Source organism: Mustela lutreola, chromosome 6, assembly GCF_030435805.1.
Source record: "Mustela lutreola isolate mMusLut2 chromosome 6, mMusLut2.pri, whole genome shotgun sequence".
Lineage (NCBI taxonomy): Eukaryota > Metazoa > Chordata > Mammalia > Carnivora > Mustelidae > Mustela > Mustela lutreola.
This window is the reverse complement of record NC_081295.1, coordinates 69,705,693-69,849,871: the sequence shown is the minus strand read 5'-3', so window position 1 is coordinate 69,849,871 and position 144,179 is coordinate 69,705,693. Positions and strand designations below refer to the sequence as shown.

Below are 144,179 nucleotides of genomic sequence, written 5' to 3'. Positions count from 1 at the left end.
AGAATGGCTAAAGTAAAAATGACAAGAAATGGCAAGCATTAGCTAGGATGCTGAGAAAGGGCAACTTTTCTGCACTGTTGATAGGACTTTAAACTGGTACAGCTACAAAGGGAAACAGTATGGAAGTTCCTCAAAAAATTAAAAATAGAAACACCATAGGATTCAGTAATTCTACTACTGGGTATTTATCTAAAGAAAATGAAAACATTAATTCAGAAAGATAATATGCACCCCTATGTTTACTGCAGCATTATTTACAATAGCCAATGTATAGAAGCAACTTGAGTGTCCATCAATAGATGAATGTTTATGTTTATGTAATATGTATATGTATATGTAATATGTATACATGTATATATACAATGGAACATTACGCAGCTTTTAAAAGGACAAGTTCTTGACACTTGTGACAATATGGTGGACCCAGAGGGTATAATGCTGAGTGAAATAAGTCAGACAGAGACAAACAAATACCATATGATTTCCCTTCAATTATCATCATTTTAAAAATCTCATAGTGTCGTTGGATTGTGTCTTACCTTTCTAGTTCCACAGCTCACCTATCCAGTCTTCAAGTCTTTTCAAGTCTTCACATCAGCATATTTTAAATCATTGTCATTGTCCAAAACTAGTCTCAGACTCTTGCTATCTCTTACCAAGATTTTGAGGGTAAACTTCTGGCTGGGCTTACTGACTCATCTTGGTTCCTTCCAATCAATATCACAGCCAGAGAGAGAGTCTTCTAAAATAGAGGCCAACACTGATGAAGCACAGACCTATACTCCTGAAACAAATAAAATATTATACGTTAATTTTTAAAAAATCAATTAATTAAATTTTAAAAGTTTATATGGTTGATAGAATCTAAAGCAAAAAAGTTGATGGTGGTAGAAAAATAAAATAAAATAGAGGTCAACAAACTTTCTATAAAGGTCTAGATAGTAATTGTTTAATTTTTATTTTTTATCATTATTATTATTGTTTTTCTAGAGAGAGAAAGAGGGTGATCAGGGACAGGAGGGGCAAAAGGAGAGAGAAAAATAAGCAGGTCCCTCACTCAGCACAGAGCCTCACACGGGGCTTGATCTTACAACCTTGAGATCATGACCTGAGTCAAAATCAGGAACCTGACACTTAACTGAATGAGTCCTAGATAGTAATTATTTTAGGCTTCCCAAGCCCTGTCTCTGTTGCAAATATTCTAACACCATTGTAGCTTGAAATAAACCATAGACAATATGGGCATGGATATGAGTCAGTGAAACTAGTTGCAAAAGAGGCAGTGGACCAGATTTGACCTATGAGCCATAAGTTGCTGACCCTGTTTTGAAACATTAACTTAAACACGTTCTTCCCATTGCCTTTAGGATAAATCTTGTAAACAGCCTACAAGCCCAGCCATATCTCTTACCACCGACCTTCATTATGAACTCAGCTCCAGCCATATCAAAAGACTTACATTACTGCTTTGTGTTTTGAACTGCAGCTGTCTAAGTAGGTCTATTTGGGGCTGATACTCTAAACAACACAAGAGGCAGGAAGTGATGTCAGTCTGAGATATAGCTCTATCCATACTAAAACTGGTCTTAGGCAAGCATCAACTTCTTCATTTATGAAAATAAATGGGGTTAATTACATTACTTGGGAATAATCATAATATTATCTGCCTCTTACACAATTCAATTGTCTAAAAATAAATGGCATCATGAGTATGAAAAACATTCATAAACTGTAAATGTCCTTGTTGCCTATATAGGCTTGGCCAGTCTCTGTTTCCCCTTCCCTCTCAGACTCTCCTGGCTGGTACTCTTTCTACTCTTATTGTCAACATCAATCTGCTTTAAAAAATATATATTATTTGAGAGAGATAAAAAGAGAATGAGCAGTGGGGAGGGTGGAAGAGCAGGAAGTCTGATGCAGGGCTTGATCCCAGGACCCTCAAGACCCAGGAATCATGATGTTAGTTGAAGGCAGATGCTTAACCAACTAAGCCACCCAGATGTCCCTACATCAATCTGCTTTTTGGCAGTGCAGGCCAGCTGTAGCTCAATGGAGCCTGCAGGATTCAGCTGACTATGCCCTCCCCAGATCAACCCACTTTGCCAAAGGAGCCCAATCCCACTTCCCTGCCTAGCCCCAAATCTGGTGATGGAAACCCCAGCCCTTTCTGGAACAGTCTCACATTCCCATGAGGGCTAATTAGAAATTGTGTGTGTGTGTGTGTGTGTGTGTGTGTGTGTGTGTGTGTGTGTGTGTCCGTCCTTGTTGGGGGAGGTGGGAGAAGGGGAGAATTAGCTTACTAATGATATCTGGCCCTCCCTTGTTCCCTTACTGTTCCAGGGAGGGGATGGTACATTTCCAAATGGAGGAAATATGGACCAAGGAGATGTCGTAAGCAGAGCAAGTCAAAGCAGTAACATACTTAGGGATCCTATATTCCCTTTGTGAGCCTGGGGGTTTTCCCACCTATTTGTAGCACCAAAATACAGTCCATACTTAAACATCAAATGGGACCTTTTATTTTTGTATTTGCTTTTTTAAAAAAGCTGCTATAATATCTTCTAACTTTGGTTGTCTTCTTATTCAAAGATTCTCTGACTCATTCAGGCTTCTTAACTAACCTACTGAAGTTTTCTGACAGGCATCCAAAGCACGGGAAACTAATCTGTATTCTTTAAAAACCCTCCTATCTGGACACTGGGATCAATGACACAGGAGAGCACCAGAAAGAAATAGCAAAGGAACAGAACATAGCTGTTTTATATTTGCTGCTTGAACTAGATTAAATTACCTTTTCATGACAGAGAACTAGAGAATGCACTTGGTTATATTTTGTAGGGTATAAATCACTTTTTTGGATTAAAAATTAAGAACATTGTGACAGGCATCTATATAAGTAAATTCATTCACTGGGAGTGGTGCTTCTTACAAAGAATCATATATATATACATATATATGAATTGCTTCATGTTGCATTTTTGACAAAGGAGGAAGTTCTGTAGGAGTTTTTACAATTGATTTTTATTTCTCATGTGATTAGAAATCCTTTTTTTTTTTTTACTGTGTGTTTTTCATTTACTTTTTAAATTTTAATTCCAGCATATTTAACATACAGTGTTATATTAGTTTCAGGTGTACAATATAGCAATTCAGTAATTCCATACATGACCTGGTGCTCATCACAAGTGCATTCCCTCATGTCCATCACTTATTTCAACCATCCCCCGACCCCTATCCCCTCTGGTAACCATTAGTTTGTTCTCCAGTGTTAAGAGTCTGTTTCTTGGTTTGTCCCTCTCTCTCTCTTTCTTTTTCCTTGTTGATTTATTTTGTTTCTTAAATTCCACATATGAGTGAAATCATATGAGATTTATCTTTCTCTGATTGACTTATTTTGCTTAGCATTATATTCTTTAGCCCTATCTACATTGTTGCAAATGGCAATATTTCATTCTTCTTTTTAAAAATTTTTAAAAAATTAACATATAATGTATTATTAACCCCAGGGGTATAGGTCTGTGAATTGTTAGGTTTACATACTTCACAGCACTTACCATAGCACATACCCTCCCCAATGTCCATAACCCAACCATCCTCTCCCTTCCCGACTCCCCCTGGCAACACTCAGTTTATTTTGTGAGATTAAGAGTCTCTTATAGTTTGTATCCCTCCTGATCCCATCTTGTTTCATTTTTTCCTTCCCTACCCACTAACCCCCCCACTTTGCCTCTCAAATTCCTTATATCAGGGAGATCATATGATAATTGTCTTTCTGTGGTTGACTTATTTCACTCAGCATAATGCCCTCTAGTTCCATCCACGTCGTCACAGATGGCAAGATTTCATTTCTTTTAATGGCTGCATAATATTCCATTGTATATACGTAACACTTCTTCTTTATCCATTCATCTGTTGATGGACATCTAGGTTCTTTCCATAGTTCGGTTATTGTGGATATTGCCGCTATAAATATTCAGGTGCACTTGCCTCTTCAGATCACTACATTTGTATCTTTAGGGTAAATACCCAGTAGTGCAATTGCGGTCATAGGGTAGCTCTATTTTCAACTTTTTGAGGAACCTCTATGCTGTTTTCCAGAGTGGCTGCACCAGCTTGCATTCCCACCAACAGTGAAGGAGGGTTTCCCTTTCTCCACATCCTTGCCAGCATCTGTCATTGCCTAACTTGTTAATTTTAGCTGTTCTGACTGGTGTGAGGTGGTATCTCAATGTGGTTTTGATTTGTATTTCCCTGATGCCAAGTGATGTGGAGCACTTTTTCATGTATCTGTTGGCCATCTGGATGTTGTCTTCTTTGCAGGAATGTCTGTTCATGTCCTCTGCCCATTTCTTGATTGGATTATTTGTTTTTTGGGTATTAAGTTTGATAAGTTCTTTATAGATTTTGGATACTAGCCCTTTATCTGATATGTCGTTTGCAAATATTTTCTCCCATTCTGTCAGTTGTCTTTTGGTTTTGTTGACTGTTTCCTTTGCTGTGCTAAAGCTTTTGATCTTGATGAAGTCCTAATAGTTCACTTTTGCCCTTGCTTCCCTTGCCATTGGCGATGTTTCTTGGAAGAAGTTATTGTGGCTGAGGTGGAAGAGGTTGCTGCCTGTGTTCTTCTCAAGGATTTTGATGGATTCCTTTCTCACATTGAGGTCTTTCATCCATTTTGAATCTATTTTTGTGTGTGGTATAAGGAAATGGTCCAGTTTCATTTTTTATGCATGTGGCTGTCCAATTTCCCAACCATTTATTGAAGAGACTGTCTTTTTCCCATTGGACATTCTTTCCTGCTTTGTCAAAGATTAGTTGACCATAGAGTTGAGGATGATTAGAAGTCCCTTTTATTGTCTTTGTCATTCTCTTTTCTTGTTCTAAAAAATTTTATATTCCTTTATGTGAATTAATAAACTATATACAAATATTTCATTTGCATGGTGGCAACTATTGTATATACCCCAAATATTTTATTAAATATCAAACTGTAAGAGGATGACCCAACCTATTGTTAGATTGCCTGAGCACCTTGGGAAAAAGTGATGGTCCCTTTAGGTTTCTGAATGGATAGAGAGGCATCATCATTAAGCAGATTGAAAAATTATGAAGGGACTCCTGGGTGGCTCCGTAAGTTAAGCAACTGCCTTCAGCTCAGGTCATGATCTCAGAGTCCCATGTTTGAATTCTACATTGGGCTCCCTGCTCAGCAGAGAGTCTGCTTCTCTCTCCCACTACCCCTTCTTGTGCCCTCTCTCTCTCTTTCTGACAAATACAATTTTTAAAAAATGATTATGAACATATATGCACTTAGAAATAGAGCCCTAAAATGTATGAAGTGAAAATGAACAGAATTCAAGGGAGAAATAAGCAAGCGCACAATGGTAGTCGACAACTTCCATACCCTACTTTCTATAATGAACAGAATAACTAAACAGAAGATCAGGGAGGAAACTGAGGCCTTGAGCATCACTATAAATAAAGTAGAACTGACAGACACACAAATCAGCAGAATACACATTTTCCTCAAGTGCACATGGACCATCCTCCAGGATAGACCATATGCTAGAATACAAAGGTTTGTATTCATCCAAATGTTTGAAATCATCCAAAGTGTCTTCTCTGACCACAATGGAATTAAACTAGAAATCAGTAACAGAAGGAAAACTGGAAAATTCACCATTTTGAGGAAATTAGTCAACATACTGTTACACAATACAATTCATCCCATCACAAGAATTCTCTTCTTTTCTTCTCAGTTCCACTTAGAAAGCAACCTAGAGACTGAGACGGACTCTAACAGCCCAACCAGAGATAAGGTGCTTCTCTGGGCCAAAGAGGACCAAGATTCTAAGCTAGTGGAAGAGGATGACCAAGCCTTCTATAAGCATGCACTGGGGTCTGTGTTATCTCCCAGGAGCAGAAGGGGACCTGCTCAGACCATATTATAAGTCTACCACACTGACAGTGGTTTGTATAAAGTCGAAAGAATTCTAAGGAAATTAATATTTAAGATACACATGAAGAAATAAAGCTGTAGTGATAATGGTCATCTATTGCTCTGCTGGGTGAGGGAAAGCTGGGAGCTCCTTTACCCAGGTCATGTGAGACTCTGTATCTACAAATAGCAATAGCCAGTGTATCTCTGGCTGTCGGAGCCAGAGAGAATCTAAGTGTATCTAAATGTATCATTAGAACTTCACTTGAGCCAACACTGAGAGCTGAAGTACAGAGGAACCTGGGGGAAGAACCTAGGAAAATTAGAAGGAAAGAGGTGTGACTTAGAAAAATGCCAGAGATGGGGCTGTTGCCCATGCAAGTGTATGTGCATATTTCTAGAAGCACATGGGAAGGGTAGGCTGGGTCCAATAGCAAGACCTGATGATTTTAGGAATTTATTTCTTTACTCTTATTTTTTCAGATGGATTTAATTCCTTCCCTTCTTGATATCTAGAGGGGGAATGGAAAGGACTTCTGCATTCAAGGAACAAAAGGTTCTGTTATTATGGTCAGTTAAATTGGGTCCCTTTCTCACTTCAGGTAATCTCCCTGAGGGCTATTTGCTGGGTCCATATTTTGTTTATTTTTATTTTTTAATTTTATTATGTTATATTAGTCACTATATGATACATCATTAGTTTTTGATGTAGTGATCCCTATTTGAAAGGTGCTCATTTAATTACCTGGTTGCAGCTAGTGGTGGTTCAAAGCATGGGCAGGTGACAGGTGGTTTTCAAGGCAGTTTTCTTTTGTGCCCAATCTGCTGAGCTGATCTCTGTTGCTGATAATTAACAGACTCTTCATCCCTATTCAGGAAGAATTTCCTTTTCTTTCTTGCCTGTAGTGGTGACCAGTCATACTTCGTAGACAGCTTTGTGAAAGGGGAGAAAGAATAAAAATAGATCTCAGCAAATGGATGGCAAGAGGAAATTCTTTTGTAAGGAGTTTAAATTAGGAGGTATACTGACTTTAAATAACATTTGTCCCATTTTGAAAACTTAGTGAGATGTCTCCAGATATTTTTAATTCATTTGGTACATAAACTATGTGACCTAACTAAAAGAAGCCCTCCTAAGTACTCTAAAGATATTTAAAATATTAAACTTATGATGTTGAAGAAACTTGGATTTTATCAAGGTATTGAAACAGTACATAAAATTAAGAAGATTTCATTTTGAAATCACAACTCCAAATTAAGTACTCAATTATACATTTTAATTGGAATTGCAAGACTGCTCTGTTACTCTAATTAGCCAAATTATTTGAAACATAATGAGTATGAAAATATTAAGAATGCACAGGTTTATTAACACAAATATTAATCCTGTGGTTTTGGTGACTTAAGCATATCTACTTTTAACTCTAAATCTTTATAGAATTGAAAAATGCTTAACTATCAAGGAAATAATTATACCACTGCAGACAATTTTGAAGGCTATTTTTTCTGCTAGTTGAAATTCCTAGGAGGAGTCAAGATGGTGGAGAAGTAGCAAGCTGAGACTGCTTCAGCTAGCCGGAGATCAGCTAGATAGCTTATCTAAAGATTGCAAACACCTGAAAATCCATCAGCAGATCGAAGAGAAGAAGAACAGCAATTCTGCAAACAGAAAAACAACCACTTTCTGAAAGGTAGGACCGGCGGAGAAGTGAATCCAAAGCGACGGGAAGATAGACCCCGGGGGGAGGGGCCGGCTCCCGGCAAGCAGCGGAGCAACCGTGCACAAAATCAGGACTTTTAAAAGTCTGTTCCGCTGAGGGACATCGCTCCAGAGGCTAAACCGGGGCGAAACCCACGCGGGGTCAGCGTGGCCTCAGGTCCCACAGGGTCACAGAAGGATCGGGGGTGTCACAGAGCTTGCGGGTATTGGAACGGGAAAGCCGGCTACAGAGACAGAGCCGACAGTAAGCTCGCAGCTCGGTGTTACCTTGAACCGGTCGCAGGCTCGGTGAGCTCGGAGCGCGGCCGGAGGTCAGGCAGACGGGAGTAACTGGGCGCTGTTCTCTGAGGGCGCACTGAGGAGTGGGGCCCTGGGCTCTCGGCTCCTCCGGGCCGGAGACCAGGAGGCCGCCATTTGTATTCCCGTCCTCCGGAACTCTACGGAAAGCGCTCAGGTAACAAAAGCTCCTGAAAGCAAACCCGAGCGGATTACTCACCCCGGCCCCGGATAAGGGCGGTGTAATTCCGCAGGGGCAAAGACACTTGAGAATCACTACACCAGGCCCCTCCCCCAGAAGATCAACAAGAAATCCAGCCAAGACCAAGTTCACCTACCAAGGAGTGCGGTTTCAATACCAAGGAGAGCAGCAGAATTCCAGAGGAGGAGAAAGCCAAACACGGAACTCATGGCTTTTTTCCTGTGATTTTTTTTAGTCTTGCAGTTAATTTAATTTTTTCTTTTTCATTTTTTTTTTTTCTCGCCTTCGGGTAAAATTTTTTTTTAACTGTTACCTTTTTCTTTTTTAACGATTTTTTATTAGTTTATCTAATATATATATTTTTTCTTTTTTACATTTTTCTTAGGTGTTTTCTTTTTTTAAAAATTCTTTTCATTTCTTTTTTTTTTCTTTTCTTTTTGTTTTTATTTTTTTCTTTCTTCCTTTTTGAACCTCTTTTTATACCCTTTCTCCCCACTCATGATTTTGGATCTCTTCTAATTTGGTTAAAGCATATTTTCCTGGGGTTGTTGCCACCCTTTTAGTATTTTACTTGCCCCTTCATTTACTCTTATCTGGACAAAATGACAAGACATAAAAATTCAACACAAAAAAAAGAACAAGAGGCAGTACCGAAGGCTAGGGACCTAATCAATACAGACATCGGTAATATGTCAGATCTAGAGTTCAGAATGACAATTCTCAAGGTTCTAGCCGGGCTCGAAAAAGGCATGGAAGATATGAGAGAAACCCTCTCGAGAGATATAAAAGCCCTTTCTGGAGAAATAAAAGAACTAAAATCTAACCAAGTTGAAATCAAAAAAGCTATTAATGAGGTGCAATCAAAAATGGAGGCTCTAACTGCTAGGATAAATGAGGCAGAAGAAAGAATTAGTGATATAGAAGACCAAATGACAGAGAATAAAGAAGCTGAGCAAAAGAGGGACAAACAGCTACTGGACCACGAGGGGAGAATTCGAGAGATAAGTGACACCATAAGACGAAACAACATTAGAATAATTGGGATTCCAGAAGAAGAAGAAAGTGAGAGGGGAGCAGAAGGTATACTGGAGAGAATTATTGGGGAGAATTTCCCCAATATGGCAAAGGGAACGAGCATCAAAATTCAGGAGGTTCAGAGAATGCCCCTCAAAATCAATAAGAATAGGCCCACACCCCGTCACCTAATAGTAAAATTTACAAGTCTCAATGACAAAGAGAAAATCCTGAAAGCAGCCCGGGAAAAGAAGTCTGTAACATACAATGGTAAAAATATTAGATTGGCAGCTGACTTATCCACAGAGACCTGGCAGGCCAGAAAGAGCTGGCATGATATTTTCAGAGCACTAAACGAGAAAAACATGCAGCCAAGAATACTATATCCAGCTAGGCTATCATTGAAAATAGAAGGAGAGATTAAAAGCTTCCAGGACAAACAACAACTGAAAGAATTTGCAAATACCAAACCAGCTCTACAGGAAATCTTGAAAGGGGTCCTCTAAGCAAAGAGAGAGCCTACAAGTGGTAGATCAGAAAGGAACAGAGACCATATACAGTAACAGTCACCTTACAGGCAATACAATGGCACTAAATTCATATCTCTCAATAGTTACCCTGAATGTGAATGGGCTAAATGCCCCTGTCAAAAGACACAGGGTATCAGAATGGATAAAAAAACAAAACCCATCTATATGTTGCCTCCAAGAAACACATTTTAAGCCCGAAGACACCTCCAGATTTAAAGTGAGGGGGTGGAAAAGAATTTACCATGCTAATGGACATCAGAAGAAAGCAGGAGTGGCAATCCTTATATCAGATCAATTAGATTTTAAGCCAAAGACTATAATAAGAGATGAGGAAGGACACTATATCATACTCAAAGGGTTTGTCCAATAAGAAGATTTAACAATTTTAAATATCTATGCCCCCAATGTGGGAGCAGCCAACTATATAAACCAATTAATAACAAAATCAAAGAAACACATCAACAATAATACAATAATAGTAGGGGACTTTAACACTCCCCTCACTGAAATGGACAGGTCATCCAAGCAAAAGATCAGCAAGGAAATAAAGGCCTTAAACGACACACTGGACCACATGGACATCACAGATATATTCAGAACATTTCATCCCAAAGCAACAGAATACACATTCTTCTCTAGTGCACATGGAACATTCTCCAGAATAGATCACATCCTCGGTCCTAAATCAGGACTCAACCGGTATCAAAAGATTGGGATCATTCCCTGCATATTTTCAGACCACAATGCTCTAAAGCTAGAACTCAACCACAAAAGGAAGTTTGGAAAGAACCCAAATACATGGAGACTAAACAGTATCCTTCTAAAGAATGAATGGGTCAACCGGGAAATTAAAGAAGAATTGAAAAAAATCATGGAAACAAATGATAATGAAAATACAACGGTTCAAAATCTGTGGGACACAACAAAGGCAGTCCTGAGAGGAAAATATATAACGGTACAAGCCTTTCTCAAGAAACAAGAAAGGTCTCAGGTACACAACCTAACCCTACACCTAAAGGAGCTGGAGAAAGAACAAGAAAGAAACCCTAAGCCCAGCAGGAGAAGAGAAATCATAAAGATCAGAGCAGAAATCAATGAAATAGAAACCAAAAAAACAATAGAACAAATCAACGAAAGTAGGAGCTGGTTCTTTGAAAGAATTAATAAAATTGATAAACCCCTGGCCCGACTTATCAAAAAGAAAAGAGAAAGGACCCAAATAAATAAAATCATGAATGAAAGAGGAGAGATCACAACTAACACCAAAGAAATACAAACTATTATAAGAACATACTATGAGCAACTCTACGGCAATAAATTTGACAATCTGGAAGAAATGGATGCATTCCTAGAAACATATAAACTACCACAACTGAACCAGGAAGAAATAGAAAGCCTGAACAGACCCATAACCAGTAAGGAGATTGAAACAGTCATTAAAAATCTCCCAACAAACAAAAGCCCAGGGCCAGACGGCTTCCCGGGGGAATTCTACCAAACATTTAAAGAAGAACTAATTCCTATTCTCCTGAAACTGTTCCAAAAAATAGAAATGGAAGGAAAACTTCCAAACTCATTTTATGAAGCCAGCATCACCTTGATCCCAAAACCAGACAAGGATCCCACCAAAAAAGAGAGCTATAGACCGATATCCTTGATGAACACAGATGCGAAAATACTCAACAAAATACTAGCCAATAGGATTCAACAGTACATTAAAAAGATTATTCACCACGACCAAGTGGGATTTATTCCAGGGCTGCAAGGTTGGTTCAACATCCGCAAATCAGTCAATGTGATACAACACATCAATAAAAGAAAGAACAAGAACCATATGATACTCTCAATAGATGCTGAAAAAGCATTTGACAAAGTACAACATCCCTTCCTGATCAAAACTCTTCAAAGTGTAGGGATAGAGGGCACATACCTCAATATCATCAAAGCCATCTATGAAAAACCCACCGCAAATATCATTCTCAATGGAGAAAAACTGAAAGCTTTTCCACTAAGGTCAGGAACACGGCAGGGATGTCCATTATCACCACTGCTATTCAACATCGTACTAGAGGTCCTAGCCTCAGCAATCAGACAACAAAAGGAAATTAAAGGCATCCAAATCGGCAAAGAAGAAGTCAAATTATCACTCTTCACAGATGATATGATACTATATGTGGAAAACCCAAAAGACTCCACTCCAAAACTGCTAGAACTTATACAGGAATTCAGTAAAGTGTCAGGATATAAAATCAATGCACAGAAATCAGTTGCATTTCTCTACACCAACAGCAAGACAGAAGAAAGAGATATTAAGGAGTCAATCCCATTTACAATTGCATCCAAAACCATAAGATACCTAGGAATAAACCTAACCAAAGAGACACAGAATCTATACTCAGAAAACTATAAAGTACTCATGAAAGAAATTGAGGAAGACACAAAGAAATGGAAAAATGTTCCATGCTCCTGGATTGGAAGAATAAATATTGTGAAAATGTCTATGCTACCTAAAGCAATCTACACATTTAATGCAATTCCTATCAAAGTACCATCCATCTTTTTCAAAGAAATGGAACAAATAATGCTAAAATTTATATGGAACCAGAAAAGACCTCGAATAGCCAAAGGGATATTGAAAAAGAAAGCCAACGTTGGTGGCATCACAATTCCGGACTTCAAGCTCTATTACAAAGCTGTCATCATCAAGACAGCATGGTACTGGCACAAAAACAGACACATAGATCAATGGAACAGAATAGAGAGCCCAGAAATAGACCCTCAAATCTATGGTCAACTAATCTTCGACAAAGCAGGAAAGAATGTCCAATGGAAAAAAGACAGCCTTTTCAATAAATGGTGCTGGGAAAATTGGACAGCCACATGCAGAAAAATGAAATTGGACCATTTCCTTACACCACACACAAAAATAGACTCAAAATGGATGAAGGACCTCAATGTACGAAAGGAATCCATCAAAATCCTTGAGGAGAACACGGGCAGCAACCTCTTCGACCTCTGCCGCAGCAACATCTTCCTAGGAACAACGCAAAAGGCAAGGGAAGCAAGGGAAAAAATGAACTACTGGGATTTCATCAAGATCAAAAGCTTTTGCACAGCAAAGGAAACAGTTAACAAAATCAAAAGACAACTGACAGAATGGGAGAAGATATTTGCAAATGACATATCAGATAAAGGACTAGTGTCCAGAATCTATAAAGAACTGAGCAAACTCAACACCCAAAGAACAAATAATCCAATCAAGAAATGGGCAGAGGACATGAACAGACATTTCTGCAAAGAAGACATCCAGATGGCGAACAGACACATGAAAAAGTGCTCCATATCACTCGGCATCAGGGAAATACAAATCAAAACCACAATGAGATATCACCTCACACCAGTCAGAATGGCTAAAATCAACAAGTCAGGAAATGACAGATGCTGGCGAGGATGCGGAGAAAGGGGAACCCTCCTACACTGTTGGTGGGAATGCAAGCTGGTGCAGCCACTCTGGAAAACAGCATGGAGGTTCCTCAAAATGTTGAAAATAGAACTGCCCTATGACCCAGCAATTGCACTATTGGGTATTTACCCTAAAGATACAAATGTAGTGATCCAAAGGGGCACATGCACCCGAATGTTTATAGCAGCAATGTCCACAATAGCCAAACTATGGAAAGAACCTAGATGTCCATCAACAGATGAATGGATCAAGAAGATGTGGTATATATACACAATGGAATACTATGCAGCCATCAAAAGAAATGAAATCTTGCCATTTGCAACAACATGGATGGAACTAGAGCGTATCATGCTTAGCGAAATAAGTCAAGCAGAGAAAGACAACTATCATATGATCTCCCTGATATGAGGAAGTGGTGATGCAACATGGAGGCTTAAGTGGGTAGAAGAAGAATAAATGAAACAAGATGGGATTGGGAGGGAGACAAACCATAAGTGACTCTTAATCTCACAAAACAAACTGAGGGTTGCCGAGGGGAGGGGGTTTGGGAGAAGGGGTTGGGATTATGGACATTGGGGAGGGCATGTGATTTGGTGAGTGCTGTTAAGTGTGTAAACCTGGTGATTCACAGACCTGTACCCCTGGGGATAAAAATATATGTTTATAAAAAATAAAAAAATTATAAAAGCAAAAAAAAAAAAAAAAGAAAAAAAAAGAAATTCCTAAAGGGTGGAAGATTTCAGCGAGAACACTGATTGGATTCTTATTGATAAAATTGCTGGGACGTGTTTTGACCTATTATATCATGACCTCTAAATAGGCTGGTCTGGCCCCCCCTCATGCTCCATGTTCTTATGCTGAGGCTAAATGTTACTCAATTCTTGTATCTGCTCACAGACTATGAGACTGTTGTCAACAGCTGTGTAAATAATTCTCTTATTTCCTTTTGTTCTTTCATGCAGTGTTGGGAGCGGGGTCCTGTTCTAGCTACATATTTCTACATAGTAAATTATTCTAGAACTTAGTGCCTTAAACAAAACCCATCTTATTATAGCTCACAATTTTGTGGGCCAGGCATTTGGGCCAGTTCTTCACTCTGACTGTGAAATGTCCTGTGCCACCAAAGGACCTTCGTTAATACCATCATATGGGACAGAAGGATCGTCCAGCTGCACCCTGTAGCATTCTTGACCTTGAAAACTATGAAATTGAATTAAATGGCCCAAAGGTTCAAGAAGGTTGCATTCACATTTGGGAGAATGGCTGGAATGCTGGGCTTTGCAGAGACTGTTCGTTGGAGTGTCTACCTGTGTCTTCTTTAGCAGTGTGATTTAGGGTAATCAGACTTCTTACATGCCCTCTAAGGGCATTCGGTGACAGTGTTCCTGTAACCTGTAACCAAGGTGGAAACTGGGACTTTTTGTGATCTAATCTTGGAAGTCGCATAGTGTTCACTGTCACTAGACTTGATGGGTTGAAAGTCACAAGCACTATCCATATTCCAGAGGAAGGGACAAAGTCCCTCCTTTCTATGGCAAAAGTGTCAACAAATAGGTGACCACCTTTTAAAACTGCCACCAAAGCTCTTAAAATATTTAAAGATTTTTCCATTTACATCAAAAGGTCTTTGAATTTGATGTGTATTCTCAAATGCTTCTTGTATTTTATGAACAGTTGGCTTATTAAAACAATATCTGCATAAATTCTAGATATTTTGCATGGCAGTGTCTGACAATCTGGGCATGACTTTGAAAGGGTCATTCTATTTGGTAAAATGACCTTGCAAGATCATTCTATTTGATGAAATCATTTATAAGAAAATCTCTGTACTTTATTCACTGATGAGCTGCAGTTGGCTATCTCTTGAGATGAACTCTGACTGTGAAATGTCCTGGTTTTACATTAATGATTTCTTGAATTTTTTTGAATGATAAATGTGCATGGAAAATATTTTATGTTCTTATATAAAATGAGTACCTTTTGATGTGAGGTACATATTCAAGGAAGGTTTGGATTTTATTAGGATTGGTCGTTAAGAACTCCTTCAAGATAAATGGAACAAAATGAACAACTGAAGTAAGAAATCATCCAACATCCTGGAGGATGACTGTTCCAGGAAGAGAAGCTAGTAGGTCTGCAACCTGCTTTTGTCTGGCTCAGGGGGCGAGTCCCTCGTGTGTCTTATTTTAACTGTTAACTTCTACAGAGATCTTAATCTTGATTCTACTTTTTGGTCAATTATTTCCACTGCTTCTCATTGAAACAAGAATTAGTAGATGTTGAATAAGTATTTGTCGACTGCATAAATGAATGACCCATTTTCAAGGAACGTGAATCTAATAAATCAGTTCTTCACATCAAAATTATACCGCTCATGATTTAATTTTTCAAGACTCAGAAGGATTTTACCTCCTCTACATGACCTTGAGGTCATCATTATAAATAGTCAATTACCATTGTTTTCCCTAGCAACTTATTTTGTTTTTTTGAATGTTTTGATTCCAGATAAAAAGGCATGCACTAGAATCTCTTACTGTGTTTTCTGTCTCAGTAAGATGGTAGAAAGTCAGGACTCCAAGAATTCAGAGTGAGCTCACGGACATGCAAACTATTACCAGCTCTTCTCAGTGGCTGCTGTAGTTAAATAGAAATAAAATATCCACAGGAATAAAGTCTTGCTCAGTTTCAGTGAAAAGCACCGAAGAGGGCACAAAAATTGATGTGTGGAGGCAAGATAGTATCACAAAATCACCCTCCCCTAAATTCAGCTGGTTTTGATCTCACTTAGCTGTGTCTTATGATGTGGGACTGGAGAGAGATTTGCTTGATCTACCAGGGATTTATATAAAGTTGCAAGACTGCCCTACCTTTCACATCTCATTGGTTGGCCCTACCTCCGCATTAATCTCCCTTTCCCCCTGTAGATACAGAGTTCTCTTTGCTTTGTCTTACACGGCTTGTGCAGCTCTGGAAAATAACCTATTTCAGTGAAGAGGGCCCAAGAGGAAAAGCTATCCCCGTGATTTAGGGTGATGATTTCAATTCTCAAATGCCCTCTAAATATAGTCTGCTTGCTGGAAAAAAGGTGTTTACAATGGGATTAGCTTGTGGTAGGTGTCTTGCTTTCAAGAGCCTGGAAGGAAAAAAAAAAAAAAAAAAAAAAAGAGCCTGGAAGGAGCGCTGAACAGAGGGGAGGAATAAATGTGAAATGAGTTTCATAGGTGTATGTTGGCAAGACGAGCCGTGTCTCGGTGGGAAGCCATTCCGAGGGAGCCGCATGGGCGGATGGATATGTTTTCTCCTTTTGCTAGTGCGGTAAGTGACTGGGATGTCAATGTTCACTATCGTTCAAAAACAAAAAGGGTTCCTGGTAAGAGGGCCTCTAGCTATTTTTTATTTATTACCTAATTTTCAGACACTAGAAATGAACACTGGAAAGAAATGAAACTGGGCAGAGAAGAGCAGAAGCTCAAAATGATGATTCATTCCTATGCATAAATAATATCCTTTTTAACAGTAAGGCAAACTAGGTGTGGCCGTTTGAGAAAAATCAAGGTCTCTCGGGTCCTCTTTTCCTAGAATTTCATCATTGTATATTGGACAAACATCTGCTCCTGAACATTTTTTCAAACTGGTCCTTGAGATTTTAGTAAGTAGTCATTTTTGGGGGGGGAATAAAACCCTTTTTTCTCCTTGAAACATTAGGTTTGAGAAAGGAGGATTGCTAATCTGGTGGGCCTAAAATTGTGATATATATGACATTTTCATGTATGAAAATTCTAATTACGGAGCGCCTGGCGGCTCAGTCAGCTTAGCATCCAGCTTTTGATTCCCCTCAGGTCTTGGTCTCAGGGTCCTGAATTCTAGCCCCACTTTGGGCTCCATGCTGGGCATAAAGCCTACTTAAAAATAAATAAATAAATAAATAAATAAATAAATAATCTAAGCCTGGTCTTGCTTCCTTTCCAAAGAATGTGAATTTGTCTGATTCAGCTAATTTTCTTTTTTTTTTTTTTAATTTTATTTATTTATTTGACAGACAGAGATCACAGGTAGGCAGAGAGGCAGGCAGAGAGAGAGGAGGAAGCAGGCTCCCTGCTGAGCAGAGAGCCCAATGCGGGACTCGATCCCAAGACCCTGAGATCATGACCTGAGCCAAAGACAGCGGCTTAACCCACTGAGCCACCCAGATTCAGCTAATTTTCTACATGGTTTTTACTCAGGTAATGCAGTCATAAATTCTTCAATTTAGATTTATTTTACAAAGCTGCCTTTGTTAATATTGCTATTAGTGATCACAGTCTTATTTTTTATTTTAGTGGAAATGCATTTAGTGTATTTTTATTTAAGTTGATGTTTCCTTGGTTTTGAGATAGACTACGTAACTGTTTCGAGTATTTTCTTCCATCCCAGATACATGCCCACACGGTGTCATGGTTGGCAGAGTGCCCTTCCCTACCCCGTTGCCATTGGACTTGACTATGTGACCTGCTTTGGCCATTGGGATATTAATGTACATGACTTCAGCAAGACTTCAGAAGCGTTCCTTTGATCTGCCCCAGATTGCTGGTAATCCCCTTTGTAAAGGTCTGAGAATAAAGACACTTGTCACAAAAATAAAGTGAACCTTAAAACCTGGAGCTGCGCTTGGCACTACAGAGACCGGCCTAGATCAGCCAAACCACTGCAATGTGCAGGTCCCTGAGGATGAAAATAAATGTTAATTTTTGAAAGCCACTGAAATTCTGGTTTGTGTATAATGTAGTAAATATTGACTAATATAGACAGTGGTACTAGAAGTGGGTTGCTGCCTTTACAAAAACCTATTGTATGTGGTATTGTCTATGGGGTTAGGGGCCAGGGGGTATGAAAACTAATACAGGAAGCTGGAAAACTTGCAATCTGTGTTATGTACTGGCAAAATATATGGCCAAACTGTCATCTGCTGTACACCGGAAGGCAGAAAATGTCCTAATGAACTCATGGGATTAGAAAGGTATTCCAGGGAAGAATGTGGGTAACATGAACACACTGTTGTAAAAAAGAAATGACCTCAGGAAAAAAATAACTGCCTAATTTACAAGCATAATTGAAAGGAAGCTGAGGGACACCTGGGTGGCTCAGTTGGTTGGACGACTGCCTTCGGCTCAGGTCATGATCCCGGAGTCCCGGGATCAAGTCCCGCATCGGGCTTCCAGCTCCATGGAGAGTCTGCTTCTCCCTCTGACCTTCTCCTCGCTCGTGCTCTCTCTCACTGCCTCTCTCTCAAATAAATAAATAAAATCTTAAAAAAAAAAAAAAGGAAACTGAGTCCAAACAATGCAGGTTGGATAATGGAACTCTTTCTCATTGACTCATAGCTATGGCCATTGGGACACAGGACAAAGACAAATCAAGTTGGGACCCAAAGCATTCGTTTTTAAGAACTGAATAGATGAGAGTAGAGCTAGGAGATCTTTATAGAAAGGTAAGTTTTGCTTTCTTTAGTTTTAATTTATTCTTCCTTTTCTACATTCAGATGATGGAAGTCTACATGATTGGTATTAAATCTTTTCTCCCCTAATTTATATATATTTGTTACTATAAATTTCCCTTAAGCACTGTTGTAGCTGCATCTCTAAAACTTTATTATGCTATGTTTTCATTATTATTCAAAAACATTCTCTAAGTTTTATTATTATTTTGGTTTTGACCCTCAGATTACTTAAAAATATTTTACTTACCAATCAAACAAGGAGTGTTTGGACATTTTCTTATTTTGTTCTGTTTTTTTATCTTACTCATGTATAGGTTTATTGTGGTCAAAAAACACACTTTTAAAATTTTAATTTCTCTTAATAACCCTACCCATGGTCTACATTGTGAACTTGAAAATAACATATATTTTGTAGCTATTTGTTGTAGTTTTCTAAAACATCAGTTAACTTGTTTAATATTGTTCAAAACTGCATATTCTAGCTGATTTTTGCCTACCTGTCCTATTAGTTACTGAAAGATATATGCTAAAAACTCTGATGACTGGATCTGTTCATTTCTTTATTCCTTTTTTTTTTTGCTTCATTTCTTTTGAAGCATCATTATTAGATGCATACATAACTAGGATTGTTATGTGTTTCTAATAAATTGACCCATTTATAATTATGAAATATCCCATTTTATCTCTGATAATAGTCTTTTTTTTTATTATTTGACAGAGAGAGATCACAAGTAGGTAGAGCAGGAGGCAGAGAGAGAGGGGGAAGCAGGCTCCCTGCTGAGGAGAGAGCCTGATGCGGGGCCTGATTCCAGAACCCTGAGATCATGACCTGAGCTGAAGGCAGAGGCTTAACCCACTGAGCTACTCAGGAGCCCCTCTGGATAATAGTCTTTATCTTTAAGTCTATCTTATTTGATATTAATATAACTATGCCAGCTTCTTGATGCTTAATATTTGGATGATATAATTTTTTCAACCTTTCTCTTTTATCCTACCTGTGTTATTATATTTAATATAATATAAGGATATTTGGATTCGGTCCAAATATTGGTTTTTAAATCTTTTTCTCACTAAAAGAAAGCAAATGTCCTTAGAGAATGACTGAGTTCATGATTGGACAGAGAAGTCCAAAAAGTGAGTCCAGGATATTTTGTTTTGCCAGAAATTAAAGAAGCAGTTAAAATAAAATTGGAACACATCAGAAATATTTGCATATTCCCACTCATGTAAACTTGGATTTTCACAAGTTTATTCCTTTCAGTATTGCTTGCAGTAATAAATGACTGGATAGAATTTGTATGTCTATGTACAGGGGACTAGTTAAATAAATGATGGGATATCTATACAATGGAATACTATGGAAATTGAGAGCTCCTTATACAAAGACTTTAAATGATATACCAGGGGCACCTGGGGGGCTCAGTAGGCTGGGCCTCTGCCTTTGGTTCAGGTCATGATCTCACCTCCTGGGATCCAGCCCCGCATTGGGCTCTCTGCTCAGCGGGGAGCCTGGCCTGCTTCTCGCCCCCTCTCTGCTGCCTCTCTGCCTGCTTGTAATCTCTCTCTGTCAAATAAACAAATAAAATATTTAAAAAAAAAGAATTTAAATGATATACCAAATATGTAGTTTAACTGAAAAAAATTAGGTAGAGAGAAGTGTATATAATGAGACATTCATATAAAAGAAGACAATAATATTTTTGTATTTATCTGATTTTATGTTATATAAATATATGGTTTTTACAATATATGCATTTACTCAACTGTAAACTATCTCTAGGAGGCTACGTGAGTAAATGATGACTTTTTTTGCATTCAGGGAAGGAAACAAGGTTGGTGGAGCAGGAGTCAGAGGAGATTTATACTTTCTGAATGTGAACACAAAAATATTTTGAAAAATAAATAAGCACAAATTTTAAAAATCAAAATAGCCAAGCAAATATATGTTTCTATGTATATACATATAGACGTTAAAACAATTTCTAATAGCAATTTTTTAAAAAATTGTTTTAAAGAATTTATTTGAAGGACAAAGGAACCCTTGTTCACTACTGGTAGGGATTCAAACTTGTACAGCCATTGCGGAAAACTGTGGAGTTTCCTAAAAAAATTAGAATTACCATATGACCCACTTCCAGTTTCACTACTGGGTATCTGCCCAAAGAAAATAAAAACAATAATTTGAAGATATATGCATCCTTATGCTTACTCGGCATTATTTACAATAGCCAAGGTATGGAAGCAACTAAAAAATCCAACCATAGATGCATGGATAAAGAAGATGTGGTGTGTATAACACACACACACACACAAACACACACACACACACACACACACACACACCAACATACCTATATACAATGGAATATTACTAAGCCACGAGCAAGAATGAAATCTTGCTGTTTGCAACAACATAGATGGACCTAGAGGACACGCCCCTAAGTCAAATAGGTCAGCCAGAGAAAGACAAGTACTATATGATTTCACTCATATGTGGAATTTAAGAAATAAAACAAACATAAAGAGAAACAAAAAATGCTCTTAAATACAGAGAACAAACTGGTGGTTATCAAAGGGGAGGTGGGTAGGAGATGGGTAGTATGGGTAAACTAGATAAAGGGGATTGAGAGTATACTTATCTTGATTTTAAAAAGAGAATGTTCCGGGGGCACCTGGGTATCCGGGTCGGTTAAGCATCTGACTCTTGATTTTGGCTCAGCTCATGAAAAGTTTTCTTTTTGTGTTTCTTGGTTAAATGGAGGTTACGTCCAAATTTATGGACACAAAAAGTTGCCCACTTCACATAGCATACAATTATATGTATAACATGCCATAAATATATATGTATAAATGTGTATATGTGTTTATACACACACACACACACACACTGAGAAAAGAGAGATTCATGCATATACACGCTCCTAGGGAGATGCTTAGAAGTATTATAGGAATCAAATAAGATCTATAATAATGTCTCTAGATGGTAGAATTTGCATGCTTTTTGCTTTCTTCTTTGTACTTTTCTGTAATTGAATTCATTTTTCAATGAATATGTATCTTTTCTTCTCTCAAAATAATTTTTTTGGTAAAAGAATACAAAATACTCATAAGCCAGAAAAGCTGATGCCATAATGGGTAATAGCATACAAAATAGTATTTCTTTTCTAAACTGTCACTTGAAATGAGAATAAAAACAGCCATTTTAAAGTAGGTATCACTAGTTTCCTTCATTAATAGCAGGCCAACCTATCAAGAGCAGTATTTTTCTACGATTCCAGATATTTCCAGGTGTCACAGTGTCACGTGTTTCCTGCCAGTGCTCCCTTTCTTAGATGCAATGTTGTTTTCCCTTGCAAAAAAATATTTACGCAGAAAAACTTATGAAAGAAAGGTACTAACTTACCAAAAATTTTAAACTCTTATCAGCTAGGATTTGAAAGCTGAACACAACGGGCCTTTCCCTAGCCCACTATGCAAAAGAGATTGTTGCCTGACATTGATCCCCTCATCCAGGAGCACTGCTGGGTTCTGTCTCCTCTTTACCCTGTCCTTTGGCACTGATCAATTTCCCTAGAGTTCTTCAAGGTTGCTAGCACAGTTGCGCCCTCCACTAACTTGTTCCATGACCTTTTAACTCAGTAACTTCCAGCTTACAGTTACATTACTGAAGGAAGCACAGAATTTCCAATGTCAATTACTAGTGTAAAATCAAAACATATATACCTATTAATACACACAAAGGAAAACATTGTCTTATTCCAGTGTCCTGCCAGTTCTTCCGGATTAATAGGTTTAAACTTGCTGGATCATCCACACTAAACATATCCATATGTTGGGCTATCCAACCATAATCATCAAACAGTAAAGGATTTTTTTTTTTAATTTTTAAATTTTTTTGTTTTTTAATTTATTTTCTTTTTTCATTTATTTATTTTTAAATTTAAATTCTACTAATTAACATGTAATGTATTATTGGTTTGAGAAGTGGAGGTCAGTGATTCATCAATCTTGTATAAGACCCAGTGCTCATTAGATCACGTGCCCTCCTTAATGTCCATCACCCAGTTACCCCGTCCCCCCACCCTCATCCCTTCCAGCAACCCTGTTTGTTTCTTTTTTTATTTTTTTTAAAGATTTTTGTTTATTTATTTGACAAAGAGAGAGAGACAGCAAGAGAGAGAGAGCACAAGCAAGGGGACTGGGAGAGGGAGAAGCAGGCTTCCCACTGAACAGGGAGCCCAATGCAGGGCTCAATCCCAGGACCCGGGGTTCATGACCTCAGCCAAAGTCAGACACTTAATGACTGAGCCACATAGGCACCTCAGTTTGGTTCCTATGATTAAGAGTCTTTTACGTTTTGTCTCTCACTCTGGTTTTATCTTGTTTTGTTTTTCTTTCTTCCCTCTGATCCTCGTCTTGTTTAAATTCCAGATATCAGGAAGACCATATGATAATTGTCTTTCTCTGACTTATTTTGCTTAGCATAATACACGTTAGTTCCATCCCCTAAATCTTGCAAATGGCAAGAGTTCTTTTTTGATGGGTGCATAATATTCCTGTGTGTGTGTGTGTGTGTGTGTGTGTGTGTGTGTGTGTGTGTGTGCCACATCTTTATCCATTCATCTGTTGATGGACATCTGGGATCTTTCCAGTCTTGCTATTGTGGACATTGCTGCTATAAACATTGGGGTGCTGGTGCCACTTTGGATCACTACATTTGTATCTTTGAAGTAACTACCCAGTAATGCAATTGCTGGGTCGTAGGGTAGCTCTAATTTCAACTTTTTGAGGAACCTCCATGCAGTTTTCCCATAGCTGCATGAGTTTGCATTCCCATCAACAGTGTAAGGGGGATTCCCCTTTCTCTGCATCCTCGCCAACATCTGTTATTTCCTGAATAATTAATTTTAGCCATTCTGACTTATGTGAGGTGGCATCTCATTGTGGTTTTGATTTGTATTTCCCTGATGCCGGGTGATGTGGACATTTTTTTCATGTGTCCTTGGCGATTTGGATTTCTTCTTTGGAGACATGTCAGACAATAAAGGATTTTTTAAAAACCACCCATCTGAACTAATCTACTCAGCAAGCACTATGGTGCCAAGCACTATAGTAGTTACATCATGCCATTATTTCTAACCTGCCAAGGGTTACTACCCTCACACTGTTTTCTATGGTGGCTATATCAATTTGCATCCACACCAAGAGTGCACTAGGGTTTATGTGGGAACTCCTTATGCCAAGTGTGCCAGCTACTTTGCCCCATCCATATCAAATCTCTAAGAAGAGCAAATGGGATGTGTCAGCTGAGCCTGTCCTTTTTTAATTCTATAAGCCCGGTTTTCTAGATGCCCCACTCAACAACCCTCCACTACTGGCATTGTGAGACCATTCTTGGCTGCAGGATGGCCACGGAAGAGAGTTGTAGCTGGGTTGAGCCAACCAGAGTTTGGGCCAAGGAGAGAGGACAAGGGAGAAGGGAAGCAGTGAGAATGTCCTGAGCACACATGGGTGAAGAGGACTTGTCACCATCTCCCTTACCCGGGTCAGAGTGAGCATGGCCCGGCTGATTCCTTGATGTTAGACTTCTTAGACTCCAGAACTGCGAGAAAGTAAATTTCTTTGTTTTAAGCCACCTACTTTGTAGTACTTTGTCATGGCCGCACTAGGAAACTATTACAACCCTCTTATTTTTTATCTACTGTTCCCTGTTGTAGAAAAAGTTCCAGGAAGGAAATATTCAGGTTCCTGATAGAAAGGAAGCTTTCTGCCCCTTAGTGTACTAAGTATTGAACAATTGATTCCTTTTTTTTTTTTTTTTTAAGATTTCAATTATTTATTTGAGAGGGAGAGAGAGAGAGAGAGATGACCACAGAGAACCCAAGTAGGGAGGAAAGAAAGGAGCAGGCTCACCGCTAAGCAGGGCACCCAACTCGGAGCTTGATCCCAGCTTTCATTCTGGGATCAGGACCTGAGCTGAAGGCAGAGCTGAGCTACCCAGATGCCCCTTAGCAACTGATTCTTAAACTAACATTTTTTTTTTCTGGAATTTGACTTAGAATTCTTTATTCTGGGATTCTCTTATTTAAGGATTATCAGTAGGATATTTTATTTTATTTTATTTTATTTTATTGATTGATTGAGAGATCGTGTGCAAGGGGGCAGGGGAGGGGAAAGAAAGAGTCTTAAGCAGGCTGCATACCCAGCACAAACCCTGAGATCATGACATGAGCTGAAATCAAAAGTCAGATGTTCTACTGACTGAACCACCTCAGGGACCCCAGTAGTATATTTTACATGTTTGGCTAAAACACAATTAAAAATGATAAACTAAATTGAGACTCGCAAAATTTTGAACGTTAGGGCTCTGCTACTTCTATGGCCTGGGCTATAGAATTATCTATATGGCAGGGTGATTCATCCAATCTATGCCCTCACCTCACACCAAATGTCTCTTCCACAGCTCTCCCTTGTGACCAGGATATGGCATATTGCCCTTAGGCTAGTCTCTTCCCTGCATTTGAACTTCATCCAATGTGGCATTGATTGTCCCACAATAATCTCAGCTCTTGTTTCATGGATGGACAGCAAGAACCATGGTGGGCCTGAGACCTTTCCTACTTACAAATTAATGAGTTAGCATGGATGATGGCAGAAGACACGAGATTCCCGGATCAGAAAGAAAGAAGATTATCAATCACAGCAAAAGTGGTAGATAGATCTTCATGTTCATTTCCATTGGTTTCTCATGGACCCCCCTCCCAATCCCTCAGGGGCAATATAAAAAGCCCATAAGGGGTGCCAGTGGGTGCATTGAGTTACATTACAGAAGAGGAACATTGATTTTGGGGAATCTACCACTTTTATAATAAGTCTACTGTTAGTCTGGGGGAGATGTACTTCATCTCCTACAAATGGGATCCTGAGAATGGCCTGGTAAACAGCAGCCGGACTCTTGTATTCATAGCATACCAACCAAGAATGTGCAGGAATGCCCACTGTGCCTGTGGCAAAATTGACTCTCCCAATAGACCAGAGGTTGGCAAACTATAGTCTGCCTATAATCTGGCTTGCCACTTGTTTCTATATGACTTGGAAGGTAAAAATGATTTTTACATTTGAACCTAACTAAGAAAATTATTACATCCACAAAAGAGAATTTCATTCTTCTCATTAGTAGACCCATGTTACAAAGGAGTATAATCAATTATTCATAAAATTCTTTGAATTTCATCAACAAAAAATACTCTTGCTATGTAAGTTCCTATTAAATATATTTTTTAAAATATTAATTAATTTATTTATTTATTTGAGAGAAAGAGAACAAGCAAGCACAGGGAAGGGCAGGAAGAAACTTTAGTAGACGCCTCTCTGAGCTTGGAGACTGGTGTGGGTCTTGATCTCAAGACCCTGAGATCATGACCTGAGCCGAAACCAGGAGTCAGACACTTAACTGACTGTGCCAACTGTGTCCCCCCTATAAAATATTCTTGATTTTCACCTCTTGGTCTGAAAACCCTGGCTCTTGACAGAAAAAGTTTGCAGTCTCCTGATAACTCAGAGTAAGTTCATAATGGGTGCTGCTTATTAGCCATTTTTATAATTGCTAATTTCACAACTAAGCTTAGAGGAAATGTGAGACTAACCAAATTAGTTCAGATGTCTGCAGATTCTTTATTTGAATGTAATTTTTGAATAGGTAAATGTGTACATTTTTTCATTCAAATCAGAATTTAAAAGGCTCCTTATCAGCCTTTTCTCCACTCACCAGCTTGATCTTGGAAACTTCTAATGTTAAAACTGAGTGTTATCACTGAAAAACACCTTTGCTTTATATTTAGGCTGATAACAAAAGAGACTAGCAGGCTTGAATTAGAGAGAGAGAATACTGCTTATCTAAACTTTTTTTTTTTTTTTTTTTTTGGCACCCAGCATGTCTGGATTAATTTTATTTAGTATACAGTATAGAGTACAAATGTAAAGCTAGTTAGAGTTGATGCTTAGGCTCAGCCAAAATGTAGTGGCTTAAAGCAATTTATTATTTCTCACAACTCTATGAGTGGACCAAGTGGTTATCCGGTGTTCTGAGTTGTCAACTGAGGATCTGAGTCGCCAGAAGGACCGAAATAGCCTTACTCACATTGCTGGCAGTTGGTGCCAGCCACCAGCAGGGGGCTCAGTTGGGATTGTTGGCAAGGGTCTGTGGCTTTTCCTGCATGGGGGGCTGGGTTCTAAGAAAGCATTCCAAGCCCAGTCTAAGAAGCGACCCACCACCACTGCCCTCTGTTGATCAAAATATATGAGAGAGATGTACCCTGGTTAAGATGTTAACTTATGGGGGGTGCCTGGGTGGCTCAGTGGGTTAAGGCCTCTGCTTTCAGGTCATGATCCTGGGGTCCTAGGATCGAGCCCCACATCTGGGCTTTCTGCTCCGCGGGGAACCTGCTTCCTCCTCTCTCTCTCTGCCTGCCTCTCTTGCCTACTTGTGATCTCTGTTGAATAAATAGTCTTTTTTTTTTTTTTTTAAAGGATGTTAACTTATGGGAAGCTGGATGAAGGGTGCACTGGAATTCACTATACTGTGTTCGTAAGACTTCTATAAATAAAAACTATTTTATAATTAAAAGTTGGGGCGCCTGGGTGGCTCAGTGGGTTAAAGCCTCTGCCTTCGGCTCGGGTCATGATCCCAGCGTCCTGGGATCGAGCCCCACATCGGGCTCTCTGCTCAGCAGGGAGCCTGCTTCCTCCTCTCTCTCTGCCTGCCTCTCTGCTTACTTGTGGTCTCTGTCTGTCAAATAAATAAATAAAATCTTAAAAAAAAAAAAAGTTTAAAAGAAATAAATTACAGGCTTAGGCCAGATGTAAGGGGAGGGAAGACGACTCCAGCTTTTGAAGGGGGAATGACGAGTTAAATGCAAGACTGCACGCAGGATAGGAGATACTCTTGCAGTACCCGAGTGGGCTTCTAAATTCTTTCAGGACATCCTAGCCATGGCGTGATTTTGTGTGCGTGTGTGTGTGCGTGCGTGTGTGTGTGTGTGTGTGTGTGTGAGAGAGAGAGAGAGAGAGAGAGAGAGATTTCTAATGCTTTCTCACCCGAATTTGACAATCCTCTTTTTCCATTTTTGAAGTACTTCTGTGTTCATATTGCCATTTATTCCTTCTGGGATCACATTCTGTGAACATGATCCAGAAAAAAATAGATTGAGGCAAAGCTAAGGGGCATTCCTTGACTTGACTACTGTGATATGCTGACCCCAGGTCTGAGAATCAAACATGTAAGTCCATCAGGCATACACGAAATAAGCTAGCGGTTATTCCCCCCCCCCCCCCGCCCTCCAAGACCTTGGTCTCTACGTTGCAACCTCTAGAATCTAGATGAACTGCTTATTGTCAGTGTTTGCCTTGTGAGCTGATAACTCACAAAACACGCTTAGATTTTAAAGACTGGTTGTGATAATTCCCAAGTCATTTGTAAAAACCTCAGAATTTATTTATACTACATTTTGGGGTCTGCTTTGGTCTTTCCTGAAGTTTCAAATTCCACTTGCTGTTCCTTTAACCTTCCTTCATATTCCAGCATTGGAATACAGGATTTATGAGGGAAGAGGCAGAAATCTGGGAATATTTGACATGGAAATGCCATCAGAAATTTCACTGTTTAAGAAAGCATCATTATCATAAATGAAATTGATCTATGTTTTACTTTTTGCAATATCTCTATTAGATTTTATATAAGAAACATGCTTATTTTCTAAAACGAGCTAGAAAGGTTTCCATCTCTGTACGTTCAGTAATAATGTAATTTAAATAACACAGAAGACATCTGTTCTTTGAAAGTCAGATAGAGGGGTCCTATCTATAAAACCACCTGGGCAGTGCACATTTTTAAGTAGATCTTTGATAAAATTTTTTTTCAACGTTTTCAGCGATTATTGTATTTGGGCTTTCTCTTTATTCTTTTTTTAAAGGATTTTTAATTTTTTATTATTTATTTGACAGAGAGAAACACAGTGAGGGAGGGAACACAAGCAGGGGAAGTGGGAGAGGGAGAAACAGGCTTCCCACAGAGCAGGGGAGCCCGATGTTGGCTCAATCCTAGTACCCTGGGATCATGACCTGAGCCAAAGGCAGATGCCCAATGACTGAGCCACCCAGGCACCTCATGATTCTCTAATTATTCTTGAGTCAGTTTTTAAAATTTGTATTTCTAGAAAATCAGCAATTTCATTTAGATCTTCAAATTTATTGGCAAAAAGCTACACATAGTACTTTATTATAATCTTCCAATGTATCCCTGTCTGTGGTTTCACTGCCTTTCTTATTGATAAATTTGTACATTTTTAAACTCTTTTTCCTTGATCAACCTTAGCTATTTTTTTTTTCCTTTTTTAATCACCTTTTGGGAGGGAAGAAACGGCTCTGATTTTATGTGTTAATTCTACTTATCTGTTCACTTTCTAAGTCATTAACTTCATTTCTTTTGCTCTGTGAGTACTCTCAATTTATTGATAAGGGCCAAGAGCTGAGACACCAAGGTGGTAAATTTTCAACATGGATATTGTAGCTCCCCTAATTGGGGGTAGGACACATGGTAGACAGGAAGCTGTCAGATGTGGTGGGAACGTTGGAAAGGTCACTCAATGAAGTTGCGAGAGGTGGAGACCACTTTGCGTTTATTATGAGCGACATCCAAGGATAGTACTTTTGAGTGATTTCCCTGCAGTGTAATGAATAATTTAAAGATATTTTGAGTAAGTGGAGCATAAAGGACAGAAAGGGATGAAATGAGCACATTAGTGGTGGTTAGCGGACCTACCCAGCTCTGACTGCGTCAAACTGTTTTAAAGCAATTCAAGAACTTCCTGACTTCTAGGAAAAGAATTGCTTTGAAGGTTAAATTTCTAAATTCAGATTTATGAAATACCTTGTTATTCAGTGGTACTTTTTCTCCCATCATTGCTGTGAATTTCCCCCAACATAATGTGAAATATCTCCCTTCCTGAAGCAAAGCAGATTCGTAATGGACAGAAAGAAATTTTTAGGTCACTGGGAAAGCAAACTATCTTCCTGCCATTTTTCAAAACTTAGGGGGAACAAGTGAGGCTGAATTAGGAATGTAGGTGTCTGTCTCAGGTTTCAAGAGCTAAAAGACTCTTATAGACAAGTACTTCCTTGGTTTCAGTGTTCTGGGATCATAGTATCTGCCTTATTGAATTAATTGCAGAGCAAGGGACGCCTGGGTGGCTCAGTTGGTTAAGCAGCTGCCTTCGGCTCAGGTCATGATCCCAGCGTCCTGGGATCGAGTCCCACATCAGGCTCCTTGCTCAGCAGGGAGCCTGCTTCTCCCTCTGCCTCTGCCTGCCATTCTGTCTGTCTGTGCTCGCTCTCTCCTCCTCTCTCTCTCTGATAAATAAATAAAATCTTTAAAAAAAAATAATTGCAGAGCAAATAAAACTTTTCCCAGTATTTCATGTAAATCAGGTTACCATGCCTTCATATGTACTGGTCTCAGCCAAGTCTAACCATTTTAATTACAGCCACCATCTATAATTTCCTGACCACAAGCACATGGATAGTTCACACACCTCTTCTGTTGAAATTGTCCACACCATTCTCTTCCATCCTCTTATTGTCTTATCACAGGACCCAGAAACTCCTCATTGGTCCAGTTTTCTTGCTCTGCACACAACCAACTTTGATTTTTTTTTTTTTTTTTTTTTGCCATTCCTCACTTTCCTCTTAGAACCATCAATCACCATCAATTCTACCCTCAATGCCTTTTCTATTCACCTGACCTGCTCAAGCTCAGACCCTCTCTTGTTTTTAAGCACTCATCATGTGTTCGACACTGTGGCAGACGTTGGCTGATTCTCAAGGTTTATTCTTCTCTTTCCTTTAGGAAGGCCATCTTGATTTTAAGCAGGGCACACAACTGCTCAGCTAAAGGGAAATCTTAAAAAGGAATATGCACAGGGAAATACAAATCAAAACCACAATGATATACCACCTCACACCAGTCAGAATGGCTAAAATTAACAAGTCAGGAATGACAGATGCTGGCAAGGATGCAGAGAAAGGGGAACCCTCCTACACTGTTGGTGGGAATGCAAGCCGATGTAACCACTCTGGAAAACAGCATGGAGGTTCCTCAAAAAGTTGAAAATAGAGCTACCCTACGACTTAGCAATTGCATTACTGGATATTTACCCTAAGGATACAAATAGTGATCCAAAGGGGCACGTGCACCTGAATGTTTATAGCAGCAATGTCCACAATAGCCAAACTATGGAAAGAACCTAGATGTCCATCAACAGACGAATGGACAAAGAAGAAGTGGTATATATACACAATGGGATACTATGCAGCCATCAAAAGAAATGAAATCTTGCCATCTGTGATGACGTGGATGGAACTAGAGGTTATTATGCTTAGCAAAATAAGTCAGTCAGAGAAAGACAACTGTCACATGATCTCCCTGATATGAGGAATTGGAGAAGCAACGTGGCGGGGGGGGTTAGGGGTTAGGAAAAGAATAAATTAAACAAGATGGGATCGGGAGGGGGACAAACCAAAAGAGACTCTTAATGTCACAAAACAAACTGAGGGTTGCCAGGGGAGGGGGGGTAAGGAGAGGGTAGTTGGGTTATGGACATTGGGGAGAGTATGTGCTATGGTGAGTGCTGTAAAGTGTGTGAACCTGGCGATTCACAGACCTGTACCCCTGGGGTTAAAAATACATTATACGCTTATAAAAAAATTTTTTAAATTATATTAGAAAAAAAGGAATATGCAGTCTTTTCTTATACCCTTTTATTGTCTATCTGCCCAAAAGAGGAGTCAATGGGCAGGGACAGGTGGGCAAGAAATGTTTTTATATATTTTAATGATTGCAAAAAAGTTAAAAGAAGAATAACATTTGATCACACAGGAAAACTACATGAAATTCATATTTGTGTCCCTAAATTATGTTTTATCAGAACATATCACACACACACTCATTTGTTTACATATGGGCTGCTTTCAGGCTTCCATGGTTCATTGAACAGACCTAAAGAGACAGTTTGGCCCACAAAGCTGAACATGTGCTGTCTGGCCCTTTAGAAAAATGTTTGCCAACACCTGGCCTAGACTGTGAATGTGTTACCTGGAGCAGTACAAGTGCAATGGCATACCAAAACTTCACCTCTCAGTCAAATTACAGCTTCTTTCTTCCCTCCAGTCCATACAGGATCCATGATTCTGCATGCCTGGTCCTCTTCCTTGCTCTTTGTATTGGTTTGTAGAGCTGCTATAACAAAAGACCTCAGACTGGGGGCTTAAACGACAGAAATTTACTCTCTTACAGTCCTGGAAGCTAGGAGTCTAAGGTTAGGATGTTGGCTGGTTTCTTCCAAAAACCCTCTTGTTGGCTTGTCAATGATTGTCTTTTCCTCCCTGTTTCTTCACACAGTTCTCCCTCCACATGAATCAGTGTCCCAATTCCCTTATTTTCTAAGGATACCAGTCATGCTGGGCTAGGGCCTGCCTCAATGGCCATTTTTTTAAAAGATTTTATTTGTTTATTTGTTTGCTTGCTTATTTATTTATACTGTGTGAGCATGGGGGTGGGCAGAAGGAGAGGAGAGAAGAATCTCAAGCAGATTCTGCAATGAGCAAGGAGCCCAACACCAGGCTTGATCCCATGACCCTGAGATCATGACCTGAGCCAAAATCAAGAGTTGGACACTCAACCAAGTGAGCCATGTGCCCCCCTACCGCCAATAACCATTTTAACCCAACCACCTCCTTAAAGACCCCATCGCCGAATACTCTCATCTTCTAGGGTGCTGCAGGTTAGACTTTGGTGTATGAATTTGTGGGGGGTGGGGTTTGGAGAGACACAATTCAGCCCATAAGACTCTTCCACTCTTTCTCTTTTACTCTGCTGCTTCTTACTTCTCTAGGATCAGATCAAGGAAAAGGGAGGATGGTTGAAGGGCAAATGCCTTTTTATTTAGATGACGCTGTTGATCCTTCTAATGAGGTTGTTGGATGCCTTCTTCCAGGACAGACTTTGAACTGCTGACTTCTCTAGAAGTCATATTATCATTTCCTTGGACGCTCCCTCTCCAGCAAGGGCCTTCACCTGGTACCTTGATGCCAATGATGCACTCTCCAGCAGGTAACCCCCTTTTAGCTCTTAGTGGTACATTCCACCCAGTTTTCTTACTCTCCCTTTGGCCCAACAGGTCTTGAGCCTGAGGTCAGGTCTTTTTCAGCTGACTACAGCCTCACCACCCTCCAGAGGTGAGTCCATGGACTCCACTTTGTTCCCTCTATTGCAACTCACTCTCCTTCTGCTGCCATCAGAGGTGGCTCCAACCAGCCCCTACCTTCATCTCATACAGCTCCATTTTCATGGGGACACATGTCAAAGTCATTCAAGATCTCTTTGTATTTTATTCCAGAAGCTACAAAGGAGTCAGGGGCCACAGAGGCCATGCATTTCCAGTAAATCCAGACTAACAGGTGTCTATAGGACAGCATGTACCCTCTGGGCACTCCTAGCCAGTGTAGGCTTTCAGTGGGGGTTTCTTTTGGGGTTTCTCATTAGGCCTGAGGTGGGGACGGAAGGGAAAATGTCATGGTGCTTTACTTCTACACTATTTCTTCAAAGAATCCTCTCTCATCCTTTATATTCTTGAGGTGCATGGTGACATTTGAGCAAAGATTGAAAGAGGTGAATAGCAAGAGAAAAAGTGTGAGCCACCAGGAATGTGTCTGACAACCCAGAGTGCAGTGACGAAGGGGAAGTCAGGCAGGATGACACTTTTTTGAAGTACTATAAATGGTACTGTAAGACTATAACAGTAGGGAACTGGGTGAGGAGTAGGGTGAATTAAATTGTGTCCTCCCAAATTCATATGTTGAAGATCTAACCCCACTGTGACTGTATTTGGAAGCAGAGTCTGTAGAGAGATAACTAAGGATAACTTAGTTCATAAAGGCTACCCTAATCCAACAGGACTAATACCTTTATAAGGAAGAAAAGACACCAGACACTCCCTGCCCCCATGTGTGTAGGTGCACATGGGTGCATTCACAGAGTACAGGCTATGGGAGGACACAGTGAGAAGGTGGCTATTTAAAGCCAGGAAGAGAAGTCTCACTAGAATTCAAGTCACAGCACCTTGATCTTGGACTTCTAGACTTCAGAACTGTGAAAAAATAAATGTCTGTTGTTTGAGTCACCCAATCTGTGCCATCTTATGCCAGCCCTAAGAGACTGAGACAGATATATGGGAACTCTTACTATCTTTGCAACTTTCCCATAAATCTATAATTATTTAAAAATAAAAAGCCTACTTAAAAAATGAATAGGGAAGAAGAACAGGAAGAGAACCAGAAGAACCCAGAAGTATCAGAGCCCAGAAATACAATAGGCTGTACTGGGAAGTGATTCCCCTCCATCTCCTTGTTTTCTAGTTCATTCGTTCTACCTTCTTGTGTTACTTCCCCTGCCTTCTTCATTGTGCTTTCATATGAATAGTCCTCCACTTTGTGAACCCTCCTCCCTCTCTCCCCTCACATATCTGTTTATTGACCAATGATGGTTTTCAAGGTATGATTCAATAAATTCATGCCAGGGATGTTAACAGATGTGACCAGAGTGAAACAAGGATTCTGGATCCAATATATTTGGAAAAGTCTAGGTGGAACAACATTAAGCAGGTGTGTTTCCAATTAAAAAAAAAAAACAAACAAACACACAGTTAATATAAGGATCCTGGTTGTGGAACCAATCTTGCTCACCTCTTAGGAGTAGGTCCTTAGGATGATATAGCTTTCTTATTTCAATGGGAGTGTGCTCTCACCTATTATTCTCACCTTGAAGATCTACCCTGAAATCCCAAATAGTAAATTCCAATTTAACATCCTCTGAGACTTCCACTGCTTTGTGCATTGAATGTGTTGTTTCTTGCTACACGTTGTCACCACTGCTACGGAATCATTCTTGGCCTGGCTTCCCTGTAAGGCCATTCCATGTTTCCTCAACTAGAATTTCAGAATTAATTGCTTATTTCTCTTATGTCAGAGGGTCTGATCTACATTATAGATAATTGTGCACTTTCTTTATTATGTTGTAAGTTCTTGCTGGCAGTGAGATGAGTAGGCATGAAAATATGGAGAAAGCAGAGAGATACTGAAATTAATTCGAGATGAGCTGTGGTGAGCTTCCCATAGCAAGAGCAATGAGTTTTTTCCCCATGGTCCATATGAAGGGATCTTTTTGTGTTCTTTGTGCTCTCCCTATTCTCTCAAATAATGACTCTTGTAATAGTTAATATTGTTAAAATTGTGGTAAAATGTTGGTGCTTTTGTAAAGATACCTGAAATGCATGAATCCTGCCTTGCCAGGAGATCTTCCTCTCCAGGAGTTCCTGGGGAGATTAAACACTCAAATATCAAAAATAGTTTGTGAGTTGAAGCAGCTCTTTCAAAGCACCTGGACAGCACCCAAGGTCAGTGCTCTGATGAAGTCTGAGGTTGAAGCCTGCAGACCAGGCTGGAGATATGAGCAGATCCTCTTCACTTGTACCGAAAGGACGGACTTAACATTAAATGAGATGTGAAAGATTTTGGATGGGAATAGTAGTAGGAGGAAGAGCAAGAATTCAGTTGCAAATGTCTGAAATTTGAAATAGCCATTAGACACCTAAGTAAAGGTGTTATCAAGCTCTTTGGTAAGAATCTGGTGCCAGGGAAAATATAAGCCACAGATAAAAATTCAGGGGCCCTCAATAAATGGTTAATATTTAAAGTCATGAGATTGGATGAAATCATTAGAAGAGTCTAGAAAGAAAAGAAAAGAGACCCCATGATCTCTTGTATGGCTGAATCACTGCTATTTCAGGTATGTCTGGGATGAAAAAATGTTGAGGCCACTATATTGAATCTTTTGTAGGTTCTTACTGTGTATCAGGTGCGGTTGTTAAGATTTTTATTTCATGTTGAAAAGAGATAAAGATCTGAGCCAATTCATAAAAATCAAATAAAAACCGAAATGAGTGAAGAATAGCTTAATAAATTCTCAAATCTTCTATATGTACTGCACATTGTTATTTACTCACCAACACCCAGCCCACCCCAACTACTTAACCTAAACTGACCATAATAATCCCACTTCCCTGCCAATAAGCCTGTAACAGAAGCAGGCCCAGAACAATTGCAATGACAAGCAAAAAGAGGCCTTCCAGGGTCACCTGAAAAAAGCTTTTATTTATTTACTTATTTTTTATTTTTTTAAAAGGTCTTATTTATTTGACAGAGAGAGATAAAGCACACGAGCAGGGAAAGGGAAAAGCAGACTCTCCACTGAGCAGGGAACCTGATGCAGAGCTTGATCCCAGGACCCTGGGATCATGACCTGAACTGAAGGCAGACCCTTAACTAACTGAGCCACTCAGGTGCCTGAAAATGAAGGTTTTGGATTCTTAAGCGAAGACAGTAGGAAAGGAAGCTAAGTTTTATGTCTTTTTCACTAGGCGAGAAGAAGAAAATTCATACTGCTGCAGGTCTATACTTTATAAATATGAAACCAACCTCGGAATGAGGCTGGTACTGTAGATGGCCCAGTAGAACCCTGGGACCTTGTTGACAAGGTTAAGTTGTGAAATTAGCCAAAACAGAAATCTGTCCTACTATTATGTGAGCTAATAAATAGCCTTCTATCTTAAGCGAGTTTCAATTGTTTCACCTGTTACTTGCAGCCAAAAGCATCCTAATTAATGCATCCTGTGTGTTGTATAAAATGAACTGTCTCTAGGCTCCTTAAGATGACCAACAGCTAAATTTGGGCTAATTGCATTATTTACAAAAACTTCCATGGTCTGTCTAAGAGATAGTTGGCTCTTGTTTGACTTCAGAGCATAGTTCATGCGTCATCAAGTCAGGCTGCTTTCAAGAGCAAAAAAATTCCATAAAAGTTTTCTGTAGTTTAACTCTACCATATAATGACTAGGCGCAAGAAGTGAAGGACGGAGTTTCTAAATGTAATAGGCAATAAATGCTTGAGAGTGAAAAAAAAGTAAAAGAAAATGATTGTCAAGGACCATTCAGGGCCCCACCAGATGCCCTCTTTGCCTGCACTTCAGCTGTCTTTGGTGTCTCTGCCATTCATTTGCCATGCGTTCCCCCTGGCCATGGGGATCACCAGTTCCTGATCATGAGTCAACAGACGCTGCGTGAAGTAGCTCGGTATGTATCTTATTTAGTTCTTACAGTTGCCTCTGTTTGAGGTATAGTGAGAAGCCAAGTAACTTTCTGATGTGACCCCTACTATGATCTGAATGCTGGTGTGCCCCCCCAAATTCATATGTCAAGATAGGAAGCCCTCGGGATGGTATTAGGAGGTGGAGGTAAGGCCTTTGGGAGGTGATTAAGTCCTGAGGGTAGAGCCCTCAGGAATGGGATGAGAGCCTTTATGAAGGGGATCCAGAGACATCCTTCGTCCATTCTTCTGCCGTAGAAGGATACAGTGAGAAGTCTGCAGTCCAGAAGAGGGCGCTCACCCAACCACTCTGGGCCTCTGATCCGGACACTAGACTCCAGAACTGAGAGTGGTAAATTTCTGTTGTTCATTAGCCACCCAGTCAGCAGCCCAGGCGGACTAGGACACCCCCTTATGAATACCAATAAGTGAGTCTAGGTAGTAGGGAATCCTAGCTATTTAATCTCAAACTAGACAGTGTCTAGCACACAGGGGAACTCATTACATGCCCACTGGGCAAATGACTCCATCCTCTAATTGTTACTGTGGAGTTCATAGTGCATCCCCCTGAATTCAGATCCCTGGGCACTCTGCTACCTTATCATCATCCCTAGATGACAGTTGTTAAGACCTTTGAATAAGAGAAAAATAATTCAATATTTCTCCAAATAATCTCCTTTTATACACTGATAATGTCTCTGTGCCTAACAACCCCACATTCTGTCACCATGACAACACACTGTCCCTAGTCCTGTTCAGACCATTAGACATACTTTATAAATAGAATATTCAGTTTCATTCTACCCAATTTTGCCTTAACAACTTTTGTAATAAAACCAGAGGTAATAAAGAGCATATTAAGTTAAAACTCAGAATATAATGTTTTTAGAATTTAATAGTTCACATAGTCACGTGAGACGTGTTGTGAATATTTAACATTTAAACACTATTTTGTTGCCTTAACAAGTAGCCAAGAACCTTCTATCTGGTAAGTGTAAAATTAGGTACCAGAAACACAAAGATAAACAAGAATAGTTTTCCTTCCCTCGGGACACTGACAATACCTGATACATTATTAGATGGATGTGTATGTATGTGTATGAGGCATAAATCTGTAAATTTAAATTAGAGATAATATGGCCAGATAGGGTTAGCCTCACTTCATCTAATGCAAAGACAACCTATTATCAATGTCCTTTTAAATTTACATTAGTTTTCGGTTCTACTTGGAGCGTCTTGGCTTATCTTAACAATGAAAGATTTGTAACTTGTCAGATCACAAGTTAGCCAAATTAGAAGGAAAAAGAACACATTAATTCCAACCAGTGAGTTCTCTTCTTGCTATATTTCAAAATATGTTTGGTAATAAATAAATAAATAAATAAATAAAGTGTTTGGTAAAGAAACATTGTCCTTTATCTTGGGCAAGTAAAATGTGCTCTAGGAAATTTTCAGAAAATAAAAGAAACCTCCACTTTATTGAATTGTATGTTATAAATTAGTCTTAATGATCATCTTTTAGATTTTTCTAGGGATAGGGAAAGTATTAAGAACTGACTGAGACTGGCAATAATAATGATGATAATAATAGTCATTATTGAACACTTAGTATGTATTAGGCATGGCGATCTGCCTATTCAGATTCATTGTTTCATTTAATCCTCACAATAGTCTAGTAAGGTATGTACCATCATCAGCTCCATTCTAAAGATTAAGGATCTAAGACTTAAAGAAACTAAGTAATTTGTTCAGTTTCTAAATGGTGAAGGTGAAGTGGAAGAAATTCTAGAGCTTGTTGGAAATTCTAGACTCATCTTCATTAGTAAAAGACCCTTTTCATTTGTTCTCAAGGCAACTGTCACCTAGACAGAATTTTTACTACAAGTGAATATTTTATTAAGCAAAGGCATTTCTAGGCCTTTGCCATATAGCTTGGGATATTAACTGCTCTGTCGTTATGAGGAAAACCTACTTCCTCTTGCTCTATAATACCAAAATATCTCCAGCTAGACTCTGAGAACCCAGAAGAGTACCCCGGAGGTCACTGTGGTGTTGCTGTTTCTATTCAGATCTCCTGGAGCCCCGTTCTGCACCCCTGACTCTCAGTGCCTGCTAATGTCTTGAGCCTGTGATGACGCAACAGGCTTCGGTTAATCAGCCCATTAGCACTCAGCACTGCTGTGGGCGGAAGAGAAAACACTTCTCTGGGGTGAAGTAAAAATGCACATTATACAAAAAAGCAATAGAAAGAATTGGGCGTATAACTGCAAAAGGCACAGTTATTTCCTTCCCAACCGCGTACTATAAAACGCTCATTAAAATATTTTATTCTCATCTTTCCATGACGAACAAGTATTTCTTAAGATTGAGAAGGGAAGAAAAAACCCAGAAATGAAAACCTGAAAATTAATGGGAAAAAAAAATAGGTTACATACAGAGTCCTGTAAAAGGGTCAAGAAGAAAAATCAAGAAGAAAGAAAGAAAGAAAGAAAGGGAGGGAGGGAGGGACATTGATTTTATTTATTGTGTCTGTTGTTACACAACAGTCATTTCTAATGTAACACGTCTACCAGTTCTCTTATTCATGGTGTCTTGTTTGATGAAACCAGAGAGATGAATGATTTATAGGAAAAAAAGAAAGAAAGAAAAAGGAAAGTTGGGAGGAAAGGAGGAAGGAGCAAAGGAAGAGGGAGGGGAGGACGGAGGAAGCAGAGATCCTGGACTTCTGAGTTGATGGGTAAACCTCCAAAGTTCTGGCGCTTGAAAGGAACTCAGATGAACTTCCAGAAATCTGAGACTTTCTCTACAGAATAGCCTGATTACTCAGATCTGAGGTGATTGAGGAACAAAGGAGGAGGTTGCTGGGTTAGATTTTTGCCTTCTGGGGGTGATTAAAAGTGTGGTCTTATTTGCAGAAATGTCAGATGGCCAACAGACGCATGAAAAAGTGCTCCATATCACTCGGCATCAGGGAAATACAAATCAAAACCACAATGAGATACTACCTCACACCAGTCAGAATGGCTAAAATCAACTAGTCAGGAAATGACAGGTGCTGGCGAGGATGCGGAGAAAGGAGAACCTTCCTACACTGTTGGTGGGAATGCAAGCTGGTGCAGCCACTCTGGAAAACAGCATGGAGGTTCCTCAAAAAGTTGAAAATAGAGCTATCCTATGACTCAGCAATTGCACTACTGGGTATTTACCCTAAAGATACAAACGTAGTGATCCAAAGGGGCACGTGCGCCCAAATGTTTATAGCAGCAATGTCCACAATAGCCAAACTATGGAAAGAACCTAGATGTCCATCAACAGATGAATGCATAAAGAAGATGTGGTATATATACACAATGGAATACTATGCAGCCATCAAAAGAAATGAAATCTTGCCATTTGCGACAACATGGATGGAACTAGAGTGTATCATGCTTAGTGAAATAAGTCAAGCAGAGAAAGACAACTATCATATGATCTCCCTGATATGAGGAAGTGGTGATGCAACATGGGGGCTTAAGTGGGTAGGAGAAGAATAAATGAAACAAGATGGGATTGGGAGGGAGACAAACCATAAGTGACTCTTAATCTTACAAAACAAACTGAGGGTTGCTGGGGGGAGGGGGGTTGGGAGAAGGGGGTGGGATTATGGACATTGGGGAGGGTATGTGCTTTGGTGAGTGCTGATTCACAGACCTGTACCCCTGGGGATAAAAATACATGTTTATAAAAAAAAAAAAAAAAGTGTGGTCTTAATTCCCAGACACATGATTGGATGAACTGAGACCCAGGTTTTTCAACCTCAGTGCCAGTGACACGTTGGGCCAGGGAATTCTTTGTTTTGGGGGCTAACTTGTGGACTGTGGAATGTTTACTAGATGCTGGGAGCCCATTCCTGCCCCTCACTCATGACAATGAACAATGTCTCCAAACGTTGCCAAGTATCCTATGTGGGGCAAAATGACCCCCCAGTTAAGAATCAGAGGCTTAAACTTTCTTTTTCAAGTTCCTATTGTGTCTGGCGGCCCAACTGACTCTCCTTCAGGGGAACTGGCTACTCAGCATCAGCCCAGGGATAAGGAATTTTCCAGTCCTTCAGATAGTTCTGAATTCCATCTCTTTCACTTAGTAGATGTGTGGCCCTGGTCTAAGTACAAAATAACAATATCAGTAGTTATTATTAAGTGCTTATGAATTCACTTTTCAATGAGAATGCTTCCAGAATGTACTGAATGAGACTGGAAATTACTAGGTTCCAGGGATACAACGTTGAGATCAAAAGCTAATAGTGACTCTGATTTCATGGAATGTAGCACCTGGCGATAAGATGATTATTAATCAAACAACAGCTCTCATAGTGCACAATTACCTGGTCAAATGAGTGCTGTGGAGTAAAGTACATGGCATGAGTATGTGCACAGGTCCTGTGGTCAGAGAAAGCATCAGGCTTTGTGGACGATCATTGTGGTTGAACCAAAGGCAGCATATTCAGCATAGGCCAGACACGCTGCTAAGGTCTTACTCTGTAGTATGACAGAGAGTGGGTCCCTGTGGCATGGCATGAGTACTGTTAATACTCTTACTTATCCCCTGAGGGGCTGTGATGTTGTCACTGATCAAGGTCACATGAGTTGAGGGCGGGGAGAGGGAATTTAAGACCATATCCATACAGAGCCTGTGTCTTTTCACTACTTAATTATCCTGCCTCTTCGTTCCACCATCTTTTAGTTTTATGTTTGCTTTATTTTTAATCCAAAACATTTTAGACATCGCAAAGATATGGAGAATAATAGAATAAATATCCATGTATCTATCATCCAACTTCAGAAACCGAATGTTGCCAATATAATTGGAGTCCCCCATGGGCTACTTTCTGATCCCCGTTCCCTCCCATCAACCATGTTCACCAGAAGTTAACTACTACCTTGAATCTGGTCTGGTTTTTTTCCCCATGCCTATCTCTACGCATTTACTACATATACATGTAGCCAGCCTAAAAAATCTAAAGTATTGTGTAAGCTTTTAAGCTTTATAAAATATCAGCTTGTATGTACCCTTCAATAATTTACTTCAATGCTTTTTTTTGAGATGTATCTGTTTTCTTTTTAAGTGTTTCCATGCTGATGCAGGAAGCTCTTAGTCATTCATTTTCATTGCTCTCTAGTATTCAATGTATAACTATGCCACAATTTGTTCATTCATCCTCCTATTGCCAAACTGGATTATTGTAAAGTTTTTTTTTAATTATAAACAGTATTGCAATAATATTATTGAACATATCCCCTTGCACACAAGTCTAGTTTCTCCAAAGACTACATCTAGAAAATGCTACATTGAGAGTATAAGCATCTTCAGTTTTACTTGACGTTGTCCAGTTGATTTTCAAAGTGATGCTGATTTAGAAACCGTAAGTCCTTTTCATTCCCTATCTTCTGCAAACTTAGTACTCTGTCAGTTATTCACTATTACGGATCTCTCTGTCTCCGGTCGCTTTATTTATTGTGTCTGTTGTTACCCAACAGTCAATTCTCATGTAATCATGTCTATCAGTTCTCTTATTCATGGTGTCTTGTTTGATGAAACCAAAGAAATGAATGATTTATAGAAGCTCTTTACATATTTTGAAAAGCAGTGCTTTGTTAGCCTTACATAATGGTTTGCTCTCAATTTCCCTGTCAATTTCTATGTCGTGCCAAGTACTTGCAATACATTCCCCAAGCGTATTCTCACTTGAGTTTGTAAACACAAGGGTGAGTAAGAGGTGACAATGGAAGGCACAAAAAGAGGTTAATAGAGAAAAGCAATCAAATCTTAAACATGGTGGTAAAAGCCACATAGAAAGGTTGCCACTCTTTGAAGCCTTTTGAAATCAGAGAATTTGGAAGGGTACCAAGGAGGAGACAAAGGAAAGAAGGAGGGAAAGAAGGAAGAAGAAAAAAAGGAAAGAGGAAGAATATCTGACACAAGTATTATTTGACCTTCAGGAGGTACAAACACTATCTTATTTAAAATGTCATCAGTGAGTTGGGTGGGGGACTAGTGTGACTGGATGATGGGCATTAAGAAGAGCATGTGATGTGTTGAGCACTGGGTATTATGTGCAGCATAACACTGAATCATTAAACACTACATCAGAAGCTAATGATGTACTATATGTTGGCTATTGAATTTAAATAAAATAAAATGTTATTATTGTTATAGCAAATACATTAAGAATATTGACCCCATTTTAGAGATGAGAAACCAAGGCTTAGGGTCTAGGATTTAAAGCCTTATATACCTATCCCCAGACCCCACACTGTTTTGAACTTAGTGTATGTGATAGGGGTGGGGAGAAACTTCGTAAAATTTCTGCTTATCTTTTCGACATTAGTCATTGAATACTCAGTCTGTGGAATGACATTTAGATTGTGAGCACTTTTTACCCTTGGACTTTAATTGGTTTGATGATTTTTTTTTTCTGCTATCTGTAAATTCAAAAGCTTATGCTTTGGACATTTCTTGGATAAATCTGAAATGAGGACATGAATGTTTCCGGATATGTCTTCTCACTCCTGAAAATTTTGCTGATTGGCCTAACACTTTCTATAAATAACTCTGTGGGATGGGTAAGTGTACGTGTAGGAGGAACAAGGCCACCAGAATGACCTGTCCATTTGTGACAACATGGAATTCCCTTAGAGACTGAAGCTAAGCAACCGTGTAAATGAGCAACCTTTTCAAGGACATGCTGCATCACCAATAGGGTTTGCTTAATTTATTTTGGCAACTGCTTCTAATTATTTGATATAACACATTACATGGGTAAGAAAAATGTGTAATAATATAACACCTCTGGGCTGTTTCAGATCTAATGAGATGTGTGTGCATCCATTTGCCGGGCATTTGTGGGTGTGTCTGTGTAAATGTGTGTGTGTGTGTGTGTGTGTGTGTGTGTGTGAGTGAGTTTGGAAGATTCATTCAGAGAAACTTGGAATTTCATCAGTAAAGAGAGATTAAATCCCATGTCGAATGTGAAAAGACTCTTGAATTAGTAAATGCCGCCAATTTTCAGCCCTGAAAACCCAATGGCTTAAATTTGTTTTAGGTTAAATTATATACTAAAGCTAACTTATATTTGTCCATCCTTTGTCAAACATTCTGTTATATGTTAATCTAGCGCCCCCTTGTGTAATAAGTTTTAATAACAAACTTTGGGACTCACTTTCTAAATCTAAAGGAATATGGTTATTGGAGAGTGGCATTATTTTATCTTTTTTGTGGGTGTGTGTTGTTGTTGTCTTTTTGAATTTCCAAAGGCATACTTAATAAAAACTATAGAAAAGAGCAAGATTGAAATTTGCAGGTTTCTTGCTATGCCTATGATGGTCAGTGAACAAAAAACACTTGAAGGCGTCAGGACACTTAAGAAAATCAGATGCCCTCTCAGGAGACAACGGAAGAAAAATTTTGAAAAACAGGACAATTATTTCTCCTAGGTTCTTCGAGTTTTCAGGCAGGAAGAAAATTTAGAGACCAGTGAGGGACAGAATGTGGTTGACACTTGTTTCTCCTGTGTAAATGCTGCTGTCACTGTGTGAGGCTGGCACAGGCTGATGACGTTGTTAGATGACGTCATATAGGGCACAGTCTTCTGACAAATTTTGTTTTTTAAAAAATTTGTGGTAGAAAGCATGGAGCATAAAGTGTACTCTCCTAACCATATTTTAAGTGTACAGTTGAGTTAAATACTTGCGCACCGTTGTGCAACAGATTTCTAGAACTTTCTCATCTTGCCAAAGAGGCTCAAAACCCAGGGAACAACAGCTCCTCTTTCCCCCATCACTATCCGGAGAGGTGTGCACAGTGCTGCTCTAATCAAAGGCAAGGTGGGGTGATGACATTCTGTGAACTGGACCCTCCTCTGGGGAGCTGCTCAGGCTGTGTCCTCCACGAATTCTTCAACTCCTCAGAACCATGGTTTGACATCATGATTACAGATGTCGTTCCCCCCCTCCCAAGAAGTGTGGAATGGTGCCCTCCCCCATTTATATGTTGAAGTCCTAATGCCCAGTACTTCAGCATGTGACTTATGTGGAGATAGGGTCTTCACGGAGTTACCCAGGTTAGCCTTGCACTCTGGTACCCAACACAACTGGTATTTTTATAAAAAAGGGGCAAATTGGGGTGCCTGGGTGGCTCAGTGGGTTAAGCCGCCGCCTTCGGCTGGGGTCATGATCTCAAGGTCCTGGGATCGAGGCCCGAATCTGGGCTCTCTGCTCAGCAGGGAGCCTGCTTCCCCCTCTCTCTCTGCCTGCCTCTCTGCCTACTTGTGATCTCTTTCTGTCAAATAAATAAATAAAAATCTTATAAAAAGGGGGGCAATTTGTGGGCACCTGGGTGGCTCAGTTGGTTGAGCGACTACCTTCAGCTCAGATCATGATCCTGAAATCCCAGGATCGAGTCCCATATCGAGCTCTCTGCTCAGCAGAGACTTTAATCAGTTGGCAACCATACCCTGTTTACTGCGCTTTGCCCAGTAACTTCCCATAAACTAGAAGATGATTTTTCCTCCCCTACACTCAGAAGCTTTGTGAATATTTATTATTATGTGGAATTGTTTAGGTCTTTTTTTAAGTTTTTATTTAAATTCTAGTTAGTTAACATACAGTGTAATATTAGTTTCAGGTGTACAATATAGTGATTTAACACTTCATACATCACCTGGGACTCATCACTGCCTAGACATCAAGACATTCCCCCGTAAATATATAAATTGAATCTTTAAAAAATAAAAGCATTTTCCCATCCAGCTACAATAACATTTCATTTTAAAATGTTGTTCCAAGGGGTGCCTGGGTGGCTCAGTGGGTTAAGCCTCTGCCTTCGGCTCAGGTCATGATCTCAGGGTCCTGGGATCGAGCCTCGCAACAGGCTCTCTGCTCCTCGGGGAGCCTGCTTCCTCCTCTCTCTCTCTCTGCCTGCCTCTCTGCCTACCTGTGATCTCTGTCAAATAAATAAATAAAATCTTTAAAAAAAAATGTTGTTTCAAAATCTTTGGTATTATCTAATAACTACTCTACATTTAATTTTCCCTATCTGTTCCCCCAAATCATGTATCACTCCAAAGTAGGATCCAATTTGAGCCCACATACTACATCTGATTGCTGGTTCTTTAAATCTCTTAATCTGGCCAGTCACATTTTAATGGAACTGTCTTTCTGAAGGCAATAGCTCACACTGAGAAAAATACCTGAAGAAATAGATACTGAATTTATCTAATTGTTTCCTTGCCATATCACTTATCTGTTCCCTATAAATCAGAGTTAAATATAAAGGCTCAATTAGATCCAAATCTTTTTAACAACAATATGTCCTAGATGGTGTTTTACTTAGCACTGGATCTCATCAGGGACTCATAACATCTGGTTGTCCACCCATGGGATGCTGAATGAACCCCCTTGGTGTGGTGGCAACGTCCTGATCCCTCCGTGGCAACCAAAAATAATCTCTGTGTTATAACTGTGGCCCTGCACAGGTGTCCAGTTCCCCATCAATCATTCTTCTAGCGGGATCAATACCAGTTCCTTGCTTGAGCCCATGGCTGGATTAAGTATCGCAAAATGATGAATTCCTATGTTTATCATTTCCTATATGTTCTGTTTGCCTTTCTCCTGTAAAGCTGTCTTTTATTACTGAGGGGTGGGGGTGTCTCAGCCAAGAATTGAGAAGGATAGAGGGAAAATTATTTTTTCTCACCTGCAAGAGTTAAATTAATAATTGTCCAAAGCTGTGACGAGATTTTTTTTTTTTACTTTCCCTTTTAATAGGCTCTATATGGACTTATGGATTGTTATATATTCTATGTATTTTAGTTAATTGCATTCTATTGTATTTTAGTTAATTAGCAATCATGGGGGATGGTCATCAAAATTGTCACAAGTGTAGCCAGTGGAAGACACTTGAGGCTGACTCCTGGGTCTTTTTGACATGACTGTTAATCTGTGAAAGTTTTCTTGCTTGTTCTGGGGCACTAAATCTGTGTCCTTGGTTAGAGAAACCAAAATCACTGCTTTGTGGGGGCTAAATGCTAATGCAGTGACATTACATCTAGGATATTTCAGTAGAGAAAGTTATAAAATATATACATATTTAAAACATGAATTCACATTGATATGTCCAATTCAATCTTAGCACTACAAAATTTTTACCTAATTTCTTCATCTCTTTCCCCTTATGTTTTATCTTATTACATAAAGACAATGCTTTTAAAAATAATACCAGTGTTACTACAAAAAGAAGTTTTAAAAAACTTTTGTAGATTTTTTTCTTTTTTTTCTTAGAAGGCATCCCAGTAAAAATGTATAGTCTTTTTCATAAGAATGTATAGGTACATTGTTTTAAAGTTACTTAAAATACACCTTTCCTCTGTGGAGTGTCCCTAGTAATCTAATATGCAATTAGTTCATTTGTTTCATTTGGTTCTCCATTTCAGCTGCTGATATTTAAATGAAATGCTATTTTTAGTCTAGAATCAGATCCTGATGACAAGTCTCCATCCTGTTCCTCATTTCTTCCCACCTTAGGTGATCATTTTCAATGGTTTCTTTATCCTCCCAACGTTTATTTTCGCAAGTGCATATTTTTTTCTTATCGCCCTCCTTTCCTATACAAGGGTAGCATATTATTTGCTTTTCTTCTACCTTGCTTTTATTTGTAACTCTGTATCCTGTGGATCTCCCCCATGGTGGTGTATTTCTACCCTTTCTTAACATCTTTTGAATAGTCTCACTGTATTTTTTTTAAGTTTTTTTATTTTTATTTTTTATTTTTATTTATTTATTTGACAGACAGAGATCACAAGCAGGCAGAGAGGCAGGCAGAGAGAGAGGGGGAAGCAGGCTCCCTGCTGAGCAGAGAGCCCACTGCCCGGCTCGATCCCAGGACCCTGGGATCAGGACCTAGACGAAGGCAGAGGCTTTAATCCACTGAGCCACCCAGGTGCCTCTCTAGTCTTGCTCTATTTTAGCGAGCATGTAGCCTCATAAAGGTAGATAGAGCCAGCAAAATCGATTCTCACATACCCCTCTTGCAAAATGGCATTTGCATATTTTCCAGGTACTTATAATCAAACTGAACTGGCAATAAGTGCTTTGGGAAGAAGTTCTGCATCATATCCCTTTGGATGGCATTGGTGACAACAAGAATATGAGACTTTTGAGTGCTTCCAAGATCAGTTTGTGATGCAGAAGTGGTGTAGGTGACTATGTTGTTTGGAGATTTGATAAAGTCCTCTTGGTGGCAACAGGGTGAACAGTAGCATCTGGAGTTCTGTGGGCAGCAGTCATGGTGAAGATCCCTTTGTCAGGCCCCCTCTGCACTGATGTTCAGAGCCTTGTTCCCAGAGCCTTGAGCCTGTTTTCCTAGCCCACCCAACATTTCTCTGAGCTGCCTGGGATTCTTTAATAAATTCCTATTCTGCTTAATTGGCTAGAGTTTGTTTTTTATGCTTACAACTAAGAACTCTGAACTAAATACTCTTTATGTAAAAGTAATGATTAAACAATATGAAATATAAAGAGTGAGGAGAAAGAACGTACCATCTGTCCTTACTTCATCTGTAATAAATTATCTTTTGACCCACTCTCTCTCAGCCTGTCCTTGACATTTCTTTTATCCTCATTAGTTTGCTTAAAAAAGAAAAGAGAAGAGAAGAAAAGAAAGAAAATTCAACCAAATTTTGAATTCCATGTTTTGTTCCTTGTGTACTAAGATGATAACGGGAGATATTAAATTGAAGTAGCCTTCAACCCAATGCCAGCATTTCCCAGTATCCATATACTTCTCTCCTTGTCCTGGAAGCAAAGGTGGCTTTGGGCATGGCCGCTCTCAGGATAGGAATGGTACAAAGAGTCAAATTATTGACTTTTGGGTTCCTATAGTGATTTTTAAAGTCACCTCAATAAGGACATTTTAATCTTCAAAACATGATTTTCAATTTCAAGAGCCAGATGTTTGAGGGTACCAAGAAATGTGCTGAGTTCCTTGTTAAAGGTCCAAAAATCTTCTCTGTGAATATCAAGGCAAACTGAGAGAACTCACACACTAATGTTAGTGCCAAAACACAACGTAAGAATGTCATAAGCAGAAGCTTGGATTTTATTCCACTCTAAAGAAGATGTGGCAAAAGGGCCATGGACCTGGAGAAGCCTCAGAGTGATACAGAAGGACGGGATGAGCTTTGTGGATCTTGCTGCCCAAGAACAGAAGCAGCCAACAGGAAACCAAAGAACAATGTATATCAGTGGAAGTGACCATATGACAGACCCTTACCTGCCCCCGATACCACAGCCTTGTCACACATCACTTACCCCGAATATGGATAGCTAGGCAATAATGTTGATCCTGCTGTCATCACCATGAAGATGAACAGGTGGGCATGCTCCTTGGTTACCACTGGACTCAATCCCCTGGCCATTACTGAAAAGAGGGGCTGGCTGGCTCCCGAGAGGATATCAGTGCACAGCGGCATCTGGGGCACACTCGGAGTTCTGGGGAAGGTCAGAGTTAGGAAGGAAGTGGGACACTGGATTCCAGGAGTTCGGGAAGCTCACACGCAGCTGGTGCCGCTGATGGGCTCTGGTGTTGAAGTAACTGCAGTCGGCTGCATAGATTCAGGAAGAAGGAATAGGAAAGGGGGTTTTCTGAGGACTGTGGTGCAAAGAGAAGACATCACTGAATCCCTGGAGACAAATCTGGGGGATTAAAGAATAAAATGACTGGGACCAGACTGGTAACCAGGAATTTCGTTTTCTCCTCTTTCCATTGTGCTCTTTTCTAGCCGAGGTGGTCGCAGATGTTCTTCATGATTCTTCGCTTTATGCCTAACCAATCCCCTTGAGGCCGGGAACCCTTCTAACCTGCTGCATGAGCCTCAGTACCTTTGTTTCTCGTCTCCTGATTCCTATCTCCCAGTCTGTGAGGCCCTGGCCACTTTTTAGAGATAACATATAAGCTTAAAAATAAAAATGTTTGGGAATTAATACTCTTTTCCCCCCGTGTATAGATTGTAAGCTCCCTTGAGACAGGGAAGCCACCTTCTACAAGATGCCTTATATAATGAACTACGCAAACAGGGGAGTCAAATGTTAACTGACTGACATCAATTTCCCTTATAATTTTGATGGGAGTGTTCATGGCTCTGCCCTCCACGTCACCAGTGACAATATCAAACAGCACTAGATGTTCCAATCGTGTTTGTTTTTCTTTCCCAAGAGGGCTATTTTGCACTCCTCAGAGCCGTTCACCCACTGGCTTACCAATCCCCAGCCGTGTCCAATAAAGTCATCTGGCGAATAACTGCATAGAAACTGAAGCTAATAACCTTTAGGACAAATCAGGATTTCTGGCTTCACCTGCTGACTTGAAGCATGTGGAGCCCTTGTTTTCTTTACTTGGTCCCACATTTAATTGCATTGAAAACATTGTATTGATCAGCAAATTAATAAGGGTTAATAAAATACTCGATGTAAACACCTAACCCAATTCGACCTCCATGGAGCTCCCCATATGAGCTCTTCTTGTTACCTGCTCTTCAGAGAAATAAGTTCATTCATTATTCTCTCACCTAGCCATTTACCACACCGTATGAGAAAGCTCTAAGTGGTTGAACTTGGCTTGATTTGATTTTTGTTTGTTTCTGTTGCTTGATATATTTTTATTGTTTGCCCTCTCCTATCTTCCCAGCATTTTCCACTTTCTAAAGTGGCCACAAATATTAGCACAGGACGACGTGTGTGAAAAGAAACTACGCTCTCTGTGCATTATTCATGGCCTTCCTTACTCAGAAAGGGCTGACCTAGTTTCCTGTTTCCACAGGGACATTTTGCACAGCCCACATTGAGTGTGACTGTTAACAGTCATGGCAGGTAATACTCTATTCAGCCCAATCCAGACAACCACACAGGCCAAAACTTAATAAAAAAAAAAAAATGAAGTCCCTCCCGGGCAATTGATTTACAAGAAATTTACTGTCTGTTTGGTTATGAGGCCTCATCTATGAGGGATCTCTAGGGACCCTGTGATGACATTTAAGTCAATAAAACGTGGAGGGGACATTTCCCGGGATTGAACTTGCTTCTCCTCCAACCAAAGAGGTAGTGTGACCCTTTCCTACCAAAGAGCTCTCCACGATTTTGGACAATGACAGTGTTAGCCTGGTCCAGTGCTTCTCAGATTTTCCTCTCTATCCAAATCACCTGGAAAGTTTGATAAAAGTCAGAATCCAGAGACTCTCAACTCTGACTCTTGTCTTCACACACAAATTATAAGGTCAAGGCGGTGGTCCCAGGACATGATGCCCCAAGTGACGTGTTGGCAGCCAGGGGACAGACCACAGTTTAAGAAGGGCTGCTAGAACCAAGATGCCCTTCAATGGACGAATGGATAAGGAAGATGTGGTCCATATACACTATAGAGTATTATGCCTCCATCAGAAAGGATGAATACCCAACTTTTGTAGCAACATGGACGGGACTGGAAGAGATTATGCTGAGTGAAATAAGTCAAGCAGAGAGAGTCAATTATCATATGGTTTCACTTATTTGTGGAGCCTAACAAATATCATGGAGGACAAGGGGTGTTAGAGAGGAGAAGAGAGTTGGAGTAAATTGGAAGGGGAGGTGAATCATGAGAGACTATGGACTCTGAAAAACAATCTGAGGGGTTTGAAGTGGCGGGGGCGGGTGGGAGGTTGGGGTACCAGGTGGTGGGTATTATAGAGGGCACAGAATGCATGGAGCACTGGGTGGTGAAAAAAATAATGAATACTGTTTTTCTGAAAATAAATAAATCAATTTAATTTAAAAAAAAAAAAGGGCTGCTAGAGGCCATTCACAGTCTGTTCACTCATTGAGCATTTACTGAGCATTCAGGGTAAAACGGGGTCTCATGAACAAAAATTAGGCACCCAGTGCATGAGAAAGAGAATACAAAACACTGATGGAATAGAGAATTGTCAAAGCATGTTCACATCCATTGTTTCCTCTCCATGCTGACTGTGTGAGAGAAAGTGACTGGATGGATGTTTCCATTCCATACACAAAATAATGGAAGCAATTTCCCCAAGTTTCTATGGCTACCAGATGATGGGTCTGGATAATATCTATGACTTCTGAACTGCAGGGTCTGGAAGGAAGAAAAGTCTACTGACAGGTACACTAATCCCCTGAAAGACAAGGGCATAAAGCCATGTTTCCGTGAAGGTCCGCTGCTATGTTTACCAAAGGGAAACATTGGGAAGAATCTAAACGTTCATAAGGAGGGGTTTGTAAACAAAACAAAACAAAACCCCAAGTATTTTGTATCCATAGGATGGAATATTCTGCAGTCTTTCAAAAGGAATAGGCAGATCTTTATTGTGGAAAAAATGTCTGTGATGCATTATAAAGTTTTAAAAGAAATCACAGAACTCTATGAAGAGAATGGTTACTTCTACGGAAAAAAGAAATGCATGAATTTAAAATTCTGTGAGGCCATTTCCTTCTACACATCTATGCAAGGAGACAGAGAGAAAGAGAGCCATCAGAGGCACAGATCAGGGTTATATTTTTGGCAGCCTGGTGAACAGGTGCTATTGGAATAGCACGAGTCAACCGGGCCTTCACTGGACCCTTTACAGAGCAGAGTGCGCAAGAGATGACTTCCCTAAGTTAAGCCACAGGCGAGTTTGAGACATATTTGGCATAGAAAGATCTGCCACAACGGATGGTGGCCATTGGTGGAGGGCTCCTAGAACCATAACTCTGTTCTTAACTGTAATTATAATACTACTCTATTTCATATGACATAACAGTATAATATTAATAGATGTGTCCAGAACAGTAATATAATGAAGGTATTAGTTTTTTTTGTGTGTGTGTGTTTTAAAGATTTTATTTATTTTATTTGACATGACAGAGATCACAAGTAGGTAGAGAGGCAGGCAGAGAGAGAGGGGTGGAGAGAAGTAGGCTCCCCGCTGAACAGAGAGCCCAACGCAGGGCTGGATCCCAGGACCCTGAGATCATGACCTGAGCCGAAGGCAGAGGCTTAACCCACTGAGCCACCCAGGTGCTGGACATTATAAAAAAGAAACCTTAAGAGTAAAGAGTTGTTATACACTTTGAGAAGGGGAATGTGTTTAGCAAGAAGATCTCTTAGAGAAGGTACGTTTTTGAGACGTGAAAGGCAAGAACTAGCTGGAAGAAAGGAAAAAAATAAAAACGTATTTGAAAAATAGTCAAAAAAGTCTTTCAATTCACAACTACAGAGTGCCATAAGATCATACTTTATTAATATTTCTCATATGCTTTTCAAGAGATTGTATCATCACTCTAATGCTACTTTCAGCCAATCATGGTGTGCCTTTCTTGGGCAGATCTTAGGGAACAAAGATGATAAGACAGGGTCTCTGCCTTGGAGAGTCAACAATCTAACCCTTTACTTTTCAATCTGCAATAAATTCTGTTCAAAGTAAATAAGCATCATCGGCAGAACCAATGATGGGCGAATGGTTCTTAGGTGAAGAGGCTCCTGTCTTTAGTGGCTGATTTATTATTTTTAACAAGATGAAATGCTTTTTGTGCTTGTCAATTCTGAACTGTATTTTTTTATACAAATGATTACTTCTTCTTCTTTTTTTTCACTCTATTCATGAAGACAAAGCCCAAAGAGAAATAACATTTACTTTTCATTAGAGTGGCTTGTAATATTTGTAGGTCATTGACTTCCATCTCTACGCCCCCCACCCAAGAATCTGCTGATGATAGGGAACTCTCCTTGGAATGGACATAGGCACAAGCCCACAAAATATTGCAGATAGTTCCAGGAGCTCAAGAACAACCAAAATCATCCAGGGACACCACGTAATCCACTCTGTTCTACAAGTGTGTTCTTTTCAAATACTGACACTATGCATTCAGCAAATATTTTTAGAGCACCTACACTATCAGAAAGTATTCTTAGATGTAGGGGAGTAATCTGTTGCAACAAGCTCTCCAGGTGATTCTGATGCATGCTGAAATTTGAGCCTAAACAAAATACCTTATGCAGGCCCGGCCTCCTGGAGGTTTTGATTTGGTCTGGTGGGGGGTTCACCCACTGGGGTTCCTAAAAGATTTCCAGGAAATCTTCAGATGCAAACATAGTTGAGACTTATTGGCTTGAACACTGGAAATGTGGATGGACCCACATGGCCATTTATGCCTGCACTGAAGGCAAAGGAAGAAAAATCCATTGTCTGCACCTGTGTATCTATGGCTCCCAGCACGCACTGTGGCTCTAGACCAGGAGCTTTAAAGGACCAGGCAACACTGCTTCCATCACCAGCTCTCTTTGGAGGCTATGTCCCAGTGCTCCCTACCTCCTCCCAAATGATTTACTGCTCAAGAGCAGGAGCTCTAAATCCTACTTTCTAGTTAATTAATAAGTATTAATTTCTCTTTCAGGTTCTTTTTTAATGAAAAAGGTAAAATATAATCTCTGAATTCTCTGTATGGAAACTAGAGGTTAGGAAATCCTTTTGGGGGGTGGAGGCTCTGAACTTCCAATTGCTGTCCCTAGTGACAAATAGATCAATTTTTGTTACTGATCAGCCTCTCTGCTAACACTTTCTGTTTAAGACATCTATTTCACAACCAATGGAAAAATCTTTGCTTTGAAGAGATTGTGGGCTTTTGATTCACATGAGAAGCAATTTTTGCAAGTCACTGCCCTCTGGAATATCTGTATGGGGGGTCACAATAGTCAGAAAAAAGACACTGCGCTTCCTAATAGAGTGGTTTTTATTAAAAAAAAAAAATATATATATATATATATATATATATGTATATATAAAGTAATAACAGCCACCATTTTATTGAGCATTTAATACAAATAATCACTATATTGGATATATTGGATACATTATTTAATATATTCCTCACAAGAATCATTCAAAGTTATTATTATCCCCATGTTGCACATGTTGTTCAAAGTCAAACACTCCGTATTTAAACCCTGACCTTCCTGATTCCAGAATCTACGGACTTCTTACCACACCACACAGTCTTCTATCCTGTGTGATGTTCAACAGAGTGCTAACAGTCACATGCTCCATAAATGACCCTGGGGGAAGACTTGTAAGACAGAACTCCAAAATCCCCTTGCAACGGCACCTTTCAACTGTTTGAAAAACTAGTTACACACTCCCAGCATCCCCCAGCTCCAGCTGCTGTGAGAGCTGCCTCTGTTTTAAGCTGGGAAAACACTCTTACTCGGCCTTAGACTTATCTTGGTGTTTGTATGAGAGCCTGTAGAATGGATGGACCCACATGGCCATCTATGCCTGCACTGAAGTCACAGAATAATGTACTGCTCTAAGAATTCTCTGCTTTCTTTGGTGTCGAAGAAAACTTAACCATATTGCTTAACAGTCTATTCATTGAAGGCCTCATGAATGTGATATATCTTTATATTAATGAGATTAAACAGACATTTGCCAAATCTTCACTCTGCTCAGTTCCATAATCCTGACATGAGAAGGACCTGTGGGAAGAATTTTAGGTGAAACAACATCTTGGCACACACTTGCTGTTTAACAACTCCATAATTCTTCCAAGTATTACAAAACTTAATGACTTACCTGGCTTACAACCAAATAGTCATACCGTGTTCTCTAGGCAAAAGCAATAGATGCAAAGTCTTTCTTTAATAGAATTTCACATCTACCCATCTATCTTCTTGAAAGCTTGAAGGACCGCTTGTCAAACCCGAAAGGAGGACAGGAGAAGTGTATTGGTGTCACAAGGTTAATTACTTGTTCAAGTTCACATGCGGTAGACACACAATTATATAGTTCTGCACCCTGTCGTAAGCCTGTTTCATCTCCTTATGTTGCAGATTTGATTTATGAGTGATAATTTGTAACCTTCAGCTTTATCATGTTGGATTATACAGGTGCCTTTTATCAGAAGAGAAAATAGAAAATAACAAAGTGATCATCTTAGGAGAAGGGAGGGTTCAAGCAAAAAATAATAAAAGTAACTGGCCTGCATTGCTTTTTTTCTCACCATCACCCTGGCCTTGAAATGCTCATGTCTCATGCTGGCATGGAAATGCCAAATGTTTAAGAAAGAGATGATGTTATGCTTGTTAGGAATATTGCTTTCTTCATCCGGAAATGAATGTTGGCTTATTATGTCAACATACATTTTCAGAAGATTAGAGTTGTTAATCCATAAAATACTTACTCAGTCAGGAATCGAGGTTCTTGATACAGGGGTGCCTGGGTGGTTCAGTCGGTTAAGCATCTGCCTTCAGCTCAGGTTATGAACCCAGGGTCCCTAGATTGAGCCCTGCATTGGGCTCCCTGCTCGGCAGGAAGCCTGCTTCTCCTTCTCCCTCTGCCTGCCACTCACCCTGCCTATGCTCTCTCTCTCTCTCTGTCAAAGAAATAAATAAAATCTTAACAACAACAACAACAAAGTTCTCAGTACAAGTAAAAAGAGAAATGCGTACATTCTGCAGTTATAACAAATGCCGCCATCGCTCATTTACATATTATTTATAGAGAATCAGATGTTGAAATAACATTTACATTCTCACAGTATTTTTAAAAGCAGAGAAGGGTGATACAACCTAAATATTCATTATTCAAATTATTTGTGGTATTTGTAGGTATTATTTGATAGAATACTGCTCTTTAGAAACATTCTTGAAAGAATTTTTAATAATATGGGAAACGTTCAGAAAATAATTCCAAGAGGAAAAAAAAAAGCAAGGTAAGAAATTGTTCCCAAAGAGCAAAATAGTTCCCCCAAAACAAAAATATGTAAATATAGAAAATATTAGAAAGGGACATACCAGAATATTGGTATTATTTACATATAAGAGATAGAGTTGTGGGTAATGTTCATTTCCGTCTTTGTTTTTTCAATATTGTAGCTATTTTACAATAAGAACATGTCCATTTTTTAATAAGTAGAGATATTATTTTGGTCTGTCAGCAGGAAGAAAATTAAAATTCTGAGGAATCTCAGAAATTATCCAGTGAAATCATCCAACTAGGAGTTGACTAACTGAAATAATAAATATCCCCAGTCGGTCTCATTAGAGATATTCATGTTTAGCTGTAAAACTTTTATGAAGATATGTCCTGTCTCATAGAAACCACAGGTGCCTAACACCTTCCTTAGGAGCTTAGTCTTACAAGATACTGGTTTGTCAATATCCACTGTTTTGATGCTGGAAAGAGGAGAAGGTGCTGGCACCGGGTTTCTTGTCCTTAAGTGTTTACTGGATAAAGAAAGGAATAGGAATGATCACTTAGGTCACTGTTTCCCACTTTCTTTTATCACTGCAATCTTTGTTTATTTTTTTTTTTAAGATTTACTTATTTATTTGAGAGAAAGGAAGCACACGCATAGGCAGGAGTTGGGGCGGGGGAAGGGCAGAGGAAGAAGGAGAGAGAATCCTCAAGCAGACTCCCTGCTCAGTGTGGAGCCCAGCAATGACCTCCATCCCAGGCTCCATCCCAGGACCCTGAGATCGTGACCTGCGCCGAAATTGAGAGCTGGCCACCTAGCCGACCTAGCTACCCTGGCACCCCAGACTCCTTTTTTAATCAGCCATCAAGTATGTTAATGAGCATTTCTCCTATAGATATTTTAATCATAGTTTTCTCTAAGTCTTCTTTAGAAGGATTAGCTTTAGTACGCTTATAACAATATGAATTTAACTAATACTAAAACGACGTGTGTCTTAATGAGTGTGCGACTTCTTTCTGTCAATATTGAAAAGAAAGCATCAGATCTTGAACTTGCATGCAATTATCTCAAAGTCTTGAAAACAGCAGAAGCTCCTCCAAGCAGCACAGACCCTCTTGGGTGTTCACTTGTACTACTCTGGCAACCATGTCCATGGACATTACATAGTAAGCAGTACTCACAGCCCTGCTGCCTACTGCCTTGCTGGCAAAAAATTTTGTAATTCTGGAGGTACCATGCCCAGAAGAAGCTAGACCTTAGTTGGAATGGAAAGCACTGGGAATTCCTAAATCTGAGAAAAGAGATTAGATCCACCTTATTGAGAAACCACTTACCAAACAGGAATTATATATTTTTTAAGATTTTATATGTTTATTTGACAAAGAGAGCAAGAGAGGACAAGCAGAAGGAGCCATAGAAGGAGAGGGAGAAGCAGGCTCCCTGCCCAGCAGGGAGCCCAATGTGGGGCTCGATCCCAGAACTCTGGGATCAAGATCTGATCCGAAGGCAGATGCTTAAGCATATGAGCCACCCAGGCATTCCCACAAGTTGTTGTTGTTGTTTTTTTTAACACTTGGGGCTCTCTAGTTATTCATAACTCTCACAAAAAATTTGGGGTCTTTTTTTCCCAACAGATACAAATAAATCAGCCTGTGGCATTTTAAGAAAGAGTGTATCAAAACATTCAACATCTATAATTTAATTGTTTTTGTGTGTATGTTTTCATGGTTTGAGACTATAAAGAATTTCACAACACATAAAATATGATAGTCAAAAATAAAATCAAAAGTAGGACCAGATAAAATGAAAGTAAAGTGCAAACACACACTATTCCCACACCCCTACATAATTGACTATGGGTGGGACACAAATTTGGCTTTGAGCTTCCTAGAAAACACAGCCTATGAGAAAAGTCAGCTGCATAGAATTTATTGCCCAAAAAAAGTTAACTTAAGAGTTTCTAAGGCCAACCAAAGACTTTATAGCACACAGTTCTGAAAGAAATTACCCAGTGGACTGCATGTAAGGAACACTAAAAGATATAGAGATATAGTACATAATGACCTCAGTCATATCTTTGTAGCAAATATAGATATCAATTTCATAAGGCTACTTGTTGTTGTGTCTTCCCCCCAAAATCAATTTCATGATAGTAAAAAGCAACTCAGGGAGACCAGTTTCCTGTGAATCATAGTGGTGCCCAAGGATGTTGCTTTCTTAGATTTTAGTTCAAACCCTGAATAAAATCTGCATTAAAAAAAATCAGAACTGATGAATTACTTCACCTTAGATCATTCTCTCTGAATAGGTAGAGATACAAAGTTACATTAATTGATAGAGGTCCCAGCCGAATACTTGAAGCCGAATACCCACCAGATAGTGGTGTTGATATTCTTTAATAAAATCCAGGGTTAGGGGCGCCTGGGTGTCTCAGTGGGTTAAGCTGCTGCCTTAGGTCATGATCTCAGGGTCCTGGGATCGAGTCCCGCATCGGGCTTTCTGCTCAGCAGGGAGCCTGCTTCCTCCTCTCTCTCTGCCTGCTTCTCTGCCTACTTGTGATCTCTCTCTGTCAAATAAATAAATAAAATCTTTAAAAAAAATAAATAGAAAATAAAATCCAGGGTTAAACTAATGTATCCTGATGAGCTGCATGCATCCTACCATGGCTGCATGCAAAGTTAGAAGGTTGTTCAAGCAACAATTTGCAGGCTACTTTGAACCAAATTGTTTAAAATACAGTTTTAAACATAAGGAATAGCATGGAGGACTTTAGGAGAAGGAAGGGAGAAATGAAGGTGGGGGTGGAAATCAGAGCGGGAGAGGACCCATGACAGACTATGGACCCTGGGAAACAAACTGAGGGTTTTGGAAGGGAGGGAGCTGGGGGAGATGGGTGAGCCTGGTGACGGGTATTTAGGAGGGCACGTATTGCATGAAGCACTGGGTGTACTACACAAACAATGACTCATGGAACACTAACATAACATAATACAAAAATTTAAAAAATAAAACAAGATTCAGTTTTAAGGGTGTCACATTATAACACTTGACAATGGTAAAAGGTAAACCTCTAACCAAATGGGACAAAAACATTTCAAAATTATCCAATGAACGATAGCATTTGGACTAAAAATAAGTTTGCTAAAAGTTAGCTTCCATGGGTGACAATAGGCTTTGGCTAAGTTGATCAGTATCTCTGAGTTTATTCCCATTTGGAAAAACAGGAATATATAACTATAGATCAAAGATCAAATGCCATAACTAACTTGAAAGGGCATTGTACATTGTAAAATACCAAGCAAATGTGTAAGATTATTATGATATCTGTTAACATTTTATTAAGGACCATAAGAACTTTGTTTAGACTAAATGTTCCGATTATAACCCTACTAATTTCCCCCTAAAATTCTTTACCTATTCAGTTTAACAAATATTTATGAGTACTTAACCAAATGCTGTTGGTGGGATAACATGAAAATGTGGCCCCTTAATACACAGGGGTTAGAAGGCAACCTCTAGAACAGTGTGCTATTAAATGATGCAGCCAGTGTCCCTGCCAAGAACTTCTCTGCTTGTTGATAATCTGTCAGAGCTGAGAGCAGCACGGGGGGCCTGGGAAACCTCTCAAAGCAACAAGACACCATGGAGTCTTAAGCCCTCTGTGATCTTGTCATACAGCTTTCATTAATACGTACATAATAACTGATAAAATGTTCAAAGAAGAATTTTTTAAAATGGTCCCAGGGTTGCGAGCTGTATTCCAGTTTCCATAGGAGATTAAATTTTATTACCTGAGGCTCAGATCTTAAAAGATAATGAAGTTTAATGAGTTCAGATGTTACATGCTAGCCAAGAATGATCTTTTTGAGTGTTTTCCGAAAGCAACCATGCACAGCGTAGATTGTTTGGGCATCTCTTAGTTCCTCTCCTGTCCCCAGGAGAACACTGGCCTCTACAATCCTGCTGATCCATAGGCCACCAGTTATTCATAGTATAAACTGTTTAATGCTTATTTATGTGTTCCACAACCATCCTGTAATTGTTAACGTCAAATAAATTAAGTAGGAGTGTGTCACGGCCTTGCTACAAAAGAGAGTTCTTTGTTCTTTCTGCAACCAACTCTTGCCTAAACAGCACCGAGGGAACGAGACCCCTAACTCACGTAGGCGAAGACCAAGTGATAATTATAATGAATGTTTATATCCACTTCATCACAATAGTGTGTCAAGCTATTGATAATTAAAAAACAAAAAGTGATGTTCAGTAGGATGCTTTGAAAAATCCAACTAGTACAACTAAATATACAGACCTTAAATCAGTACATGTAATAAATACATATGTAAACATTTTTTATTTCCCACTTAATGTCTGAAGTGATTTTCTGGGCTTGTTCACAGTTGAATAGAAGGTAGAAAAAAGGAGCTGGCCAAATGTGTCAACACCACAGATAATAAGGTATGTATGAGAATGTTTAATCGAGTTAAGATAATTTAAGGCACAAGACTTTAGTAGCCTCATCTAATTGTATTCATTGGTGTTTGATGTGTCAATTATATATGAATTATTTTTAAAAGTTCAACTCTTTTGGTTACTATTGTACATGAAGGTAAGAAAGCAACATTTTCTTGAATGCTTTCATAATTCACACTTTTCACTCTGACTGGCCTTCCTCCAAGTTAGTGTGAATTGGTGAGCTGTTACTGCATGTGGATTTTTCCATTTGTCCTAAGCCAAGGAAGGCATCGCATTTACATGGGAAGTGAAAATCCATTAAATTTAGCTACTCACCTGCAAGAGTTATTTAGGTAAAGCTGGTCAGTACACACTATTTTCTTCTCTTTACTCAAGTATATAATTATTTATGAGAAAATAAACACCAGTTACTGAATTTAATTTCTCAAAGAAAATTATTTTTAACTACTATAAAATAAAAACATGAAGTAAAGAAAAAGACATACATTTGCAACACATTTGAGCAAAAAAAAGACCGACAGTCTTAATATAAAAGGAGCTTTTAAAAGTCATTAAGGAGGAAAAAAAAAAAGAGAGAGGGACGCCTGGGTGGCTCAGACTGTTAAGCTCTTGATTTCCACTCAGATCAGGGTTGTGAGATCCAGCCGTCTGCACTGGGCCCCACACTGGGCATAGAGCCTGCTTAAGATTCTCTCTCTCTCTCTCCCCTTCCCTCTGACCCCAAGCCCCCGCTCACATGCTTGCATGCTCTGACTCTAAAATGAGAGAGAAAAGAGAACAAAAGATGGAAAAGGAACTTGATGAATTTAAAGAATAAATATTAAATACATATGGCAGTTGAATAAATTTTGGGTAATGAGAGCCAAGTTTCTTGCTGTTCAAAAAGGGAGTTACAAATAAGGAGAAACAGAAGGTTTGATTGAATTCTTGAATTCAGTGGGATTAGATTGGAGCATTAGTACAATCCTGTACATTTAATTGGTAAAAACTTGTGATTTTTATAATATTTTCAGATGGACAGTTACAGGAATAAGTGGTATGTGTCTCTATGTGTGTACATGAGTGTGTATATGTGTGTGTGTATATACACTTATTTCTTAGCTCAATGAGGTTAAAGAGCCCAGAGGGGCAATGATTTATCAGTACCAATGGGCACTACTAGCACACATCTTGGTTTCCACAGACCATTCTAAAATAAAAGTACCCAGGGCTCCTTGGACTAATGGACAGGATAATAGCAGGAAAATATAAAATGAAGTACAAGATGAACCTGGCATGTCTTGTGGTTCCAGAAAGGAAATGCTCAATAAATGTGGGATCCATAGAACCAAAGGTACAAGAGTCAGCTTAATACATTGGCTAAGGGGTGCCTGGGTGGATCAGTGGGTTAAAGCCTCTGCCTTCAGCTTGGGTCATGATCCCAGGGTCCTGGGATGGAGCCCCGCATCGGGCTCTCTGCTCGGCAGAGAGGGCCTGCTTCCCTCTCCCTCTCTGCCTGCCTCTGCCTACTTGTGATCTATGTCAAATAAATAAATAAAATCTTTAAAAAAAAACATTGGCTAAATCTGGGGTAATCTGAGCAACAAAATAAATAATAATAATGCCTTAGCTCAGGCAGCTATAACAAAATACCATGAGTGGCTTAAACAATAGACATTTATTTCTCACAGTTCTGAAGTCCAATATCAAGCAAAGTAGATTCCATTCTGAGGCTTTTCTTGGCTTGTGGTTGCTGTTACCATCTCAGTGTGGTATCACATGACCTCTTTGAGCATGTGTGTGGAGAGAGCAAGCTTTCCAGTGTCTCTTCTTATAAGGGCAATCATCCCCTTATGAGGGCCCCACCCTCGTGGCCTCATCTAAACCTAGTTACTCCCCAAAGTCTCCTATCTACAAATGCCATCCTCCTGGAGATGAGGGCTTCAAAATACGAATTTTGGGGGGACTGCAAACATTCAATCTATAATGGGTAATGGATTATAACCCATAAAGTAAGAATCCATCAGTCCATGGTGATATAAATAATTGATTAACTAAACAAGTGGGAAAGAAATTAAAGTTCTTCCTTAGAATAGAATTCTAAATAATATATGTAAAAAGAAGTTGGAAATAAAGAATAACCATTTGGCAAATATCATGGTAGTCAAGAATTACCAATGGATACTAAAACTTTAATGGGTCAAAGTTGAAAAAACAGGATGGTAGTCAAGTATCAACCCCCAAGATTCTTACTAATTACAAAGAGAAGAATAGCAGCTTCACAGTGGAGGAAATTGGCAGATGCTACTTTAGCCAAGTGGTTCAAGTCAACATCCATAGTACTGTTATTGGCAATTGACATCACATGTTTTCTACTACGATATATTGGGGAGGATACAACATTGCTTTTGTGGTATTCTTACAAAAATGCAAAATTTGAATTCAATCAGAGGAAACCTCATAAAATCTAAAATGAGAAACCCTAAAAGTCTAAAGTTTACAAATGACAAAAACTAAAGAACTATACCAAGTTAAGAGAGATTAAAGAGAAAAGTTCATGCAATCTGGGATCCTAGATTCATCTTGCGTTAAGGGCCGTGTTCATATATTATACTTCTGGGTCCCACAGAAAAAAGAGCATAGAAGCAAGCAATGATTTTTAGTAAATACTTACTGATTATTTACCAAGGAATCTAGATGAATAGATTCCTCTGCCTTCATCAGCTCCCCTCTCTCTGAGTAGAAATATGTTCTCTGAACCATCCATAGAGTATAGGTGTAAAAAGTGGACAGTTGCCTTGAAACTGCTAGACTCTGCCAAGTAAAAATGTGTCATGATCTCAGAGGTGACTCTGACTCATTTGTTCTTGATTCTGGAGAACTAGAGAGCCAGGCATCCTTGCTTATTTGTCCTTAGTCCACATCTTAGAATGTCCACTGCTCTTTGAAAGGAAGATAATATACAAAACCACCTTCAAAAGCCACAGGAGCCATAAGAACAAAGGAAAAGCCCTTAAGTCCAGATTGCCAAGAAATTGTTTATTAAAGGGTCTTACAAACAGAAGCTTGTCTTGGGTGGCCACAAGATGAGTAGATCTCCACAACCCCATCTCTTGGAAGACCTGCTGGGAGACTACCCAGGAGGAAATATTTGAGAATCATAGTCCTATCTCCAGAGTAGATCAAAGATACTGTGCTCCCAAGGTGTTCTTCAGGGTATGACTAAACCAAAAAAAGTAATGGGTTGGGGGCTGTGCTCAGGAAGATTTTAGGTCCCAAAGTGGTCGTGGTGGGTTTGTCCAAGATGGCCTTAGTCTGGTTGACATGTCTGTCCAGAGAGTGGATAACTTTTCTATTTCCCTTTTGAAAATGTCATTGGAAAGATAAAAAATGAAAATTCCCACTGTAATTTTTCTGAGTGCTCTCAAAAAATCACCTGCAGACCTCCAGTTTTCAAGAATGGTAGCCTAGGTTATTGAAATCATTTCTCTTAATGAAAACAATTAAAAATAATGGGCAAAACTCACTTCGAAGAAGTGGTGACCCAATATGACAGTAAAGAACTGTGAGGCTAAAATTCAAAAAGAGAATGGGAACCTCAAGGAGTAAGCTAGAACAGAAGCTGCTTTTGTTCTGGGGCCTTTGACAGTTCTGATAAATTTTAACTTTTGTTTTGATAGCCTCCTCTTCAATTCTGAACTTTATATATGCCCTGAGTTTTGATTTACGTCTACTTCAGTCTACGGGACTGTTACTAAGATACTTTTGACTTTAATCCCAAAGGGAGAGGAGAGAGAATATGAGGCACAGTATGAGACATGAACACATAAAAATGGTGATAAATTTTCAACAATTGATAATATTAATCTACAGATTCAAGAAGCCTAGCAGATCGAGGGAAGATATATAGAAATCCACAGCTAGATAAAGCACACTGACATTACAGAAAGCCAAAGTCAAAAAGAAGAATCTTAAAAATGACTAGACAAATACCCTCCTTCCTCAAGAAATGCCTTAATGGGGGCGCCTGGGTGGCTCAGTGGGTTAAAGCCTCTGCCTTCGGCTCAGGTCATGATCTCAGGGTCCTGGGATCAAGCCCTGCATCAGGCTCTCTGCTCAGCAGGGAGCCTGCCCCTGCCCCACCTGCTTCTCTACCTGATTGTGATCTCTGTCAAATAAATAAATAAAATCTTTAAAAAGAAAAAGAAAAAGAAATGCCTTAACGGAAATTTACATTAATTAGTCCCAGTGCTTTAGCCCAGATATTTTATTAAAAACAAAATAAAAGAAAGCAAAACAAACAAAAACCTTACCATCTCTTAAATTAACACACTTTTGGTTTCCTTTAACAATGACAAGAAATCGATACTCAGTGCCAATTAATGTGCAGACACCCTAAAATTCTTCAGCAAAAAATAAAATTTTGCTCTTAATTTTTGTTCAATTTCTAGAGAAGTTAGACTTTGAGGTTATTCATCATTTGATAGAACAAATAACAAGAAAGCAAATACTAAAACATAAAATAAAAACTTGGTTTGACTCTCTGGATTTGGGTAAAGAACATGATGAATTTTTCTAGAGATTCTTTTTCAATTTTTTGAGTGTGTGTTTCCCTACTAATCAGGCTTAGTGTATGGAAGAAGCTGAACATCCCTTTAATCCTTTAAAAGCTATAGGGTGACTGCCTCACTCACAAGAATGAAGAAGTCTTAACAGTGGAGAGAGATGGCACACAGAAGCAGGAATAACAGTAAAAGAATCCAAAAATGTGGATTCTGGTCTCAGTTTACATTTGCTTAGTTGCGTGGTTCGGACAAGCAACTTTATCTCAGGGGTCACAGTTATTTTATATGTCTATCAATTTATGTTCTGGACTTCCATTTTTCTCGGAGTAAATCGGTATCCCAATAATGTGATCTAGTTCTCTGGCTCCAGTCTGTACCTTCAGTGCAAGACAGTAAGTCCCTAAACTCCTTCTAGATGTCTCCCAGAGTTGGCTCATGTGCTCCTGAATCTACTGATTTTAGTTCTCTGTGATTTCTTTCTTTTTTTTTTCTCCCTATTTTAGAAACTCTTTAGTATGTAGCTGCAGCCATTAAAATGGAACTTAAATATCTTCCCTTGACTCCAAAGCTGTGTAGTTCAGGGTCCCATTGGACACTGTGTGATATCTTTGGAGACCCCAGGGGACCAAAGTGGGTAGAGCTCCCAAGCTCCCGCATTTGAGTTATCCTCTGTCATCTGGTGGGATGTGGCCCTGAGCTCCCTCTACTCCTAGAGAGATCAATAATGTCACACTTTGACATTTTGTTTTCTATAGCCTCCCAACTGCCAGGAGCACTGCTTCAGGTCCTGCTAGGTGAAGAGAGAGAGGAAGACAAAGAGAGGAGGAGATTATAAACATGTAGTCATGAAGCAACATGAAGCAACATGAGTCAGACTTTCCAAGTAAACCTTTTTTGGTGGCCACCCAATTTTCTTGGACTTCCAGTGTGCCTCAAAGGGTTAGGAGAGTCATCATCCCGAGATATGACTGGGTAACTTACGCAGGAATCATCCAGTGTAAACTGTTCCATAAACTCAAAGTGTTCCAGGAGCAAGCCCATCTTTCCTGCATTGGGCTTAAAAGGTCTGGGCAATGTACCTTAAAATCATTCTCCTAGACATTCAGTTCTTTGAATTTTGTGTATTTTCCAATCCTGTATAATAGTGCTAGGAAGCCCAGGCTTCATGGAGTCTTATTTGTTAGCTGGCTAAGGAAAAGTTCATGTAGAAATGGGTCATAGTTTGAAGCCTTAGAAAGAGGAAAAAGGAGGGGTGCCTGGGTGGCTCAGTGGGTTAAGCTGCTGCCTTCGGCTCAGGTCATGATCTCAGGGTCCTAGGATCGAGTCCCGCATCGACCTCTCTGCTCAGCAGGGAGTCGGCTTCCTCCTCTCTCTCTCTCTCTGCCTGCCTCTCTGCCTACTTGTGATCTCTGTCTGTCAAATAAATAAATAAAATCTTTTAAAAAAAAAAGAAAGAGGAAAAAGGATAGAATATGAGTGATGTCATTTTTTGATTCATCTCATCATGCAATTTGCTTATTCACCTTCCTTCATTATTGTAAAAGCATTCATTGAGGAGAGTAAAGGGTTGAATTGTATTTCCCCCCAAAGATATGTTGCAGTCCCAGTCTCTAGCACCCCAGAATGTGGCCCTATTTGGAAAGAGTGTCATTGCAGTTGTAATTTGTGAAGATGAGCTCATCCTGGAGTAGGATAGGCCCTGTACTCTTATAAAAAGATGGGCGTGTGAAAACACACTGACACAGGGAGAATGCCAGGTCAAGATGGAGGATTAGCGTGACGCATCTACAAAACAAGGAATAGCGAAGATTGCTGAAATACCACCGGAACCTAGGAAGAGGCAAGGAAGACCTCCCTTATTGGTTTCAGGAGGAGTATGATTCTGTGACACCTGGATGGCAGACTGCTAGTCTCCAGAATTCTGAGACAATGGATTTATGCTGTCTTAAGTCATCCAGTTTGTCATATTTTGTTATCATAGCCGTAAGAAACTAAGACGAGGGCCCATGTGCCAAATCTCATCCTCATGGCATTGTATCATAATCAAATAAGATGTGGTCCCATCCTCAAGGAAATATCAGATAGAATTTTTAAAAAGACAGAGAAAGAGATTGGTTAAGAGGTTTGTATTGTTAGGAAAAGGGCTTAAACAACATTACATATAGAGCATATACGATATATATGTATACTCTAAAATAAACAAAAGAGTTGGGCTAGGAAAAGTGGGGCTCTGAGGGGATGATGTAGGTAAGAGGGCCCCTGTCTTCTTCCTTTAGAAGTCCTGATATGACAACTTCTGTGACTGAAAAGATGGTTTGTGTCTATAGCAAGAAGGAAGCAGGGATCACCAGACGTCAGGATGTTTTCCAAGAATAGTACCTGTCAGGGTTGATTCATTACTTTGACAGGGAAGTCAGACTAGTAGATGACAAAATGTAGCAGACAAAGGTTGGCAAGAATTCATAGACATACCTGGTAGTTTTCCCTATGGCACCCTTACAGACAATGGTCAAGTGAGTTGAGTGAACAGCTATGTATGGATGGATAATTAATGGAGCTATGCTCATCTGAGCTGAGGTTTCCAGGGGAATGCCAAGGAACTCTTATGTAAGTGCTGCCTTGTTCAACATTTTTATCAGTAGTTGGAAAAGCCAAGCATTACCCATTTTGTCTTTGATGAGCCAGACTGACTCTGTCTATGCCTAGATGTATGTGCTTGGTTCTGGACAGAGCCACATATTTAAGGAGGGCAGAGGGAGGTCAGAAGATGTTTTGAAGAGAGTGACCGGGTGGTAACCTGAAGGAGAATAATAGTCACATAACAGAAAAAAACCAAGTTAAGTATCTGGAATATTCCAGCTAACCAACAGAGGACCCAAGAAAGACATGGCAGTCAAAGATAGTATGTTTCACTTGGTTTGAAGGGTTGTGATCAATGGATCAATTAGGAAGACGATCTCAGCTTGATAGAAGAAGAGGAACTTTCAAGATGTTAGAGTACAAAAACATGCTGAAATTTGAAGGAAAGCAAATCTCTGTGGATTAACCTGAAAATTTAGTAAAAATTCTGGCAGAATTCTTTTTTTAGGAACCTAATAACTTATTCTAAATATATAGAAGAATAGAGGCCTATAGGTAGCTGAATTGGTTTTGAAAAGGAAGAACAGGGGCGCCTGGGTGGCTCAGTGGGTTAAGCCGCTGCCTTCGGCTCAGGTCATGATCTCAGGGTCCTGGGATCGAGTCCCGCATTGGGCTCTCTGCTCAGCAGGGAGCCTGCTTCCTTCTCTCTCTCTCTCTGCCTGCCTTTCAGTGTACTTGTAATTTCTCTCTGTCAAATAAATAAATAAAATCTTTAAAAAAAAAAAAAGAAAAAAAGAAAAGAAAAGGAAGAACAAAAATGTTATTCTTGGCCAAAGACTAGGAAGATACACCACACAGCCATGATAATAAAACAGTGTAGGCCTGGTGCCACCACAGGAAGTCAACCCATGCAACAGAAGAAAGAACCCAGTGACAGACTCATGCTTTTAGGGGAAGCTGACACGTGAAGGACACACAGCTCAGTGACGAACAAATGGACCATTCAGAGGTTACTGTGGAAACTGGAGGACTACATGGGAAAATAGAGTTGGAGGATTTACACGGTGTAAGAGTGGATGTAGAACGAAATATGAAAGAAACTGAAGCAAACAGAAAAAATGTAGAAATCCGTATTTGTGATTTGGGGGCAGGAGGGACTGAAATGAAACTGCCAGAACACAAAGCACAAGGGGGAAACAGTCCATTATCCACTTCAAAATGAAAGATTTTGAGTGATAACATATACAAAATTATGAGATTAAATACTGACAGATTGGAAAGTTATTTGCAACACGAACACCATAAGAAGTTGAAGCCTCACTATACAAAATACCACAAGTAAATATCTAGGATATACAGACAAATTCACAAGTGAAAATAAGAAGCCTCGTTAGAAAATGGTCCTATAAAACGGACTGGGGAGTCCTTGGTTTCCCCATTCTCTCTTTCAATAGGTATTTATTGAGTAGGAACACACAATATTGAGTGGGAACAAGGCTGTTAGCTCTTGGGAATGATACAGCAGACAAAATTCCTAGCCCTTATGACATTTAAATACTCCACAATATTCTCTCATCGATAGGAAAAAGGCATTAGATTCAACTCAAGGAATTCTCCCCTTAAATGCCAATGTTATCACTTTAAAGTTGGAGGAATTTTTAGGATGCATCTCTCTTAAATCCATAATTTTTCCTGATGATAAACAATATCCAGGGACCCACATATTGGACAGGTACAGAGACCTGACACTTCGCTCCTGTTTGGACTGTAAACCTAATGGTTAGATGGACCCAGAATGCCAGTGACTCACAGCTCTTCCCCTACCACCTGTTGGCATCAGGCAACTTCCCTGAGCTTCAGTTTCTTTACCAGTAAAAGTGGAACTAATGGTTAGACCTGCTATAAATTGGTCTAAGACGTGTGCCTGGGTGGCTTGGTAGGTTAAGCATTTGTCTTCGGTTCAGGACCAAGCCCCACGTTGGGCTCCCCACTCAGCGGGGAGTCTGTTTCTCCCTCTCCCTCTGCCTGCTGCTCCCCCTGCTTGTGCTCTCTCTCTCTCTCTCAAAGAAATAAATAAAAATGTCTTTAGAAAAAGTAAAATAAAATAGGTCTAAGGATTCAATGAGATCATATCAAAGAATAGCCTCTGGCACATGACAAAAACTTAACGTTGGCGATTTTTACCTCTGATTCTGATATTACGATCCCAAGAATTGTCATTTTCCCTGCACACTGTATTTCAAAATTCGTACTGTAACATCTTTGGGTTCTTAGTCAGGTCATTCATTTTTTTTTTTTCAATAATAATGAGAAAAGGAAATCCTATGCTTTCCTAGGTACTATACGCTGGTGATGTAGGAGGCGTGTCTCATGGATTAGCCATTAATCCCAGTGTGTGAGACCTGCTCTGGGCTGCAGGGTTGGAAGGGATGTGAGAGACCGACTCACCAGGCCCAGCCCTATTCCACACAGGATTCAAAGGCCTCAAGGAGGTGGAGCCCTGCCCTGCAGTTCCACAGCTGGAACCATGACACTACGTATGTGGTTATGATTAGTTGATTGTGGTTAGAAAAGATTATCCTGCTTAGGAAATCGAGGCTGTGGTTAGGAAAGATTCTAGTCGTCCAGCTGACTTTGTAAAATGGAAGTGAGCTGGTGACATGAATAAGCTCCCTTAATTAGAGATCTAAACTCAAAAGACTCGTGGTTATTCCAGGTATGAAGAATTTGCAAGACTTCGGCCTGACTGTGTTTCAGTGCAGGGGGTGGAGCCAGCCTTCCTAATTAGAATAAGGTAAACAGATTCAGCCCAGTTATAAATGGAAAAAAGATGTGCCCTCGGTCACTGAGGGCTGCAGAGAGTGGTGTCTGGCTGGAGAGCTTGGGGCAACGGAGAGAAGGGGCCAGAGCATGAGTTCCAAGTCAAAATTCGTAGGGGTCATTGGCGTGCCTTTCTCAAAGGGCCAGGTGAGTACCAAATGTGTTCTTGAATAACTGAAATTCATAACAAAGTCTCGGACTTCAGAATTAGTAAGGTAAGGTGTTAATGTTAATATCTGCTAAGCTCTGTTCCCTCGGACAACTGGGCCTGAAATATATATATATATATTTTAAAGTCCTTTTACCATTTTGCAATGTTGGAGAATTAGGGTCACAAAATCACTTATTCTTGTGGCTCCTAATCTCAGCCGCAGCCAGTTGTATTTGAATTTACTACATTTTTTTTTTTGATTCTTTGAGAGAACATATTTTTATTTGAATGGAAATGGACTGTGTCTGTATTATAGTTACTCATTGAAATTCCCATGTTCTCGTTGCTTTGGGTTTCATAGTGCCTATGCAGAAGAAAACGCATTGGTTTAGTCATCTGTTAATGCCTGGAAACCTCTCATGGATTGGCAGCAATTTTCAGACTTCTTTTAGTCTGCATAACCTAAATGTGATTGCTTTATGCAACTTGGTGAATGATTCGTGTTATTTTGAGGGCTTTCACAATCCTATGAAAGTGTTAGTTCATGCAATAGGTAGAAAACTTTATGTATCTCTTTTTGAGAGAGGAAAAAAGAAAAAGGAAAGAAAAGAAAATCCAACTGGAAGTTGGCAACATTGAAGGGACTAATGCATTTATGAAATCCCCAGATTGCCAACACGTTCCAGCAGCCTTGAACTTTGCAGCCCTTTCTTCTGGGGAGTGTACTCATTCTGGAAAACATAGTGTGATTAGAGACCTCAGCCTTCAGCAGGTGTCTGTGCTTAAAGGGGGAAAACAAGGAACAAAAACAAAGCAAGTAAAACTCTGAGGGTTGATATTTTGTCATCGTGGTTGTTTCAAACGGGGTCGTCTCCGTCTTCCAGAATTCTCTTTGCCTATTTGGGCAGCAGTTCACTCCTCTTAGTTTTGAGCTCGTGCTTGGCACTCCGGTGTGTTATTGCAAAATAGATTGGGAGAGGTCAGAGGGTAGAGACCCAAACTGCATTTGGACTATCAGTAAACACTGCTGCACCTCTCCTGGTCATCCTTCAAAGCTCTCTTCCGGAACACAGGGACATTTTGCCGACATGGAAGTGTCTAGTGCTCAGATTAATCATAAAAACCACAATATACTCACCTCTTCTTGCAACAGGTTCTAAAGAAGGCAGAGTGAAAATAACTGATTGAAAGGAAGAAAAGGAGGAAGGAAAATAAAAATTTAAGAAGGAAGAAAGGGAGGCAGAAGGGAGGAAGTGGGGGAGGTAGGGAGGCAGGAAGGCGAGCACAGCCTGAATATACCCTGGCCCTTGGTCCTCACCAGAAGATTTTATGCTACGATAATAATGGCCCTTTGAAAGGATAGTATTTTGAAATACAGCCTGACACTATTTTCTATTCTTAGTATTTCTTTTCCTCTACAGCTCTTCCTCTATTAAAACTTGTTCCCGTGAGAAAGAAGCTTATTGTCTCCTGACAGGAAGGGCTCAGAGAGAGGTATTTCTATACTAAGCCGTAGCATGGGAGAAAATGGCGGCCAACGTGTTAGCATCTCTCCTCACCTAAAGGAGGCAGAGGTTTACAAATAGGCAAAGGAGAGGATTAAGGGCATATGGCTTAGAAGGTTGCGTCTGAGAAAAGATTCCACTCCTTGCAAGGCAGTGAGTGATGGGGGAGAGTTAATGGCCAGAAATGAGAGAAGTAGGATATTTATCATACTGTTCACTAAGACTCAGAGAGGCTAAGACTTAGCAATTGGCTAAGTTAACTCACCTCGACTGTGTGATTCCAGACAGGATTCCATGATCCTGAAGCTTATGCCCCTGACTGGCGTCGATGCCTGTCGAGCTGCCGCAGATTTGACACTTGTGTGGCCTGTTAGGGCTGGGGGCCCAGCTTTGAAGTCAGTAGAGCTAACAAAGCGATTTCCAAAGTGGGCAGATAAACCAAGCAACGAGGAAAGACTCATGATGAGCAGCAGTTTGAATCAAACGAATACAAAGAATAATGGGAAGTATTACTCCCGGAAATCTAACCACTGTGTTGGTGCAAATAGATTGTCAGAGGAAAGATCTGTAAAACTTGTTCCAAAGCTTGAAAAGAAGAGGGAACCAACCAGGGGGTCTTCTCAAGGTGACCAGTTTTTGAGCATCTGACAAGCACTATGACGCATAGCCCCCTTGGGCTGAAATCTAATCATCGAGGAAAGACAAAGTAGAGGAACACAAAGCCAATGGCAAAGTCTGAGCCAAGTGGCACTCTACTGAGGTTCAAAGAAGAGGCAATTACATCTGCTCTGGGAAGGAGGTGTCTGGGGGTGGTCACACTAGAAAGCATGCATGGGGCAGAAGGGTGGTGGAAACTTGCCACCTGGAACAGGAATGGGACACCCACCATGTGCTTGGCCACGGAGGCAAGTCAGCTGTCATCAGAATTAGATAGACATAGCTGCTTTGTTTGGGGCCACGGCCCCAATCTTAGGGACAGACACACGTGTCTTTTGGCACCTCTTCTGTTGGGTAACCCAAAGTAGCTTCTTGTATCTACAAGCCTTGCTGGAAGTCAGAATCCGAGAGCTACAGAAGAGAACTCTCTGTTTAGGCTTCTATTCTGCCAGGAAGCTGGAGAGGATGTGTGGCAAGGAGGAAGTGTGTTTGCTTCTCTGACCTGTGAAAACAGCAAGGGGAGAATTCTTGTCAGTCGTGCCGAAGCAGGTCAGAACCTGAAATACCGGGTTGGTCTTTGTGGATTCAGCTCCCAGGTGATGAATTTCTGTGGCCTCTTTTCTCCCCGGGAGCTCTCTGACTTATCGCCGTGTGGACACTCACGTAGAGCTCTCTAATGCAAGGCTCGATTGTTTTCTTAGGCTTTTACTCAAGTTTTTCTCTGGGTTTGCAAAGTAGCTCCACCATGCCATCCCTGTTCCTGAAAGCTTACTCATGTAGCAAGACTCAGCTGAAATGTCATCCACTCCCTGCAGCCTCTCCTGGCACCCTCTGTTTCTGGGTCCTGTTTCTGTGGTTGCGACCTCTTGTACCGGCCCTGAAGCACATCTCCAAGGACTGTAATTGGGGTTAAATATACAAATTCCCCCATTAGCTCATGAGTTACTCAACAAGAGGCCTCTCTTTTCAGTTGATCGCCTCTCTGACTCTCAGAGTGCTTTAGCACAAGATACGCGTTCACCATGTTGATAGCGTGGTGTCTGTCACAGGAGAGGAGACACGGGTTCTGGAATCCAAGGATATGAGCCGAGGCTCTGCTGTTTGTTAGCTGCGTGCCTATCGGAAAGTGACAGCCTTTCCCATTCGAGATCCTCATAGCTGACCCGGGACTCATTCACTCTGCCTGACTTGGAGATGGGGTAAATTCCTGGCTCTGGAGGAACTCTGAAAACGATAGTTACTCTTCACCTGATTAAAGAATGAATAGAGTTTCCGTTGTGGGCATCTGATCATGTCTGAATTATTTTGTTTTTTTAATCATTCAGCCGCGAGGAGGGGTGGAAGAAGGCCCCACAGCGCTGAGAAAGGCCGGCCTGCTGGAGAAACTGAAAGAACAAGGTAATTTTTCCACTGGAAGATGACCAGCCTGCTTTCCTTCCCACAGAGGGGGTTGTATGTGGAATGGCATTTCTCACACAGAATGGCAGCACTCGTGGTAACTTGAAAGGTACAGCCTATTAAAAAAAAAAAAAAAAAAAAAAAAAAAAAAAGCAATGTATGGAGAAAATGCTCCATAAGTATTGTTGGATGAATGTTCTCACTCAGATATTTTGTCTTTCCAGCCAGGAGATATAAAAGAATAAAAAAGTATAAAAGAATGTGTGAGCTAGAACTGCAGTTGGGTGAGGGGTAGGGGCGTCAGGGGAATTGCAAAGGGAAAATAACGAGCAGCAGAAAGTACCGGGCTAGCAGGAGGACTCCTGTTTGTCAAAGGAAATAAAACAGTGATGGTGATGAGGAGGAGGAGGAAGAGGTATGTGTGTATGTGCATTTGCATACATGATACATACACAGAGTGTGAGCTTGCAGATAAAAAATCACATGGAGGGGCGCCTGGGTGGCTCCGTGGGTTAAGCCTCTGCTTTCAGCTCAGGTTATGACCCCAGGGTGCTGGGATCAAGCCCCACATCGGGCTTCCTGCCCAGCGGAGAGCCTGCTTCTCCCTCTCCCACTCTCCCTCCTTGGGTTCCTTTTCTCGCTGTGTCTCCCTCTGTCAAATACATAAATAAAATCTTTTTAAAAAAATCATATGGAGTTTAAAAGTATAGGCTAAAGCAGATACTGTCTTTATATATAAAATCCTGATGAAGTGTTGGCAAGAACACAAAGCCACTGGAACTATCACGTTTCTGGGGGGAAAGCTTAATGATACAGCCACTTTGGAAATCAGCTTGGCAGTTTCTTGAATAAACATCCAACTGCCTTCTGGCCCATCAGATCTACTCCTAGGTATTTCCCCAGGAGATATGAAAACACATCCACACCAGGACTTGTATCTGAATGCTTCTAGCAGCATTATTTATAATAGCCAAAAGAACGGAAACCACAAAATATCCACCGCCCGGTGAAGGGATAAATGATGGGAGGTACACCCATACTGTGGACTAGGACTCAACCATAAAAAGGAAGGGGTCACGGACATGGGCAAGAACAGGGATGAACGTAAAAGACAACATGTTAAGTGAAAGAGAGCAGACACAAAAGACTACCTACAGTATGACTGCTTTTACGTGAAATTCTAGAAGAGGCGAAAGTCTAACAACGGAAAAGCTCATCAGCAGTTGCCTTGGGGTGGGCGCAGGGAATGAAGAGGGGCATGAGGGAATTTGAGGGGGGGGGTAAAGGAAGTGTTCTAAATCTTGATTATGGTGGTGGTGCCAAAACTGTAGATGTTCCTAAAACCCATTGAACTGCAGTTAAAATGGGTGAATTTTAGTAAATAAGAATTATAGGTCATGAAGCTGAGAAAAGGAGGGGGATGGAGAAGAGAAGGGTTGTGTAAATGGACTGGACTAGTCTCTCCGTCAACAAGCATCATCTGGTCAGATTTTACATTGGGTTCAATCTCTTAAGGGTGTTACTGAATCCTGGATACGCACAAATATATAGTAAATATATCAGATGATGAGCTTAGTTCAGAACACTGAACTGATCTCATGTCACAGTTCTACCGGAAACTCTGTGCTTTGAAGCCTAATGAAGGCCTTCTGGGAGGTGCACCCAGGTCCTTAGGAACCTTGGGTTACCTACAATTTCTCCTTATTAAAAAGGTATAGTAATTAACCTTTATTTCTTGAGCTCAGTGAACTGTTAAGCTCGTTGCTATCATATGCTTACTGAATTCTAACAATACCACTCTGAGGCAGGTACAATCCATAGAGGAGGGACCCGAACTGCTTCAGCACAGGTAACAGATTGGATTGAAACCAAGGACTGTCAATCATAGTCAGAAAATTTAGAAAATAGTGGTATAACAGGTGTATTTCCTTCTGGGCATCTATATAATACATAATGCATAGTACATAATATATAATAGGTAATCTATATATTCTTTAAAAAAACTATTTGTTACAAATACAAAACATGCTTATTGGAGAAAGGTAGAAAGCACATAAGCAGAGAGGGCCACACGGAGATAAACACAGCGAGGCCTCTTATTAAGCCCCAACTGGAAGATTATCATGGTCCTACTCTGGTGTCCAGCCTCCATGGATGGATCACAGAAGTATTTGCCGAGAATCTAGTGTACAGATGAGATGACGATATCAGGCAAAAACAGACACGGTTTCTACCTTTGCAAATTTTATGGTCCTTCTCGATGTTTTCTCTGCGTATCCTTATAAAAAGTACACTGTTTTGTAAATTTGGAATCATCTTACACAGACTTCGTAATCTTTTTTTATGTAGTAACGCGAAGCTTTTGGTTTTAACTACAGAGTGTGATGTGAAAGATTACGGGGACGTGCCCTTTTCTGATGTCCCTAGTGATCCTCCCTTTCAAATTGTGAAGAATCCGAGGTCTGTGGGAAAAGCGAATGAGCAGCTGGCTGGCGTGGTGGCGGACGTCAAGAAGAGTGGAAGGACTAGCCTGGTGCTGGGTGGAGACCACAGGTCTTGTTTCATGATCCTCTCTCTGAAGTCTGGCACAAATGGCGTAAGGGAGTATAACCAAAACCCCAAGAGAAGAGAAAATGAAAGGGAAAGCACGGATCCATACTTGATACCAAAATTTCTGCCTTTTCTTTTAATTGTTTCAGTTACTATTTTCTTTTTTTTTTCCCCATTTAAAAAAGTATTTTTTTTTCAGTGCTCCAAGATTCATTGTGTATGCACCACACCCAGTGCTCCATGCAATATGTGCAATTACTATTTTCTTTTGGAAATAGAGAACTCTATTTGAAGTCTTGCATTATCTTTATTACAGCAGAAAGTATATGACATGAGTGGATTTCAGTAAAATCCTCAGCACAAATTTACATTCCTAAATGAATAAGCATGAGGAAGTTCTTAGCCAGGTTATTGTACTTGATTCCTGATAGCAGGAACAACTCATTTAAGTCAGTATTTTAAAGTATGTTTCCCGTTATAAAAGTAATCATTTCCAACTCTTTGAAACACACACACACACACACACACACACACACACACACACAAAATAGTAGTAATTATATTTCCTAACAAGCATTTCAAGTGAAATTGCAAATCGGGCATCTTTCCTTTGCCATACTGTTTCCCTTGTACCCCTCTTTGTTTAACATCCCTGTTATCTGATACTTTGTTCTTTTTTTTTTTTTAAGATTTTAATGATTTATTAGACAGAGATCACAAGTAGGCAGAGAGGCAGGCAGAGAGAGAGGGGGGAGCAGGCTCCCCGCTAAGCAGAGAGCCCGATGCAGGGCTCCATCTCAGAATCCTGGGATCATGACTTGAGCCAAAGGCAGAGGCTTTAACCCACTGAGTTACCCAGGCACCTCCCAATACTTTGTTCTTAACCTAAAGTACAGATTTCCTTATGTTACCTCATAATGTATATAAGCATAATTTTTATTATTGCATATATCAGAGTATTAAATCACTATACATATCCATATTGTCACGTACTCACGTAATTTTAAAATTTTCTTGATTATAAATAATGCGGCAAAGACCCTTTCTGCGTGTGAGCCTTTTTGATGTCTACTCTTGAGGTCCCCAAATACCTCACGAGAGGGCTGACCTGATCAGAAAGTACAAATGTGACAATGGCTCTTGATGCCTGAGTCAATCACTTCAGCTCCCTGTTTTCCTCCACAGCCAAGCCATTTCCAGGGCTCCTGTGTGACAAAACTTTAATTGAGAAACTGGGGCTCAGTGGAAAAATTTGTACGTGGAAATGTTAAGAGTGGCAAATAGCCACAAGACAAGAAATCTGAAGGGGAAACAAGTATTACGCTGGATAAGCAATATCTAAGCTTCAAGGCAGGTTGCCTTCACCTTGAGCATCTATCTATAAGTTCACAATTCCCTGAATGACACCTGACCATCCGCAGGTGGGAGAACACAGGCGCCAGATGGCAAATCCTGATCTTTGAACTTTTATGTAAGATGTTATTCAGTGCTTCCATCCTGATAAATTTTCTGGAGCTTGGAGTGTTTGAGGTGAACTTTGAGAGTTCTGGACTTGGCTAAGAGCGGGTCGTTAAATGTGTGGCAGGAGAGTAGAAAGTTCAGGCAGAGCCTCTGAGGGTTGAACAGCAAGTGAGCACCTAGGAAATGCCGGCTGAACTGGATGCAAGGATTTCTGAGTGGTTCTCCCCAGTTGTACAGTAATTGGATTTTAGGAAAAATGGACTCCGTGGTAATTCACTTGAGAGAATGAAGTACTTACCAAGACACAGGAGCATAAAGGAAACGAGCCTGATTTAATCTTGAGAATTAAATAATGTCTCATGCTAAGGAATTTCTTGTGTGGCTAGTGTTTTTATATAGATTTAATTTCTGGTTAAAACAATACTTTTATTAGAAGGTGGTTTCCAAAAAAAATAAAATCACAAGTTTTTTAGTAAGACCATTAATGGAAACTTAACTTGTTAGTAAGTAAGCATAACCTATGCTTTTCTATTGTTATTATTATTTAATTGGCACCTGCAATTAAAAACCCATTAGAAGTACCAGCCATTTTGACTTAAAGGAAAACCAAGTGGGAGCTGAGTTAATAATATGTTGGTTGGAATAGTAGTGCAAACCTGACGTTCACACAAACTTTTTTTCCTCTCAAGTATGGCGGTCGGAAGCATCTCTGGCCATGCTCGGGTCCACCCAGATCTCTGTGTCATTTGGGTGGATGCTCACACTGATATCAACACTCCACTGACAACCACAAGTGGGAACTTGCATGGACAACCTGTGTCTTTCCTCCTGAAGGAACTAAAAGGAAAGGTAAGGGGCTGGTTGGTATTCTATTAGAAAGAAACCATCTTCTCTTCAGCAGAAGTTCAGGAGATAGAAGGGAAGGAAGAAACTGGTGCCATCTCATTTTGGTGTAGTCTCCAACTATTTTCTCAGCACCAATAAGCTAAGGGTTGATAGAGACATAAAGGAAGTGAGGGTCTGTGCTTCTACCTTACATGACAGTTTGCAAACTGACTTTACATATGTCTTCCCTTTTGATTCTTAAACTACCCTTTTTAGTACATGAGGCAGAGAGTAATCTTTTCTAAGCAAGTTAGCATACGTTCAGAGGTTAACTGACTTGCTCAAGATCACATGCCAAGCACATAGCAAGGGAAGGGCCAGAACTGGTCTATAAACTACCTCTTTCTACATGTGCCATACGGCCTCTCTTGTTTCCCAAGCTTCCCCTCCACATCATGGGAACTTTTTCAAAAATGGGAGTTTTAAAATGTGGATTACAATGGTTTATTATTTTACATCTTTACTGTATAAAGTTCATATCTACATCATAAGAAGAACTAACTCCTTGCTCCATTCTAAAAAGATGTGAGATGACATTCCAGATTAAGATTTAACGTTGTGGTTCATATTCACTAATATTCTGTAGCATATGGATAAAATGATATTAAATCACTATCCATATCCATATTTTACCATTTTTATCTACAGCTGTAGAATCTTGGTTTTTATTATGATACCTGGAGATTCAAACCCCCTTGTTAAGGGCTCAGAAGTAACACTTTCTGAACTGATGACCAAGTGCTAGGTTTATAAACTTCCAAAGTGTGTAGTTAGCACACGGGAATAGCCACCCTTGGCTCCAGGACATTTGGAGAGTAACAGAAGGGCTGCTTGAAAATCTCCCTCACTCTAAACCGTCCTTGGGAATAAGTCCTCACTGAGAAGAGGAATAAAAAAGGAAGCCAAAAGAGTCATGAGAGCACACTGATCTCTTTATAGCAGAGTTTTGGGGAAGCAGGGTGCTCTCCCATTCCCAGGGTACAGAGCCAGGTAAATGCTGACAAATGATTCAGGTCAGGTCAGGGCTACAGGGGGAAGGTGAGGAAGGCCAAAGTCATCTAGAGTAGCATAAGGAGAGGCAGGCATTCTCTTCTGAATTTTCTATGGTGTTTTAATGGTTTCTTCGAAACTTATAATCTAAATATAAGATATATGCAATCCAGTAAAGGCCCTTAACTTTCAATGTAAGATTTGCTCAAGAATCATATATTCTAATCAAATGAAAACATTGTAATTTTAGATCCCCAATGTACCAGGATTCTCCTGGGTGACTCCCTGCATATCTGCCAAAGATATTGTGTATATTGGCCTAAGAGACGTGGACCCTGGGGAACAGTAAGTTTATTCCTTGGAGTGAATTACCTTCATTTTCTCTCTGTTGCATGCTAGGCAACCTGGCCAAGCCTATGAGAAAAAAATTATTTTAAGCACCAAGTATATATATCAATACCTATATACCCATATAAATATTTGTCTATAAATCAGGTGATTTTTATACTAATTGCCTTGCTGTTAAAACACATTGATATAGGGACACCAGGGTGGCTCAGTTGGTTAAGCATCTGCCTGCCGCTCAGGTCATGATCCTGAGATCCTGGGATCAAGACCCACATCAGGCTTCCAGCTCAGTGGGAAGCCTGCTTCTCTCTCTGCCTGATGCTCCCCCTACTTGTACTTGTGCTGACAAATAAATAAATAAAATATTTTTAAAATACACTCATATATACATATAGTTCATAGGACTTATTTTATGTATCTTACCACAATCATCTTTTCTTTAAAAAGAAACAAGAGAGCATAGACTCTTTATTAATTGCAGGATTATCTAATTATCTCCTCTTTCCTAGCTACATTTTGAAAACTCTGGGTATTAAATATTTTTCAATGACTGAAGTAGATAAACTGGGAATTGGCAAGGTGATGGAAGAAACACTCAGCTATCTACTAGGAAGGTATGATGCTTGTGTGTATGTAACGTAAATATTATTAAAAGGACTTACTACTGATGTTAATGTAAATTATTAATAAAGCCTTCATGTAAAATTACGGAACGTCACTGGATTGTTACTTTTTATAAAGCAAGGCAAGAACTATATTTATGTGCTATGTATTAAACCACCAACTTTAAACTGAATTTCTTTCCCACCTCTTAAAAGAAAAAAAAGGCCAATTCATCTGAGCTTTGATGTTGATGGACTGGACCCATCTTTCACACCAGCTACGGGCACACCAGTTGTCGGGGGTCTGTCTTACAGAGAAGGTCTCTACATTACAGAAGAAATTTACAAAACAGGTATATATTTATACCTTCTGATCTGAAAATCAAGCCCCCATTGGATGCTTCCAGAATGCCTATCACATGATGTAATCACCACCTGTTTACACTCCTGGAGTGTACAGAGTACTGAGTGGACAGAGTTAAAAATGTCAATTATTTAACAAATTATATTATTTTCCATTGTTGTTGCAGGGCTACTCTCAGGATTAGATATTATGGAAGTGAACCCATCTCTGGGGAAGACACCTGAAGAAGTAACTCGAACAGTGAACACAGCAATAGCAATAACCTTGGCTTGCTTTGGAGTTGCGCGGGAGGGTAATCATAAGCCTGTTGACTACCTTAACCCACCTAAGTAAATGTGGAAACACCATGTAAAAATCTCACAGCTAATGTCATAATTAGCCAATCTAATAATTTACTTAAGCTTACAGTTATCCTCCCCCAAATTTGGTCTTTCTGAAAAATGTTCTGCCTTGGTAAATACTGGTATAATTAATATGAACTATCAATTCCCTCTTGGTGTGAACTCAAGATTTGGAAATTGTAAGTTTTGTATAATTAAAGACACACACAGAGGCGGACTCCTGATATCAGGAGATAGAACTATCCCACCTGAAAAGGGACCATAATCCCATGTTGTTCAAAAGATGTGATTTTTATAACAAAATCTTTATATTAAGGTTCTATTATGTTTATATGTTTCTAAACACACGGATTTACTAAGGATTTAAAAAGCCCTTAGTGAAATCATCATCCCCAAAACACTGTAAAACTGGTGAGACAAAACTCTGCCTCCTGGTTTCTTCATCTCTAAAACAGGTTAACAGTAAGGCCTTGTGAATCTTTAAGTTCATTAATGTTAGATGACCATGATTTACTTTTTTCTAAACCTCAGACATGATATTGGCTTACATTTGAAGCAAGCCTGCTATTCAGGTAGCCTTTTTGGAGGTAGAAAAGAAATCAAACTCCTATTTGTGTCTGAGACCTTCTAATTCAGACAGGAATTTCACCTAAAATTATCTTTGGCTTTCAAACACTTCCCTCTCCGCCCCTTCACTCATTGCAATTAGTGTCTCATTGGCTGCAATCTTTAAACAACCCCAAAACTCATCTCAGCTCTGGAATATAGTAAGGGAAATGGAATAAAATGAATAAAGAGTAAACTACAGTTGACCCTTGAACATGGATTTGAACTGTATCTGCATGGGTCCACTTACACACGGACTTTTTTTTTTTTTTTTAATACAGCACAGCAATGTATTTTCTCTTATGATTTTCATAACATTTTCCCTCTAGCTTTATTATAAGAATGCAGTATGTAATACATATTATATATGTATGTTTCAATAAAATATGTTAATTGGCAGCTAATGTTATCAGTAAGGCTTTTGGTCAAAAACAGGCTATCAGTAGTTAAGGTTTGGGGGAGTCAAATGTTATAAATTTCTGACTGTGTGTGGGGGTCAGCACCCCTCACCCCTGCGTTGTTCAAGGGTCAGCTATATAATCAAAGTCAGGGAAATAAACTCTTCCCCTTTTCCCCAGCTTATACAGAACTCCAGAGGACTCTGTAAAGAAGCTGGTCCCATGAAAGGATTTTTATTTCTGTAATGGCTATGTGTTAAAGAGCCTCTATAATCTGATGTTTCAAATGCAACCCAGAATCTTAAACCTAAGTGTTGACACTAAAAACTCAATAAGAAATATCTTACTGAATTACTTATATGGAACTTAAAGAATAATGTTCAGTAATGTAGGCACATGGGGTTATTTAAATTAATTAAAGCTTAATAAAATTAAAAATTCAGTTCCACATTTCAAAAATTCAATAGGTACGTGTAGCTTCTGACTCTGTACGAGACAGCACAGACACAGAATATTTCCACCACTGCTGAAAATCCTTTTGGACAGAGCCACTCTGAAAATGACTATTAATTTTCAGAAAGAAAAACTTTTAGGATACAATGAATATAAAGGCATTGTTTTCCCCTCAGGTGCATTCCAAAACCAAATATATCTATCTCCTTCTAGTGTCTGATTAATAATTATTTTAAAAGCCTATTTTGGAAAAATCATATTCCTATATTTTTAGTAAGAGAGGAAAAAGGGAACTTTTAATAAATTAACTGGAATGTATTTGTCCTTGAGAAAAATGGTACTGATTTTCATTTCTTTTATTCTGCTTGTATAATACCAGTGTCACAATTATTCCTATTCTATGATCTCAACACAATACATTCTTTTTTTTTTTTTTTTAAGATTTTATTTATTTGTGATAGAGAGAGAGAGAGAGCGCAAGCACAGGCAGAGAGAGTGGCAGGCAGAGTCAGAGGGAGAAGCAAGCTCCCTGCAGAGCAAGGAGCCCGATGCGGGACTCGATCCCAGGACGCTGGGATCATGACCCGAGCCGAAGGCAGCTGCTTAACCAACTGAGCCACCCAGGCGTCCCCATCAACGCAATACATTCTTCAAGGCAGCAAGAATATATTGAAACTATGTTAAAAGTAATACCTGAATTCATTTCTAGCATTAAACTTCTGGAGAATTTTAAGAATACCATTAACACAGAAAAATTACTTATACTGTTACAGAAATTTTAAGCTGGACTTGCATGGCAAATAAAGATTTAATGATCAGAATAATATGAACCACAAGGAAGACAAAGGTCTAAGAGAAATGTATTTGGATATAAAGATTTGAAGTAGAGTTCAAACTTCTATGATTCTTTAAAAAAAAAAAAAACAGTAACTCTTAAGTCCCAAGCCAATGTTAGTCACCAACTGTAGTGTACATCCCATAGCAACGGCCCAGTCTCTGCAGTCAGCGCACTGCCTGGAACACAGCAGACACTCACTCAGATTGAGTAAGTCATCAGTTTATTCATTAAGCAGATTTTACTTACTTTTCAAGGCTTTTACAATCTTAATGCCATTTCCCCCCTCCCCAAATTAACAGTTTGTCTCTCAAAATCTGATAAACCTTAAAGAACCAAAATGTATGCTATATTTAAAAATATAAATACTTAAAAATTTTAAGATTATAAAAATTTAAAGAATTGCATCATTGGCTAGATGAAAGTGTCAACCTGGAAAGGCAAGTAATTTATTTTTAAAAACAGAGATTGGAGAGCACCATTTAAGCATAATTTTATTAAGTTTATGCATTTCTATGGTATTTTCTTACAAGGCTTCCAACTCATTTCATACAGTAAGTTTGAGTCCACAGCAAAGGCAAAAACTTGCCAATCTGCCTTGATAGAAACATTAACCCATTTCTTTGGAAACCTATGGTAAAATTTTTAAGTCATTTTTAAAAGAATATGAAACTGTGCTCCTGCAGTGCAATGAAATCTAGAGTCCTTCGCTTGACAAAAATCTCTTATCCCAAAGATACACCAAGAGGTTTACGTATAAAATGATCAGATAACTATTTCACATGTGTGGTGCCTTTAAAACAATGTATTTGAAGACTGAAGTCATTAACAATAAAAACTGAAAATAAGACCAGTGGCTAGAATAGTAAAGACTGAAAGTATCTACAAAAGTCATTTGATCACAGACACCTCCTTATTCCTAGGCAGATCCAATAAACTATTATGGATATGAGCAGCACGCAGCTTACTTGATCTCTTAGAGACAAAAATATAGATAGGGAGATGGGAGCTATAAAGTATCAATAGATTCATCATTAGAATCAAAATAAAACAATCTGAACATCACTGCTTCTACTACACCACTATGTAGCATGACCATGTTCAGATTTAACAGGTTTGAGTCCACTTTCAAAGACAAATGTGTTTCCATTTTCACCACCATACACCCGGACTTCACGGAGTTACTGGTCAAGACCCTGGCACCTGATTCGCCTGAGGTGCCGGAGACCCACTACTCATGGCCTGTGGAGGCACGGCAGCTGGTTCCATCTTGCTAATGTGTGTGATGAATCGAAGACGGAGTTTTAAAGCTGGTTTTAAGTTACAGATAATCTTCTCTACCTAAGAAATAAAAACGTTAAAAAATATTTCAACCAGGGACACCTGGGTGGCTCAGTGGGTTAAAGCCTCTGCCTTCAGCTCAGGTCATGATCCCAGGGTCCTGGGATCGAGCCCCGCATCGGGTTCTCTGCTCAGTGGGGAGCCTGCTTCCTCCTCTCTCTCTCTGCCTGCCTCTCTGCCTACTTGTGGTCTGTCAAATAAATAAATAAAAATCTTAAAAAAAAAAAATTTCAACCAGAGAACTTCAATTTCCCACCTTTAAAGAAGTGCTTTACTTCTATCTGGAGATAATAAACTAGGTAGTGGAATAGGCCACATGAGAAGTTTCTTTCAGCGTTTTATGTTTTAACAAAAGCAAATACAATTATTTCTCTCTCACATGAGTAAAAAAATGTGTTCTCCCTCACACACATTATATGTGTGCATATAATCTATGTATGTCCACATTTACAAAAACATACTCACCTAGTTAGCCAGTTATCCCACTGTCAAATGCTATTATAGTTTACACTGGAAATTTTATGTATCCAACCAGTTCACCATCCTTTTCTTTTTCTTTCTTTGATATATATTTTTTTAAGATTTAATTATTTGAGAGAGAGAGAGAAAGAACAAGTTGGAGGGGTAGATGGAGAGGGAAAGACTCTGAAGCAGATTCCACACTGAGCACGCAGCCAGTCACAGGGCTCCATCTCACGACCCCAAGATCACAACCTGAGCTGAAACCAAGAGCTGGACACTTAACCGAATGCACCACCCAGGGACCTGGTTCACCATCCTTTAAAATGCCATCATCACAGAAGCATGAATCATGATTATATTTTGAAGTTCTTTGAATAACTTAGGTCTGTAACATTTACCTACAAAGCTAATTTTTTGGTTTTGATTTATACTTGGAATTCAAACAAAATAATATTAGATCTACTTTTACTTAAAATACTTAAAAAAAAAAAATAAAACAGTAAGCAGTACCATGGCTTTCTTAGCTTTATTCAAATGCTCTTTGACCTTACCAGGAAAGAGCAGCTCAATAATTTTTCCTTTCTGTATTCCCTTGTGTCAAAGTTTCTCAAGCCCAAATACAAAGGATATGCTAAATCAAACATTTCTGTACTGGTTTCCACTCAGAGAACTCTGACAATCCTGCTGAGGAAATAAAGAAGTGAACACCCTCCCCACTCCATGTCCCTAGCTCCAAGGAAAGAATCCAGTAGACTGAGGTTCATAAGTTTATACATCAGTTTACCTTCCTTTCCTGCCAGAGAAAGAAATAACATTAAAGTATGGAGGGGAAGTCACCTCATCTATCTGCCCTACCTCCACCCTTCTAAAAGAGCCAACCTTTCTGTTTCCCACAGATAGGACACAGTCATGATTCAAGTTACGATGCCCTTTCCACTTACAGACGACTTTACCAGAAAGTGGCTCTTTATATGCTGAGTCAGAATGTGCTTCCCTTTAACTTCACTGGAGTTTATATGCCTTTTGAAGTGGCACAGAACAAATCTAATGCCAGTTCCAAATGGCAACCCTCCAAATAGTGAGAACATGTACAATTCCCTGGGACTTTGAAAATTTAAGTTAAGTATCTCCAGTTCCTTCAAATACCCTTTATGAATTATTCTTTTAATTCCCCTGGCTTCCATCTTCTAGTTATGCTGTAATTTGTCCAATGTCTCCATGGTGTACCCTAGTCACTGTGGGGAAAAGTGGGATCTTCTTCACTCATTACACAGCACCTCTCTGGTCTTAAAAACGTAGCCATTCTGTACTGTTTCTTCCTAATGAGATTACTGTTAATCAACCACCTAAGTCTTTTTCAGATGACCTGTTGCAAATATCAAAGCGAAAAAGTGTGAGAAATTATAAAATATATTCACTAGTACTTGAATTATATATGCAGAATAATGTGTTCACATAGTCTAAAAAGGTCTAATAATATCAATCCTTTCCCCTAAAAGAAAAAAAAATAACAAAAGTACTCAAAAGTTATCATCATATATTGAAGTTTTCTAAACTAAACATCATTAAAAGATAATTAACTTACTTGTTCTTTTACGCTGTCACCAGTAAACATATACTTCATATGATACAGGAAGTCACAGATGGGATCCATGTAATTTAAGTGGGCACTACACTGGTCTACATTCAGCAACATGTCATAAAATGCCACTCCGATCTATTTAACAAATAATATAAAATTATTTAAGTGGGCAAAAAAGGTTCAATTATTTGGAATGATGTAGCGGGACTTCATAATAAGACTAACACAGGGATAACACATTTGTTGAAGAACTGTCACTGATTACAGAAATCTGGATGGGCTATACGATAGGATCTGCATTTTTTTTTTTTTTAAAAGATTTATTTATTTATTTGAGAGAGAGAGAGGAAAAAAAAAGTATGTGAGAGTGTGCATGTGAGTGGGGGGAGGACCAGAGGGAAAGAATCTCAAGCAGACTTCCCACTGAGCAGGAAGCCTAACATGGGGCTCGATCCCACTACCCCGAGATCATAATCTGAGCTGAAATGAAGAGCTGGATGTTTAACTGACTGAGTCTCCCTGGCACCCTGATATGGTCTGCATTTACAAAAGAATCCAGACTGCTACAAAATGTCCCCTAACAGGGCTTAAATGCAATTTCTCTTCATAACTCAGTAATGTCGTTTAAAATATAAGAGAGAGACGATTTCCATTCTAGAAACCATTTCTCCATATCTGAGATAACTGCAGTCTCAGGGATACTCTACGTTGTATCTTCTTGGTTCCATTTGTTGGCTCAGACTTCAAAGTTCTATTCTTGTCTCATTTTCTTTTCTCTGTCCTCTTGTTAGGTGACTGATTTATCCATTCCCATGATTTTAATTAATTCCTCTGTACTACAGCGCAGGCTCTCAAATGCACTTCTCCATCCTTAACTTTCTCTTCAGCCTTAAGAATGAGTATTTCCCCTGCATTTCCAATTTAATACATCCCACATCAAACTCATTAGAGACACGGGCACACTAAATCCCTTAAATTGTTCTTAGATCCTACTAAACTAATTTCACTAATGGTTATGATATATAGTTTGGAAAACCCCGGGAAAGAAACATCAATAGATCTTTTAGAACTTAATCTTATCACAGACAACACAGGTTATATTTTACCTCTATCATACAACGTGTTCTCTCTTGCTGAAATCTTTGTAAAAATGGTCCCACAAGATGGTACACATAAAGCAACTGGAATTCAGTCTTTACTATAGGAAGAAGGACTTCAGTGAGAAACCTAAAATTTGAAGATTAGAAATAAAAATTTCTTGTCACTTCAAATCAGCTGAATTGTTTGAACTTTGTTGATACAGCCTACCCAGGCATTTCCTAAAATTTGTAATTTTTTGCAAAGTTTCTTTTTCTAATTAATCTTACATTCACACTGGCTATGGTTTTCCTTTGATTATCAAAATAAATAACTTCAGATTGAGGAGTCATTCTCAACAGTAAAAGTACTGAATGTACTACGGTATCCCCTGCCTGCTTTCTGAAAATTTGTGTTATGCCACTTTGCTTTTACAAAAGGCCTACATTATTATAGCAATGGCTTTTCTCGTAACAGGAAAAATTCTCTTTGGTTTTCTTTAGGTTATCAAAAAGAGATACTAATGTAGGTTTTCTGTACAAGTAAATTGGTATGACATGAACTTTCAGAAAGGGCGGCATGTGCTTCACTTTATGTCATTTTGGCTTATGGAAGGTTTCACAGGAATACTCTACTTTTGAATAGCAGGAAAAACCTGTATTTGAAATAAAAAAGAGAATAACCAATCTAATATAAATGTCATTCTCAAGAAATTTGACTCTAATTACTACCAATTTTATAGTCAAGAAAAGTAATCAGAAAATAGCTATTATGAGTTATTCAGTTCAAAATGCAGCTTTTGGGATATATTCTGGAAAAAGCATGCATTTGACTAAACCTCCTGAAACTGTAATGGAAAACTAGATGCCAGACTATTTTTTGCTCATACAAATTAATTTTTTTAATCTTTTTTTTTTTTAAGATTTTATTTATTTGACAGAGAAAGAGATCATAAGCAGGCAGAACAGTAGGCAGAGAGAGAAGGGGAAGGAGGCTCCCCGCTGAGCAGGGAGCCTCATGGAGGGGCTTGATCCCAGGACCACTAGACCATGACCTAAGCTGAAGGCAGAGGCTTAACCCAGGGAGCCACCCAGGTGCCCCATACAAATTAATTTTTTCAAACAATTTTGAAATATGAGAGCTTTCTCATTATCTAGAAACTCTACTTAATTAAAACTCACTTTGAAAGCTACTCTATTGAGATATATACCTCCTGTGTAAATGAGATTAATAAACACAAAATGAAAAAGGTCCAGTTTACTTACAAAATCACAATACCTACTTGGGAATGAGAGAGAGCTGTCCAATGCTAGAATGGTGCCACACAGCGTGTGCAAGAGCTAACGTATAGCTGCAGCTCATCTCAGAGTAGGACTGATGACAAGCAGTGAAGTCAAAGAGGCGGAATGGATAGCCAACCCACTCTGACTCGGATGTCAGGCTGGGACTGCTGATAACACTCACAATTCGATCATGCAGGACAATCCAATATGGTTCCTTTAAAATCAGAGGAAAGCCTGATGAAAAATATCCCTTATCAGGTATTCCACCCCATTTCCAATATTCCACTCCAAAGCCTAAACTCATGGCACTTTATTGTTCTTTAAAGTTTTTTACTTCTCTAGCACGTTGTCTTGTGTAACGGAGATTTTGAAAGCAAAATTGGGTGTCTTCATCGTTAAGTCAAATTAAGTCAACAAGAACCTGGGGATAAGTGTCTGTGAGTTAAGAGGGCTCTATACATGTGTCTGTCTAGTTCGTTTAGTATCTGGTATTTACTACACAGTAAATTGCTTTTACCAATACCTATTATATAAACAACACTACTACACATAAATAACTCAAATAAATATATATATTTTGGAGGCATATAAGGAAAAAATGACTGATTTGGAGAGGTGAATAATCAAGTCGTAGAGCACAGAGCTAAGACAGTGTTACTGACACTGAAAGATAACTGCAACAGTCAACTGTGTAGTGCCGAGTAGACACAGGTGGTCACAGAAGGGGGACCTCACATGAGGGAAGGTCAGGGAATGGCTCACTGAAGAAGCAGGACCTAAGCTGGCAAAGAATGAATAAGCTTTAGAAAAATGACAGAAGGAAAGGGGTTCTGCATGTCTTATTATGCAACACATCAGAAGTACTTAAAACATATCTCAACAAGAGCTATTAGCATGAGCAAAGCCTCTAGATACATAACATGTTAAGTGGTCAAAAGTAGATCAGACTTTAATGTCAAAGCAAAGTTGGATAGATAAGGTGGGACCAAAGGATGCAGGGACTCATAGGTCAGATAGGTTTTTAGATCTCAGGGAGAAGGCAAACAAAATACTCACCGTAGGTTTCTGAAGCAGTAATACCATAAAAACTTAAAAAATATGTAAACACTTAATTGTGTGATGTCCTTGTACAGGCCATCTTACATGCATCTTATTCTTGTGACCAACAGGGACAACTGCATTCCATTACTACATATAAATCACAGTTGTTAACTCACTGGTAATGCAGTAATGATCAGTCCAATTGCATTCATCCATGCTGTAATATTCTCTCTTGGCACTAATGGCTGACTAAAAGTGAAGAAAAACAATTAAAAATGTGAAATTACAAAAATATTTTTATATGGTTGATAATGGATCTTATTTTGAGAATACATATAATTCAGGGCTAACAACTGACCTACTTCAATAAAACTACAATGGAATTTTTTGGGGGTGCCTGGGTGGCTAGTCATTGGGCGTCTGCCTTTGGCTTGAGTCATGATCCCAGGGTCCTGGGATTGAGCCCTGAATTGGGCTCCCTGCTCAGCGGGAAGCCTGCTTCTCCCTCTCTTACTCCCCCTGCTCATGTTCCCTTTCTTGCTGACTCTCTGTCAAATAAATAAATAAAATATTTAAAAAAAAAAAAAAAACAAGCTATACTGGATTTTTATTGAGTAAAAATTTAACATACCCAAAAACTAAGTAAGGCTTTTCTTAGTTGTCTCCTTTAACAATGGTTGCTGGGATGAAAGACTATTTCTACTTATTTATACTTTTCCAATCATTACCCTCTACTTTTTGTTGATCTTCAAGAAAGGAATCTTGAAGGCTATCTTCAGTGAGATGTTAACATTATTCCTAAATTTATTAAATGTCAAATAGCTACTGAAGAGTAGAGGTGGGAACAAACCCAGGTCTTCTGACCCTGTCCAGGGCTCACTCCATTACATCTATATCACAAAGATAAAATCTGGGACCAAAAGACAGTTATGCAACAGCCCTGGGAAACAGGTTTGTCTAACAGTTCCAAATAAAATATCATTCTTTTTTTTTAACAAATAAACAATGAATGTTATTGCATGAAACAGGATACATACCTTTTCAGGACGACATTTAGAAGAGCATTTCCAACATCTTCACCTGAAACGGCCAAGGCCATGAGCTCCACACAAGTAACATGCAGTGCATGTGCAGCTGGGTTGGGAAACTCATTGAATCTCCAGTCACAGTTTGGAAATGGACCAGGAGATTTGCCAGCCATCGGTGCAGATGGTTAAAGCTATAACTGTTTGTTTATTTTGAGATTAACAGCTCACATCTGTAGTGCTTTATAGTTTTAAAAGTGTTTCCCATGTAAACATCTCATTTTATTACCAATTTATCTGATTATAAGTCCCCAAGAAGTGACTGAACAGAAATTAGGCAAATAATAGGAACCAAACACACATCAGTTTGACATAACTGAAATGTACTGACAGCAACAATGTGATTAACCACAGGTATAAATGGTTGTTCTTATATACCTGTGGTTTTGTAACTGTGACAAGATAGCTAGAGAGGCAACAAGAGTAGCCCCAGGCTGCATCCAACCATTTCTTTTAATAGTTATAAGACAGCTGATAAGATTACTTTATAATGAGTAATTCTTTTACTTCAGGAAACAAATGCCTTCATGTAGCAAAACAAATCACAAAACAGTAGCATGATGTACAAACATGATAAGCACAGTGTGCTAATAACTTAAAACATGAAATCAAAATAAAGAAATAAAAATACATATATAGCAGCCTTTTCATTATAAAAGAGAGAAAATAAGTTTTATTGTCTATTAATATTTTAAAAAAGCATTTAAGGATTTATTTAAAGCAAAAAAATTCTATGTTCTCCAGTAGCAAACAGATACATTTACTATAATACAGAGTATTTTTTTTTAGGAATATAATTTTTTTCTTTGAAACAGCCTCATTAGGTCTATTTTTTAGATATAAAATTTAATGAAGTGAATGTGTGCCTATCAGGCAGCTAACCTGATGCTAATTTAAGCTTTCAAAATCTTTACAAAAGTAAAAATAAAAATAATTGCAAAAAAGAACTGAAGTTTTGGAATATATAAAAATATTACCTTGAAAGGATAATATGTATTCTCACAAATCAACATTTAGTTATTTCTGAAGGGTCTGGAAAAATCACAATGAAAAGGATATTATCTACTAGTCTGCCAATCAATCTGCAATAGTAGGAGTCATCTGGGACCCAAGGATTTTCTTCCCGTGCATTCATGCCACACTTTAGGTATGTGTCACTTAGACACCAGCCTTGTGGTCGATTATCCTTGAGTGAGCCAATGATGGCATGGACAAGCTTTCTCTTGAGATGTGGGCGTTCTCTCAGATGCATTTCATAATAGTGCAGAGTATTATACAAATAAGTCACGGGGCGATCTGCCAAGAAGAAAACACATTATCACAATGTCAATCTGGTTACCCACAATGAAAAACTAACCCTCTGTTTTCAAGATTACCAAAAAATAGCTCAGAAACTCATGAAACTATTTCACATGCTGGGCAATGGCATACAATGAGTATTTTTATTTTAGGACAAGGCAGAAAGCTTCTAATAATATATACATGGCACATAAAGGAATATCCACTGCAATGCTGCTTATACTAGCAGAAAGATTCAAATAGTCCAAATGGTCAAAACAAGGTAAATCATGGCATGTGTGGCACGAATGAGTTTTTTAGGTACTGATACAAAATAATCAATCCTAACACATTATAAAGGCATTGAACACAACATGCAGAACAATGTGTATATCCTATATTATTTGTGGGGGAAAAAAAACTAACCCCAGGATATCTAAGGAAGGATACACAAGAAACTGGTAACAGTGGTCTCCTACAGAAAAAGAAACTGGGCAGCTAGAGATCATGATGGAGTTAACTACTTTTCACTGCATACCCCTCTCTACCATGTGGATGTTACCTAATTCTCCCGCCCCTTCAAAAAATTTTTTGAAAGGAATGCTTGCTTGAACTTCATACCTCTTCTGTAGTGCTAAAATGCAATTCAGACTTCTGGTTAGGAGGACGATATCTAGACAAAGGACTGAGAAGAACTGCCCCCCAGAGAAATTTACTTTGTCCCCACAGTTGCTGCTCCAGGCCTTTCATGCTCCTGTGGCTGACTCCACCATTCTCCAGTCACCTGGTTTAAAGCTTCACAGTTGTCTTTGACATCTTCTTTTCTATAGTCTCTCCATGAGCAGCTAATCAAGCCCTGTTCCTTCTTCCTTGACTATCTGTCCCTTCCTTATTTCCAATATTATCATAGCTGTTCAGGTACTAATCATATAACTGAATTTTTTGACGGAAGTCTTTGAAATTGCTTCTTCTTTCCGAAACATGCTGCCAACTACAATTAGATTTATCTTTCTCAAGTAATGCTTTTTATCTGCAGGTTATAAGATCAAAACTTCTCAGCCTGGCACTGAAGGTGATTTATAGGTGGGTACAAAGTTTAAATTCTCAATTTAGCCAACGAGGAGACTGTCTTCAAAATGCTGTGATTTTTCCAAAGGATTCCTTCTGTCTAGAGTGTTCTCTTTTTCTGCCTGTTTATATAAATCACATACATCAACAGCTTGAATCCTATCATCTAGGAAGCCTGCTGAGTTAGTTCAAAGTCACATCAGTCTCTTCTGAGCTCATATCATACCATTCTCCTTCTCCACTTATTTGGCAACTAATCACACTCTATGTAAAAGGGGTCATCTCTTGCATATCACTTTTATTTCTGCTATTTAATACATTTGCCATGACCTACCTATTCATATTTTTATGTCAACTATTTTATACTTCACAGCATCACTATATAGCACTATTGTCAAAACACTTTTATTGAAAAACAATTAAAATATAATGTTTAAACCATGATTACCCATATGGTCATGTCCAGACTACTTTTGTTTATTGAGTTATTAGATGGAATTATAATTTGAAAAAGCTTACCGTGAAATTTATATAAGCCACCAAGGTGATCTAGTAGAGTTTCCAGTGATTTGGAAACTGGAAGCAACTCTAAAAATCTGTGGATGACTATATCAAATACTGGGAGAAATCGAAGACACACATTTCCAAAATAGATGGGTAGATAGGGAGACTGGATCTGCACAGGAGGATCAACCTGCTCCGCCAGGCCCTCAAAATACAGTTTCTCAGGGTATTTCTATGGAAGTGAATAAATGGCAAAAGTTCAGGACATCTTTTTCTATTCTCTTAAAAAAATAAAGCTAAATAAACTTGTCATTTTTAAAAGAATATGAAAACATTTTTGTTTTTACAATGCAAAGAAATAAATCTAGAGTGCTTTACTTGAAAAAATATTATCCCAAAGACATAGCAAAAGAGATTTATGTAAAAAGAATTTGTAATAACCCTTTCATTTTGTAACTATTCACATCTACTAAAACTGCACTTTCAATAAATTCCTAACAAAGAGCTACTCTAGAACCTTGAGGCAGTTTAGAGAGCTAATTTCCTTCTATATAGATTAGAGGGAAAACAGAGAACCAAAGAGAAAACAGCCAAACCAATTAGCCAAATTCCTAAGAACAGCATAAACAAGATTCACTGAAGCACTGAACTGAATTAGTACCTTGTGATAACTCATGTGCTTGGTGTGCCAGTCATTCTGTAGCCAGTGTTCTGGAGAATTTTCTTTCACAAAGTCACTTACTCGATTTCTAAAATCATTTGGTTTGAGTAATAGCAACTGAATTATGAAATAACAAACCTGGGCTTCATTTCCTTCATGACTACGCATGGCCTTTGAAGAACAACAGAAAAATGGTATTAAAATGTCTGACCTGTGCAAAAGCATGGGTCTGCTACTAGATAGTCTATATGTGAATATAGTAATATCTCACTATTATTAGAATTTTATTATATGTCTAGTCTACCCCTAACCAACTGTTCAGAATTCCCTAAACATATTTGACTTTCTTGCCCATTTTTGGTTCTCACCATTGCTTTTGCCCAAAATGTCCCTCTTTTTTTTTTTATTAATTTTTAATTTTTTATAAACATATATTTTTATCCCCAGGGGTACAGGTCTGTGAATCACCAGGTTTACACACTTCACAGCACCCACCAAAGCACATACCCTCCCCACTGTCCATAATCCCACCCCCTTCTCCCAAACCCCCTCCCCCCAGCAACCCTCAGTTTGTTTTGTGAGATTAAGAGTCACTTATGGTTTGTCTCCCTCCCAATCCCATCTTGTTTCATTTATTCTTCTCCTACCCACTTAAGCCCCCATGTTGCATCACCAAAATGTCCCTCTTTTTTGGTTGAAATTCAATCCATCCTCCAAGATCTCTCACCTAGATAGAGATGGTCTCTTATTGTTGGCAGGCAATATTTTCCTTACACCTCTATCTTAGCCTTCTATTTTACTGATTTATAGATTTAGCTCATTTCTCCTACTATATCATAACCATACTTATATTTGTGTTTCACAGCTAAGAGGTTAATCAACTAAGTCACTCCAAACATCGTCATTATAGTTTTTAAAAAGTAGCATTTTCCAGCCTGGTTCTGTGTCTTCTCTTAAAATTTTGCCTGAAATAGACATCAAGTGAAGAGGAAAAATAATATGGGGAATATTGAGTGGCTATGAGAAATATTCAGTTCTGAATATGGTTGCCAAAGTGTAGAGTAATGATTATTAGCACTCTGCAAAAAAATACAATGATTTTTTTTTTTTTTAAACCACTTTCTGCCTCTAGTGGCAGCCTTTGGAATTCAACTCAGGGGCTAATTGCTTGTACTTTTACAGTATCACAAGGCCAGGACCATGACTGTCTTATTTATTTATATATTTTCTATGCATAGAACACAGTAGAAATTTAATACACACTTGCTGAATGAATGAATAAAGACAATGGGAAATCTCTAGTTCCTTAGGGAAGTGATAGCAATGCTTGATAATAGTATAATTTCATTAAATCCTTAGAAGCAATATAGCTAGATTAGCGCAAGACCTGTCAGTAGCACACCTTGATCCAAAAGAGAATGAAGCAGCTTAGAAACTTATTCTCAAATAAGCATATTCTTACCAGGCAGAGAATTAATCTGTCCAGTGTAACAATGTTATACTTCCATACCATGTCATTAAGAATTTCAATGCATTTGTTGAGTTGCTGACCCCCAGCTGATGTAGAGAACTCATATACTAAGAAATCTGCAAATGTTCTCACATGGGCTACCAGGGCCCTGGCTCCAATTCTTTCTAATACTCTAGAAAACAAAGAGTAAAAAATAAGTTATATTGCTATATGGTATAACAGTTTGTCAAATGGAATGCAGATCTAGGTTTCTGGCTTACCTATAGCCAATTTGATTAATATGATCTGTTTCTAAGAGCATTTTCCAGAGAAGACAAAGGAAGAGAGGAGGAGAGCCTTGCATAGAGAAGTGGGTAATGATGTCATTTTCATTGGTCATTGACTTCCACTTCCTATATTCCTCCTCCACATTTTTTTTCAGATTAAAACGGCTTTCCTGAGGTACATTATTTTGCTTGAAGAATGCCTAAAAGGAAGATCAGAAGTTTACGTCAAGGGTTATATTAAAAAGAAGAGCACTCGCTATATTGTCAAGAAACCAGTTCTAGGCTTGATTCTGATACTAATAAACTTTGTGTGACCTCAAGCAACTTAGTAATCAAGACCTGAATTTCTATAATGGGAAAATACACAGGCTTGAGGAGATTATCTCAAAAATTCCTTTCCTAGATTTCCTAAGCAGAAATTCCAAGCAGCCTGAATTCAGAGCCTCCTCAATCATCTGATGATCTGTTCATCTTTGAAAAAGAAAGAAAGAAAGAAAGAAATGTATGTACATTTTCGTTACATATTTTGTTATCTCTATAAGGAAAATCCATTATACTACCTCAGACCATCAGTATCAGTATCACCTGGGACCTGTAAGAAATGTAGACTTGGGCCCCATTCTAGACCTAACTGAATTCTAAGTTCAGCAGTCTATCTGAACAAGCCCTCTAGGTAATTCTGGTAAGTTTGAGAACTACTCATGGCGCTTAAACTTTTCTCTGAAAAGTAGAGGACAAATGAGGTTTTCCTTTCTCCATATCATAAAAGCCAAGTTAATAGTTTTTCTGTGTGATTAAAAAAAAAATTCAGGGACGCCTGGGTGGCTCAGTTGGTTGGACGACTGCCTTAGGCTCAGGTCATGATCTCAGGGTCCTGGGATCGAGTCCCACATCGGGCTCCCAGCTCCATGGGGAGTCTGCTTCGCTCTCTGACCTTCTCCTCGCTCATGCTCTCTCTCACTGTCTCTCTCTCAAATAAATAAATAAAATCTTTAAAAAAAAAAAATTCAGTCAAGTGTAACAATGTGTATTCTGTGAGGCTCTCTTAAGCTGTATTTCTCCCTATTTCAATTCTAAGAGAGAGACACATTTTTTCAGGTAATGTGTTAATTCTCACAAGATTCCTAAACTGTTAACTAATAAGATAAAACAAAAACTTTATTTTTAGGAATATATTTAGTTCTGGAGTAGGAGAGGGAACAACTCAAGAGACTATGGAATAGCAAAGATTTTTTAAAAAGGAAATATAAGCTAATTTCCTTTGGAAATCACTTAAACAAGCTCTCTAGAATAACACTAAGTGGGAAGAAATGAGTTAATGGGGAAGAATGATTTCATATATATTAAATGGAAAAATGACTTTGTATACATTCAATATGTAATTAAGACCAAATTACCTGTAGTGGGCCTGGAAAACAGCTAAGAGTGTGTGATGCCCAATTATGAGGAGTAAAACTCATGATGGTCTGAAGAATGTCTTTACACCAAGTTCCTTGAATTGAATCAGAGCCTGTAAAAAAATCTAAACATAAACAAATAGATGTAATCCAGATATAAATGACCCACAATTTATAAGTGATATCATAAGGAAAGTAACAATTATGTACACCCATTGAATTGCATAGCAATACGCTCACTGCTTAACTAGTTATATTCAATTTAAACTTTCGTTCTCTTAGTTTATAAATAATTTGAATGATTAATTAGTAAATATGAGCACAATTTATGAAAAGAAGACAAAAGATATTGCAATCTTTTTTTTTTTTTTTTTTTTAAGTAGGCTCCATGTCCAGTGTGGAGCCCAACATGGGAATTGAACTCATAACCCTAAGATCAAGACCTGAGCTGAGACCAAGAGTTGGACACTTAACTGACTGGGTCACCCAGGTGCCCCTGCAATTTTTTTTTTTTTTTTAAGGTTACAGAGCACCAGTGGTCTAACAGTGATACAGGCCCTCCATGACTGCTCATGTAGTTCACTCTGACAATGAGGTATCACCACTTTCTTGAGCCAAGGAAACAGAATTAAGAAAGTATCTTTTCTAGTGGTTGAAATAGCTACAGACTTTAACTCTCTAAATCAAGAAGGTTAATTTATGTAAAATAAGATAGTTCACACAAATGTATTTGAGGTTACTAAATTCAAAAACTACTTCTTTAAAACAGCAGTTTTCAAAGTATGATCTGCAGATTCTGTGGGTCCCCAATATATCCTTTCAAGGATTTGATGAGGTCAAAACTATTAAAGTAATAAGAAGATAGTACTAACCTTTTTCTCTGTTGATATGTGCACTGATGGAGAAAAGGGAATGGTAAATAAAACTGCTGGCCCCTAGAACATTCAAACAGTGGCACCAGACTATACTAACAGCCACTGTAATCTTCACTACGCTCTCATAGGAGAGAGGGGCTATAGAGGGGAAGTGCCAGTTTTATTCAATAATATCCTTGAAGTAGTGAAAGGAATGTATCTTATCCCTTAAGTACATCTAATTTTATGTTATGATAGAAATGGAAATATGCATAAAGTGTCTTAGCTACCCTTCAAAAGATGATGGGTATCTTAAGGAAAAATACTTGCAATTTTGTTTAAATATTCAGTTAAATCTCTTAATGGCCTTTTGGCTAAGATCATGTGTGGAATATTGAGTTAAGTTAGCTCCTTTTTTTTATTGGAATTCCACTTTTATTTGAAAGAACATCTGACAGAAAACTACAGTTATTCGGATTTGGGCATTAAGCAGAAATTTTCTTGAAAATTAACAAAGGGAACTTGTTACTTCAAGGAAAACAAATGACAACATCTTTTGCCAATGATAAAATTTGACTTTTCCAGTGAAGAATCAAAATTTTGGAAAACCTGTATCCACTACTATAAGCCTTATAGTTTTCCAAAACTTAATGATTTTCCTAATAAAATGTGCAGCGATATTAACAAATGTGATTTTAAGATACTGCATAGTGAAGTGTGCCCACATTTATAAGATCTACGTAACACAGTAAACCAAAGCTTTCCAAAAACTAATTCATGAAGTTATAAAATACACGTTTTTTTTTTTTTTTAAAGATTTATTTATTCGACAGACAGAGATTACAAGTAGGCAGAGAAGCAGGCAGAGAGAGGAAGGGAAGCAGGCTCCCTGCTGAGCAGAGAGCCCAATGTGGGGCTCGATCTCAGGACCCTGGGATCATGACCTGAGCTGAAGGCAGAGGCCTTAACCCACTGAGCCACTCAGGTACCCCAAAATATACATGAACTTAAAAAATCCACTAGGTGTGCAAAAGAGATCACAGGATTATAAAGTAAGAGTACACAAAGGTCACTGATAGAACTTTGGATTCTATGCTGCAACTAATGTTTGAGAAACCATCACTTGTCCAATTTTTTGTGACATCAGAGAATATTCACAATTATTGGAAAAGGCCATTAAAACACTCCTCCCCTAAAACCTCTTACCTGTATAGGGCCATATTTTTTTTTATTTCTAAAATAACATATTACAGTAGATGATATGTAGAAGTAAATATGAGAATCCAGCAAAGCTTCTTTTACAACAGGTATTAAAGAGAGATGCAAAAAATGTGAAACAATGGTGCCTCTTCTCATTAAAGTTTTGTCTGGAGAATATACAGTTTATTATTCACAAAAATATGCCATTTATGTTAATATATATTAAGTTTATTATTTTTAAGTGAGTCAAAAAACATTAAAAAAGCATCCAACTAATAATACATTGTATATTACCTAAATTGAATTTAAATGTAAAAAATTTTTTAAAGTGTCTATCTTAGTATCTAATAAAGTAAATATTGATAGATAAAATCCATATAAATAGAAAATCTTTGGGAATTTCATTTTTTATTTTTAAGAGTGTAAAGTGGTCCTGAGACCAAAAACCTCAAGAACCACTACCTAAAAATGATGTAAAATGGCTGAAAACTGAAGCTCAATTCAGTTAAAATAAGAGTACACAGAAGAACCTACATTAATGACTAAACTGGTGAAAGTATTAAAACAAGCATTATTTTTTCCAAACAAATGAAATGGGTCTTTTCAGTATGTTATCCCCTTAATAATCAGTAGGGACACTGCATGCTCTAATTCATCTGTTTTTGTCAGTGGTAACCATCATATTCACTGTACCTGTTACGTGAGTTGCTCTAGCTAAGGTCAATATCAAGGCTCGGTTCAGCTCCTCGGATTCTGCGGACAGCACTGTTTTGGGATCACTTAGGAAGCGTGTGAACTGTGGCTGGACCTCCGAGCTCCCTAATGCTGTTATAAGCCTAAGTGCGGTGCTCTCAACACTGAAAGGTGGGAAAAAAAAGAAATGAAAAAGTTAAGTTACATATAAAGTTTCAGAATTATAGATTTAAATCTAATTTTAGATTGAGTAAATGGAAAAACATGAAAACCATGAATTTCTGTTCTTTGATTAAAAAAAACACCCTCCTCCTTTGTGTGAGAATGAGCTTTGTTTAGTTTTAAAAACCTGAGATGCCAAAATAAATAAATAAATAAATACATACCGAGTTGCCAAATTTTATAGCAAAACCATCTAACACTACTCATTTGAAAAAGGTAGCTCATAGCTTATAGGATTACAAAATTTCACCTGGATATATAACATTTCAAAAATCACATTTTTCAATCTGAAAATATATTTTCACTTAAAGCTAAATCAAAGTGACATGATAATTTAACCATAATCTGAAATGTATTTAAATCAAATATTCTTTTTTTTTTTTAATTTTTAAAATTTTTTGTTTTTAATTTGACAGAGAGAGAGATCACAAGTAGGCAGAGGGGCAAGCAGAGAGGGGGGGGGAAGCGGGTTCCCCACTGAGCAGAGAGCCTGATGTGGGGCTTGATCCCAGGACCCTGAGATCATGACCTAAGCCGAAGGCAGTGGCTTAACCCACTGAGCCACCCAGGCGCCCCTAAATCCAATATTCTAAAGGAATAAACTGGAACATTTTGTCAAAGGCCTTGGAAGTACTCATTCTCAGGCCAAAGATCACCAGACGAGGCCTGAATTACCTTAATAACTTCCTATTTAAAAAGCTGTCCTCGGGCGCCTGGGTGGCTCAGTTGGTTAAGCAACTGCCTTTGGCTTAGGTCACGGTCCCGGAGCCCCGGGATCGAGTCCCGCATCAGGCTCCCAGCTCCATGGGGAGTCTGCTTCTCCCTCTGACCTTCTTGCCTCTCATGCTCTCTCTCACTGTCTTCTCTCAAAATAAATAAATAAAATCTTAAAAAAAAAAAAAAAAAAGCTGTTCTCTATTTCTTCTGTATTGGAAATAAAATATCCTAGAAGCAGAGGAGATTTATGACATATGAATACAAATACTATAAGGGATTAAGTTCCCCATGTCCAACACAGTTTCTAAGAAATCTTAGGGAAAGACCGTCATCCCAGAACTCACCAGAGATGGAGCTGGTTCTGGTTGGTTTGTGCAACGGCAGCTAGAGTATGAAGATGGCTCAGGAGCTGCACCCTGTAATGCGGCTGGATGTGGTGCATCCGGTAGCTGAACATCTCAAGAAGTGTGTGTAAGATCCCCCAAGCATGGGACTTGAAAACAGTAGGCAAAAGTTGACCTCGAGGAACAAGACAATTTAAGGTACCAATTATAAAAGCTATGTTTAAAAGACATTGAAGAAAAGTCACATGGAGTAAAATCTGTGTCAAGATTTGATCATGAACACACACATACACACTTTTTCTCCATTAAATTTTCTCCATTAATTTTTCCTTAATGGTAAGGAAAAAAAATCCATATCCTAATTAGAATACCAAGTTTGCTTTTTTCTTTTTTTGTTGGACTATGATAAATGGTACTCAAGCTCATCTGAAAAAAATGAGACAACATATGAAAAAAAATTACCCTTCCTCACTTATCAGTTGTTTTTTAAATTACTTTCATAACATTAATATTCCCAATCTTCTGAAGCATGAGGATCATTTTTTAACATACATATTGCATGACACCCACTCTTATTCTTTCCTCTCCCAAAAAAGCTGTATTCAACCCTCAATTATCTGGGAAGAAAAGTAATTATGTTCAAATTAAAATTACACTAAACTATAACTAAAAAGTTGTAATTACCATGAAACAGAAAAACACTTCTATATTAGAAAGTATCTATTATTTAGAACTGCATAACAATTAACAGACACTATAAGCTATCTACTGAAATGCAGAAAACTTTGCCAGTCAGATATAGCCCCAGGGCCAAACCAGCAGAAGCAGCACATGGGACCACACATTCTTGCATGAGAATAGGGACCATGTCTGTCTAGCTCACTGTATCCCAAGCACTTAACAAAATACCCCTTTTAAAATTTCATTTTATTTTCTTTTCAGTGTTCCAAAATTCATTGTATATGCACCACATCCAGGGATCCATGCAATACGTGAACTATACCCCTTTCTTATCATAACTTTAAAGTACAACTCACTCTCCTGACTCTCACACTCTTACCCCTCTTTTTTGCTTGGTTTTTCTCCATAAAACCTATCATCTGACATATTCCATACTTCATTTATTTTTCTGTCTCCCTCATTAGCAGGTAATCTCTATGACAGCAATGACATTTGCCCACTATTGTATCCCCAGGGCCTAAAAGAATCCCTGCTGAACTAATGAATGTGTTAATGGTTATAAACACCAGAAAAGTCCTGTCTTACTGATAAATCCTTTGATGCCCAAGGACTCTATTTCCATATACACCAATAAACGACTGTAAGTTTCCACTAGGGCTGGAGCCAAGGCCACGCTGGATTTTGCATGAGCAAGTTTTATCACTCTGGTAGCAATGCTATGGATAAGGCTGAGGAAAAACAAAAGAAAAGAAAAAATCCATATTTTTGAAATAGATAAGCAGTTACTCATAAAGAATCTGGTATATATCTAAACTTAAATACATGAAATGCACGAGTTCCATTTTAATATTTAAGTTGTGCAGGACACTTGATAGTGATGCATTGAGACTAATTCTGGTTTTCATGGTGCTTTCAATGTGCATCAGGATCCCTTTGCTCACACAAAAGCAAAATTTGGGTATGACTCATAAAAACATACTTGAATTAAAAAAAAAAAAAAGACTAAAACACACACAAACCAAAAACCCCAAAATCATTTAAACAAAAAGAGCATGTATAAATAGTTTTAGTCTGGTTTTCTTTTTCAAATATGTAACTAAAACTATTTGAGAAATTAAATGACTTTTATTACAGAATTACTTAAAAAAATCACTGCTAAGATCCAAACTCAACTCTGGCACACAGCAGGTAAAGCACATGTATAATGCCATGACAACATTTACCATTAGAAAGAGTATGATTCTTCTAGAACCGATGTCCCACAAATGCATTCTCTTGTATCTACAGAATGTCTAAACTCTGAGCCAATACTTAACAGCTAAAAGACTAGAAATAAAAATCTGGATTTCTGGGGTGCCTGGGTAGCTCAGTGGGTTAAAGCCTCTGCCTTTGGCTCAGGTCATGATCTCAGGGTCCTGGGATGGAGCCCCGCATTGGGCCCTCTGCTCAGCAGGGAGCCTGCTTCCTCCTCTCTCTAGTCTACATTCTTACATTATAGAAATGAGCTAAAATGGCAACACCACGAGGTAAGCCTTGCACGCTTCAGTCAGCGTCAATTCCTTCTAGATACACATACTTGCATGTGCATGAATATCTGCCTCTCTTTCACTCAGCAGCATGTGGGACTCACCTACATCATCAGCTTGGCTCTTAGGGGTACTTGAGTTCTAGAATCACAACCAACAGAGCTATTTCTGTCTTTTTAAAAAACGATAATGTCAATTCTAAAATCATCCCTGTTTATAATCAATATAGTATAGGCATTACAATTTTCGCATCCCTGGACTCAGCAATTCTACTTCCAGCAAATTATTGAATAGAAATATAGGTAGGTTTTATAGGTAGGTGCAAAGACAGTCTTAAAGGTAGTTTAGACATCATTATAATACTAAGACCCTGAAAATAATTCATGTCCAACAATGTGGAACTGGCTAAGTAACCACATATAGCCACACAAAAGACTTCTTCACAGAAATTAAAAACAGACATTTTTTTAAAAAACATCTGGAAAGAGTTGTTTGACAGATCCTTATGGAGAAATGATGGTTATGAAAGAGTACTGCAGGGCGCATGAGTGGCTCAGTTGATTAAGTGTCTGCCTTCTTCTCAGGTACTGATCTCAGGGTCCTAGAATCAAATCCTGCATCTGGCTTCCTGCTCAATGGCGAGTCTGCTTCTCCCTCTCTCTCTGCCTCTCCTCGCACTGATATCACTCTCTCTCAAGTAAATAAATAAAATCTTTTAAAGAAAAAAATATCACAGTAAGAATCCATTTTGTTAAAAGAAAAATCTCAACCATTAAATGCATATATTTGGGCGCCTGGGTGGCTCAGTGGGTTACGCCGCTGCCTTCGGCTCAGGTCATGATCTCAGGGTCCTGGGATCGAGTCCCGCATCGGGCTCTCTGCTCAGCAGGGAGCCTGCTTCCTCCTCTCTCTCTGCCTGCCTCTCTGCCTGCTTGTGATCTCTCTCTGTCAAATAAATAAATAAATAAAATCTTTAAAAATAAATAAATAAATAAATAAATGCATATATTTATACATAGAGGAAAAAAAAAGCCTCAGAACATACACCAAAAAATTTTATAATGCTCGTTTCTCATGAAGAGATTATGGTAATATTTTCTTGAGGTTTATATGTATACTTCAGAATTCCTATAATAAATATTATTTTTGTAATAAAATAAATCTAATCATTTTTTTAAAAATATACCTGACCATAAAACACACACACAATCATGAAATAAAGCCTATACTACACTGGTATCAATTTCCTGATACAGGACCAAATAAAAAGAACATACCTCATTTTGGCATGAACTGTCAGTGAATCCAGGAGGTTCATGGGTAGGGGAGTAATAGATGCTGAAGCCAAACAGCTTGTTCCAGGAAGAGGTACTCTCATAATTCCATTTCCATAAATAGTTTCTACCAGAGCTCCCATGGGTAATGTAAAACATTCTGAATTTGTAGAGTATGCATTACACAGCAAGGCAATCTTATAGTCATTCATTTGTAAACTTTTATTTCTAAGACTCTGCTGTAGGAACCTAAAATTTCAAGTACCATTAAACAGTAAAAAATGCAGATCATTTCCAGAAAGTTAAGCCTGTGCTTTAAAAACATTTAATTTCATGAAATGATTTACTAATACTATCTTTATTTCTACAGTTTCTGCCCCAAATGCAGAGTGGAAACAGAAAAGTTTGAGTAGAATTTCAAAAAGAACTTAAGTAATCACAAGTTATCAATTAATGGATATTTGCTAAGTATTACTACATACATGGAAGATTCAGATAATGAAGAAATAACTCAAAAGTTCATGAACTTGATTTCTATTTATTATCTATCTGGTTAAGTACAACAATGTGGCATCATTATAGATGCCACTGTGAAAACATATTAAGGAATATCTCATAAAGGGAAAGCCAAATGAAATGTGAAGTCTGCGTACCCTACAGTTTTCTATGAAGAGATTCGGCAGTCCTTGTCAGAAGTTCTAGGTGGGAAGTTCAGGTGTTCCTAACATCGGTGACTGTCTAAAACTAAGTCTATCTAAGGGGCACCTGGGTGGCTCAGTGGTTTAAGCCTCTGCCTTCAGCTCAGGTCATGATCACAGGGTCCTGGGATCGAGACCCGCATCGGGCTCTCTGCTCAGCTGGGAGCCTGCTTCCCCCTCTGTCTCTGCCTGCCTCTCTGCCTACTTGTGATCTCTCTCTCTGTCAAATAAATAAATAAAATATTTTAAAAAATAAAATAAAATAAAATAAATAAAATAAAACTAAGTCTATCTAACAAGGGAATCTTCTCTGGGTAATCATAACTCTGGAAATGGTGTAAGGGAGCACACCAGCCTGAGCAGCTCAAATAATCCTGGCTGCCCAGGGAGTGAAGACATCTGTCAGATCATTCTCAGATCCTGAGTACTTAAGAAATTTTGAAACACTTTCACATACTTTTGGAAAATAAGAACTTTAATTAAGGTAAAATATGTAAAAGCAAAAATCAGACCTGGAAATTAAATATATATATGTCTGCATACATATAAAAATTTTCTAGTTGTTTTCTGATACAGGTATTGGTCAATTTTTCTTGGTAGGCCATTGCCCATTAAATATTCACCTTTACCCCCAGTCCGTGTGGGAAGATTTCCATACTTGATACAAATACTGAGAATAAGATTAGCCTATAATACACTACTTATTAATTAAAAAAATTAACTGCTGGGGCGCCTGGGTGGCTCAGTGGGTTAAAGCCTCTGCCTTCGGCTCAGGTCGTGATCCCAGGGTCCTGGGATCGAGCCCCACATTGGGCTCTCTGCTCCGCAGGTAGCCTGCTTCCTCCTCTCTTTCTGCCTTCTGCCTATCTGTGATCTCTGTCTGTCAAATAAATAAATAAAATCTTTAAAAAAAAAATTAACTGTTAAGCTACAAATTACTTACTCATGGTGAAGCTTTAGGGAATGAGGTATTGGAATCTGCAGCTTAGAGTTGTCATTTTGGGCTTTTCTATTGAGATGAATCCAAATGCAAGTCATTGCAAAGGCATGAGTTGACTGGGGTTTGTTAATATCAGGAACTGGGATATACTGGAAAATAACAATAGGCATATGATAGGAAAGAGAAGAATTAACTAATTATATGTATTCTAATAATCGACTATTGATATACCTCTTTTTAAAATATCCTTTATTAATTTAACTTCAATTGTTCTTTGAATATTCAATACTACAAATCAAAAGATCTAACAGCTATAAAATAATAAAAATGTAATGACAGGATTATTTTTTCTTGCCAAGAAATTAACAGAAATTCAAAGATGCTTAGCTGAATTTTCCTACTGTCATGAGGCATTCACAATCATTTAAAAATTACATTCTTTAAAAAACAAACACATTATAAAATTTTACTGAATGTGATGAATATACTGAAAACACAGAATTTCTAAAAGTCACATATATGCTTTTCAGGAACATCTAACAATTAAGAAATATACAATCTAAATAAGTATGATAATATACATGACACATAAACATATATTGTATACTGATGGGGGAAAGGACATGGATGTCTGCAATTTGCTTTAAAATTGTCTAGTGTTGGGATGCCTGGGTGGCTCAGTGGGTTAAGCCTCTGCCTTCGGCTCAGGTCATGATCTCAGGGTCCTGGGATGGAGCCCCACACTGGGCTCTCTACTCAGCCGAGAGCCTGCTTCCCCCACTCTCTCTGCCTGCCTTTCTGCCTACTTGTGATCTCTGTCTGTCAAATAAATAAATACAATCTTAAAAAAAAAATTGTCTAGTGTTAACAAAAATTATGAGTGGAAAGATGAAGCAAGGATACTTCTTAAAACTACAATGAGCTATCCCCTCACATCTATCAGAATGGCTAAACTCAAAACACAAGAAACAAGTGTCAGTAAGGATGCGGAAAAAGAGGAACGCTCTTGCACTACTGGTGGGAATGCAATCTGATGCAGCTACTATGGAAAACAGTATGGAGGTTCTTCAGAAAATTAAAAAAATAGAACTACCCTATTATACAGTAATTGAATGCACTACTGGGTATTAAAATACAAAAACACAAATTCAAAAGAATGCATGCACCCTATGTTTATTGCAGCATTATCTACAACAGCCAAATTATGGAAACAGCTCAAGTGTCCATTGAGAGAGGGAATGAAGAAGATATGGTGTGTGTGTGTGTATACATAAAATGGAAAATCATTCAGTCATAAAAACTACTGAAATCTTGTCATTTACAACAACATGGATAGAGCTAGAGAGTATAATGCTAAGTGAAATAAGTCAGTTAGAAAAGACAAATACCACTCCAGGATTTCACTCCTATGTGGAATTTAAGAAACAAAACAACTGAGCAAAGAAATAAAAAAAAAAGAGAGAGAGAAACAAACCAAGAAATACTCTTAACTATAGAGAATAAACATGGTTACCAGAGGGGAGGTAGATAGGGGGATGGGTGAACTAGGTAATGGGGATTAAAGAGTACACTTATCATGATGAGCACAGAGTAATGTATAGAATTGTTGAATCATTCTATTACACACACCTGAAACTAATAAAAAACAAAAAATATTTCTTGGTAATGAGTACATACTTTATTTTTCTATTCACTCTACCTCTTAGTGCATCTAAAATTTCCATAACAAAATGTATTTTAAAAAACTGGCAATCATCAAAATATACCATAGATTACTCAAATACTCATATATTAAAATAGGGGGAACATACTCAACTGGCAAACAAAAAAGATATTAATACTGATGTCAGTTGATCTTTCAGTAATGTATACCGATTAAAACAGCTTAATGCTTTCAAAACTGTAAACCTATTTAGAATGTAGAGAAAGAGCTTGCTATATAAGATATTCAACTGTAATTTAAAATAAACTTCAGAAATAATCTAGTTCAATTTCTTCACTTTACATATGAGTAAACTAATGTTAAGAGGGATTGATGTCCATCCCAATTATGGTTAGTCACAGAATTGGGAAAGAACTCAGGTTTTCAGCTTCCAAATCCAGTGATCTTTTCACAAAATCACACTACATATAAATAAGACATAATCCAATCACCATACTGTTAACTATTTTATAAAACTTACTTCTTTTTCTGGATATAGGAGGTCAAAGAGCTTCATGACAGGGAGAAAATCAGCTAGCGCATTTTTCTGAATACTTCCAGAAATGAATTGCAGGAGAACCCACATTAGATGATCTCTGCCTTTAATCAGTCCTCGCCCTGCTAACTGTAAAAGATGTTTAAATACACATCTACACAGCTGGTTAAAGAGATGGATGTAGTAAAATTTAAAGAAAAACAAAACAAAACAAAAACCAGGAGAAACCCTGGTGTCCAAAAGTTAGCATCTAGCTTTGGCATTTATAAAGTATTTAGTTTCAACTCAAGACACACCAAGCAAAGCCTTTTAAATTATTTTTACATTCTATATATGTTTCCTCCCTGACTTCCAAAACAGCTGTGCAAACCAAAAGTTAAATGTTTTAGAAATAGGATTAGGACTAGGTTGACCATGCATCCAAGAGAATCAAGTTTAATATGAGATAATTACTTAAAATAGCTCATCAGGGATGCCTGGGTGGCTCAGTTGGTTAAGTAGCTGCCTTCAGCTCAGGTCATGATCCCGGCGGCGTCCTGGGATCGAGTCCCACATCGGGCTCCTTGCTCAGCAGGAAGCCTGCTTTTCCCTCTGCCTCTGCCTGCCACTCTGTCTGCCTGTGCTTGCTCTCACTCCTCTCTCTCTAACAAATAAATAAATAAAATCTTAAAAAAAAAAAATAAATAAAATAGCTCATCTAACACAAGCAATACCTCATGATACCAAAAGGATTTTTTTTTTTTTTTTTAAATTTAAAATCTTCAGGGTGCCTGGGTGGCTCAGTGTGTTAACCCTCTGCCTTCTGCTCAGGTCATGATCTCAGGGTCCTGGGATCGAGCCTCGCATCGGGCTCTCTGCTCTGCAGGGAGCCTGCTTACTGCACCCCCCCGCCTGCCTCTTTGCCTACTTGTGATCTCTCTCTCTCTGTCAAATAAATAAATAAAATCTTTAAAAAATTTTTTTTAAATCTTCAAGAAGTTGTTATCAAAAACAATTTCTTGTTTCCGGCAGATTGTAACAGAAATAAAACATCATGGGAGTGGCAGTGGGGGTAACTAACTGGTGGCTGGAAGGATTTTAATAATGCTTACAAAAAAGTTTCCCCCAAATAATCCATGTTGTAGAGATGTTACAATATAACAACATTTATTTCCATTCACCGTGTCTAAAATCTTACAATAAAACCAACTTTTCCACAAACATACTCTTCTACTTGTAGTCTCTATTTTGGATTCATTGTCCCACTTTTTCATTCACTGCCAAAGTAGAAACAACCGAATGATCCTAGACTCCTGTACTCCCTCTGTTACCTATCCATGTCCAAGTCCTATTCTCAGCATACCTCTATCATCATATCTGGTCTTGGACTCCTCCTCTCTGTTCTGGTTTGGGCCATCAGCATCTCCCACTCATATCACTGCAAAGGCCCCCTTAACAATTTCCTTGTCTTTGATTTTGTCCCCCTCCATCTCTTTATGTCACCCTCTACCTACATGTGGCAATTAGCAGTAATTCTTCCCACTTGTGTATGATGATGTCATTCCCCTCATTTGCCTTCCAAAGAGGATCTAAACACCTTTAGAACAAATATGTGGCCATATAAAGTTTTCCATGTCTGGTCTTGCCTTCTCGCCTTCCTGATCTCACCAACACTTTCCTGTTTATATTTTTCTTTCTAGTTCTCACACCCATTAACCTTTTTCCAAATAGTCATCTTATTGCAATGAAAACACTTTCTTATCTTTTCCTCTTGGCAAATTTCTACTTGTCCTTCAAGTGCTAGCTTTAAGATCTCTGATAAAGTCATACCTGACATCTTGAATAGGAACTATTCTTCATACCTACTGCAGGAAAATATGCTTCTGTTATATAAAATATTAATTTATAATCAAATTGTTTACTCTTATATCTTCCCAACAGTAAGCTGCTCCTTAAGGGTAGCATGGAGCCTTTTCATTTTGTATTCCCTGGTCCTTGCACTATGAATATGTAGAAGAAATGACTGAAACCAATATTTATAGTGACAAGAAAGTGAAAAGTTTAGAAACCACAAAAGTACTGCACAAAACGGAAATTAGGGCTCAGAACTTCTGTTGTTGCTGAAATCACCAGGCAAAGTCCATTATCAGTCTAAAACATACTCATCAACAGGTGAAGTTGACTCTGATGAAAGATTTAGTACTTACCTTCTGATGAAGAGAAAGGACCATATGTGGAAAACTTGCAAATTGGAAAAGCACAAAGAAAATGAGCTGACTTGAGAGATGCTGCCATAGGAGTTGGCTTGTGCCGCCATCATCAAACTTCTCCTCGGTCTCGGACCGCTCCATGGCATAAACCACCAGATCCACCAACTGGTCCTCCAGCACAGGGCAGCGCTGCTTGTGCTGTAGGGCAGAGATTAGATACAGTATTCCAAAAGCCTCCCGGTTAGTTTTAGAAGTTACTGGTTAATGGACATTAATTGTAACAAGAGGCTGAGAAGCATGGAATGAAGTTGAACTTAAGTTGAGTTAAGGTTAGATTTAGTCTATTAAAGCTGCATCATGTTACATTATCATAGAGGATAAGTTCCATAAAAATAATTACTTTCCAGATCTCATAGAAAACAGACTCCTTATTAACTTTTGACTTTCAATCACACGTCATTGTTTCAATTTGACAAGGGGAACTACACAATAGAACATTTTGTTATTTATCCTTTGAAAAAAGATAATTTACAAAGCATAGGAAATGATGATTAGCAGTATTAATTTTGCATTCTAACTCAAAATATAAAAAAACATGAATCTCGAGAATCAAATATTGTGATGAAAGCAAACAAAGCAGAGAGAATCTATGTATTTTAAAGCAACCACCACAAGTTTGTACTAACTTCACATACAGAGATGTATCTAAATAGCTGCAATTACTCAGTATCTGTTTTTCAATGTGTGTTACTGATCCTGATACTGAAATGGAAACTTCCTCTACAAAAAAACTGATCTCAAAGTTAATCTCTGCTCTTCCTTCTTAGAAGCCAAACATAATGCAGCTTTAATTTTAAATTAGACTATTTTTAAAATCTAAAACAAGAAAAAGAATTGAATTTAAACACTAAAAATGAAAATGCAACTTCCCTTTCTAGAGGCAAAAAGATTTATGCTTTTAAAAGTGATTTAAAAAAATATACTTTTACCAAAAGAAATATATTAAGCCATATTTTAAGCCATTTTCATATTTCTTTTATAAAATATGTTATATGACTTAATGGCCAGGCAGTTGGAAGTCTTTCTAGTGAATGCAATTACTAATACAGATGCTTTCCCTCTAAACTTTAGACATGATTATTAGTCTTTTGCCATGAAAAAGGGATATGATTTCTTCAAATTTAGGGAAAAAATGCAAAATGGGGACGGATTTGGAAAAAAAAAAAAACAAAACATAATGAGTAGCATCCCCTCTTTTGCATGCTCTTTGCCAGCTCCAAACTTGTAAAGCTCCAATATAGCTGCACTTTCTTAAAGCATGCAAATAAAACAAACATCTATCCAAAACAGTAAGCATCAATGGTTGTTTCATAGTTTTTCCAAAAACACAATGCCATGATCACAGTTCAACCACATTACAAGTTTACAAATAGCAATATTAACACCACCAGTTGAGACTACAGTACTTTCCCTCCAAATGTAATTATCATTATGAAGCAGAGCAAAGTGCAACAGACAACACTACAAACTATTTCTTAAATCAGCATGCAAAACTACTGTGTACAGGGCTTGAAATTCACTAGTTCTGCCAACCACCAACAACCTAAGAAATGTGTCAGACAACACAAATTTAGAGTGAAATCATTCAAAGTATACAAGAGTCAGAAAAATTTGTGAAAAGAAGTAAAGCCAGGATTTCCAGTAGGAATTTTTCATTAGTGATGGGAATTTGCCTCTATTTTGGAAACTAACCAATTTGTCATCTATTTCTCCATCCACAATGGTCTTCCGTTAGTCTACTTCAGGAAAAAAGAACAAACTAAATAAAATTGGTTTTTAGCACCTGAGTCGTTTTGGAATTTTCCTTTTTAGTATTAGTTATTTATTTTAAAAAACTAAATGTTTACCTACATATCTTTAACCGTGTTGTAATAGTCATACAGTTAACGATTTAAAGAGGAAAACCAAAAATATTAAGATTTTGACAAAGTAAGGACTGGGAAATTTACAGTTAAAGCTGATGATCTTTCAATACATATCACAACTTAAATTACCTCTAAATTTTCTGTTAAGAATTATATGAGTCCGGAATCTCTATGGCATCCAATGCCCTGGTGTCTGAGTGTGGCAGAACATCTATCAGGATTAACTCTATGTTTCCCAGGTGTTTTGGTTAAAGCCAAGGATATTTCTCAAACTGAGTTTTGGGATAGCTTAGTTCTTTGTTTATTTGCCAATTTTATTAGTACAAAAATAAAAATAAAAAAAAGAAAAACCCCCGCTGAAATATAAAATGATCTGTGTTAACTACTTGAAGGTAAGTTTAGCTTTAGTTTACTTCACTAAAAAATAAGTACATTAAAATTAATATTCTCCACCACATAGATTATTTTATAAAGTGGAACAAATGAAAATTTGTAAAGCAGTTTAATAATCTAATGAAGATTAAGTATCAATCACTAGGCTATGGTAATTTGGTAGGCCACTGGATGCTTTGTCTATGGCTATTTACCATGTGCTTTCTGAAGCTTTTGTAAATTTAAGTCCTCAAGGCAACAGGCATGTAAGTGAAACTAGCTAGTTTACATCATATCTATATGCAAATTTAGTTAAAACCTGTTTAAACAATAAGAATCCAAGCTCAATATTTTAACAATTTAACTTCTGCATAATAGCTCAAACTGCATTGGAAACTTATTTTTCAGCTTTGGTAAAAGCTGAAAATGAGGCACAGGCATTAACTGAGACACCAGCATTAACCTCTACTCATGACCCTGATTCTTTCCCACCACTATTCCAAACAACAAATGGTAATGCTTTTCAGTCTAAATAACCATATCCTATATTAAGTGGCCCTGATAATTTTGATTTAATAGTTCTGGTACTGCTTTTGTGGTAAAACTTTAACATATTGTAGTTAGGTGGGCTTAAGTTAATTTCAAATCATTATTTCAGTGCTAGAAATCAATTTTAGAGCAACACCCATTCAGGACAAGTTGGGAAGAGAAATCCCTTTGTATGCCATTTATCATATTCTCTGCCAATTAGAATTGGAACCCTATGCCAGTGAATACCACTTTCAATGGTGCCTTTCAAAAATAACCAAGTGATTAGTCTAGTACTTTACTGTCTCAGGGTAGCCAAAGTTTACACACCACCACATAAGAGCTTGAGGAGCATCTGTTTTGTAATATTCTTATTTGGCAGAAAGAACACAAAGTTGTGTAAAGACACAAAACAGGATTCTTCCACTGTGAACACTCCACCTTGATGGTCACAGAACTGGGCTATTTATGACTTTATGAATGTGACCGACTTTAGATTAAAATATAGCCCAATTCCTACTGGAAAATGCAATATGGACAGCTCTTAAAAGGTTTCAAGCTTTAAGTAAATTATTGCATTGCTAGAGAAAGGATAAGAAAGTATAGTGCAGGATATAGTTCTGTAATGATAAAAGATGTGATAAGATAATTTGTTTATTTTTAATCATATATTTATACTTTGTATTCTCATTTTCTACTCTACTTTCTAGGTGGTAAAAATAATATATCAAGTCAATTCAGCATATATCTTTCATCTACAAGTTCATTCACTACAGAGTTTTCTACCAAAACAATTATTGATGAATTGTGAGCTTTTGACAATGTTTACAGTGGGACCAATACTTATAATGTTCTGTCAGCATTTCCATTATAAACTTTATTTTTTATGGATTTATGTCTTAGTCATAAACTTTTTTTAGGTTGAAACTTGTTACTAAAATAATCAAATCAGAAATACTCTTCTATGAATTGTTTTGTCAATTTCTACTTTAAGAAGAGCTGCATCCCAAGTGAAAAAAGCTAATGATAACTAAGGATATCTGGGGGAAGGTACTCGCAGCTTGAATGACCACGGGTACATTTATCCACCGAACTGTAAAAAAAATTGAGTCAAATATGACTTAAAGTTCATTGCAAAAATTAGTTTTAAGACATAGCATGAAGCATTCTTTCAAAGTTGACTAAATACTTACCTCTAACTCAAGTGAAAGTTGATCAGTATTAATGACTTGGTATTTAAGATGTTAAATTGACAGGTTATATGAAGTAACTGTCAGATACTGTAGTGTGAAGCAGTTTCAGTTTCACATGTACATAGGCTTGTCCAAACAAGGAAACTTGGTAAATTTGTCAGAAGAAAAAACTTAAAATAATAAAAGAGATACTGCTACTAGGGTGAGGTTTGGCATGCAAAGTTTCAACACTGAGCAAGTTTTATGGCCAAGCTATATGTCCTTAAAAATAGGGCTTTATAAATGGAAGCACTGGCACAACCTTCACTATAGTATTGCAAACAGTAACGCTATTTTATATAACCTAGACAAGAACGTCTTTTTAAAATCAAAAAGCTGGTCTATTTTAATATGTTGGGCTCAAAAATTTTTAACAAAAATAATTGGAACCACTATTTTGTTTAAAATCTCAAAGGTGAAAAGTCCTGGAACAGACTTGGGACCGTATAAGAGTTTGGTTTATAAAGTTTGGCCACAGTGTTTTTCTCCCACTACAGGTGAGCTTCAATTGCAAGGAGCCCACTCTAGGAGGAGGACACTTCTGGCAAAGACTGACAAAGAAGGGTGTTTGTCAAGCAGGTGTGGGGTCACCTAAGAGTGTGACATTTCTTAGTCAATCCCCATGTTTCCAAAAAAACCTTCCCTGCATAAAGTTTACCACTCCAACTTTTAAAATAATGCATCTCTATTAAAGTTTTTCCTCTTTGTTTTGTTTTTAATTTGTTTTTGTTTTAAGGCAAAGCAACATAAGTACTTTTATAGATGTTATTTATTTATGTTTTAATAATCTGGAAAGATAAAGGCCACCATCCATCTTTCCATCTCTGAAAATTCCACAAGGCGAGCTTTGGCCCTAAAGTATTTAAAAAAAAAAAAAAAAAAAAGTAAAATGGAGTGGGAAGGAAAAACAACCCATCAAAAAGTGACAGGCGTTATTGTGTGCCAGGTGTTGTCTCTTTGTTAAAAAAAAAAAAAAAAGAAAAAAGAAAAAAGAAAAAAAAAGAATATAAAAAAACAAACACCAAAAACCAAAACCAAAAACAATCCACCAAAAACAACTCTCATATCCCAAGAAGAAATTCATTTTAGTGGCCTTGGTCTCAGCATGGTCCTGCCAATTTCAAGCCCCGACCATACATGTATTTTCTAAATGGAATCAGTGGCTACAAAGCGGCCAGCGTATCGTTAGTCACAATACAACAGTAAGGTTGTGAACATACCTGAGCAATGTTCAAGGTCTAGAGCATTGGAGGATGGGCAGGACAAGACAGGACAGAACAAAAATAAAGGAAGAAAAAAAGAAAAGACAAAACAGTGACTATGAGGCCAGCCTCAAGGAACCCAGAGTCAGCACAAACCCTCCCACATGTTAAACCACCAAAAATAAACATATACCAAAAAGGGGGGAAAAAATCAGCAGTCAGGCCACGCTGAAGATACCAAGGGTTAAAAAATAGGCACCCAAACAACAACAACAACAAAAAAAAAATTAAAAAATTATGGTTAAGTCATGTGTAGGTTTCTCTGGCAAAAGGTATACTTGAAACTGGCCTTATAGAAAAAAAAGCAATGCAAAATAAACCAACTTTTAAAATATCTTCTTTTTAATTTAAACATTTTTAAAGCAATATATAAATGGTAGGAACAATACATTGTTTAAAAAACCATATATTAAAAAAAATCACTGAATAGTTCTTAACTGTTTTGCTCAGTTAGCTCTAGCAAAGAAAAGAGAAAAGAATAGTGCAGATTCTATGCAGAATTTACTTGGTTTCCAGCATAGTACAGTACCTGCTTATTTAAACCTAGCATATTGCAGACCATATCCCTGGAATAAGGCTGCTCCAATACATATCTCAACAAAGCAGTCTGTGGTTCAAACAGATCCTTTAAAGAAAATAAAAAAAATTATTGCTTCAAGATCAAAGTAAATGTTAATTCAAATAATTTGAAATTGGGATAAAAAAAATCTGCTAAAGGCACCTGTTACCTTCACACAGTAGGCAGTATCTAGTGGAAAAAAATCATAGGATTTTAGTGCTTACAGTTAATCTGATCCCACCCCTCAACTGATAGGAGATATAACTGAGGTGAAGGGACTTGCCCAAGTTCATATAGAGGCTCGATTTAGAAAGACTTTAGTTACTGTCATGGAAGAGTCTTAAGCATCACTGTAAGGAAAGGATTTTCTGCTCAGAAATCTAACCAAAGAGGAAGGAGGTAGTTTCTAATCATTTTCATACAAGTGTAAAAAAACAAACACTACTTCCAAATTTGGAGAGGACAGCTGACTTATAGTACAGGGGTTAATTAAGAGTGTTGATCCTGGAATCAGACTGAGTTCAAATCCTGATTCTACCAATTCGGAAACATAGAGCCTTAATTAAGTTACTACCCTGCTCAGTGTCTCTGTTTCATCATCTGTATAGTGGAGATACTAAGATGACAGTTGAGAATAAGGGCTACTGAAAAAAGTTCTTACAACAGTGGCTGGCATACAGTAAGTGCATAATGAATTGATCTGTTTTCAATATTATTCCTATCATGATAATTGCAAGTTCCATTTAGTTTACCACTTTTTCACAGTCCCAAGTTTTGCAAACTAATATGCCAAGAGTCCAGGATTGTGACCTTAGTTTCGCTATTTCCCTCACTTCTGGACTAGTTTCCTAATCACTCTGTACATCATTTTTGACACAAAACACTTACATGAAAAATCTCTAGTCCTCCTCATACCCTGCTCTGTAACTATTTCAACTCCCAAGATACTATAATGAATATATCAAACTTCATTGTGGCTTTATTTCATGCTTCATTTTATGGATACTTGGAGATTTTTTTTCTCTTGAGAATATTCTACTCCACTTTCGTGTTTTCCAACCTCCCTTCAAAAACTCTAACACAATAGAGGCACCTGGCTGGATCAGTCAGAAGAGCATGTGACTCCTGATCTTGAGGTCTTGAGTTCGAGCCCCAAGCTGGGCATAGAGATTACTGAAATAAATTTTTTAAAAACTTAAAAAAATTTAAAAAAAAATCTAACAAAGGAGAGACACACTCTTCAAATTTTAAGAAAAGTGCAAATTCATTTTTGGTCCTCACTTTGCAAAGGAAAAATAAAAAGGTTTCCATTATAAAGATTCAGTTTTCTTAATCTAAGTGCTTTGTCGGGACCAACTGGAGCATAAACACCCAATATTACAAACTATAAGGTATACGTGGATATGAGAATCATATGATAAACCATAAACTATTTTTCATTAAATATATACTTCTTCATTCTGTGAAGAGACAATTTAGCACCACACATCATATAATCCAGGATGAAGACTGTTAGATGGACCAAAGTTCCATTATATTTATCAACATACCTTATCGTATGGCAAAAGGCCCTTCAAAGGAAAACGAAGAGTTGCAGGATCCAATTTCCATGAATTACAAATGGCTCCCGAGTTATTTACAACTGGCAGAAGGCTGCAGCGGCCTGTATTACAGAAAATGTTTTAAAGTAAATGTAAACAGAAATGCCTAGTCCTTCATTCACTCTATGAATATTTAATAAATATCTATTCTGAATCAGGCACTGGTTTTAAAAAGGTTGTAATCAGATATAAATTTTGGGAATTTTCTTTGATTATTTTAAGTCCAGATGGTTGGAGATCAATTTACAGGCCTTCAAAACTCAAAAATGTTGGCATTTGTGCCATAGGATAAAGATCAGCAAAGTATAATCCATGGGCCAGATGCAGTTTGCCACCTATTTCTGTAAAGTCTTATTGGGACACTGATGCTTTCCCACTCTAATGGCAGAGCTGAATAGTTGCAACAGATGGTATAGCTCACAAAGCCTCAAATATTTACTGGATCACTATTTATAAAAAAAAGTTCACAGATCTCTAGTCTAGGGTCACCATAATTGACTTTATGCATGATGTTCCTAGAGGCTCAGATGTAGCATATGACCATCAACTCATATACCCAACTGCCTAATGAATACTGTCACTTGGCTGTCTCCCAGGGACTTCAAGCTTAACAGATCTTAAAACTGAATTCATCATCCTTCTCAAACCTGCATCACTTCCAGAATTAAATTAAATTAAATGATATCAATATCCACTCAATTCAGCCACAAAAGCCAGAAGTCTGAAAACTATTTGTCTAGAGTCTGCTTGTTTTATATTTGCATTTCCAATCTAAAATAGCACCCAACTCACAAGAAGTGTTCAAAATTTGGTCACTGACTAAAAAATGGTCTATATACTCACACAGTAGTGGGCACTGCATAAATTGCGAAATCACATGCTTGTTTTTAAAAGCAAATTCTGAGAGTGAAATAAAACATGGAAAAACGAAAAAGAAAATAAATGAAGTACAGAGCAAAAGTGTGAATTGGAATGAGCTTAAAAAAGCCTGATAGTCTTGTGCACTATGGCCACAGAGGAATGGTCAGTTGAGACTTCTAGTTGCCTGGATATTCCATGGTGCTTTACTAGCTCTATTAAAAGTTCCCTCTAATCACCAGGAAATGTATCTTCTAGAATGATTCTATCTGAAGCTTAGACTCAGGCAAGATAGTTGCTTTTCCCCTCCCTATACTGTGCAAACAAAGTACCTGAAAACAAGTAAATGGCTATTATTTAAGCTTCTACAAATTACCAAAATGACAAACCACCAAAACATGTATAAGATACCATCTGCCAATGCTGAATAGTTCACTAAAAACCAGGTACTATTTTGTATATCTTAAATTATAATCCTACCACAAATAGAGTTTATCCTTGCTGTGGGCCTGAAGGTATCCACAAAGTCTGATACCAGGTTTCCAAGTAACTAAAAACAAAACAAAAAATATGTAAGTATAAAAATAAAATCAAGATTTCTTTTAATATAACCATCATTTATGTAAAATGAGACAGCATGTAAAAATCTAATAATACCTGGCATGTAAAAATTACTCAAAAGTCAGTCCTCTTTTACTTTCTTTTAAACAATTCCTTCCCAGTCCATCTGTTTCTAAATTAAGGCAAATAATACCACCACATCCTGTGATATTTCATGAAGCTGGCATATTTTCACACATGATACAGAAACTGTCGTGGGGTTTTTGGGTGGCTCCACCAGTTAAGCATCCAACTCTTGATTTTGGCTCAGGTCATGATCTCAGTGCTGTGAGATCAAGCCCTGGGTCAGGCTCTATGCTCAATAGGAAGTCTGCTTGAGATTTTCTCTCCCCCATTCCCTCTGTCCCCACCCCAGGCACATTCTAAGAAATAAATCTTACAAAAAAGAAAAAAACAAAAAGACAATAAACTGTTTTAACAGGATAGCAGAGAAATAAAAGAAACACATTATAACGATAAAAAAGTACATTTTATCTCAGGATAAAAGTGACCATTTTAAAGATAGGCACACAAAAATAAGATCAATATAGCTATTTTTTTAATTAGAATTTCTACCAAAAACTTGGAAAATATCATATTTACCCAGTGTGGAAGTTTTCCCTCAGGATATAGTTTCCTAATCTCTGTGACTGCAAAGTAGGCTGGCAATAAACAGGCATTTCTTTCTAAGATGTATGCTATAACCTAAAAAAAATAAAAGAGCAATGTTATTCTTCCTGGTTTGTTCCACATATAAGCTCTTTAAACGCAACAGTTACAACAACAAAGATATTTAAAAGCAAAGATATTATTTCATGGATTTACTGGGCTTAATCTGTAGCATAAAAAGTCCATTTATATGTAAAGACTCTCTAAAAATGGAGATTAATGAACAATGAAATGGATGTTACTAAGTAACATTGCTTTAAATGTTGACAGATTCTAACAGGAAAGCAACAGACCAAAGTAGTAATTCTTGGAATATCAGTTATAAAACACAAAGAACTTTTAAGCAGTCTATAGGCTAAAGCCTTATAGCAGCTAAAAATATTTGAATGTCTATATTGTTATTTTCTTAATTAAAAACCATGACTTAATCAAAACTTAAAATTTTTTTTCTGAAATATAATACAAGCAAAATAGCATCTTTAAAACTACAAGTGGTTTTTGTAGAAGTTCCCAAATGGAATAGTCCACAAACTACCACAGTCCACAAACAGTCCACAAACTACGTTTTAAAGGCACAAAACTATATAAAACTAGACTTTTTTGAGGTTATGATCAATGAATTGCAGACATATCTAAATTACCTCTCTTGCTGCTAGAAGCTGCTGTACAACCGCTGAGCTCACTGTATTGGGAATTGTCAAGATTTTCTCCAAAATCACTTTTAAGAGATCTCGAACCCCCTGTTACAAGAAAAAAACCCACAGGTTAAAACTAAGTAGTGCCCCCTGTCCTAGCTAAAACACCTAAAGGTTCAACACTTATATGCTCAGGAAAAAAGTGACCTCCCAGATCACATTTGCAATCAAAGCTAACACTCAAGTCCCTAACATTAGCCCATGAAGAGTCATGTTCCAAAACAGAATTCTAAAGAATGTCTAACAATATGAATGAACAAAGAAGTCCCTTACAAATAAAAATTAATCTTGCCACACTCCGTTTTCTGGACCCTCACATTACAAGAGTTTCCATTTTTACAATCGTCCAAAACATTTAAATTGGGCTGAGGGGCAAATAATTTGAACGGGATTTGAAAATACTCAGACATGGGCCTTAATGTTAAACTTTCTGGCAGGTGATTCCTTCTGCTCACTCCCTTTGTCATATTCTAACTTTATTCCCCCTTCTCATTCATCACATACCTAATCACTCAAACTTATCCAATAAAGCTATTCTGTTAAATGGTCATCTCTGCTAATCTATTATCAGTTACATTACTTCAGAGAGGAATCTGATACATGGAGAAGAAATTTCATTCAACATGCATTTATTGAGTATAAACTGTGTGATCAATCTTGTAAAAAAGAGACAAAACATAGACATGACAGGAATTAGAAACAATTATAAAGCACCATACAAATAAGAAGGTAAAAACTTCATGTTAACCTGCTAAGGAAACTAGGTGGGGGAGAAACAAAACAAAACAAAACAAACAACTTCTTAGATTTAATTTTGTATTAAATCATAATTCAAATCAGTAATTACCAGTTAAGTCATTTAGACTAGAGAAAATAGAGACATAAAGCACTGGGTCAGGCATTGGCAATTATTTCAGAAAGGACAGCAACAAAAGTGATCTGAATGAAGGAGAATGGTTGTGCAGCAAGGAAGATCCTGAGTTGTATTAAGATACACAGAGAGTATATGCTATGCTGTTAATTTGGCTCAAGAGAAAGTGCTGAAGGACATGTCTTCAAAGGAGGTCAAAGCAGAAGTGAAGCAGGACTTTCTCCCTTTATCAGTTGATGCCGACAACACTTCTCAGTTCCACACACCCCTGCTCTGAGCTCTTTCATTTGCAACAGGCCACCACATTCTCAATCTGTGGGATGAAGGGGCCCAGAGTTTGCCTGGTGACTTCTCTATTCATCATAAATATATATTAGCCATCTGCATTTTAAAACTTTTGGGAGGAAAGCAGATAAGCTGTGGGAAACACTAAGCAATTTTAAAACCCTTTAGGAAATACAACAAAATAATTTAGGAAATATAGGAAATTTGTTTAGAAAATTTGTTTCCTAAATTAATTTAGGAAATACAACAACAACCAGATTTTGTAAACACTTCCATTTAATTTCTCTCATCAGAAATTAAGATACTACTGCATAAGATAAGATACTACTACATAAGAAATTAAGATACACACTGAAAAATTACTCATGTCTGAAAGTGATTACTTTTTATAATTAGGAAAAAATACCTTATAATCCACTCCCCCAATTATTTTCCGAACCAGTTTAAATGTTAAGGCCCAAAGTTGTGTTCTTTCCCATTCAAGTGTGTCGGAGTTTATCAGGGATTCACAAACCATCCTAGAAAATAAGAATACCCATTCCAATTACAAGACACAATTTTGCCAAGTTCTCCAATAGCCAAGGTCAGTGTACTTTGGATATTATATCTGTCATAATGTTCTTCAGAAAGGTATATAACTATTCAATAATACTTTTTAAAAATTACATACATAGTATATTATGTGTTTTATTAGTGTGAAAAATAGAACACAAAATAGAACTAAATAATATTATATTTTTACTAGAAAGAAATTTACCAAATGCTATTGATTAAATGTTTACCATCTATCAGTTTGTGGTAGATTACATTTTTCCAAGATGGCTGCAACAAGACTTTCAATCCCACATGTTCTTCTGAAGGGTGGTAATGATACTCCTCCCATGAAGAAGTGGGAGAAGTATTGACGTTCTCTTCCCTTAAACATGGGCAGGCCTAAGATTATGGCAAAAGGGACACTTACGACCCCCAGGACAAGATAATGCAACTTCTGCCTGGCCTTCTTTTGAATGCTTGGTCTTGACACCATCGTGCTGTGAAGAAGTCCAGGTCACATGGACAGGGCCTATGTAGGTTCCAGCTGATAGGCCCGGCTAAGGCCCAGATAAGAGTCAGGCATCAACCACCAGATATATGAATGGGGAAACCTTTGTCCTAACTACAGCTATAACCACGATCAGATTGCAATCACAAGACCCTGAGATAAAACTGCCTACTGAGCTCAGTCAACCGCCATAACCATGAATGTTAATAAAATTTTATGTAATCCTAGCCATTGGACTGAAAGGCAAAGCCTGCCTGGTTTTGAGCCTTTAAGTATACAATTCTAGGAATACTATATGCTAGAAACTAAAACCTGAGGTTTTATGAAGGATTATTTGTTGAGCCTAACTTCCTTCTTCATTCCTTCATCCTTTTATAACAACCATCTAGATCAATTTCCAAATATTAATTTAAAAAATTCTTTGGATTGCTCATATTTGGCATTAAACATACCTGGGTGGAAGAAGACCAGTCTCCACTGCCATTGCTAAGCAGTCATAAAGAAAAGAAATTCTTTTAGGACTATGCTGGCCATGAATAAATTTAACAATCCACTGGATGCATTGTTCATGAGATTCCTGGAAAATTAGAAAATGATTACACTTTAGATCTAAAGTGACATTTTAAAACTGACAAATACCTAATACTACGTCTGGGAGTGTATCAAGACCACGAATTAAATACTCCACTATAAACATTAAAGGACGGAAACAATTTTTAAAAAATGGAAAAATTCAGATTTAGTGTTTCAATTATATTAAGCATAAAATCATACAGTTCTATAAACTCCCACCATTTTTATTACATGGACCTCCAAAAGGGGTAAGATTTTATTAATATACCCATGGTCAACAGAAAACTCTAACAAGGATGTGTCAATGGGGGGAAAAATCCACTATGAGTATATAAGCCTTATGAGAATTGTGTGAATCTAATCCCTAAGAGCTCAATTGTGAATCCAAAGACATCTTAAACTTCTAGACCTGTATAGCTTTAAATCTGATAACAAAATATAGTCCCCACTTCAGTCTTACTTCTAGGATGCCCTCAAGAAGAACCTACATGTCCCCTTGGTCTGCACTGCTACTGTCTCTCAGACACTGCTATTGTTGAATGTACATTGCTGATTTAGAAATAGCTATTTTCTTCCTGGCTCCGCCATTAGAATACAAACTTCTTGAAAACAAGGGCCATCCTTAATTTATAAAATGTTCAATGGATTAATTAAAAAATTAAAATATGTTGAAAAGATGTTCAACACCAAAGAAATGCAAAATAACCTATGAGATATAATTTCTGTTTTAGATTGGCAAACATCAAAAAATTCAAGAATACCCTACTGTGAGACCCTAGGGAACAGATACCCCTAGACACTGCTAGAGGAGTATAAATTGCTCTGACTTTTATGGAAAGCTATTAGGCAATTTCTATAAAAATTATAAGTAGACATACCCTCTATCCTAGCAATACTACTTCCAGGAATTTATTCAATGTCCTGTGCATAATATTGTTCATTATATTATTGTTGAAGGTGGAGAAGTTAAGAAATAACCTGTGTCAGTCAGTAGGGGACTGGTTAAATAAAGGAAGGTGCAGCCACATAATAGATTCTGCTGCTGTAAAAAAGAAGGCAGAAGTAACTTTCAATGGACTGATGTAGAATTATTTTCAGAAATGAACAGGAGGAAAAAAAGATGCTAATGAACAGTGAACACATTATATGAATGTTCTATAAAACTGGAATCCTATCCGTGTAAAATATTTCCAGAAGGCAACAAACTGGGGATACTGGCTGGTGATATGAAAAAGAGCAGTAATTAAGCTAAGGGAGATGGAGGTGGATTATACATTGGGTTCTCCTTTTGGTACCTTTTGCATCTGGAGTCATACAAAAAGATTACCTATTAGAAGAAAATTAAAACAAGATTTTAAAAAAATGAATGTATGCCATGATGTGAGCCATGTCTGAGTAGCAAGTCTTACCACCAGAGGTTCAAATGCAAACAGTTCTCATTTTCCTACCAAGAATACACCATGAAAAGATAATAGACTACTGAATACCAGCTCTTTAAGGATCATACATTTTGTCTTTTTCATGTATACATTTTCTAGTGACTGTTCTTTGTTACTAAGTTTTACTGCTCCTTTCCTCACTTTTGTTAGAGTATCTCTGTAGAGACGCCTGGGTGGCTCCCTCAGTTGTGTCTGCCTTTGGCTCAGGTCATGATCAAAGTGTCCTGGGATCGAATCCCAATCTGGCTCCTTGTTTAGTGGGGAGTCTGCTTCTCCTCCCGCCTGCCTTTCCCCCCACTTGTGCACACACACTCTCTCTATCTGACAAATAAATAAAATCTTAAAAAAAGAATACATTTGTATCTTTATTATAGTATCCTTATTGTAGCATCTTTGTTTCTTTACTATAGTATCTTTAACCAAAATATCTTTGTATCAATGCTTTAGCTAGTTGCTTTGTTGAGTAAATTAATGTAATTTATATCCCTTACAATCCCTACCAGAGCTGTTCTCACATGCACCAAATAAATCAGAATAGGATGAAAATGGTTTTATGGAAGGTAACAGGGTGGAGATTATTTTAAAGACACCTCACATTGTGCTGTCATCAGTTTGAATTCTTACTACCAGTTCTGCACTGGAAGAATGCAAACTGAGGGGCGCCTGGGTGGCTCAGTGGGTTAAGCCTCTTCCTTCAGGTCATGATCTCAGGGTCTTGGGATTGAGCTCCACATCAGGCTCTCTGCTCCTCGGGGAGCCTGCTTCTTCCTCTCTCTCCGCCTGCCTCTCTGCCTACTTGTGATCTCTCTCTCTGTCAAATAAATAAATAAAATCTTTAAAAAAAAAAATGTTCCAGGGGCACCTGGGTGGCTCAGTGGTTTTAAAGCCTGTGCCTTCGGCTCAGGTCATGACTGCAGGGTCCTGGGATCAAGCCCTGCTTCGGGCTCTCTGCTCAGCGGGGAGTCTGCTTCCTCCTCTCTCTCTCTCTCTCTGCCTGTCTCTCTGCCTACTTGTGACCTCTGTCTGCCAAATAAATAAATAAATAAATAAAATCTTAAAAAAAAAAAAAAAGAAATCTTCTAATAAAAAAATAAAATAAAATAAAAGAATGCAAATTGAAACAAATGGAAACCAGAATATACAAACAACAAATGAGGACATTTCTCTGTCCCCCTTTCTGGAAAAACCCTAACAGCAACATCAAAGTAATGTAAAAAAGAAAGCGTCAAAACCCCTCGGCTGAATGTGGTAACAACGCAGTACTCACCTGAGAAAGACCTCCCCAGAACTGTCTGAAGGCCCCCAGACAGCTAATTAGTTTTGTCTTTTCATCTTCGGGGGTGTCCATAAACATTCTAAAAAACAAAAATCACAGTATTTGCCACTATTTCTAAAAGGGTCATTCCACATAACCAAAATAGCTCATGGACCTGAGCTACCTCCAAGACAAAGCTTGGTAAAATCTGACCAAGACACACTTCCACTTACTGTGCCACGCACAGACAACTCACCCAGGAAAAGCCTCTTCTATAATTTCCGTTTTCTGTAAAAAAAAAAAAAAACAAACACAAAAACAAAAAGTCAGCGATGTTAAAAACAGAAAGAAAAGAAAAAAAAAGAAAAGAAAAACAAAACAAAACAGGGACCTCCCTGAGGAAGCTATCACAATGTAATAATACAGGGCAGGCCACCTCAACCGCCGACCCGCACAAAATATCACTTCCGGCCTGGCCTGTCACGAAGGGCGCTGTGGACTTGAAAGGCGACTTTGAATTTGACAGCATTTGGGGACTCGCTAACCCCCGGCAGGCACACTAGGTGTTACGACAAAGGAAAGGTAGGAGAGGGGTCGGCGGGGTCGGGCTCCCGGGGTCTCCCCCCGGCAGCCACCGCCCCGCATCCCCGGCGACTCCACTCACCACCACATCCTCAAAAATGCTCTGCAGTTGCGTCTCCATCTGTACCATGGCCCCCGCCGGCCCTGGACGCCCGGCGCGCGGCCCGGGTGAGGCCCGAGCTCCGGGAATTGACCGGCAGGGGGGCGGAGACGCCCGCAGGAAACCTCCGCTGGCGGGGGTTGCTTTTTCTCTCAAGCGTCCCGCGGAAGAGGATTCCCCCGCCCCGGCCCAGCTAGCCGCCGGCGCCCACACGGAAGCCGGAAAGCGTCTGGTGCGCGCAGATAATGAAACCTGAAGAAACCAGGATTCAGCCCGTTGGTTCTGCCGGGGAAGGACGGCCCGCCGAGTCAGACGAGAGCGCCCCCAAGTGGAGCCTTGAGCCTACGTCACGCTTAGGCATCGTCGGCTGCAGGCCGCCACCTCCCGGCTGGAGCGGGAGTTGCTTCCTGCTCTGGACTAATACTTTTGCCTGCCGGGAAGGAAAGAAGCTTGGAACCCAGAGAATCGCAGGCAGGGACAAGAGCTCCCTCCTGCAACCTAGGTCAACCTGGTTGGTGTCTGTGAGCTGCTGACTTTCCGGAGCCAGGAGTTGAAACCACGATTTCCTTGACGACAGGAACCATATCTTCTCAAGTATGCCTTGCACAGTGCCTGACACATAGCAGGCTTTTAATAAAGGCTAAAAAGAAAAAAAGAACGCATTATTACTGATTTTTAATTAATCAAACAATAATGTCTACAGTTTCTAGTTATAATCATCTAAAATAATATTTATCAATTACTGAATACCTAGAGCATCTTTGGTGGAGGTAGGGGTAGAGAATGATTGGCAGATGGGAAGGCTGATCCATTGGTGGGTCAGATCAATGGCCGAGTGCATCGCGGGAGAGTGCCCCCCACCGCCGCGATCTTCTAAGCATCGGTTTGACCTATTTCTGGAAGCCTGCCCTCCTCGTTCAACTTGATTTAGGGTTTCTTTCTAATCCTCATAAAACTCCTTAATGCATTAGTAGTGGAGTTCTCCATGTATGAAATATATGTTCACCCTTTGCTCAGTGCTAGACACAATGTTAGGTACTTAATGAACTGTATTGGCAGGAATCAATTTTGTAGAATGTTCCAGCCAGAAGAATGACAGAGCCAGAATTATTAAAATCTAAGTAGCCTAACAATCTAGGGTTCTTTCTTTCTTTTTTGTATGTTAAACACATTATTTTATTTTGGACTATCTTTAATCAGATAACACTTCTAAGAGTTTTCAGTTACTGTCGGCAGATTTCCATGCCTCAATGCTGTTTCCAAATCAGTATGTTCTCAGGAAACACTAGCAAACCTTAATATTAGCCAGGGCTTGTATAGTTAAGAAGGTACAGTAGTCAGGAAAGAATTATATCTTTTTTCATAACCAAATATAATTTAATTTTTATATCATGTTTGCTGATGCTTCATCCGTTGAATAAAAATTGACCACCTAGTCCCAGATCTTGATGTGTTTTCCCCCAATAATCATTTTTTCAATTGATGTATAATCCATAAACAAGGAAATAACCTAACTTTTACATGTTCAGCTCCCGTGAATCTTGATAAGTATTTACACTGGCTTAACTGCCCCTTCAATTGAGATATGAGGCAGTTTCATCACACCAGGAACTTCCTGGTGTAACTTTGCAGCCAATCTCCCTTCCAGAGGCAAACACCGTTTTAATTCCTGTAACCACTAATTAATTTGCATGTTTTTGAAGTTTATATAATTGGAATCATGCAGTCTGTACTCTTTTGTGTCTAGCTTCTTTCACACAACTGCATATTTGGAGACCCATCCACATGTATCATTCCACTTTATGAGTATACTAGAGGTTGCTTATCAATTCACCTGTTGGTGGACATTTACATTATTCTCAGTTTTTGAATAATGTGAATAAAGTTGCCATGAGGTGCAGCCACTGTGGAAAACAGCATGGAGTTTCCTCAGAAAGTTGAAAATAGATCTACCCTATGACCCAGCAATTGCACTGCTGGGTATTTACCCTAAAGATACAAACTTAGTGATCCAAAGGGGCACATGCACCCAAATGTTTATAGCAGCAATGTCCACAATAGCCAAACTATGGAAAGAACCTAGATGTCCACCAACAGATGAATGGATAAAGAAGAAGTGGTATATATATACAATGGAATACTATGCAGCCATCAAGAGAAATGAAATCTTGCCATTTGCGATGACATGGATGGAACTAGAGGGTATTATACTTAGTGAAATAAGTCAATCAGAGAAGGACAACTATCATATGATCTTCCTGATATGAGGAAGTGGAGATGCAATGTGGAGGGTTTGGGGGATAGGAGAAGAATAAATGAAACAAAATGGGATCAGGAGGGGGACAAACCACGAGAGACTCTTAATCTCACAAAACAAACTGAGGGGGGTAGGGAGAGGATGGTGGAGTTATGGACATTGGGTAGGGTATGTGCTATGGTGAGTGCTGTGAAGTATATAAACCTGGCAATTCACAGACCTGTACCCCTGGGGCTAATAACACATTATATGTTTATAAAAAATTATTAAAAAAATAAAGTTGCCATGAACACTCTTGAACAAGTCTTCCTACAGACATATGTTATCTTTTCTGTTGGGTAAATGCCTAGGAGCAGAATTTCGGGGTCATGTGGTAAGTATATGTTTAACTTTATAAACTTTATAACTTTACCATTTTATACATTTTATACTACAAATGTGTGAGAGTTCCAATTATTATACTAATATCATATTGTCTCAATTGCTATAGCTTAATAGCAAGTCTTACAGTAGGGTAGCCTAAGTTCTCCAATTTTAATAGTTTTTTCAAGCTTATTTTGGTTATCCTAAGCCCTTTGCATTTCCATATAATTTTGGAATCAGCTTGTCTATTTGACAAAAAAGCAATACTGGGATTTTTATTGGGATTAAATTGAATCTATAGAGTAATTTGGGGATAATTGTTACATAAACAATATTGAGTCTTTTAGTCCACAAACATGGTAGATCTCTCCATTTAAGTATGTCTTCTTTTATTTCTTAGCAGTATTTGATGATCACAGCCCTAAGTGAGAGAGTGGTTTTGTTAATTCTATATGCCATAATCAAGAATTGGTCCATTCTGTTAAAATAGTCTTCTAAATCCTTACCTTGAGATTTCTATAAAATGGGACATAATTCCCTCCGCAGAAAATGTCAAGCCACTAAGTGTTCACTAGAAGGAAGGAAAAAAAATGTATTAAGGAAAGGACTGGTTGGAGATCTGCTTGAATGTGTAAACATATCAACTGTGTTAGCTTTCCTCAAAAATGACGAAACCTTCAGCAGGAAGAATAATTACCTGGAGCAACTTAAAGAGAGTGGGCAAAAAGACGAACATGTAATTGCACCCAAGCCAGTGTGCTAATGATCAAACCAGTGCAGCTGAACTGGTTCCAGGTGGAGGCTTAGTGCTGGGAACAGGAACTAAGTCAGAAGTTGAGGAAATAAGTAAAGGCATAAATGGAGGTAGAGGTGACCAGCAAGAATGGAACAAACTGAGAACACCTAGGACATCTCTGTGGAAAAGGCTGGTACATTCAGATTTTTGTGAGTGCTGGACTCAAGACAAAGACTTGAATCAGCCTGGGGAGTGAGGCCAGGGCAGGCATCATTCCGAATTGAAGGACCCTAAAAGCCTAGGTGGGTAGGCTGAGTCAGCAGCTAATGATAAGTTTGTTTGGGGTTTGTAAATAGTGGAGTGAGCTATAAAAAAGACAAAAGAAAAAGAAAAAAGAAAGGCAAAGAGAAAAAAGAAACTTAAAAAACAAGCACATGGTTTAGAAGAAATACTAGGCTAGATTTGAGAGTCCAAGGGTCTACCTACCTCCCTCAGGAATAGGATATGGCAAATGTAATGGGGAGCTGGGAACCCTAGATTTCGTGGGTGGAGACGAAACAGCTTAGGGTCTTTGGAGGATGGGAGTAGAGAGGAGACATACCCCACCAACATGTGAACAACATAAGGGTACCATGTGTATCTTCATGTTTTCTGTTCCAAATTCTAGTATAAAGTCGTGAATGAATGAATGAATGAATGGATGATGAATGAAGGAATACTAAGATTGTAAAGGAAGGTGTGGAGAGTAAGCTGGGTTTCAGGTACCAAGTAGATAAATAATCTCATGGACTCCTCAATGAAATGAAAATCTGCTCTTTGCCCTTGACTTCTGAAGGATAATATTGAAGCCCTTGTAAAGTTGTGCCATGTTTTGGTTTCCCTGGAGCCCTTGAGATACCCTAGGTAGTCTAACAATGTGATTTGGGGTAAGGAAGTTTCTCCCATGAGGTCAACCTCTAGAGGCGCTGGAGATTGAATTCAGCTATGTAGGCATCAAGCATTCCTACACAGTGGAGCCCCAGTAATCTCTGGACACTGGATTCAAGTGAGCTTTAGCGATGTTTCATGTATGTTGTCACGTATTGATGTCAGAAAAGTAATGCTGCCCACAACTCCATGGGAGCAGGACACTGGAAACTCCTTTTAGAGCTTCCCTGGACTCTGTCTTATGTACCTTTTCCCCTTGGCTAATTTCCATATGTATGTTTTAGCTATAATGAACCACAACAATGGGCATAACATGAGTCTTTCTAGAAAATTATCAAACCTAAGTGTTATCTTAGGGACTCCCAAACTTGAAATGAGTGTCAGAGATGAGGATAATCCTGAGGACTGCCCCTTTTAACTATACACACTACAATTACACTTTTGTTGGGAAGGAAAGAAGAGAAGAGAGAAGGGAGAAAGCCTGGGAGGGAAGGAGGGAAGAAGGGAAGGACGGAGGAAGAGAAGAAAGAAAATGTCAACCACTATCTATCTTCACAGGTATGTGATTGCACGCATCAGGAGAAAGTATAGAAGTATTTTCGTCTCTTGTGGGCAACATAATAGCCCCCCAAGGATGTCCATATCCTCATTTCCAGAACCTGAAAAGATGTTACATTTCATGGCAAAGGGGAATTAAAGTTGCAAATGGAGTTACAGTTGCTAATCAGCTGACCTTAACCTAGGGGGACTACCCTGCATTATTTGGATAGACTCAATGTAATCAAAAAAGTCCTTAAAAGTAGAAGGGGGAACCCGAGGAGGAGAACCAGAAGGCATGTCTAAGGAAGAATAGTCAAAGTGTCGCAAGATTTCTGGCCGAGAACATGGAGAAGGGAAACCATTAGCCAAGGAGTGTGAGTGGCTTCTAGAAGCTAAAAAAGGCAACAAACCAGATTCTCCCCCTAGAGACTCCAGAAGGGAATCCAGTCATATGGACACCACGACTTTAGCTTAATGAGACCTGTAGCACACCTGTAACAAACAGAGCTATAAAATAAATTTGTTGTTTAATACAACAAAGTCTTTTGCCACTAAGTTTGTGGCAAAAGACTCACATTTAAATTTCTTCAACCCAAGCTACTTCATTCCTTTTTCCTTTCTTTTTTTTGAATGAATGGCTTTTCAACTTCAAGCTTATTATTTTTTAAATCTGACCATATGTATTTCACATCCTAAAGAATTCTGATTCTTATAATTTATTTTGCCCTGAAAAACCTAATTTTTCCTGCATCATTTTATTTGTATAGAGATGTTTTGATTCAGATAGTATTGTAACTCATACTGGTAGTGTTCATTGTGTTGTCTGGAATTAAAAACTTTTTAAAAAAAAGATTATTTATTTATTTGACACAGAGAGCACAAGCAGGGGAAGCAGCAGAGGGAAAGGGAGGAGTAGGCTCCCCACTGAGAAGGCAGCCTGATGTGAGACTCAGTCCCAGGACCCTTGGATCATGACCTGAACTGAAGGTGGACCCTTAACCCACTGAGCTACCCAGTCACCTCCAGAATTAAAAACTTTAATTTTCTGGTTATACTTTGTGAAATCAATTGGTAGTACTATTAATATAATTCTTTTTTTAAAAGATTTTATTTATTTATTTGAAAGACAGAGATTATAAGTAGGCGGAGAGGCAGGCAGGGAGAGAGTTGGGAGCGGGCTATCTGCTGAGCAGAGAGCCCGATGTGGGGCTTGATCCCAGGACCCTGAGACCATGAAATGAGCCGAAGGCAGAGGCTTTAACCCACTGAGCCACCCAGGTACCCCATTAATATAATTCTTAACTCCTTTTTGCTGTACAATTTTTCAAAGCACTATATGTAAATATTAAAACGATGAATAATTCTCCAAAGCTTGTATTGAAAAAAAATTTTCAACCAAACTTCCCCCCACCTCTCATTTCCCAGAACGTAGCCACCCAATTCTTTTTCCAAATAACATGCTTCATTCTACTCTTTCTTTTTAATTCCATTTTAGAGACTATATTTCAACTTGCCATGAAAGAGGAGTATGTATTGTTCCCTGATACGCTTCACACTTCCTCCTTCTCCAACCTATTCATGTATCAGAATTTGTTAAGCACATAATTACAGACCATTCATACCATTCCGACTCTGTAGCTATTATTTACAGCTTAACAACACAGTGCACTGTGATTACATTTCCCTTTTCTATATCACTTCTTGTTTTGTTTTGAGAGTTAATAATTGTCTAATTTTTTTTTCTTTGCTTAGGTATGTGCCTATCACTAATTCATGCAGAAACCTCTGAGTCCTAAATCTCCTCTCAGGAGTCAGGAGTATTCACCAACTTATCTTTCCCTTGGGGACATTCCCCTGGATCCTTTGCCTGTCCAAATTGTCTGCTCTCTACACCTGCCTCAAGGCTCCTGGCCAGGGGATAGGTGCCCGGTGATTGTCTTTTGCCCTCTCCTATGTAACATCTGTGTGCTCAGCTTCATGCCTTCCCCTTCCTCTATTTACTCCCTTGTTTGGGGGCGGAGGAGAGCGCATCTCCCATTATCTTTCTCAAAAGACGATTCTTTTCCCCAAACTAGTTTGAAACATTTAAAGCCTAGAGAAAAATTAGAATTTTACAATCAACACACATATTTTAAATATTTTACCACATATACTCTCTATCTCTTCCTCTCTCTCTTTTCTCTGTCGCTCTCCCAATCCAATTCTATCCCTGTGAACTATTTGAGACTTATTTCCAGACCTCATAACTTCCCTCTGAAGTATTTTACCATGTGCCTTCGGTAAGTCAATGCACCTAGGACCTGACTATCCTAACCACATAAACATATCATAGTCAGGAAGTTAAATATCAATATAGTACTGTTATGTGGAATGCACCTATACTCACATTTTTTCACTTGTCTCAGTAGTGTCCTTCAGTTGTCATTTTTTTCTTCTACTTTTACTCCATTTTACTCTTCCAGGATCCAATCAGGGATCTTGCATGTGTTTAGTTGTTAGGTTTATCCTTTGAGATTTCAGTTCTGTTATCCTTTCTGTCCCCACTTCATAAAATTGACACTTGAAGATTCCACAGAGTTGTTCTGCAGAACGTCCCTCAATTTGGATTTGTCTAATTTCTCAGGCCATATTGGTCCCATCCTCTCCTTCAAAATGTTGTTTCTTGGGATGCCTGGGTGGCTCAGTTTGTTCAGCGTCTGCCTTTGGCTCAGGTCATGATCCCAGGGTCCTGGGATAGAACCCCACTTCAGGCTCCCTACTCAGCAAGAGCCTAATTCTCCCTCTGCCTGCCCCTTCCCCTGCTTATTCTCTCTCTCTCTGACTAATAAATAAATAAAATCTTTTAAAAAATTAAAGTGTTGGGGGGCGCCTGGGTGGCTCAGTGGTTAAATCCTCTGTCTTTGGCTCAGGTCATGATCTCAGGGTCCTGGGATCGAGCCCCGCATCGAGCTATCTGCTCAGCGGGGAGCCTGCTTCCTCCTCTCTCTCTGGCTGCCTCGCTGCCTACTTGTGATCTCTGCCTGTCAAATAAATAAATAAAATATTAAAAAAAATTAAAGTGTTGTTTTTTAGAAGGTTTAGCTCTTTGCCTGATGTAAGCTATAAAGAAAAAAATAAGTGTATACCCATATGCATATATATACACATATTCACAAAATCAAGGTTGCGTGTAATTTCAAGTGGCTCACAGAACTTCCCCTGAAGCCTATACAGGCAAGAACTTGAAAGCTTGGCAAAAACTGTGCTCTAAACATAACTGGCATGGGTGATGGGAATCATGATCCCGCTACTCAGCAACGGTGTTTGAGTTATGTTTTAAGTTACATAATGTTTATTAGAAATGTTACCTATTACATTATGGAATTATTTGTTTTCCTAAAATTCATAGGTGAAGCCCTGCTACTTCAGAATATGACTGTGCTTGGAAACAGAATCTTTAAAAAATATGAGGTCATTAGCATAGGCCCTAATCAATATGGCTAGTGTCCTTATAAGGAAAGAATTGAACTTTTATAAGGGAATTCAGAAAGGTACCAACATGAGTTTGCTAGGGATTCCATGACAAAATACCCTAGACTGCACAATTATGTAATAACGTGGATGTGTGTATGTGTATGTGAATGTGTTAGCTGGAAGTCCAAGATCAAGGTGATGTGGGGTTGGCTTCTCCTAAGGCCTCTCTCCCTGACTTGGGACACCTTCTCTCTATGACTTCCCATGGCTGGCTCTCTGTGCATGCATCTGTCTGCTGTCTCTGTCTATGTTCCAATCTTCTCTGCTATGTTCCAATCTTCTCCCTACCTGGAGAAGCAAGACCCTGGTGCTGCCTTCCCTGTTGGGGGAGGGGGAGAAGTTGGGGGGCCAGGGGCCGACAAGCTGGCACTTGGGCAGCCACCAGGACCAAGAGTCCAGCCTGGCTTGGGCCGGACGGGTGGGAACTGGACTCCATGACCTCTGGGAACCAAGCCAGCCCCCACCCCCTGCCACTCCCCCCCCAGGGCCTTGCCTTCTGGGCCCCTTCAGGGCACCTCAGCCTCTGGACCCTGTCTTCCGGCCGAAGCCTCACCCTCCCCGGGGGCTGTCTGTAAAGGCCTGCAGCCTCCCCAGGGCCCTGAGCCCTTCTTCCCCAACCCAAGGCAGGGACAGAATAAATGTTTGTATGGAAAAAATTCTTTCCTCCTCTATTCCCCTGGAAGTTCTTTAATACCACTCGTGTAGCACATATCACACTGTGTCGTGGTTGCAACTGTCTCTTCTACCAGACTGAAGCTCTTTAGAGTAGATGCTAAACATTATTGGATCATCTGGCATAAAATCTAGGGCTTGGTGGTGCTCAGTTGTTATTTGTTACTCTGAATTGAAAAAAATCAACCAAATAAAGTGCCTTTGTTTCATGAGTGTGTCTTACCTTTGAAATGATAGCTATTTCTGAGATGCTGGATATAGCAAAAGATTTTAATCACATCCAAGGTTATATCTAGATAAGTTATAATTTATTAAAATTTGGTTTACTAGACATTTATGAGGGTGGGTTTAGTTTTCTTAGGTTATTTTTGAAACCATTAATGATTTATTTTACAAGTGTCTATTGAATGTCTTCTAGGTGCTGGGCATTATAATAGATACTGGACCAAGTGGGGAGCCAAAACTGACCTTGTTCCTGCATGCCAGAGAGATTCCAGAGTCTTGGAAAATAATCCATTCCTGCCAGGTTTCAGGGAAGTAGAATGAACCCACAGCCTATACTTTCATGGACCTTGGAGAGCCTTGGAGAATTCAGGTAGCATGATAACACTCTAGTTGTAGGTTGTCTTTTCTGGATATGTCTCCAGAATTTCAGTCACAAATGATCTCCACTTGAGAACACTGAAAATAAGAAGAGCCTATCAGAACCTGGAAAATTTTCGGCAGTAATGTTATTTCTGAGTTTTGCAACAAATAAGAAAGACTCTTAAAATTCTTACATTACTGGGATTTATTTATGCACTTGAGGCAAAGTAAGAGAAACAGTGCTCCAGGACCTAGAGACAACCTTAGAAATGTTGATTGTTCAGTAGAAAACAACAGAGATGCCATAGGAGGCATCAGCCAGGTTTCTGACTTCTGATTCATAAGAGGTAGTAATTGGTGGTTCAAGTGACAAGTTGGCTCAAGTTTCTCTGACCACATACATTAGTGGCAGCCTTTGAAAGATGGAAGAAATTAGGGGTAGATTAGGGATTAGCAGTACTACAAAGGGCCAGTTAGTAAGTATTTTATGCTTTGTGGGTCAGAAGCAAAACTAAAGAAATTATGTAGTTATGCGTATAAATTCAGAGTGTGTATGTATTTATAAATAAGTTAAGAAATAAATCCTTGCAAATTTTTATTGATAAAATTTAAAAAGTAATAATAATAGGGTACCTTCCCCCCCCTTCTTGGTAATAAGTGGCTCCTGATAAGAAGTATGGAACTCTTTTTTCCCGTCCAGGGTTGGGAGAAAATTTTTGTTTAACCGAGGTTCAAAATGACCATTCTCAATCTCCAAGTTGATCATAAATGTTCAACTGTGTTGACTGGCAATGAGATTTTATGTATTTCATCTTGGAAAATGTCTTTTCACACTCACAGGTATTGCAAATTACTGATATCAATCAATCTATAGGCTCTGATTCTACTTTATCATCATCGTTGTTTGGATGTCTAATAACCCAGACACTCTACTTATATTTCGGTTTCAAGAACTTGGGTCCTATAGCCCACGCCGAGTTTTAACCTTGACCTTCACGTAAAATCTTGCCTCTCAGCCCTGGTTCAGCCTTGCTAACACCAGTCCCACCTAGACTGCTAGTCCTAGCATCAGCTCCAGTGCTGGATCTTCACTTGCCAAGGGCTGGCATCTGCCCTTCTTATACTAACTGCCCATTTGTGTAACTTTCTGCTTGCTATGCATGCTCATCAGTATCTCTGTGGTTTCTGCCTTTTCCTTAGGACAGGCCCTCCTTGAAGTTGGCCACCTGCCCCCTTATTGTTATGTTATTTGAGGTCTCTCAACCTTGACAGACTCTTTCCTGCTGCTGGACCTGAGCCTAGTATCTACCTCACCTCCCCCACCTCTCTCAGCGGATCTAGTTTCTCTGGACCTTCCCAGTCTGGCCCATCCAACTACCACTCAAGCTCTAGGGTGGGAACCAGAAAGGGCAGGTTTAGGTGACTTAAGAAAGTTGATGCGGGCAGTCCCTGGGGCTTTCCCGAGACAGCAGCAAATAGGTTGTCTGTGGTTTTAGAAAAGCTCTCAGAAATCATGATGACCTTGTAGAGTGTGAGAAATATTTAGGACTGGTGAGAGATGTAATGATAGCTGCCTACCAGAGCATAAATGTTCTAGGAAGAAGCTTTCAGAACCCAGAAGGTGCAGATTGTTCTAAAGTTTAAAGGGGGAGGGAGGTACACCTGGGTGGCTCAGTTGATTAAGCGCCTGCCTTTGGCTTAAGTCATGATCCCAGGGTCCTGGGTTTGAGCCCCACATTGGACTCCCTGCTTGGTCGGAATCCTGCTTCTCCCTCTCCCACTCACCCTGCTTCTGTCTCTGTCTCTGTCTCTCTCTGTCAAATAAATAAATAAATAAATATATTTCTTAAAATAAAGTTTAGAGGGGAAAAGAATAGAGTGGCTTTCAAGGTTCAAGAGACTTAGAGTATAGGATCCAATCAAAGTAACCAGACAGTGTATTCCAAAGTCTAAGTTGCATGGGAGGGTTGTAGATTTGGTCAGTGTCCAGTGCTCAGGGGAACGGTTGGGACTAAGTTTCTAAGACCTGGGACACTCAAAAGAGGTTGGAGTTTAGGGCTCATTTAGGGGAAATGCTATAGTAGAAAATATGACTAGAGACTGGACAATGCTAATAACATCTCTACCATAACTGCGTGTGTGTGCCCCAGGTAGAGCTCCTGAGGTTTACTCACTTTAGGACCTAAAGCACTAAGTTATTTTTCCATTAATTTAGTAATTTAGAGATAAACTGAGATCCCCTTAAAAATGAATAATGTCAAGAGTCAATTAACTTGTGAGAAAGACAAGATTGTATCAGATGCCTCTCGACTTTCTTATCTAGTATTTTTGTGTTCACGGGGTTGAAAGAGGTGGCAGATGGGGGTGGAATCAGAGAGGAAGGAGGTTTTGGCAGTGTGGGAATGAATTATATAATCGTAGAGAGCAAAATGGAGTCTCTCATGTCAGGCAGGAGCCCTTGTCAAGGTACGACTTAAAGGGTTAAACTAGCTGGAAGGTAACACCCAGACCAAGTCAGCTGACACCCCACAGCTGATAAGGAGCAGAACCAGAGGACATCTGCAGAGGCCCCAAACTAATCAAATCCCTTTAAAAAGGGGAGGATTTGGGCAGCAAACTGTCAGACTCTTCAGCATGACTCCTCTACATCTGACCATTTAAAAAGGGCAACCGCGGCTGAAGTCTCTGCCCGATGCACCCCCGAACAGAACTGGGAGCCTTCCCTGCTGGAACCTCAGTGGCAGTCAGTGCCCAGAGCGGACCCGGACTGCAGGCCTTATCTCGGCTGTGCGCCTGCAGGCGGACTTGGCGTGTGTTTACTTCCTTCCTCCACCCACCCTTCTGTTATCTTGTTTGTCGTGCGACTCCTCTCGTCCTGCTCCCTGCGCTGTGGAGGACGCCAAGTTTAATAGCAGGGTGAATTGTCATGGAGTCTGGAATCCTGAACCTGCTTTATCATTGTGGTTTAACTTTGCTTTATGACTGAATAAAGCTGACACCGTGGAAAGACACGACTCGGGTGTGCGCCTTCGCAGTGCGGGCATGACCATAATAAAAATAGGGAGTCAGAGCCAGTGAAACTCTGGAGAGCAAAGCTAGTATAGGTTCACGTGACGTCATGGCCGTACCTCAAAGCAGCATCTGAGCGCAGCTGGGGAATCAGTACCAGGTAAGCAAGCTGGAGTCAGGTATACAAATTATTATAGAAAATATCAAGACAAACAGTTAAAAATCAAGAAGACAGAAGGACATCTGGGTTCCTCAGTCCATTAAGCATCTGCCTTCAGCTTAGGTCATAATCTCAGTGACTAGGAATGATCCCGCTCAGGCAGGAGTCTGCTTTTCCCCTCACCCTCTGCACCCACCCCCCCACCAACTCCTGTGGAGGTGAGAAAAACTAAGGCCATCCCACCTCAGGTTTAGCCTTAGCATAAGTACAGCCATCTTAGCTCCAGTAGCCATCGCAGACCCCTGTGCCCAAGGGCTGAACTTTCCCCCTACTTTACTTTAGTTCTAAGAAGCCCCACCCTGCTTTAGTTCCAGAGACCCCCACCCTGCTTTAGGAACAGAAAGCCCCACCCTACTTTGGTTCCAGGAACCCCCATCCTGCTTTAGTAACAGGAACCCATAAATACCCCTGCCTTAACTAAGCTCTGGGTCCAAGTCCCTACTCTGCTGTGTTGGGTAAACTTGGGCCCATGCTTAAGCTTGTCGAATAAACCCTCCTGTGATTGCATTGGTGTCGGCTCCTGGGTGGTCTCTCAGATGCAAAAACTCAGGTACAACTCTCCTACATATGTACACTCCCTCCCTCCCTCTCTCTGACAAATAAACAAATAAAATCCTTTTTTTAATAAAAATCTTTTTTTAAATAATTAAAGATTTTATTTATTTGTCAGAGATAACGAGAGAAAGAGCACAAGCAGTGGGACCTGCAGGCAGAGAGAGGGAGAAGCAGAGCCCACTGAGCAAAGAGCCCAATGTGGGACTCTATCCTAGGACCCTGGTATCATGACCTGAGCTGAACATAGATGCTTAATCAACAGAGCCACCCAAGCGTCCCTAAATAAATAAAATCTTAAAAAAAAAAAAAAATCAAGAAGACAGAAGCCAAGATAACAGATTCTGGAGGTCCAAATAGGAGAGGTTAAAATAGAGCAAAGTCTTAAAAAGAAGTAAAAATCTGAGATGTTCAAAAGATGTATCAGTCAAGTTCCTCCAAAGAAACAGAACACAGTGAAGATGGAGTGAGGGAGAGAGAGAGAGAGAAAAAGGAATTGACTCCCTTGATTGTTGGCGCTGAGCAAGTCTGAAATCCAAAGGGCAGTGCAAGCTGATAGGCTGGAATGGAGGGCTAATGGTAGAGAGTCTTGAGGCAAAATTTCTTGTTTTAGCTGTAAACTGTTTGGGTGAAACCCACCAACATTATTGAGGATATTCCCCTTTATTTAAAAGTCAATTGATTGTAGATGTTTCCACATTTACAAAATACCATTGTGATAACACCCTAGATTAGATTTTGATTCAATAGCTGGAAATGATAATTTAGCCAAATTGATGCACAAAACTGCCATCATAGAAAGGATAGCAAAAGTAGAACTGTTGATGGGAGTCAAGGCGGGTTGAGTAGGGTGTCATAAATGCAGATAGAAAAATTGAAGTTGTATGTCAGATGACTAGATAATGGCCCTAATTACTAGGAATCTCCTAATTTTGATGCCAATTGTGATGTACACTTGATTTTTTTTTTCCCTCACTCTCAGTTTGCCATTACAGCAATGATAACAATAGCATCCCCTGAAGCTGGAGTTTCAATACCAGGTGGAGTCTCACTTCTGAGATAGTGCTACCCCAGGTGACCTTGGTCAAGTACTCAAGCTCTAGAGGTCCTCTAGTTTTATCTGCAAAATTGGCAAGTTTAAATAGAATCCAGAGTAAATGTTTGCAGAAGGGAATTCAAAAGTGCGTGCACTGCTCAAAGGGAAGTGTCTCCACTGAACTTGGCTACATATAAAATGGCTTGGTTAAGCATCTTTGGGGTAATTTAGCCCCAAATCCAGAAGATTCTAATGCAGATGAAGTGGGGCCTGGGCATCAGAATTTCAAAAATTAAAATTAAAATTAAAAGAGTACTCTGGATGTTTCTGTTTATGGAGTGCAGAGAACTATGTGCCAAAGGCACCCAAATAATGTGTTCTCTTTTTTTTTTTAGATTTATTTACTTACTTGAGAGAGAGTAAGCAAAGCAAGAGGGAGCACAAGCTGTTGGGGAGGACAGAGGGAGAGGGAGAAGGAGATCCCCCACTGATCAGGGAGCCCATCCCAGGACCCTGGAATCATGACCTGAGCTGAGGGCAGATGCTTAACCGACTGAACCATCCAGGCATCCCTAAAGCATTTTTTTAATATGTTGGTTTTTAGCTGTGCTGTGAAGTTTATACAAATATAGAAACCTTCTGGAATTTCCCTAAAGAAGCTTTTTGTTTTGGGTTATTT

At 38.8% G+C, this 144,179-nt stretch overlaps 2 protein-coding genes across 3 annotated transcripts; one reads left to right on the top strand and one right to left on the bottom strand.

The window, feature by feature from the left end:
• The first annotated feature begins 71,036 nt into the window (after nucleotides 1–71,036).
• On the top strand, nucleotides 71,037–83,303 carry ARG1 (arginase 1). Its single transcript, XM_059177536.1, has 8 exons — nucleotides 71,037–71,193; nucleotides 74,685–74,757; nucleotides 77,136–77,310; nucleotides 79,458–79,617; nucleotides 80,894–80,988; nucleotides 81,501–81,605; nucleotides 81,810–81,946; nucleotides 82,124–83,303. The coding sequence occupies exons 1-8, from the start codon at nucleotides 71,137–71,139 to the stop codon at nucleotides 82,288–82,290; spliced, it is 969 nt and encodes a 322-aa protein (XP_059033519.1). The 5' UTR covers nucleotides 71,037–71,136; the 3' UTR covers nucleotides 82,291–83,303.
• Nucleotides 83,304–84,796: 1,493 nt separating this feature from the next.
• On the bottom strand, nucleotides 84,797–129,447 carry MED23 (mediator complex subunit 23). 2 transcript variants are annotated; one of them, XM_059177534.1, is made up of 30 exons: nucleotides 129,073–129,447; nucleotides 128,665–128,696; nucleotides 128,421–128,508; nucleotides 125,594–125,718; nucleotides 124,506–124,617; nucleotides 122,890–122,988; nucleotides 122,183–122,284; nucleotides 121,460–121,529; nucleotides 120,071–120,183; nucleotides 118,491–118,586; nucleotides 117,920–117,937; nucleotides 112,640–112,840; nucleotides 110,439–110,582; nucleotides 108,259–108,404; nucleotides 106,621–106,866; nucleotides 104,403–104,545; nucleotides 103,137–103,311; nucleotides 101,854–102,017; nucleotides 99,107–99,231; nucleotides 97,704–97,909; nucleotides 97,435–97,615; nucleotides 95,973–96,143; nucleotides 95,327–95,543; nucleotides 93,521–93,757; nucleotides 92,414–92,579; nucleotides 91,553–91,625; nucleotides 90,335–90,549; nucleotides 89,082–89,202; nucleotides 87,979–88,110; nucleotides 84,797–85,931 (listed from the first exon to the last, which is right to left on the bottom strand). In XM_059177534.1, the coding sequence occupies exons 1-30, from the start codon at nucleotides 129,118–129,120 to the stop codon at nucleotides 85,779–85,781; spliced, it is 4,119 nt and encodes a 1,372-aa protein (XP_059033517.1). In that variant the 5' UTR covers nucleotides 129,121–129,447; the 3' UTR covers nucleotides 84,797–85,778. The 2 variants fall into 2 exon arrangements, with proteins under 2 accessions (XP_059033517.1, XP_059033518.1); XM_059177535.1 differs by lacking the exon at nucleotides 117,920–117,937 and having other exon boundaries at nucleotides 129,073–129,446.
• Nucleotides 129,448–144,179: the final 14,732 nt, after the last annotated feature.

Coding starts and splice junctions, on each gene's coding strand:
- ARG1 (XM_059177536.1), top strand. CDS start 71,137: ATGAGTTCCAAGTCAAAATTCGTAGGGGTCATTGGCGTGCCTTTCTCA. Junction 77,311..79,457: donor GTGCTGGGTGGAGACCACAG/GTCTTGTTTCAT, acceptor TTTCCTCTCAAG/TATGGCGGTCGGAAGCATCT. Junction 81,606..81,809: donor CTCAGCTATCTACTAGGAAG/GTATGATGCTTG, acceptor ACCTCTTAAAAG/AAAAAAAAGGCCAATTCATC.
- MED23 (XM_059177534.1), bottom strand. CDS start 129,120: ATGGTACAGATGGAGACGCAACTGCAGAGCATTTTTGAGGATGTGGTG. Junction 122,285..122,889: donor AGCTTCTAGCAGCAAGAGAG/GTAATTTAGATA, acceptor TATTTTTTTTAG/GTTATAGCATACATCTTAGA. Junction 88,111..89,081: donor GAACACGTTGTATGATAGAG/GTAAAATATAAC, acceptor TTTGTTAAATAG/ATCGGAGTGGCATTTTATGA.